Below are 121,896 nucleotides of genomic sequence, written 5' to 3'. Positions count from 1 at the left end.
AGGAGCGAGAGAGATTCTCTTCCGGTACGGTCCCACCAGCACCTAGCTCATTTCCAATCCAACCGTCTTTCCTCCTGCACTTGCCGTCGGGTCCGGCCTCCTCCTCGCAAAGCCAAAGCTTGATGTGTTGTGTTCAACTTCAATTCAGTGCATGCCGGCCGCTGCATGCGGGCGTGCCCCATGCCCATAGTTCTGCTGCAGCCTGCAGCAGATGCCCATCTTCATTCTTCAGTGCTAGCTTTCCCCTGCAGGCTGTTGATGGTTTCTCAACTTCAAATTCACACGTGTATATGCTCCAAATTAAATTGAACTCCCAATAATCTTACGCGACTTTCAATCAATTATGAACTAGTAGATATGTAATGTCCACGGCAGAATGCTGATAATAAGGATGGTGTTCATTACAAGTAATCTCACGGAAAAAGGTTGCAAAATGAGTAATATAAAGCTATCTCAATCCTCGATCTTATGATTTTCACATCTACCATATGCATACACGTATAAAGCCCCTGTTTGTATCGGCTAAAATTGAGTGCTAAACTTTAGCACATATTAGCACTTATATCCTTGGTCTTATCTAATAATAAAGTTTAGCCTACCCTATTAGGACTCCTGTTTGGATGGACAGGTGCTAAAGTTTGGCATTTTTATTTAGACATTAGCACTTGGATTGAAACACCCGCTAGGTATACACATAGATCAATCTGCTAAGGCCCAATGCATCTTGCCAAGCTGATGTGCCCTATATCACCCTCATCAAACCCTATATTGTTATCTGCCTCTTTTTACAGTCTTGTCTCTTCATGCATGGTGGTGTTTTATAGCATTATCACCCGCACACAACAACCTGGCATGATTGCAGCACGTCGCAGTAAACATGCATAACCCCTTGTTTGCTTGAATGGCACGTATGAGCTAGTGCGTGACAAGACAGTGCAACGCAAGGCCGCCCTTTACTTCCATCGTCGCGTCGTGCCCTGGTGCAAGCATCGATTCTCTGAATGATAGCCGTTGAGCTTTACTAGACTTTAAGCAGGAACAAGCCTGTTTCCCCCATGCACGCAGAGATTGTTCGAGCTAGGCAAAAGTGCAGATCTTTTTTTTTCCCCTCTCTATACATGCATTCTCCTGTATTCTTGTGTGCAAGAACCCATAACATGCTGCATACAGATCCAGGTAAACTATGATGAGTATTTCCATACCATGGAGTTGATGAAAGGCTGCACAGTACTCTTTGCTAATTCTGGACGGAGCGAGCGAATAAATTGCTTGTTGCTGTCGTGACGCGACGAACACCCCTCTCCTCTCCTGCACCGGACAGTACCAGTGGAGGTGGTGGTGGACATGATGGCCATGGTTTTCTGGGTCCTCGGCGGTGAGAGCCATGACATCAGCCATCATCATCTGCTCCTCGAGATCCGAGCCGCATCAACGGCGGCCGCAGGCAATTGATGCTTCTTTGCACGTTGCTGCCACGATGTTGGGAAGGCAGTCGTCTCACTTCTCATCCATCCCTGCACTACCCAGGATCGATTATCCACACAGATTTACTACATGTTTTTTCGATCACATACATCTTTTGAAGGAAGAACTGGAGCTCTCATTTCTTTTCTATGAACACTAGCTAGGTCTTAACATGAACAAAATTAGCTGCCATGTATATGCACAGACACAATTGCATTGCATTGCATTGTTTGTTGCGTGCTGCAAAAAAGAGCAGCATGCCGTCTAGTCATGGATGATTCATGAGGCACTGTTGCAGCGGCCGATCCAATGATTAGCCGGGCCGGGACGCAAACACAATCACCCCAGGGATGCATGCAGAATCCGATCGTCGTCGAGTGGGAGAAATCCGGCCGGGATCATGAATGAATCTTGACGACCATTGCATTCTTTGCTTGTACATGTTGGGCGGGCCCACGCAAAAATCCGGCCAGCTCCTCCTCTTCTAGTCTTCTTCACCAACAAGGCATGAATGCGCCAGCGAGGGCCGGCTCCCACGTCGTGTCCTCTCATGCATAGCCTATGCGCTTTTCCACCAATCACCTCAACGCCCAAAGGGCGCGATGGCACAGCCATTTTGCTCCATGCTCATGGAGATTCTTTTATTCCCGGACCTCAATTGTTACATTCACCCGGCACATGGACACACACAACACACACACACACATGCTATCTCCTACTGTACGTACATGGACGTGCCCCGCAGAAACAAAAAGTTTATACTACGTGGCCAGCACATTTGTTTACAGATCATGCATGGACTGGTAATTCGATGGTTAACAGTTTCCTACATCTTGATAGATTCAGCTTAGGTTTGGTGAAATTTACAGTTGTTTCAGACCCACAATGCCGCACAAAAGAAGGTGAAAGATGGCTGTCAAGGTCATTTCCTCCCAACTCGCTCTCCTTTTGAGGCGCTTTCAGGGTTAGCTTGGTTTATCGTCTGTTAAGGGCTGGGCTAAACACACCAATCAAGAATAACTGTATTGTAAAAAGCGATCAGGTTCTTCGGCAGGAAATGAGGTTAAAGCAGACTAGAACTCTGCATCTTCCCTGTCGAAACATTGGGGTCACAACGCCGTGATCTGTTAGTTACTAGTTGTCAACCATCCCACTTTTTCAGTGGACAAAGATTTGCTTCAGGAGAGCCATATCTGTTAATATAAAATGATTGCATCTTCAGTAACTCAACAGCTACAACAGTGCCTGAAACCTTAGTTCCTCTGCAGTTCAACAGTTGGTGCCAAAGACTGAATCACCCTACATGCGAGGCCCAATGGGAACGGTCTGCACCACTGATGCATGTTCAGGCTGCACTGAATCTGACCACCATGCAATGGACACCAACTAGTAGACAAATCATTCCACGCTAGACCTCATCACGGCGTGCTCTTGCACTTGCAAAGTTGCAGCACAAACGGAAAAGAATATCACAGGTGTCTCTGCAGGTTCCAGCAGCATTTTTTTTACCCACAGCCCCTGCCAGGAAAGGAACAGTGAAAAGAGGGGGTAGAACACATTTTCCTGCAGGGCGACGGCTGGTGAAAATGTGACAGGTAGCCTTTTTGTCAGCTCAACTGATCCAGACGATGCTCATAAAACAAAAAAACATGGAAATGATGGCCTACACACCCTTTTTCCATCCATGGAAATGATCATACGAGCAATGCAGGCGTTCATGGGCCTTTTTTACAGCTTTAATACAACCACAGAGAAGTAAACTATGCAAAGGACTGCTTGTCGTTATTATCTGAAAATGTTGCCCTACAATGTACAGGTAAAAATATATATTCTGGTGCACGCTTGCCGTTGGTGTCAGTAGTATCTTTGCTGTGACCAAAGTCTTCTGAGCTTATGATTGAATATCGTACTGTCTGCCCCAAAAACGAACTGTTTTGCTGTAAGTCAGGGAACCACGCCCCTTGCTGCAGTATGTAACTTTGCTCAGAGTTCAGAACATGGCCTCACCTGCAAAAGAGAGGAAATAGGGTTGAGTGACTCGTCAGACCTCTCATGCACCATAGATGTAGCCCTGCTAACACGATACTGGTCATACTCGTACCTTGTCCCATTTACTTAAATCTTGCATACCATCCCAGCACTTCTGAAGTTGTCCAATGCGCAGATATGCAATGTTACTAAATTTAGTCAGTTCTTAAGTGCTTAGTGAATCAGCTGTATCGACAATGATATCGAATGGAGCTTACCAACTATCAGACGCTGAAGCTTAGGTCCATCAATGTTTGCATCGTCATCAATAATACAACCTGACATTGGAAATTATCAGTGCATTTTTTTTATGAAATTATCAGTGCATTAATTCAATATACAAATTTCAAATAAGAACCAAAGTCGCTCTCCAAGACCTACCATTTCATCACTACTTATAGGATTCAACATTCAAAGGATGCTGAAGACTGAAATCCTTGAACTCTTTCAGTAGAAGTTTAGGTCAGTGTATCCATACGGGTTGATGTCAGTGTATCCATAGGAGTACGGCAGCAGTTCTTCGATGTCCAGTTGAGAACTTGAGCAACTCATCTTTTGGATCCGGCTATGATTGATTGATTCCACTTCTGCACTGAAGACGCTATAGACTGGCCTATGGTCCGAAAAGCGAGATTCACCTCGTACGTATGACAGTTGACCAAGGCCTCTTCCATACCATAAAATACGATCACACCTGCATGACAAGATTACTGAATTTACTTGACTGTACAAAATCTGACAAAAAATGGCACTAAATTCTGCAGCTAAAATACCATGCAGGAGTTCTCCTCTTTTCCTTCTGATTCATGTCATCTCCAGCATACTTGTCAGAATTGTTTGAGTACTTGTATGTTGGGGGGAAATATATATTCCCCTCATTCCACCCAACAAATACTCGTCCACATCTTTGCTCCATCCTTAGCTGAAAGTGTCAAGTTTTCATGACTTTGAGACCACAGATTATTTCAAAATCATTTTTATAATGAAAACAATAGCTCTTTTGCTTTTGCCAAGCTACCAGAAATCTCGTAACATGATAAAGTAAAAGAAGGACAAGACTAAAGGTACTGAGTTGCCTGTGGGCTTTGGCACAAGAATTTTACTGCTTTATAGAGCTTCAACGCTACACACACGCACACATTGTGCTCAAGAAGGGTAACCAAGCGCTCACCTGATCTTTCTCCAGCAAAGCTTTCCAATTGCGCATCTCCACGAGGGCCTTCACTGACCGATAGGAAAGCGCGATTCGGTAGTTTAGGTCCCCGAGCCAGATGATTCGACTGCAACGTAAGGCAAAGCAAGGGACCCAAAGTCAGAACAAATGCATTTGGAGTTTCATGAGTCCACTGTAAGGTTCTTTGCTTACTCATGCTCTAAGATTGTTTCTGGTGTTCGTTCATACTGCCCATAGACCATTGGAAACCTGGTCTTTCTGATGATTTCCAGTACATCGGAGTTCCTCCGCAGCTCATCACCTTCCTTCTGTCCTGAAGTCAGGTGGCTGCAGACGAAGCAGAAGCTTGTTTGGTGCAGTGACATGCTAATCGAAATTGAACCCTGGAAAACAATTTTTTTGCCATTGAATATTTAAACTAGCAAGATTTCTTGTTTGTGATCAAGTCATATAGGGTAGAGTGGAAAAGCGATAAAATTAACGTGATTAGGTAGCATTGGAACACTATGACTAACCTTATTCCCGAGGTAGCCCATCAGTCCTCTCCCAACACAAGAAACCTTCAGATTTCTTATGTCATCCCTTATGTCTTTCCGAGCCCAGATCATCAAAAATAATCCCACCATTTGTTTGCTTGCCACCAGACAGTATCTGAACATCCAGACACCACAAAAATAATTAACTAAATACCATAAATATAGGAGTGACTAAGCTTCAGGAATGAAAACTTCGAACTTAAACTTACCTCGTATGACCAGCTCGTCTCTGACTATCTTCCAGAGATGATGCATTACCATATCCATATGACATTGGTGAATACACTGTACTCGGTGACTCTCCAGTATTATTCTCATCATCTGATGATCCACCCCACCTGCAGGTGTTCTCATAGTCACTAGGCCTACGGCCATAGATTGCTCGGTCACAGACACTATACCGGCGTTCCAGCCTTGGCTGGGGAGCAAGAATGTCACCCTCCATCCTCAAACTCCGGCTAAGCCCGGCCTGGAAAGACCGACGATGAAAGAATGGCGCATTGTTCTGCCTCGATGACAAACCCTCAAAGTCATCATCTATCTCCACCACAGGGTTAGGTGCCGGAGATGGTGTCCGGAAGCTCCCATTGCCACTAGTGCCTGGCAAATTATTCAGTGTCCTCCTGACCAGAGACACCCATCTCCTTGCTGGGCCATTGTCCTCTGTCCCAAGAACATTCCCAGCATTCAGCGGGACGATTTCTTGAAACCTAAACACAACAGCATTGACAAATCCAGTATTATCTTGTAATCACTATCACAAGAATTCAGATACTAACACAGAGGTGTATCAAGTACCCGAGGACGTAGATGTCAGCAGGAGGTGCAGCATGGAGCCAATCCTCAAGACTCATGTTATTTGGTGGGGAACGGCCACCAACATTCCATGTAGCAACAAATATCCTACTTCAAGAACAAGAAGAGTTATTTACGGTCCAAATATGCGATTGGGTATGAGCACTAACATTGCAATGCAGAAGTGTACCTATAGTCCAATCTAACTGTAGCTTCAGCGGCGTCAAGGTCAATTTTTCCTCTCCTCGAGTGCCCATTGCTCCTCCTTGAGGACCTCTCTGAATCAACATGCCACGGCAAAGGGAATTATTCAGAAATGCGTCTGTCGAGATAACAATGATGAAGCCTTTGCTAGTTCCTCACCTGTCTTGCTCTTCTTGACTGTACTGGGCTCCCTCCTGGTGAAGCTGCTGCCCCTCCACTCATCATCAGCCCCTCCTGCAATCGAAGCAGTAAACCATCGGTCAGGGCAAATAACTAGTAACAAGAGATTGGGAAAACTGGAAGGTTGGGAGCTTTCTGCGAGTGGCAAGAAAAGAGAAACAAGACAAGGACGGAGGAGAAGCTTTAGAAACAACAAAACTGATCTTCAGGAGACAGAGAAAGACATGGCAAGCTCACTGTTGGAGCAATGGGGAGCAATCAGGCCCACTGATAGAAACACACACAGCGAACTCACAGAAATACGCACCTGTCCTCCCAACCGCAGCTACATCGTCGGCATGGAAGTCACGGGCCTTGCTCTTGATGTTGAACCACTTCCTCACCAAGCTCTTGGACCACGAGAGCTGCAAGTCACAGCAACACATCAAGGAACGCCACGACATTGAAACACGGAGAAACAAAACAAAACAATTAATTTCAGAATGCAGAGCTCAGTGAAGGTCCAGGAATGGAAGATACCTTGCTCTTCTTGGTGGTGTTGCTGCCATCTCTCATTGTTGCTCCGGGGAACACTCATGCAGCCGAAGAGACTGTTGCTTGCTGCAAAAATGGACGGCCGATGCAGGTAGAAGAAGCCAAGCAGAGGCAGAGACAACTGTTTGTTTTCTATAAACAAAGCTTGTGATTTGATGGAAAGAGAGAGGGAGGGGGTCAGGGAGAGAGAATTGAGGATGAGAACAAAATCTGGATTCTGTTTGGAGGAAAGAGCCCGGTAACACCAATGTCCTAACTGGCTCCTGAAGCAAAGGAGGAAGAACAAAATGTGATGCTACGCTACCACTAGTCTACAGCCTCATAGGGCTTCTTGTGTGTATGTGTATGTTTGTGTGAGCATGTATGTGTGGAGGGAGAGCTAGAGCAAGGTAAAGTTGGAGGAAGGAAGGAAGGAAGAGAGACTGGACTGGAAGGCTCTGTCTATCTCCTTCAAAAACCTGGGTCTCTGAAGGTAAAATTGTGCGAGTAGCCTAAGTACGTGTGAGGCAGGGAGAGCATAAAGTGTGGAGGAATATTATTATAAGATGGACAGTCTCTGCTTTATGCTGATCTTGCAAAACCAAGAAGGGAAATACGTAGAACTGTAGAATGGCAAACAATGCATACAGGCACAGTAGCCTTCCAGGGAAAAGTACTGCAGAATTTAGCATGTGACGACTCCATGAAGCAAAAAGGACCACTTACTCAACCACCTTGCTATTGTGCTATTGGCATACTGTACTGCACTCATTTAACTCCCAAATTCTACACCAAATAAGTACACTATTTTTTAAAAAAATATCTTCAATGTGTTTTGACACTATTTTATATAAAATATAATAAATTTATTTCTCCCAAAAAGGATATAAGAAATCCTACAGCAATGCATACAAATATGTGGTATCACTTATAGTATTCTGGAGGCTCACCCCTAAAAAGGATATGGTGTGCAGCAGTGTACTAGTACTGCAGTGCTGGCGTGTACCTTTGATCCCTCCCTCCACTGGCCGCTCACTCGTCAGGCACCACAGCAGAGAAAGAAACCAAGAGCAGTTGGGGGGAGCAGAAAAGATAAAGTCGGGAGAGGAGAGGCTGCTCACGCTTCACAGAGACCTTCCCTGCTTTTCTCCCTTCCAAGGCGTTTTTCCCTGTGTTTTTCGGCAGCCGATATGATACGGCCCCTATTTCGTTTGTTTTTCTTTCTTCCTTTCTTTTGATATGCTTTGGTACTTCGGCTCGAGGTGATTGGTCTTTCCCTCTTTGGCCTGCTGGATTTTGTATCCCTCACTCCCTTGTACGGCAAGGAGAGTGTGAGTTGGAATTGGAGATGTTTTCATTCAAAGTTCTGTTTTAAACAACTAACATGGAAACTTTTTGTTAGCTCAGTTCAAATAAATGGGCAGCATTTACCCGGGTCTTCACGGGTACAAGTGTCGTGAGGCTACTTGGAGTGGAGCTACCGGTCACAGCCACAGGGATGTTGGAGGACTCTTGTTCCGCGAGTACCTGGGTCACTGGGTGCGTGCCTTTTGAGTTTTGAGGGCGACTCTGGAATCTGAATGGAGGTGATTGCACATTAGTCCCTACTTCCTAGATTTCACTGGGAATGTTGGGCTTGTCAGCACCTTCAGTCCAAGCGATTCACTCTTCTTTTCATGTGCTCAAGAATCAAGTGCAGATCGTCTTGGTAAAAGAAAACAAAAAAAGCGGAGAGCTTAATTTCTTTTCTGATCCTTCCTTTTCTTTTTCCTAAGAACCTGTGACCAACCAAATCAGATCGAGATCGAAAGAAATGAACTGAATAAGATACACCCCTCTTGACGCAAAATCTCTGCACCTATATGCTACATCTATTTGGTAGTACTACCCTCTTTGTAAAAATGTTAGCACTATAGAGTATAGACTTTTATTTTGTGAGGCTGTAAGTCGTGGTACTTGCAAGGAGATAACACTTGGGACCAACTTTCCACCGGGTAATAAGTCAGCTGCAAGGTACTTACCAAAGGACACCGACCGGGGGCTCTCAGTACGGGCATAGAAATAAGGGAGCTGATCTCTGCAGTAAAACAGCAGAGGTTGATTCTTCTGCACCCAGTTTGACTGACAAGGTTCGGGTGTCACCTTGGACAGAAGTTACTTACCCCATCCACATGTGCTTTCTTCATACACTGCCAAAACAGTCATTATATTGTTTCAGTGTATTAACAATCGCAGTGAGGCTTTCTTGTAGAAAAAAAAACTAAGAGAATTCAGGATCGTGAATGGGCATGAATCATGAATTTTAACAAAGCAGCAATTATTTCACAACTTTGTTCATAAACATGGTACTATCAAATTTAGCACAGTAGTTTCTTGAAAACTGAGCATGAGATCAACCAGTAATTGGATATAACAAAATAAATGACAAGCATTATCTTGAGAAGAGGACAGCAAAACCTTTGTGCCAATCACGTGACATCCATTTTCAATGATCATCTGCTCAGATGGTTGGAGGGTCTTACCAGAAGTGGCCAATCCGTCCGATCTCTGAGCCAGCCAATAATTAACAATTAGCATCATAATCCTGGAACCAAGAGATTACGACCAGGGTTACCTCCGTCAAAAGCTGTGCAAAGCCCCATCCTTTCTGATTAGTTTATCCCAGAATTCCCACGGGTGTATGGCAGCTCGGAGAAAGTAGACCTGGGAGTAGATTTGTTATTTATTTCTCCCTTCCAAGTACATACTGATCATGAGTTAAATAGCATGCTGCCAACAGGATACTTACTGCCCCAATCATGGCAAAGCAAACAGCTTTTTTCTTTAACAACTGTGTACACACTAGATTCATATGTACAATGCAAACCATATATTATGCGGTGTAGTATATACCAATGCTACATCTACATGCCTACAAGCCAGGTATATATGGCACACTGAATGTCTGAATTCATGGTCCCACTGTCATAGAAGATATTGCACGAGTGGGTGGAAAAGATGGTCACTTTTTAAATGGTCACTTAGGACAGCCCTAAGCATGGGTACAATCTGTGATTAGACTAGTGGCTAGGTTGATTAATCAATCAAAAAGTACATTCTTGGCTAGTTGTTGTGCATATTTGCTCCCTTCCCCAAGACAGGGCCAATCTTCTTGAGTTGAGAGCAGACTTGACCAAGAATAAGAACATGGGAACTACTAGCCCTGCAAGCTGTGCAACTGATTGGTAGCCCCACTCAGCAAATTATATTGTTAGAGAACTCCATAGAGCCTTGTGTTCAAACTAGAAACAGCACAAGAGGGCACTTGCACTAACCTATCTAGGAGATTAGGGGCATTAAGCTTGAAATGATTGACTGCATAGAGTACATGTGTCAGGATAATGGCAGGGCAAAGCAGGTTTCAGGGTCTAGATTAGCTATAAAGGCCATCTTGGGTACGCATGTTCTTCCCTAATCTCCAGAAATGGGAATCCCTACATCATCCTTATTCATCGCTGAGGCATTCACATTGGTTAAACTCAGAAAGAATGCAGTAATTCTGACAAGATTTCTGCTCTCATAATATAACTAGGTCATCGAACACAATCCGTACACTCGCTATATTTGTATAAAACAATGAAAATTCCAAACTGAATGCTTAATATGTTAGCAGTACAGATAATGATTTTACATATGATAGCCAATTTTTAAATTCTAGTAAGTTTTTAGGAGTGCTAAACTGTAGTTTATGAGCACGATTCTTGTTAATGGATGGTAGAATTGAATAAAATCTAGAAAACAGGGGTAGCAGAAATAGCACGCTGCAGAACCTGCCTAAACCTCAAAGGAAGTACTCCATACTAATTTAAAGCGCGCTAAATTGCTGAAATAGAAACCAAGAAATGGGAAGGTGTCCCCTGTGAACTGTGGAGTCAGTCAAAACAGGATCCTCGTTCCATGCTTTGGCCAAAGTGCTCTTCTTTGGCTTTTGCTTTTTCAGCTTTGCAGGCCCTCATTTAGCTCTCTCTCTCTCTCTCTCTCTCTCTCTCTCTCTCTCTCTCTCTCTCTCTCTCTCTCTCTCTCTCTCTCTCTCTCTCTCTCTCTCTCTCTCTCTCTCTCTCTCTCTCTCTCTCTCTCTCTCTCTCTCTCTCTCTCTCTCTCTCTCTCTCTCTCTCTCTCCCTCCCTCCCTCCCTCCCTCTCCCTCTCTCTGGCTAACGGTAACAGAGGAAGTCAGTAAGGTAGGAGCAGGAAAAATTGAGCAACATACTTCAAATGATTGACATACTGCTGTATACCTGTTATATTCTTTGCACAAAAGTGTACGCCATTTCTTCCACAGCTAAGCTAGCTAGGTTTAAGTGAAGAACATCTCCCTTTCAATCCCTCCCTAACACATTTCCCTCGTGTCATGGTCTGAAAGCCTCTAGTTGATAGGGATGTACACGGAGGACAACTCCAAAGCCTCTTTGAAGTGAGAATAGTTGCATAGTTGCTATTGTTCATCAATCTACCACATACTCTCTCTCCATTTAAACCCAAGCAAGTCATGCACACTATCCTTTTCCCATGCACACACAGTCGCACACTCTGTCACTCTCTGGTCTCTGCTGCCATTCCACCCTTTTGTCCCAATCCGTACAGCTCCATTTCTCTCTCTACCTCTGCATTACCCTGCATACACCATTTCTTTTTTAAAAAAAAAACTGCATACACCGTTTCTGTTGTTGTAAAAGGATCTCTCTCCAACTGCACCCCCCCCCAGTGGCCCAGTATTGATAAACGCATCAAATGACCATCATTGATAAAACCTTGGAATCTGGCCCACAGTTCATGGCGACATGAGCGTGCCATGAAAGGCCAAAGTGTAGCATGTACTAATGTACTATGCCCTTTACAGCATGTATACTCTCATCACCCCCATTTAATTCTAACAGTAAAAGAACATGATATTTCAATACATAATAACTAGCAGACCTTATAGCAGTCGGTTCCTACAGTTATGATGCTGCATAAACCTACGGGATTTGTAAGCCACAAAAGCTAGAATCGCTTACACAGAAAGAACAAAAAACTGTTATATGAACTCTCTGAGTCTGTCTATGAATATTATTTCAATTTGTAACCGTAACCTATGAGCACACCTGGTAAGGCCCATACCAAATGCACACGGTAGAAATTGTCCTAGCAAAATATCAAGCTGCTGCAATGAGAAGAAAAACCAAAAACTAAAGTTGTCAAATCCGAGTAATGTAGTAAGAGGCCAGGCGACAGTCTTTCCTCACCTAAAGTGCTTCTGCACACGTACAGCCACGCGAGGGCTGGATTCTTGCCATCTCTGAACCTTCCAAAGAAAAACGTCTCGAGTGGTCCATCCAACTTCTGCAGTTGCCATGCTCCTGCTTAAAAGAGAAAACCAAGCCTGCAAGAAGCAATGTACGCAAGGACTAGTTACATATGTCGCGCGTGATCAAGATCCAGGACCACATGAATAGTAGCATTGTAACAAACCTGACCTGTTATAGCATGGACAACTGACCAGAAATCATGTCTCTGAACCGCAGCGATCTTGTGAAAGAGAGTGGAAAGATTTGATTCCCAAATGCACAACAAGGATTTGCCGCCTTTGAAGCTTGAGATAACCTGAGTTCATAAAACGAATTGTTGTCATTCACAATTTTTAACATCACTACAACAGTAGTCAGCACACTAAAAGTAGGTTAAACTTAAAAAACAGACTATCATACATAACATGGGGATCTATGATACTGGGAGAAATTTCATTGTGAATCTGTGCTAATAAGATATGAGCACAATCTTGCCTGAAAAAGATTAGATGCCAATATTCTGTGAGCACAAGGCCAGATGCCACCCTCGCTATCAACCATCAGATCGGCCCTGGAGAGCTGAGATTGGTCCAAGGTAGACGTCGAACCTCCAATTTGTTTTTCCAAACAGAGATAAGCCAAGCAACTGTCCTCACAGAAGGTGCTGAGAGTCCTGTGGATACGGATGATGCTTCTTAAAGAAAAATCCAAGAGATCCATAAGACAAATGACAATTGTTGACCTCTGAAGTTGTACATGAATAATGTACTTTCTAAGCAATAATCTTCTGTTCACAACAATTTGTCATGTATCGCAGCTAATATTCACTGATATATGATGAAGTACAAGATTGTTGACAGTTGGAAGGGAATAGCAAAATATCTTCCCAGAAACACACTTCACTCAGACTGACAAAGTGGTTAGTGAAGAACATAGTTGGATCAAATGCAAATTTATTGAGGAGTATATAATCTTCAAATTTGCGAGGCAGGATTGAGTAGATTCAAGGAAATCATGCATTTGAGAGCTTATTGCACCCTAGCAAGTGTTGTATGAAAAGATCACAAAGCTCCCAGCAACAGTCCTAACTTAATTGTGAGGATAAAACAAAGAACAATAAGAGCCTGTCCAAAAAAATGTAAGCGACTTGGTCAATTTGCTGAGACAAAATTTCTGAGTATACGAGCTTGTCTGCAGGGGACAGAAATAAGGAATCATCGTGTAATCACTTGATTGGTGCTGTCCTTGATACTCAATTAAGCACTGAAAAATAACCATGAATAGGACACCGCTTTACTAACTGTGATCCCTACAGAAGACTAGGCGTAGTTGAATTCTGAGACATCATGGAATACCAAGCTAACTTGCTCTTACAACACGATGAATTTCCTAGTTCCTACATCCAGGGATGAAAAAAAACACTAGGAATTAAGGAAAATATATAAATGCATTTTCCTTCCTGCATGAAAATACCAACCTCTGCAGAGAAAGCAACTAAACTCTAGAAGAAGAGCTATGGAGAATTACCAAGATTTCAGCAGCAGCGGCAATTATCACTCCCCAATTCAGTAGGGAGTGTTAATCAACCTCCTGCGGCAATCACCATTTCGTCGCTACTGACTCAAAGCCTGTTGAATGTCTAACAAATGGATATGGGGGGAGAACCAATCCCACTGTCTATTTCCTCAACGTGACATGTATACCAATCAATGCGAGAAGCATATGGGAGATGAGTAAAACCAGCCGCTGCCATTTACCGTCCAGCAACTACCAGAGTACTTGGAATGCGGGCCGCTACCGATTCTGCAACCAGCGCCTAGGGCGCGAGGGAGGCGACGCGCGTGGCAAGTGATGGCGCCCCCGGTCCCCATTGAGGGGGGTGTGGAGACGCGAGAGGCGTTGCAAGGCCGGGCCACCGACGGCAAACCCTCGTCGCCGGTCGCCGCCGCCGCCGCCCGCCATTGGACCTCTCCAATTTTGGCTCGGCGCTGACTACCGTTTCGGCCGAAGAAACCGATCTGGGCCGTTCAGATCAAATCTGACGGCTCACATGGACCTAGATCGGACGGAGGGCTCTATTGGGCCTCTTTGAAGATCAGGGACGAATTGAACCAGTAGGTGGCGTGGAGGCCCATTGACATGGAGTCCGCGGGAGGTCAGCAGCGTTCAGATTATCAGGTAGCAACCAGGATTTCTATCCATCTTCCGATAGATTTTTGGTTAAGTTTTTTTAGTGTTTGAGATTCGTAGAAATCAATTATAACAGTTGATCCCCACAAACCCTAACCCCCCACCTCCTCCTTCCTTCTCCCTCCTCCCCCCACTGCCCGCCGCCGCCTTCTATCTCCGCCCACCGCCACCTGCCGCCGGTGGCCGCGCCGCCGCCCTGCAGCCCCGACGGCTGTGCGCCAGAGCCCCGTGGCCCCAATGGCCTTTTGCTGCCGCGTCCGCAGCCCTGACGGCCGCCGCATTCTTCTCCCTCCTCTCTCCCACTGCCCGGCGCCCCTATCCTTGCCCGCCACCACCTGCCGCCGGTGGCCGCGCCGCCGCCCCGCGGCCCCGACGGCCGCGCGCTGGCGCCCCGTGGGCACTGCGCCGCCGCCCCGCGGCCCCGACGGCCGCGCGCTGGCGCCCCGAGGGCCCTGCGGCGCCGCCCCGACGGCCGCGCGCTGGCTCCTCGAGGGCCCTGCGCCGCCGCGCCCGCGGCCCTGACGGCCGCTGCGCCTGCGGCACCGCCTGGGAAGATGCTCGGCGGAGGAGCGGAGTTCAACATTTTAATTCTACTATTTCAATATTTTGTTATTTTAGTTTCAACATTTTATCTTCACAATTTCAACAATTGAACATCAAATGTTGAACATGCTTAATAGAAATGTTGAATCAGTTCTATCAAATTGTTTAAGCTAATTGGGCCAAAATGGACTTTAAAGATGGATGGCTAATTGGATTTTTTTTTTCAATCTCATCGACAATGCATTCGCATTTGAATTCCACCTGATTTTGCGTTTGAATTCCTCCTGATTTTGAGTTCAAATTCCTCCAGAGACCAGCCAGAGCGTTGCATATTTGCATCTGCGCAGGCCGGATTTGATTGGATTTCTGTGGTTTCCTTGGCAATGCACCAGTGTACAATACTCGAGATATGATGCTGGTGTCCATATTTATATCTCGGCTTTGCTTGTTGACAACTCGATCGTGTCGTCAGACTCACTCAACTAGCTATTACATTTTGCACACACCGTGTCGTCCTCCGTTCAGACCATGCTCTCGTGGGCTGCCGCACTGTCCATGACCACGCCGGGCTTGTGCGAGTGCAGCACGTAGTCGCACGACGACACGGCCTCCCCCACCGTCGGGAAGATCCACTCGTGCCCGATCAGCTCGAGGACCTTGGAGCTGTCCAGCTTCTTCATGATCTCGCTGCCAGGGTTCGCCAGCACGATCTGAAAAGGGGCACGAATCAGCCAAGGTTCATGCCCATGACATTTCAGAACTCTCTTCATCAAGTTCAGAACAAGGTGTGCACTGTGTTATTGCTTTTGCTCTTACCTGCATGCCCCTTCGTTCCAAGGTCTTCTTGAGCTCATCCAGCATGCTTGTCCCGCTAGTGTCGATGCTACCGACGGCTGCAGCAGCAAGAAAGACAGATACGTGTATCATCAGACCATGCTTCATGCCACACATTCACAGAAACATGCATGCAATGTTCAGGTGTTTGTTTCTGATGATGCAGAGTTTCATCAGACGGCAAAAGGCGACAACTCACCACCCATGTCAAGGACAACGTACTGCACGCCCATCTCGCCCTTTCCCTGGGTGCGCTCTTCCTCCTCGTCGATCCACCGCGAGATCCTGACCATCAGAACACGAGTTTAGTAAGGTCACCGGATCGTCCTTGTCCTCCGTTCAGAGCCGCCTTTAATTAATTAATTAATTAATTTCTTCAGTTCCTCAGTTGCTTACCTCTCTCGCAGGTAGCTGGCGTTGGTGAAGTAGATGGGCGCGTCGATGCGCAGCACCAGGACGCCGGGCACCGTCTGCGCCGTGGTGTACTGGTCCATCCTCCGGTAGATCATGGTGTTGGGAACGTTGCCGAGCATCGTCGTCCTCGGGCGCGCGATGAAGAGCATCACCCGGAGGATGGATATGGAGACCGCGACGCCCAGGCCGATCTCGACGCTGCCGAAGACGACGCCGAGGTAGGCGCCCATGCAGACGCAGAAGTCCACCTTGTCGACCTGCCACAGGTGGATGGCGCCCTGGTAGTCGATCAGCCCCAGCATCGCCGAGATGATGATCGCCGACAGCACCACCAGCGGGGTGTAGTGGAACAGCGGGGTCAGGAACAGCAGCGTCAGCATCACCGCCAGCGACATGACCACGTTCGACATGGCCGTCTTGCACCCGGCGTTGTAGTTCACGGCGGACCGCGAGAACGGACCTGCCGCATTCACACCATCATGGAGATGGTTTTATTAGCAACAAGGTTTTCTGAATCCTGTACTTGCTTTGTTTCATACTTTCTGACTGAATCTAGCACCGGAAAATTACCGGTGGTGAGGTAGCAGGATGTGAATGATCCGACGATGTTCATCGTTCCGATGGCGATCATCTCCTTGTTGCCATCAATGTTGTAGTTCTTGAACATGGCGAAGCTCCTCCCTACTGCAATGCCTTCCTGCATTTGACAGTACAAGCAAACCACTGTAAGTACTTGGGCTATCGATGAAACTTTTGCAGACATGTAACTAGCGGTGATACAGGGATAGTAGCCCTACAGCGAGGGCAATGACGCCGGTGATGATGCCGGTCTTCAGCGCGAGCATCATGTAAGGTGGCGAGAACTGCAGGCTTGTCACTGATGGTGGGTTCAGACCCTTCTTCAGGTAACCAATCTATGATGCAGAAAGGGAAAAGGAATCATAGATCAGTAACCATTTCTACTGGATGTTAGGCAACATATCCTATGCAAACTGACCATCTCATGGAAACTATAGAAACTACAATCAGGATCACATGATGCCCATCCCATGGCTAGGAGAAGAGGTGGGTTGTTTTAGCACATAACCCCCACTAATCCCTCCTAATCCCAAAATTATGCAAATCCCCCCGTTGCCCTCCTCCCGAACGGCCGCTGCCCTCCTCCCGATCGGCCGCCGCCCTCCTCTGGGGTTTGAAGCTCGATAGGGCTGCCGCTGGTCGCTGCCAAGGGAGGTCTCCGGGGAGTCGTCTGGCCGGAGGAGCTTCAAAATGAGTTCGGCTCGCCGCCCTCGTCTCACGCCGCCGCATGTGTCTCGCGCCGCCGGCCGCGTCTCGCGGCTCCACGACTCCACGACGGCCCGTGCGCCTCCAAGACGGTGCAGCCGGGCGGGTGGATGGCGCGGCAGAAGCACCTTGAGGTCGCGGAGGCCGCCGCCGCCACCGGGGATCCACCGGAGCACGTCCGCGGCGACACTGGCGGACACCACCACCAGTAATGCCGCCAGCAAGTTCATCACCATGGCCGAGGTGCGCGAGCACGCGTCGCAGGACTCGGCGTGGATCGTCGTCCACGGCGACGTCTACGATTGCAGCGCGTACCTCAAGGACCACCCCGGCGGCGCTGACAGCGTCCTCATCAACGCCGGCGCCGACTGCACCGAGGAATTCGATGTCATCCACTCCGATATGGCCAAGGCGCTCCTCGCCGCCTACCGCATCGGCGAGCTCGTCGGCGCCGGTGATGGCAGCGACAGCCCGGACACCGCCGTGATCTGAAGGTCCCCGCCGCCGGCGCCCGTCGCGCTCTCCAACCCGCGCGAGAAGGTCCCCTGCCGCCTCGTCGGCAGGAAGGAGCTGTCCCGCAACGTCCGCCTGCTCCGCTTCGCGCTGCCGGCGCCGGGCCAGGTGCATCTCCGATGTGGGTCTGAACGAATCGGTGCAGGCTTGTCTTGGGGGTGATTTGCAAAAACTGGGGTTATGGTGGGATGAGTGGGGGTTAAGTGCTAAAATAACCCACCTTTGCCCATATCCTTTAAATGAGGATCATGTGGTCTTGATTGAGGTTTCCAAAATTTGCACAAGAGTGTTGGTTTTCATAGGATATGGTGCCTAGATGTTAATGTATTTTTTTTGTCGACCATGCCATGCTTGTATCGGACAGAATTCAGAATTTGTGCTCACCACTTGGATGCCATGGTTTTCAGCATGAGTGAGGTACACCAGGACACTCCCAAGGATGACCGAAGTCAGTGGCGCCGCCGCGGATATCCAGAATAGTTTGGGCCGCCTCTTGCTCTGTCAAAACAAGATTACATTAAATTTCACTACTGTACACTTGAAAGCAATGTTTTCAAATCGTATTATCGAACCTAGTCGTAAGACCACCGATAAGATGATTAGTCGCGATTAGTCGTCGACCAGCTCGATTAGTCGAGTCTAGTCCTGTATATTCTATGATCTTTACTGTACATATAGGATCTATATTCCATATAGTATGTTATTTAAAGTATATATTAATATAATGTTGATGGTCAGATACTTAGATGGTCACTAACTATGTAATTTATGAGTTTTAATTTGTGAATTAGATCAAAAGAGCACTAAACTAGAGCGAAAACAACAGCAAGATAGAGGAGATACACCGACCGTCAGAAAAAATATTGCTGCAGAATCAAAACTCCAAAGTATCCAAACACAAAAAATCAGGTTGGCAAGTTGTTGCTGCTGAAATAACAAATCACCAGCCCAAAAATTGTCCTGGCAAAAAGTTGCTGTCTACTAAAACTAGTCGTTCACATGCTAATAGGATGACTAATTGTGGTTAGTCGACTATTAGTCAGACGACTAGAGTTCTAGTCGAGGTAATCGAGTCGGTGGCCCTTATCGGTAGCGGCTGACCGATAAGGGTGATTAGTCACGACTAATTGCGGACGACTTAAAAACATTGCTTGAAAGTCCTATTTTTAATTTTGTAAGTAACTTATTAATTACGCCAAAGAAGGAACAAGACGATTGGGAAACTTGGCCGAATCAGCCAATAATACATACTACCTAATTCTAAGAACAACTTCTGATTGCCACAATATAGAGGGGTCCAATTTTCTCCAAGGTGGCTTTTCTCTGACGGTTCTTATATACACTAAAACTTGGCCGAGTCAGCCAATAATACATACTTCCTAATTCTAAGAACAACTTCTGATTGCGACAATATAGAGGGGTCCAATTTTCTCCAAGGTGGTTTTTCTCTGACGGTTCTTATATATATGAAAAAGTTGCTACACTAAAATACAGTTTGGTGGTGGACATTGGCCTTTTGCAATTATTGCTCATTCTTTTTCACAACCCATGAACATGGATCTTCGAAACTGATGCACAAGGAAGTCAAAAGCTCTTTCTAGCAAAAGCTGCTGCGTATGCCATGCAATCATGCAACGGCCTCCCTGTAGCCGCACGGACACGGGTCCTAATTCCTGCTCCCTCCCTTCTTAGGTCGCTTGATTTTTTGACGCTAAATTTGATCATTCGTCTTATTTAAAAAGTTTATATAAATATAGTTAAATTTAAGTTATTTTTGAAAAACTTATATTGATAAAGCAAATCACAACAAAATAAATAATATTTTGTACAAATTTTTAAATAAGATAAGTGGTCAAATTTATAGTAAAAAAGTCAAACGACCTATAATTTGGAACTGAGGGAGTACTAAGTTCTAAGCCTGAGTCAAACTTTGTGCCTCCTCTATCATTAGCATCTTGAACACGACACGGGGTGTTCTTGTTTTTCAGACGCAAAGGCAATCAATTAAAAGAGGTCAAATTGGATTATGCAGGCTAATCTTTTCATTTTGTTGAAAAGGATGTGCAGGATAGGGAGATGTCCGATAGAAGCCAAACTTAGACAGATTATATCGCGTCGCCGGTGCATCTGCAACGCTGCTATCCGAAAGTGCCTGATGGAGTGATGGATCGATTCCATTGTCGCCCGCCCACCAAAATCAGGTCACGAGATGGCGTCCTTATTATGTCAGTCATGTGTGCATGTGGCTCCGAGTCATGACATTTTTTTTTTCGAAAGATAGTCATGACATGACAAACTCCTCTTTGTTGCATTTGTAGCAGGCCTGTGAGAGTGAGACCACGGCTACCTGCAGTAGTAGTCACGGATTCACCAGGCTAGAGTCTCACTTGGACCGATCTTGCTATCTACTCTCTCTGAAACCACACGATTACTTGTTTCTCAATTATTGTTGTGGATGAGATATTTCTTCAAAACATTGCATATATTACCAAGCATTTTGTTTGGCTAGCTACTTTGTCCTAATAAGGTAAACCGAGTTTATAGCATCTCCAGCAAATCCGCCATTCCCCAATGGGGGAGCTTGAAAAAAAAATACACTCCAGCAGATCTCTTTTATCTTTTCTTTTTCTAATATTCTTTTATCTTTTCCCAATAATTATTAGCATAAATCATAAACATGATTATTTTACCTTCTTATTAATATATCTTAGAATTTCTAGAATGACTGGTATGAGGGAGTACTCTTTAACCACATGATTACTTGTTTCTCAATCATTGTTGTAGGCGTGATATTTGTTTCAGAAACGTTGCATAGATTACTAGCTAGCTAGCTGCTTCGTTCTAATAAGGCAAACCGACCTTATAGCATCTCCAGCAGATCCGCATTTCCCAATCCAACTGTCATATTGAGAGGTTTGAACAAAAATAGTGCTCCAACATATCCCTTTTAAACTAATAATCCATCTTAACTCTACCCAAGTACAGTAGAGGTGGAGTTGAATCTCTCCTAGTACGATAGTTGGATTGGGATGATATTATTAAAGAACTATAAAAGCAACTCCCAAATATCATCAAGCCGGCTATCTCTAGTCGCAATCTTAGTACAAAGTGAGGCAGTACGTCATGTTCAATTATGCATATAAAGTAAGAGAAAGAAAAAAAAGATTCTTTTTTTCTTTCTGAAAGACTATTAGAGCCCACTTCAATTATGTTAAAAGATTCTCCCATGAGAGGCCATTTCGAGTTATACGTCATCGCAATTTCCCACTACGATTAGTCGATTCTCTCTTGTGGTCATCATACAATGCTCGTTTCAGTATGATTGGACCAGCAGGCATTTCCCAAAGACTGTCATGCCTAACCTTTCCTACCAAGTAGTTAATGCTAGTATATCCCTCACACTACTTTAGGGGGGGAAACTAGGAGGGACTTGAACTCTTCATCTCGAGCAAGAATGGACCACGCAGTTGGGAAAAAGGTGTGTGAGGTCTGCTCCATAATAGAGAAAAATGGGAGCCATTACTCCAGCACTTACGATGAAGCGGGTGACGAGGAGGAAGAAGAGGAAGCCGCTGCCGAGCAGGACGCTCTCCCACCGCCACTGCAATCGAACAAACCGTCAGGAACACGGAAAAAATTAGTAGGCGAATCAGCATCTCGACAACGACGGGGATCAGATCAATATCGTGTCGCCGGTGACACTGATCGATGAGCTAGCCCTGCCGCAAGCGAGCAAGCGCGGTGACCGGCGGTCAGGAGTGACCCACTGACCGGGGTCATTCGATCATGTCCCTGTCTCCGCCGCAGGCCCTTCTGCAGAGACCTTGCCGGACATGCACGCCACGGCAACGCAATCCTTGCTTGCTGCAGGGCTAGAGCTAGCTCCAGAAGCTCCTGCGCCGCCGCCGTCGCCGGCAACGGCGTGTCGTGCACATAGCCACACACGCGTGGTGCGTGGTCCATCCGTGTACTGTGCGTGCTTAATTGTACAGCTGCTTAATTGTCCGGTAGCTGATTGCTTATTAATAAGCAACTAGGCGATCGATGATCGGCTAGCGGCGTGTAGTGATAAGTACCTGGTGAGTCTGGGAGAAGACGGAGTCCATGACGGAGACGACGTCGGTGGAGGTGGTGAAGTGCTCGAGGCCCAGGATGCCCTTGAGCTGCTGGAGGCACACCACCGTGGCCGCGCCGCCCATGAACCCCACGATCGTCGCGTGCGACAGGAAGTCCACGATGAAGCCCAACCTGGTGTTGTTGCAAGCCCATCACGCGATTAATTAGTCTGCAGTTGTTTGGTTTCACCTAAAAGCCTATTAGCACGCCCTAAATTTCTAGTCTTGCTGAAGAACCTACCATACCATCAGTTAATTAACTATGGGTCTGTTTAATTCATTTTGCAAAAAAAATTTGCCAAGGAATCTTGGTCATTCGAAGTACTAAATGAAGTCTATTTGCAAAACTTTTTGCATAGATGGGTTGTAAATCGCGAGACGAATCTAATGATGCTAATTAATCCATGTTTAATCAATAATTAGCGGATGGTTACTGTAGCATTGCTGTTGCAAATTATGGATTAAGTAGGCTCATTAGATTCGTCTCGCGATTTACAGCCCATCCATGCAAAAAGTTTTGTAAATAGACTTCATTTAGTACTTCAAATTAGCAAGATTCTGTTATAAAATAATGCGTTTACAGCGTTTTTGCGTTTACATGTAAAGAACTAAACATGGCCTATAGTTTACTCAGACAGAGTGATAGTGGTACTAGAATGGTTGGTTACTCTTGAAGCTGTCTCTGAACAAGCTAGCTAGCTACTTCACTTTTAATTTTTTGCCTTTTTTCCATCAATTTTTTTCTCGCCTTTTTTACCAACTGCTCTTTTTTTTTTACCAACTGCTCTTGGAGCTAAGCTTTTACTAATAATAAGCTAAAGGGATCGGAGCTAAATCTTCCTTGAGACTGAGAGGCCCATAGTCCAGTACGCCATGATATATACCTGAGGAGGCCGAGCGAGGCCTGGAAGACGCCGGCGAAGAAGGTGGCAGTCAAGGCGAGGTGCAGGTACAGAGCCGGGTTCTCCGTCGGGGACACCTCGCTGCCGAGCATGGAGCCGATGAGCAGCGACGCCACCGCCACGGTCCCCACGGCCAGGTCCCTGGAGCTCCCCATCAGCGCGTACACCAGCGGCGGCACGAAGCTCGAGTCTGCAACAGCGAAAGCAAGCAGTAGTAGCCGGTCGTCAGCCCAATGCGATGCACGAACACTAATCAAATCTATGAATGGCAGCAGCTGCGGCTTACAAAGGCCGAGGATGGGCGGCAGGTTGGCGAGCTTGGCGTAGCTGATGCCCTGCGGGATGGCGAGGCTGGCGATGGTGATGCCGGCGACGAGGTCGGCCCTGAAGGCGCCCAGCGTGTAGGCCGGCGCCCACTCGAGGAACGGGAAGAAGTAGCGCAGCGCCGCCAGCGTCCGCCGCGCCGCCCCGCGCTCCCGCACCACGGACCGGAACGGGTCGTCTGGGAAGAAGGTCTCCTTGAGGTTCGCCCGGAACGTGTCCAGAAACGGCCGCGCCGGCGGCACCGGCACCGGCACCCGCGCCCCCGCCGCCGACCCTCCGCCGTTCGCCCCCGCGCCGCCGCCGCCCATGGCTCCCGGATTCGAACTCGCGCGTGAGAGGTAGGTAGGTAGGCAGAGCCTTTCGAGCAGAGCGCGGAGCTTTCTCCTTGAGGGGAAGCAGAGCGCCGCGGAGTTCAACTGCTGGCTGTCTGCCCTTTCGGTGGCGGTGTCTCGGCGAGGCGTTCGGGGCGGGCTATATATAGGCGGGCTCAGGATTAGCTCGGGATCCAGGCGCGATGTGGTGGGTGGGCGGTGGGCCCGCCCGGCTGCCGCGTCACCCGATCGCTGGCGTGTTCGGCGATGGTGGCGGGGCCGCGGGGCCCGCTCGTCGGCGACAAGGGGAGGGGCTCTTGTACACGTGGGCGAGGCGCGCACGTGGAGCGCGGCGGAGGTGGGCGGCAGGACCTGCTCGCCGGCCGTGACACGGCGGCGCAGGGGAGCGAATCGTCTCGTCAGGTGCGGGTTGGCGCCGCTGCCCGTCGCCGGGCGGCGTCGGCACGGGGGCGGCGGCGGAGGAGGGTTCGGCTCGTGTCGCCGGCGGAAACAGTGGAGCTGCCAGCAGCTGGCCGGTCGATCGATCGGCCGCCGATTCGGCGACGAGTTCTTGGGTGAGAAACGCGCGTGCGCGAGGCGTTCCTCCGGCCGTGGCATTTCCTGATTTATGAGCAAGTAAACTGTAAAAACCGCCTAATTTAATATTATTTTAAATAAACTGTAGGTCATTATCATTTAGATGAAAGTTAACACGTGCTGGTCGGAGAGCGTGCCACGTGTTATCTTACATCTAGAGACATGAATAACCGACACGTCATCCGTCCAAAATAACATCAAATCCGGTAGTCCCGGTACGTGTTTGTCAACTGCCAGAATTAAGCACACGTACCGTTATACAATCGCATACACAGTGCCGATGAACCACAAGAGCAGTTTTACAATACCAAAATTCAATACAGATTCGATATGGGAGGGTTCAAACTAACTTCCATTACAAGTCTTGGGCTCACGAAAGCCATATTAAACAGAAACTTAAAATTTATTACATTTACATGCTCTCACGGAGCTCGACTACGATAAAGACATACTAAGATAATGATGCATTGCTCATGAACATCATCACAGTCACGACGTCCTACTCCTCCCCCCGCTTTTGGATCAACGGGGTAGAAGTGGCCGAACACCACTTACAGCTAGATTTAGAAAGCAACCTGAGTACAAAGGTACTCACAAGATTTACACAAATAGTTAAATAAGGATCATGCACAGGCTCAACAAATAAGATTTTAAGGTTAAATAATTATTGCATAGGTATAAGCTCTCTAACTTAACACCTAGCAGAATTAATTATTGTTGTCCAACCCCAGATAATTTTAGTTGGTTAAAGGCATAATATGAAATATAAATGATCATAGATGAGACATGAACCAAAGTCAACCATACCGAAACTCTCTACGAGAAATTCGACGAACCAAGAGCTTGCTCAAAACCGAGAGCGCGGCAATTCAAATTGATTAAAATCTTGTAAGGGTGTACTACTTTACCCACACGATGCGAGGACCATGCGGCTCACCCAACTGATCACGTCGGGCAAGGGGTACTCACGTCAACCGTTTCCAACCAGGCTCGACCATTGAACTTCACGCCTAGCTTACGCGGAGAGTTATTTAGATCCACCGGGAACACTCTTAAGCCTTTCTACATAGCCCCTTGGCCACGTATCTAGGACTGCGCATCAAAAGTCAAATCAAGTCAAGAAGGTAATTGGCTCATCCATACCATTATATTGGATATGTGGTAGCACAGAAAGTTGCTCAAAGCCAATGGCATTCACGGACGGTCCTTAAACGATTCAAGCGGACTATGCCCAAGTGACTTCTTCTCTCGGCCCTACCATTCCGCTCGAATCTCGATACTACCACTCCAACATTACCCCAACGAACCAGTGCAAACAAAGATTATCGGTAAGTGCGATACTCCAAGACATTCCTTCCTAGCAAGCGATATAAGTATTCTAAGTAGGGCTAAGCATCTACTCAAGTTAAGTAATTAATTGACTAACAGGTGCCAAGAACAGGGATAATAATTCAAGGAAGGTAATGCAAGAAACTAGGTACAAGAATACAATACATACGTGCTATATAACCCAACATTACCCGGTGAGATAACTAAATAACTCAGATTAAATAGAAGCAAGGAATCATGCTTAGCTGCTTGCATTGGTTAGTTTCGGGCTCGACAACGAATTGGACTCCGGGTTCAGACTCAACGGACTCGGTGGGCTCCACGGGTTCGACTTCGGACGATTCAGTCACTATAATGTATGAATGAGATGCACGAATTAGTATGATGCGGTGACATGAAATGACATGCTATGAATGAAACATGGATGAAGCACTATGTAAAGGCACATGATCGCAACGCACGCGATAGACAACAACACTAATGCATAACAATCCTAAAGTCAAGATAAGAATTAAAAGACATGGCTTACACAGCAAGCATAAATTACAAATTAAATTGGGCATGCAGGGGACATTGCAAGGAACCCAATAAATTTGTTTTCGCAGCAAAAACATTTTTCTATAATTAATCATAAATATATTAAATTTCAGCTATTCTAAACAAGATAAATCAGAAAAGGCATGCAAACTTAACTAAACAAATCCAAAAAAAATTATCATAGATAATATGAATGAATACAAAGCTAAAAAAATTCTATATTAAACCATTTTCAGACAGAGCATAAGAAAACACGCTAAGACCTTAACAAACAGCAGGGAAACATATGAACAAATTGCACCATTAGAAGTTACACTTCACAAGGAGTCTAGCAAAATTTTGTTTGGCATTTTTAGAGTAATATACAAATAACTAAGCATTTTAATCATTTTTGCAAGATAAAACTATAGATAAATCTACAGCAAAAAACATGCAAAACAATATTTTTCTAAATAGATCTAAGCGATACGAACCCAACAAAATAAGTTTCGTATTTTTTCAAGGTCTATACAATTTTCTACGCATTAAGCAAGATTACTACACAATGAAAACTCGACAAAACACTAGATCCACCCAAGGGACAGCGCACCAGCCACTGACTAGTGGGCCCAGGGTGCAGGCGGCTCCCCTGGCCAAGTCAAGGCAGGCCAGGTGGCCTTGACCAGGGGTGCGAGTGCGCCCATGGCACGGTCCGCGCGCGCGGCGCGACGTGCGCGACGCGGCTGCGCCGGCGGACAGTGGCGCGTCGAGGCGAGGCCGGAGCAGGGCGGTAGAGCGCGCGCACCACGCGGTCCCGAAGTCAGCAAGGCTCACCGGTGACAGCGCGGCCGGGGAGCAGCGATGGACGGGCGGCGCGGCGGCGTTGGGCGGCGGCGGGCGGAGTGGTGCGGCGGCAGCCCTGCACGACGAGGGAAGGGCCGGGTGAAGAGGGGAATCGAAGGAGGACGACGAGGGGAAGCTCCCCATGCGAGGAATTGGCGCGGCACTCACCGAAGGAGGCGAATAGACGGCGGCAACGGAGCTCGGGGTGGCGGTGGCAATGGTGGATTGGGGAACAAATGGGGCTAGGGTTTGAGGGGAGCATGGCCGGTCGGCTTCAAGGGCGAGGAGAGGAGTGAGAGGGCGGCACGGCACATGAGGATGGCCGGTGCGTGGCGCGAGGATGGCCGACGGCGGTGGAGACGTGCGGCGCGCCATGATTCGTGCGCGACTCGCCGAGGCAGAGCAGGGAGGAGGAGACGGTGAGGATGACAGGTGGGCCCGGGTGAGGAAAAGAAACGGTTCAAGTTTGATATTCAAAACGAAGATGTTACCAGGCTCAAAAATTCACCAAATTTTTACTAGAGATAGATAAAATCACTAAGAACATAATTCAACAAGAACCACTCAAAAATCTTTTGTAATTTGGTCGCAGAAAAAAGAACAACGAAACTACTTTTGAAATTTCCTAGAATTTTGTAGCTCCGTTCAAAGATTATAAAATCCTGCAAAAATATTTTTGAATCAACATTCGAAATCTAGTATTTAAATAAAATTTTTGGGGGCCAAGTTGCATAACAAAATTTAAACTTTCTTAACAAGCACATAATCATACATACACCAAATTGAATTCAAAACAAAGCACACGTGCACATGATGCTCCTTTATGCCTTAATGATGCTCATGATGATGTTGTTAACATGTTAATCATGTTTAAATTTTTCGAGTCGTGACATAAACCGCAGCTAGCCTAGCTACCAGCTACTTGATCCCGTGTTCTTGGAACCGTGACAGCGTGACATTCACCTAAACAACAGCGAGATCTTTGTGTGCAGCTTGTCGTGACGTCAGGTTTTCCTTCCCCTTTTTTCTTTTGCGGGTGCGTGACGTCAGGTTTTTCGTGGGCGCGAACTACTTGCATGCACGCTTATGTACGTGAGGGTGACAACAGTACATGTGCAACACTGTATTATACATCTATAAGCTAACGGCTAACAGCTGGATGTCTACATCTTCCCCTTTTTCTTATGCATGGTAGACAACAGTACGTATATACGGTATGGATTTGTGTTCGCTTTATTTAGAACTGACGGATTTACGGCACTGAGTGATCAAGCACGTTTATTTACCGGGGAGTTGAAAAGAAGTAAAGCACTAGATTGATACTAGACTATCTCCAAAAACGAGACCCAAACCTAAAAATGGGTGCGGCACAGTGTTTTTGGGTGGCAAAACACCCTCCAACAGGCGACGCAAACAAGTGACCCATTTTGGGTCCGAGCCGATGCGCGACACATGTTAGCGTGCTCCGTCCGTCCTTTTGCGTCTCCACAGAGCCGAGTCGGGCCCACTAGAAGGGGACAGCCGGAGCTGCGCGTGCGCGTTTTGCGTTGCGGCTGTTGGAGACCGGAGATTTTGCGTTGTGTGACCTCTCTTCTGCCCGCGATCCAAACACACGAATGGGTCTCGTATTTGGGTTGATCCAAACACACGAATGGGTCTCGTATTTGGGTTGGCTTGTTGGAGACAGTCTAAGGTGCAAAAATGCGCGTCGACGTCACTCTGACAGCAACCAATTTGCGTGTGGACGAGAGATTTGACCGGCGCATCAACACGTGTTCACCGTTCTGAAACTACAGGCACCCTGACTGAGTGGCTGCTTCCCCAAATTCTACCACCTCGCAGTCGCAGCTCACACGCTCTCGTCCAACGAACGATTCGCAGTAGCTTGCTCGGACTTGCGTGATCTGGCTGATGCTGATGCTGATTTGATCATCGCTAGCAAGCTACTGCTTTTGTGCAGACTGGCTAGTGGCTACAGTGAGCTAGCCGCCGGGCGCACTTGGACTCGCATGCGGATGCGGCCTTGTCTTGACCTCTCACGGATTCATCAGAGACCACGGCCTTGTTTGGCAATGCTAGTTTTCTAGCACACACACTTTCCGAAAAAAGAATCTCGCATGCATGAAACACTAAATGAAGTCAAATTGCAAAATTTTTTTAGGGATGAGTGTAACTTTTCGCGACGAATATAATGACGGTAATTAATCGATGATTTGCTACAGTGATGCTACAGTATCATCCTCTAATCGCGTGGTCAAAAGCCTCATTAGATTCTTCAGGGTCATAGCGCAGGGGTCTGAAGTTGATTTTGTAAACTGACTTTGTTTGACACTATAATTAACAGTCAAAGTTGTTTACTATTCATTGGTGCTAGAAATTTAGCACCAACAAAACAAGGCCCACACGCGCGCAATTCCCCGCGTCCATCCTGATCAGAATCATTGACCACACGCGCGCAGGCATTGCATTCTGTACTATGTGCCCACTGGGCCCAAGCTACTAAATAATTGAGGGTATGCATACACATCCGGACATCCATGTATACTAGTCGTCTATTGGACTGCTATAGCCAATACAACAGATCATGTATATGTAGACGTATATATACATGCATGTACTCCTTCGGCTGTGTAATCTTGTTTTTTTAAAGAGAGAATATACGGATGCGCTCGGGTCGGTGTGAAGCATCTAGCTTACGTATTCTGCAAGCCACATACGATCGCGATATCGATATTGCCATGTTTAGTTCCGATAAAATTTTCTACAGTATCGAACATTAAATGTAGTTAAAAAACAACTAATTCATGAAAATCTTCATTATTACAGCCTGGCAAATCTAGAAATAAAGAAATGGATTCATTTTTGAAAATACCCCGATCAGCTTCAACAGATGGAAGAACAACTTCAAGGATGAATCAAGCTCACAGAATGAAGGAATCCCTCAAAATTCCTTTCCTCTCCTGGGTCAACTTACCTGTATAGCCTTCTTGTACTCATAGCTCCCTTTTGCAATCGCTCCTCTAACTTTGTACAGCCTAACTGGTGTTTGTAAATAGCTTTTGTGTTTCTCGTGGTGACCTTCTCTTTTCTTTAATAATTTTTTTTTCTCACAGTGGGGGTCTCCCTCATTGTGTTTCCGATTAAAAAAATAACTAATTACACAGTATAATTAGTCCATTACTAGGCATTAATTGTCAAATAATAATAAATATGCTACAGTACTAATAATTCAAACTTTTCCGCAAACACAATTTGTGTGAAGGTGAGACGAGATGCCGATCCCATCATGATCGCTCCTCCCGTTACAGATCGAGAGCATATATGCAGCCAGCGCGTACACCACCGAGGAGGTCATTAGACGCGTATCAGCTTATCAGCGGGGCAAGAGATGCACCGAGCCGTTGACCTCTCGAGTAGCTAGTACGAGATGAGTGTGATGCACACGTGCCATGTTCCATGTGAGATGCATGTGTGCCGGGAACACTCACAGCACTAGTCGCTGAAGATAGAGTCTGAATGTCTGATGCATCCACCACCAAGCAGCAGGCAGCAACGTACTGACACGGCAGTATTGATTGAATTGCTACTTAACTTGGTAACTTGAAATTGTTTGACTCCTCGGGAAGCGAGATTTACATTCTTTTTGGGACTGAGGGAGTACAATTATTGTGCGTGCGGGATTCATGTATGAGGGCCAGATCAGAGTGGTGTTTTATTTGACAGAGATGTGTGAGTCTTGAGTCTGACTGGTCTTACAAGACCTGCCCAATGATCTTCCTATCTCTGTACAGATTTGGAAGTTTCCTGCCAACCCTGTCTGGCTCTCACCTTCCATTATACGCTAACTTTCGGGTCGGTACAAATATAAATCTGATAGACGGACGATCATTGTGCAGGGACGAAGATTCTTGAACTGCTCGTACAGCGACCGGAGACACGGCATCGGTTCAAGCTAGGCCGGAGGCTTCCAGAATCCTGATGGATGCTACGACGCTACAAGTGCGTCTGCTTGATCGGACATTCGCATAACAGTGCCAGTGCCGCCACAACGGCAGCCTTGCCAGAAGCAGCGGGGCACTAGTGATCCAGCTTTGCTGGGTGTGGTTAATTAGTTAGGGGTGTACAAGTGCGCGACGGCTTTGCACACGACTACCGATTGACTCCAGCAGGTCGAAACGCCGAGTCCGAATTCTTCTTCAAACCTGCAATCATTCATAGCTGGTAATCGAATTCGGTTCTAATCTCTCCTTCGTCAGAGTTCAAACTGCCGAAACCTGACAAGCCGTGCGAGCTGAACAAGTGTCCACTTTGACTTGGACCATATCAGGGAGTACCAGCTGGACGACCTGCGGTGAGCAAGCACGCCAAAACTGTGTTGTGGAACTGGAATCTGCTGCGTCTCTGACCTCAGAAAATTTAGAGTTTTCCCTGACAAGCCGAAATAGGCCATCTTTTTATGGTCCAATCTCTTCTTCATGCTCCAGATGATGTATAAAACATATTTTCCCCATCATTTTCGACCGATCCTATCTATCCACGTACGAGGCCCACAAGATATTCTCCTCCATACAAATTCGGACAAGTAGCGTTCCGGTAGCTGAGATGGATGCATCTCCTGGACGAACAGAAATGGCGCGAAAAAGTGACACATTTTTCAAGCATATCTGGATCAGAATTCCGCAGCCGTTCTTAAACAAGTGCAGGTTCGCGTCTCCACGGAGGAGTGGGAACGAGCATGTGGTGAAGTTCAGACGAATATACCGAGACAGCGATTTATGCGCAGACACGTTACGGTAGTTGTGTATATGGATATGTGATGCAGCAATCTCCGCGCCTTGGTGTTGTGGCTTTCAGGTTAACTTCAGAAAAAGTTTCGCCGGATGCGGTAGGCACGGTGCGGAGATTGGATTCTTTCAATCCCCGGCCGTGCTCCGGGTAGATGTCAGTTTCCAGGGAGAATGCGAATCGTTTGAGATGTTATCTGAGTGGCAGAAAAAAAAGAAATGCAAAGGGAGGAACAGTTCTGCCTTCCTGAACAAAAGGAAAAAAATGGAACATTTTTCACTTCGGAGATGTACTTTTGCGCGTTCAGTTGGCGTGCCATTCTGAGTTTTTCATGAAAAGTTTGTTGGGTAACTAGCGTCATATTAAAGGTTAATCATTTTCATGGATTACTAGTTGCTAGTTGCTACCACATCTTCAGTTTTATCTCTGAGAAAAATATCAGCTCGAATATGAACAATGCATGCAGTTCTGCATATCCATCTTGACCAGATACAACCTACCTCAGACAGATTGTTATGCAGATAAAATACTTTTAGTAAGGACATGTCATCTCAATATATTATCCTGATCCACAATAAAGTTGGTCCTTACTAAATAACATCCTCTGATCCTCAAGGTGCATCTGTCCCTGCAAACGAAAAGAGCCATCAACGACTAGCCAATGGAGTATTCCTTCACCTACTACAGGCTCAAATTCTACATCGGTTGGCAATGCACGACTCGAGGAGATAAAGGTTATGCCACTGCAAATTTGAGGTTATGTGGACAAAATGTCTCCTCACACGAAACCATCAATTTTACTTGAATGTTCCATAATGGAAAAGTGAAAGATAGACAGGGAAGTGTTGGAGTAGTAACTAATGAGTATAGCCTTCCCCGGATATGCTTGAACGGGCGTGGTTTTCCTTGACAGGTCAAAAATAAAGGAGCGAAAGGAACAAGAGCAGTGACAAAGATACAGGTTACTTGAAAAAGAAAAGCAGTGATATTTCTCTGAATATGATTGTTCAGAAACTCTGGACTTGAAACAATGTCAACGTTGTTATTGGCAACCTACATTGCTTGCCCATATGAAATAAATCAGATAGAGGCTAGCTCTTTTCTCCAGTCTACTTAGCAGCACTCTTCTGATAACTGAAAATATTTCCAAACATTCTTGATGTTTTTCAGCTGGAATATATACGTGCTAATAAGGATTTTAGTTCAGATACGATGTGCAGCATATCATCAGTGAAGCAACACCCACTGTCCCGATATTCAGATACGTCTTAAGGAATAAATCCCTCTTTTGGGTTGCATTATTGCAGTTGGCTGCAGATCGTGCCACTTAAAGTGGTTTCTAGCGCAGAGGACAGATTCAGTGGCCACCAGATTATTCAGAGGTCAGCCCTATAGGAGAAATGGAGAATAGACTATATCATGCAGTTGCGAAACAGGAGCTGGACACTTGACTCCGGACACAAATAAGCATCCCTGGATCGCCTGCAATTGCGTTTGTCGGCTGCATAATTGAGAGAGAAATGATGGATAATCAATTAGTGGCTACTCCTGTAGACCCATGCTTTGCGTCAGCACATTCCCTGCTCATCTGGGCCTGAGCAAGTGAGCAAACTGCAGCCTCTGCCAGAGATTTGCATCTCTTTTCTCCACCAACAGAATCTCGTCACTGTTCATCACGACGGCCATCATTCTACATCCACGTCTCCGTGCTGCGAAATTGGAGCACCTACCATGGACTGAAATTGATACGACGACGTGTGGGCACAGAACAGCTCACAAGTCATTTTCGAGATATAAGCATAAGCATTGCGATGGAACTTGTCCTTCTGAAATCAAAGCATGTTAAAATCGCACTAGCGTCGCAGCTAACATCCATCGATCTTGTTCTTTAGATATGGACTAGCAGGCAAGACTGTCACTGGCCCTATGGAAAGAGGAAACTCATGATCGAGATGTTGTCTGATGATGCAAAACAGTCAAATGCAATGCCTTTTTCTTCAAATTCAGAATGCCTTCCATTTTTGTCAGAACTAGGGAGAAGCGGTGGCAATGGGTTTCTTTCTTTGCATTTCTAGAAGCAGGGACAGATTCTCCTGCATCCACTCCAAGAGCTTGCACTGGAGCTCCTGTCACGAAAAAAAGGCTGGGGCCTCTTCCCCCGCGTCTGGTTCAGGTAGGTCCAAAGCGGTTGCTACTGACATCCACAACTACAATCAAACAGCTCACGCCACACCGTCGCTGCGTCCTCCGCCACAGCAACGCCAGGCCCTGAGCCGCACCGCGAAAACACATGGCAGCTCAGGGCCCCTGGCCACATGGACGACGCGCGGGGCGTTCTTGGCCAGCAGCGCCCCGAGGACGACGACGGCCAGGCGGGGCAAGCACGTACGTGCAGACCTGACGACGCTGGGAAACTAGAGGCGCGGATCAACATCGTACGCCGAGCGCCTCGGTGTAACACCCAGGTGTTAATCCTCTATAACTAAATTAATGACGGCCATTAGATTCAAATCCACACGACAAAATCACTAAACCAAAATTTGTTCTTGTCAGTTTACCAGTCTAACCGGTCAGAACAACCGGTCTGACCGGTCGAACCTACACGACATGTATGACCCACAAATATTATAACCACTCTATTTCTCTCTCCCTCACCAGCTCACCCTCACTCTCTCACGTCACTCTCCCTCTCCCTCCCTCACGAGCTCTCTCTCTCCCTCAAGTGCTCTTCCTCTCTCTAGAGCCCTAAACCCCAAATCTCCACCCCAACTTGAGCTCAAGGCCAAGAAGACTTCAAGATGACAAGGAACACCTTCTTCTCCACATGTTCCTCCGCGAGAAGCCTTGGATTTCAAGTTCTTCGCGCGGAGAAAAGCTCGTTCAAGGTACTTCAACTTGTGCCGGCCCGATCTATCTTTCCAGGAGGTTCTAAGTGATTTCTTTGGGTCAATCATCTCTATACGTATCTCTCAACTAGGATCTAAAAGGGTTTAGATTTTGGTGGGTTAGTTTTTTGCCGAAAAAGATTTTTGTTTTTGGGCGATTTCTGTTTTGGCTGAAAATGTACTTGTCGGAACTTCCTACACTTTTGTCGGAACTTTCTATGAATTAATTTGGGCAAACCGAGCACCCTTTATTGGAACTTACCTAAAACTTCCGGCGGTTGTCGGGACTTCCTTCGACTGGGTCGGAACTTCCTATAAACACTGTGTAGCAGTAATTGCAAAATATGTAGAAAATGACAGAAAATTCAGAAAAATACAAAACCAATTTTCTTAGCTTCGTAATTTCATGCTCTATATGATAGAACCATGAAATGTATTATTTGGCAACTTTTTATATACGATTTTAATTATGCTACATAAATACTTATATAACTTGTTAATTTCATAAATGGAGTTAGGAGTTTGCTAAAAATATAAAACTAGTTTGGTTAACTTGGTTTAGACTCGTGTAGGTTGTAGCTTTTTAATTGTTGAGTTCATCATGTGTAGGCTTAAATAAATAGTCTTAGTAATAAGGACTAGCTTCTTATTTGAAAAGTTAATACTTAAATAGGAATTATTACTAAACTAACATATTTCCCAATCAATTAAGGTTATCCTTTTAAATAATCCCTTAGAGTTGTCTAACTGTTTTAGCTTCCTATGTATCTCTTCTTTGAATTCACCTCGAGGTTGATTATAAGTAAAGAAAGAATTTGATACCTGTAGCTTGCAATGTGTAAACTTAGGTCATGGCTCGGTTAGGACCGGTCTAACCGGTTGAAGGAACCGGTCTGACCTGTAGTGTAGTCAGTATCAATATAGGACCGGTCTGACCGATCAGGGATACCGGTCTGACCGGTAGCATTAGGGCTGACAGGCGTAGTTACTTTGTAGAGCTTGTAAAATTATAATTGCGTTACTTATTTTCGTGTGCATTTAATTGGCATATCATATGCATACATGTAGAGCTCGTAGCGAAAATGACGTCTACGAATGGACCGTGAAGCCCCGGATCGGAGAAGAAGGATTGAGAGGGAATTCGTGAAGACCCGGCCCAATGGTCGGAAGGATCCAAGGCCTTGCTAGAATTAATACTAATTTAGTGTTATCCTCAGGCAAGCCCCGGTGCATGTCCTAGTATTTTAAATTTATTACTCACTATATGTATTTATTAATTGTGCGTTATGTTTCAGGAAATTATTTGGAACCCTAGTTGCATTATCCTTGGGTTATCTCGAGTTTATACTAGTATGCATAGGTCGATAGAAATGCTATGCTTAATAGGCTCCGGTAGAAGTCGGGTGATCTCCGGTCACTCGCGAGAATAGGAAGTATTTATGTTTCAGTACTTGAGTATTAAAATTCAAATTGGAAGGTGTGGGATGGGAGACCGGATGGGGGAATGTGTAGCCCCATCTGTGTTGATTAAGGACCGTTCCGTTGTCGGCTGTGCTGATCGGGGATTGAATTGTACTAACCGCATGCCGGGAGTAGAAGGTAGTCGAAACCGGTAAGCCGAGTACTGCTTTGCTTTGAAAGTACAGGAACCCGCACCCAACTCCTAGGGTAGTCGAGTGGCCGCGGAGAAAGGGATTGCATATGTTTACTTTTAGTAGTCTCACGTAGGACTCGGCTGACTATATGTCGTTGGGCTAGTTCTTGTAGTTCGAGGCGGGGAGGGGAAATGTTAGTGCGTAGGGTTCGACGGGGCTTTTGCGTGCCGTGTTGGTTAGGTCCACCTTGTAAGGTTAAATCGAATCGATTCACCGTGTCCCGCGGTTACGAGAGTCTTGATCTCTTGGTCACATCGTAGAAAGGAAATGGAATAAATTGATATGAGATGCATTGAGGGATGCTGATATTTAATTAATGTTTTGCTTATCTTGATTGTAGTAGATTTGCAAATCATAGATGATTAGTAAATCTATTGGTATACATGGGAGCTAAAATTTGGAAAATAAGGATTCACTTCTAGCGCTTTTTCTGCAAAACCAACCACCAGCCAAAAAACTTGCATGTCGAGATATGTGGGCTAAGTATACCCACTGGCCGGGTAAGTCTTGTTGAGTATTAGTTGCTCAGAGTTTATTGTTTACTCTATTTCAGGTATAGGAGCTAACTGTGTTTCACATCGGTGGGCTCGATGTGGCGCCTTGTCTTCACGTCTCGGTAGTTCTCGACTTATTTAGTTTATTTTGTTTATTCTCTTGTAAAAATGCTCTGTAAGTTAGATTCTCTTCCGCTGCTATCTTCTCTTTTAGAAATTTTAAATTTAAAGTTGTTTTGTAAAAGTCTTAATATTATTTATTAATTTTGTAAGATTTTGTCATGCTGGTACCTTCTGCGCTCGCCTTCGTGCGATATTTCTGGTGTGTTTCGATCAGTCTGTGGATTGGAAACAGCATGTCAAGTTATATTTTATTAAAATAATGCAACTGATGCGATCAAATAATGGCGGTTACATTTAATTAAATATTTTAATTCGGCGGGTCTGTCACACTCGGCACAGACGCACAGTACGTGGCCGGTGCGCGAGTGGGAGTGGGCGCTGGCACCGTGCCACATGGGAACGACGGCAAACGACTCACCTCCTGAAAGATCATGGCAACTGTGGCAAGTTTGTTGACTTAATGATGGCCACAGGGAGGAATCAGAGTCAGAAATGGGCTCTGAGAATCTCTTTCGTCTTTCCAATGGTGGGTCCGGCAGCGACTGATCATTAATCCCACTCGGGCCTGAATTATTGCCCAAAAGGCGTAACGATCCAAGGTCGTCTTCTTCCTCTTTCACCTCCTGTCTGTTTGTTCTCACTGAAACTAAAACATCCAGAGTTTGAGGATGGCGATTGTTGACGCCTTTCAGGATGAACACACGAACGCACTCGAATGTGCAGCGCGAAGAGACAGCTCGCTGCAGCGCCTCATGCGTAGACCGGTCAGACCGGTCCTTTGGAGCGGTCAGACCGGTCGCCGCCGGCAGAACGGTGACGAAACCTACGAACGTTAGTCCGGGAAGACCCGTCGGGGCAGGCACACGTAGGGTTGTTCTAGGGTCGGCAGGCCACCTAGAACGCCCTCAATCGACGTAGAGACGACGGAGGAACAACAAATAGTAGATTGGAAAAGCTAGGGCAAGAGAAAAGTAAAAAGATAAAAGTTATATTGATTTGATCGATTGGATACCCTAATCGGCCGTGACCCTTTATATTTATAGGGTGGGGTGAACTTATCCCGCAAGAAATCCAATTACAGATCTAAATCTACAAAGAGTTCTAATTGTACTCGGATTCCAGGTACCGGTCAGACCGGTCGGTGTTGCCAGACCGGCTATATGGTCCAGACCGGTCTGTTCGACCAGTGCCAATTTTGGTCGTCAACATATGCCCCCCTATTTTTTGGTGATGCTAGCATGCCAAAAAAACAAGTCTCTGGACCAAAATTGTCGAAGGACGATGATAAATATGCATCGGCCATATTTTGTTCTAAGGGCGATAAATTTTATGGGTCATATCTTGCTTCTTTTTCAAGCTGATGATGAAACAACTTGCTTAGGCCTCCATAGCTGCTTCATGGTCGTCGGCCTTGCTGGTACAATATCCGCTTGCTGTTCCATAGACTCCTTCTTGCGCATCCGCTGCAGCCTTCTCTTTTGGGTGTGAGACAAGCCTGAAGGGCACCACCTCGGCTGTAAATACTTATTGTCTTGCTTAATGTCTTTCTCACCCTCTTTGCTGCAATCAGGTTTGCTTTTGACCAGATTATTGCTAGCAACAATCGGTCTTTAAGAGGCACCATAACTTGGATATATAAAAGAATATTGAATAAAATATGGATGCATATACATTCTACTATAATCTATAGGTGTGTAATAGTAAGGATACTATTGGAAATATGCCCTAGATGCAATCATATTTCCTTGTATTCATGGTTAATAAAGTGTACCTTGAATATTCATGAATGACAACTTGTATTGATTAATTCTTATGTGAAGTATTTGTGAAACTCTATACTTGTATGAATATTCTAAAATGTTCCTAGTCGGAGATCATGTGAGGACACACATGAATATTAGACTAGCACATGTATTAGTTGATTGACTACGTTTCACAAGTCATGGACATATGGATGTCAAACTAATAATGTGGGCTCATGTGAGACATGAGATTGAACTGACCCAACATGAGATGATGACTTCTCATTTCACAATATGTACGCTGTGTCCTAAAACCTGAGATCGTCATATGTACTCAAGATGTGAACCGACTTACTTAGGAGCCATCAAACGCTGCACTGTAACTGGGTAGTTATAAAGGTGGTTTTCGGATCTGTCAATAAGCATGCTGTGAGACATAATCGGTCAAGATGGGATTTGCCCATCTCTACAAGAGAGAGATATCTCTCGGCCCCTCGAGTGATTCGGATCAAGAAATGTATGGCCATGCTAGGGTTAAGATTTAACCAAGAATTCTGAATCATAGAATCGAGAAAGAGTGGTCGGCTTCAAGCAAGACCAAATATCGTGAGGCAAAGGGAACAGTATGTATATGATATTATGGCGGCTCGTCTGATATGATCTTTGTGTGCGTATAGGAGTTGACATGTCTTGCTATAGGCCACTGTCTACTATTGGGCCGAGTAAGAGTACTCGGGCCATGTCTACTCGCATGTGAGCCCATAGGGTCACACACTTAAGGGAAAGAAGTCTGATAAGGATGAGATCCGAATTAGACTGGGTTTAGGTGCACTAATGGGCCTTTTAGGCCCAAAAGGGGGCGCCCAAGGTGGGGCCCAAGGTAGCCCACCTAAGGGGCTATATAAACAGAAGGGGCCGTGAATAGTAGCTGCTGTGAATAGTGCCGCCCCTCCTGTGCGCCAAGCGCTAGGTCGCCTTCGCGGATCTAGCAGTCCGGATCGCGACGCTTCTTCCCGTACTTGTGGATACCTTGGAGGTGCCGCATCTGCTGCACAAGGACGAGCCGTTCGAGAGGAGGTTCACGCAACTGCACTGCCGGCTTCCATCTGCACTACACCGACGCGTTACAGAAGTTCCGCAACCGCGTGTCTAGTGGTAATCCCGTGATCTATAACTGCAGTAATCCTGATTTATGTGGTAGAAAATTTTTGTTTCTGCTACCCCATATTCCTACAGCGGTATCAAGAGCCAGTGCTGTCTCGTTATAGATTCGGATATGCGCATATGGAGAGATGCGTAGTTTCAGATCTATCTATGACCTAGTTTCGTAAACTAGCTGCGAAGGTTGTGCAACGACATACTCCTACTGGTCGGTTTTCCGCCATCGGAGTTAAGTGATGCACATAAACCCGGTCGCTGCGGTTGGAGATCAATGTGATTGGTCGAATTGAAACTTAGGGCATAAGCCAGATGCATGAGATGAATAGGGCAGTAGATTGGATCTACTGCGAATTCCGTTTTGTTGCAAAAGCATATTTTACTGTAAAATAGTCATAACTTTTGCATACGGACTCGGATTGAGGCGAATTTTATATCTATTTGTATCTACAAAAAAGTTAGAATTGGTTTAGAACAGAAATGCTATTTTCGCGATATTTAGATTTGCGAAATTCATCCCAGAAGATAGAGTTTTCGGCGATTTAAGTTCGAACGTCGGAATCCCATAACTCTGTTTTGCAGGTTTTGTGATCGGTATGACCTCTATGTGTATATGATGCATGTGTGTAATTATTTCATGACTTACGTGTCGTGATTATGACAATTCGGCCGGAGCCATATGAATTGTTGCATTTGATATAATGGCCTGCGTGCCAATCTGTGATGATACAAGTCGTGAATGTAATTTTATTTACTAGCTATTAGGTGTAATAGCAAGTTCTAGTTCTTGGAGTTTTCATCACATGAAGAATGGTGTTCATGTACATGGAGATGGATATCAACATGATGAACAAGTTTCATGAAGATGGAGATCTACATGGCGAACAAGTTCTATGGAGATGGAGATCACCATGAGAACAAGGACCATACTGATTCAAAATTATGTGCTTGCCGTTCTTGACGTTTTACTACTACGTGCGTCATAGTAGAAGTAGAATGATCCCTCACAAATTTCGAGCTACCATGCCCTACCAACTAAACTGGTTTTCCTTGACTAGACAGGCTGTATCGGATACATGCACGCATAAAGGGTTGGTGAGCTTGACAAGGTCATCTTAACGGTTAAGGGCCTTGGGGCATAAAGGTTGGGAGCGAGACATGGAGATGTCACCCAACAACAAGAGTCATATGAGATATGATTAGCAAGAGTTGCTTACCGATCTAACTCGTCTTCTAGCGGTGATTCAAAAGCTCACTAGTGAACGCGTTAGTTGTGGGTCTTGAATCACTAAGAATCAACAGAGGGATATTGATTTTAGTGGGAGTAAATTCTATTAAATTGTTTAATGTCGTTTACTCCATCATGAATACTTTTGTCTTAGTATTTTGCATTATTATTTTGTTGTAGATCATGGTCCGCAATAACACCCAATCTTTTTCATTGCGTTCGGTCCTTGAGAAGGACAAACTGAATGGGACTAACTATGCGGATTGGATCCGTAATCTGAGAATTGTTCTCAGGGCAGAGAAGAAGGAAAATATTCTAGATACCCCATTACCAAAAGAGCATGCTGATGATGCACCTGCTGAGGAAAAGATGGCTTACAGAAAGACTTGTGACAACAACCTTGAAGTAAGCTGCCTTATGCTCGCTTGCATGGAACCTGACATACAGATGCAGTTCGAGACAAACCATGAGGCACACGATATGATCATGGCGCTTCAGGACATGTTTCAAACTCAGACCAGAAATGAAAGGTTCAATGTGTCTAAGGCGCTGCAGTGGGTCCGCATGTAATCAAGATGGTTAGTTACACACAGAGGCTGGAGAAGCTGGGCTTCCCACTTGGCCAAGAGTTGGCCACTGATTTTATTCTCGTCTCTTCACCGCCAAGCTATGGGAACTTCATCTCGAACTACCACATGCACGAGGCTGAGAAGGGCTTGAATGAGCTGTGCGGCATGCTCAAGACGGCAGAGAGTGACATCAAGAAAAGCACAAGTGGTGGCCATGTGTTGGGTGTCCAGAACAAGTCTGCTTTCAAGAAGAAAGGTTCTTCTTGGAAGAAAAAGGGCAAGGCTAAGGTTGCGAACCCTAAGCCAAATCCTGCACCCAAGGCTAAACCTGGACCAGCCGCAGATAATGAGTGCTTTCATTGTCACCAGCTAGGACACTGGAAGAGGAACTGCGAGCTGTACCTAACCTCGTTGAAGAATCGTTCTTCCACTTCAGGTACGCTTGTTGTTCATATTACAGAAATATTTCTCGCTGACTCTTATGTTAATTCATGGGTATTTGATACCGGATCGGTTGCTCACATATGCAATTCGATGCAGGGACTAAGAGTAGAAGCGTTGAAAGAGGAGAAGTTGACTTTCGCGTCGCCAATAATGCAAGAGTTGCTGCTATGGCCGTCGAGACGATGCAACTTCACCTACCATCAGGATTTGTCTTGGAGCTTAATAATTGTTATTTTGTTTCTAGTTTGAGTCGAAACATTGTGTCTCCTTCATGTTTGATGAAGGGTGGTTATTCTTTTGCGAGTGAAAACAATGGTTGTGTGATCTCTAAGAATAATATGGTTGTGACTTTGGCGTCCATTAAGAATGAGCTATTTATTTTAAATCTTGATGATTCTCATGTCTGTAATATAAGTGCTAAAAGGCCTCGGCTAAATGATTTGAATCTTACCTACATGCCAGAAGAGGATATCAACACTTCATTACTTTTACTGATGACTGAAGTAGATATGGCTATGTCTACTTGATGAGGCATAAGGCTGAAACCTTTGAAAAGTTCAAGAAATTTCAGAACGAAGTTGAAAATCAGTGTGGCAAGAAGATTAAAGCCTAGCGATCTGATCGTGGGGGCGAATATCTGAGTCACAAATTTAGCGATCATTTGAAGAGTTGCGGAATTGTTCCACAACTTACGCCTCCTGGAACGCCACAAAGGAACGGGGTTTCCGAATGACGTAATCGAACTTTGTTGAACATGGTTCGATCAATGATGAGCCAATCAGACTTACCATTGTCATTTTGGGGTTACGCTCTAGAAACAGCAGCTTTCACACTGAACAGGGTGCCGTCAAAATCCGTAGACAAGACACCATATGAGATATGGACTGGCAAGACTCCCAGTTTGTCTTTTCTAAAATTTTGGGGTTGTGAAGCATTTGTCAAACGACTCCAGTCTGACAAGCTTGCAACCAAGTCGGATAAGTGCATATTCGTGGGATACCCAAAGGAGACCTTAGGGTATTACTTCTACAATCGATCTGAGGGCAAAGTGTTTGTCGCTCGGAATAGAGTTTTCCTAGAAAAAGAGTTTCTCAAAGGAGAGAAAAATAGAAGAACGGTGCAACTCGAAGAAGTTCGAGATGAGCCAATAGGACAAGACTCTACAAGTGACGCTAATGTAGCTAAACAAGTTGAGATGCCTATGGCAATAGAAGCACCTCCGCAACCACGAAGGTCAGCAAGGCTCCGCGCAACGCGGGAATTATTATTGTTAGACAATGATGAGCCTGCGACATATGCAGAGGCGATGGCAGACCCTGACTGCGAGAGATGGCAAGATGCCATGAAATCCGAAATAGAATCCATGAAGGAAAATCAAGTTTGGAACTTGATAGACCCGCCTGATGGTGTGAGAACCATAGAGTGCAAATGGATCTATAAGAAGAAGAAAGATATGGATGAAAATATTCACATCTATAAAGCTCGACTTGTCGCAAAAGGTTTTCGACAAGTTCAAGGAGTTGACTACGACGAGACTTTCTCGCTCGTAGCGATGCTTAAATCTGTTCGGATTATTCTAGCTATTGCTGCATATTTCGATTATGAAATATGGCAGATGGATGTCAAAACAGTTTTCCTCAATGGAAATCTGACCGAGGACGTGTATATGATGCAGCCCGAGGGTTTTGTCGATCCGACCAATGCTGGAAAGATATGCAAGCTTCAAAAATCCATTTATGGATTAAAGCAAGCATCTCGGAGTTGGAATATTCGTTTTGATGAAGTAGTCAAAGGGTTTGGCTTCATTAAAAACGAAGAAGAAGCTTGTGTTTACAAGAAGGAAAGTGGGAGCTCTGTTGTATTTCTAATCCTGTATGTAGATGACATACTTCTGATTGGAAATAATATTCCTATGCTTGAGTCTGTAAAGACTTCACCGAAAAATAATTTTTTTGATGAAGCATTTAGAAGAAGCAGCATACATACTGGGCATCAAGATCTATAGAGATAGATCAAAGAGGCTTATAGGATTAAGCCAAGATACTTACATTGACAAAGTGTTTTAGCGGTTCAACATGTAAGATGGAAAGAAAGGGTTCTTGCCTATGTCACATGGCATACATCTTAGCAAGACTCAGTATCCTACGACAACTGGTGAGCGAGAGCGCATGAGCAAAGTTCCATATGCCTCAGCAATTGGATCTATCATGTATGCAATGATAAGTACACGCCCAGATACTTCTTATGCTCTAAATTTTACGAGCAGGTACCAGTCAGATCCAGGTGAGAGTCACTGGACAACTGTGAAAAACATCCTCAAGTACTTGAGAAGAACTAAGGATGTGTTTCTAGTCTATGGAGGTGAGGAGGAGCTCGTTGTAACTGGTTACACTGATGCTAGCTTCCAAACCGACAAAGACGATTCAAAGTTTCAGTCCGGTTTCATGTTCAAAGTAAATGGTGGTGCGGTTAGCTGGAAGTGTTCCAAGTAAGAGACAGTGGCCGATTCTACAACAGAAGCCGAGTACATCGCAGCTTCAGAAGATGTGAAGGAAGGTGTTTGGATAAGGAAGTTCCTTATTGAGCTTGGTGTGTTCCCTAATGCCTCTAGCCCGCTGGATCTCTACTGTGACAACAGTAGAGCTATTGCGCAAGCCAAAGAGCCAAGGAATCACCAGAAGAGCAAACCTGTTATGCGGCGATTTCATCTCATTCGAGATTTCATCGATCGTGGTGAGATCAAGATATGCAAAATACACACGGACCCGAATATTTCAGATCTGTTGACAAAAACTCCTTCCACAGCCCAAACATGAAAGGCACACAAGAGCAGTGGATATTAGATACATTTTAGATTGACTCTAGTGCAAGTGGGAGACTGTTGGAAATATGCCCTAGAGCCAATCATATTTCCTTGTATTCATGGTTAATAAAATGTACCTTGAATATTCATGGATGACAACTTGTATTGATTAATGCTTATGTGAAGTATTTGTGAAGCTCTATACTTGTATGAATATTCTAAAATGTTCCTAGTCGGAGTTCATGTGAGGACACACATGAATATTAGACTAGCACATGTATTAGTTGATTGACTACGTTTCACAAGTCATGGACATGGGGATATCAAACTAATAATGTGGGCTCATGTGAGACATGAGATTGAACTGACCCAATACGAGATGATGACTTCTCATTACACAATATGTACGCTGTGTCCTAAGACCTGAGATCGTCGTATGTACTCAAGATGTGAACCGACTTACTTAGAAACCATCAAACGCTGCACCGTAACTAGATAGTTATAAAGGTGGTTTTCGGGTCTGTCAAGAAGCATGCTGTGAGACATAGTCGGTCAAGATGGGATTTGCCCCTCTCTACAAGAGAGAGATATCTCTGGGCCCCTCGAGTGATTCGGATCAAGAAATACATGGCCATGCTAGGGTTAAGAGTTAACCAAGGATTCTGAATCATAGGATCGAGAAAGAGTGGTCGGCTTCAAGCAAGACCAAATATCGTGAGGCAAAGAGAACAGCATGTATATGATATTGTGGCGGCTCGTCTGATATGATCTTTGTGTGCGTATAGGAGTTGACATGTCTTGCTAGAGGCCACTGTCTACTATTGGGCCGAGTAAGAGTACTCGGGCCATGTCTATTCGCATGTGAGCCCATAGGGTCACACACTTAAGGGAAAGAAGCTTGATAAGGATGAGATCCGAATTAAACTGGGCTTAGGTGCACTAATGGGCCTTTTAGGCCCAAAAGGGGGCGCCAAAGGTGAGGCCCAAGGCAGCCCACCTAAGGGGCTATATAAATAGAAGGGGGGCGCCTAAAAAACCCCAATTGGTGCTACAGTACCCGCGCATGAACAGTACCACACGGGTGAACAGTGCGGCTATAGTAGCCGCCGTGAATAGTGCTGCCCCTCCTGTGCGCCAAGCCCTAGGTCGCCTTCGCGGATCTAGCAGTCCGGATCGCGACGCTTCTTCCCGTACGTGTGGATAACTTGGAGGTGCCGCATCTTCTGCACAAGGACGAGCCGTTAGAGAGGAGGTTCACACAACTGCACTGCCGGCTTCCATCTGCACTACACCGACGCGATACAGAAGTTCCGCAACCGCGCGTCTAGTGGTAATCCCGTGATCTATAACTGCAATAATCCTGGTTTATGTGGTAGAAATTTTTTGTTTCTGCTACCCCATATTCCTACATATATGACCAGAACGATGGAGCAATCGGCCCACCAAATGAATATGGCGCAAAAGCATTATTACCTTGTTGAACATGAGAAGCCGATTGCTCACGATGCTCCGATGATGGATTTGTATCTTTAGCTTAATCTGGTTGCTTCTTCTGTTTCTAAGCAGCTCCTTTCTCCTCATACTTGGCCAAGATTTGCTTGAAACTCGGCCTCTCCTTTTTGTTGTTTCTGGAATTTTTTTTTAGAAATTCCAGATGGACCGGTCGGACCGGTCTCCAGACTGGTCTGAGCAGATCTGGCGTCCTTCTTCTGTTTTTGCCCCCCGAGCGCTGAATTCTTCAATGAGTCTCCAAGGACCTTCTTTGCTGGAGCTTCCTGATGAGATTTCGAAGGCTCAGACCTTTCTTCACCAATAATTATATTTTTTTCTTTTGTTGATTCGGCTTGATTTGGCCGAATTAACACTTTAGAATTACTCAATTCAAGCACATGTGTATGTGCAGGGAAAGAATTCTGATCCACCTTCATTTGTGGAACAATTATTCGGCCTTCGCTAACAGCCGATAGAATTTGCCTTCGAAGCACATTGCAATCATTAGTCGCATGAGAGAAAGTATTATGTAATTTGCAATAAGCTCGCCGCTTTAATTCTTCAAACGGCGGTATGACATGCGACATCTTGATGTACCCATTCTTATATAATTCATCAAATATCCTCTCACATTTGGATACACTAAAAGTAAATCTTTCTTACCGATCTTTATGAATCGGCTTAAGAGAACCGCAAATGCAAGGTTTATCATTAGAGGACCAAACAAATTCAGCGGTGTAAACATCTTTACCTTCATCGTCCGAACAATTGGAATCACACCCGAGCACATAAACAGGACGATTAGGTTTTTCATTGGACTTTTGAGAATCTCTAGCTTCTTTAGCTCGGCTTTCATTACCCAGAGCCTTTTGTAAGATTTGACTAACATCTAGAAATTCTTGTCCCTCTAGCTTTGCTTTATGAAAATCAAGTAAACCAGCAAAAGCTAGATTAGCTAAATCTCTATCAGAAATTGTCAAACTATAACATCGGTTTCTAGTATCTCTAAATCTTCTAATATACTCAGAAACACCTTCATGTATCTTTTGCTTAACCGATGTCAGATGTGACAATTTCAATTCAGTTTCACCACTAAAGAAATAATCATAAAATTTTTGCTCTAAATCAGCAAAAGTTGAAACTAAATTGGGTGTCAATGAAATAAACCATGTAAATGTAGCACCCGATAGAGATAAAGGAAATAACCTCAATTTGTAAATATCATTAGTGCTAGCTTCACAACATTGTATAATAAATTGACCTATATGCTCCAATGTAGTTCTACTATCATCACTAGTGAATTTAACAAATTCAGGAATTTTAAACCCTAGAGGATATGCAACATAATCGTAATTCTCAGAGTATGGCCTTTGATAAGATCGGCATTTGGCTTTAGGCTCTATACCAAAAGTTTGTCGAAATATCTTAATCACCTCCTCTTTGATACTACCTGATCCAACATCATCGGCGTTAAGCCGATTTGTGATCTGTGTACTACTAGGTTGAGCAAAGTTCGGCGGTGTGGAATGTCGCAACGAACTTACTACCCCATATGGCACATTGGCATGAGGTGATGCATTATAATTAATTCGGCTTTGCTGATTAGCCGAATTAGTCACAATAGCATTATTAGTTGGAATTGTCGAACCACGAATTGTCTTATCGGTATTAGATGTAGACGCATTATTACCGACAGACTTCATACCAAGATGTATTTCAATTCGGCTAAAACGGTCATCAAACATATCATGCATATTTTGACCAATAAATTCCAACTTATTATTCACATGAGAAGAAACAACATCATCTATAGCATTAGCTATTTCAGAATTAAGGACAGGCTGCTTGTTCTCATCAAAATTTACCTCAAATTGTGAAACATCGAAGGCGCCATCCGTAGTGACCTTCCCTTGTCGATCGATAGAGAAGTGCGAGATGTACTGGTTCATGGCTTCTTCTTCCAGCTTCTGGATATCCTTCTCCTTCTCTTCTCTGATCTTTTTCTGGATGTCATCAAGAATCTGCTGATGCTCGGCGGAAGTTGTTGAACATTCGGCCTCCGGATATTGGCAGAACCAACTTCACCAGGTTTAGGAATACCGGCCATGGCAACCGATTTATTTTTTTTCCCAGCGGATTCGCCAAAAAGTATGTTGACGCCTTTCAGGATCAACACACGAACGCACACGAACGTGCGGCGTGAAGAGGCAGCTCGCTGCAGCGCCTCCTGCGTAGACCGGTCCCTTGGAGCGGTCAGACCGGTCGCCGCCGGCAGAACGGTGACGAAGCCTACGAATGTTAGCCCGGGAAGACCCGTCGGGGCAGGCGCACGTAGGGTTGTTCTAGGGTCGGCAGGCCACCTAGAACGCCCTCAATCGACGTAGAGACGACGGAGGAACAACAAATAGTAGATTGTAAAAGCTAGGGCAAGAGAAAAGTAAAAAGATAAAAGTTGTATTGATTTGATCGATTGGATACCCTAATCGGCCGTGGCCCTTTATATTTATAGGGTGGGGTGAACTTATCCCGCAAGAAATCTAATTACAGATCTAAATCTACAAAGAGTTCTAGTTGTACTCGGATTCCAAGTAGACCGGTCTAACCGGTCGGTGTTGCCAGACCAGCTACATGGTCCAGACCGGTCAGACCGCTCTCAAGCACCGGTCAGACCAGTCTGTTCGACCAGTGCCAATTTTGATCGTCAACAGCGATGCAGTAGCACTACTGCACTGTGCCGTGGTCTGTGCTGCAGGCTGCAGCAGAATGGAGATAAGGGCACCTAATGCGGTTGACTTGGGAAGAAAAAAGAATGGGTTAGTGATCGAGTGGCTAATGCAGTAATGCCTATGGAAATCGACCTCTTTTCTGTTTCGATGTTTCAACAGAGCAACTTCAAGAGATTAGGTATAATTTCTAGCTAAAAGGCTAGGTAACAGATTAGGTAAACAAATAAAAAACTAGCCAAAGAGTTGAAGAACCAAGAGCCTAGCTATATTCCGTTCTTCATATTCTCTCCATACTTCGCTCCATTCTGTGGAACCTGAATGTCAGTGTCCCAATCCCCAATCATCATGGCCGCGCCTCTCCGTCCGCCGTCCGTGCCGCCGCCTCCGTGGCGGAGGCAGTCCCCGTCCGCGGCAGCAGCCGCGGCGGCCACCTGCTCCACCCGCGCCGGGTTGGAGCTCGCGCCCCTTGACGGTGCGGTGGGAGCCCGCGTCGTCAGCGGAGAGCAGGCTCGAGGTGCAGTGCCGGTGGGAACCGAGCGGGCAGCAGCGGCCGGCCGGAGGCGAGGCAGCGCACGGCGGGACCAGGCCGCACAGTAGGGGCGCAGCGGGAGACGGCGGAGCGAGGCCAGAAGTGGGAGCGCGAGGATCGGGCCGCGCCAGGAGACGCCGCCGCGAGGCCCGGCGACTGGAGGTGGAGACCGGCGGCGGCAAGCAAGGGACTGGTGCCGCGAGGCGCGGCGGCGCAGCAGGCGGGGACCGGCAGCGGCGGCAGGCGGGGCACGGCGGTGGCGGGCATGGCGGGGCCGGTGCGGCGCGGTCGGGACTCAGGAGGAAGGAGAGAGGATGGGGCAGAATAGCAAAGCCAGGTGGGAGGCAAAAATAGCTCACGACGGGTTGGGTATAGCTAACATGATAGCTAGGATGGACAAATGAAGAAGTTGTTGGATCCAATTTTTTCTCTTGTTTGGTCACTTTTAGCTATCCAACTTGTTTTAGAGAAGCTGTTGGAGTTGCTATGAGGAAGGACCATGTAGAGTGTCAAATTTGCATGATAGGGAGGGATCCTTTATAATAGAAAAAAAAATCCTTGCATAATTTGTTTGGTCGTGTACAAATTAAATCTCAACAGTGAATTGCTACTTAGTGGTAGGCGACGTGTCAGTCGGTAGTGAGACGCTACGTGATGATTTCGTCAATCCGGATCGGCCGGCTCAGGTTTTCAAAGGTGCTCGTAGAGATAGTTTGCATGCGTGTATTTATAGAGGTAAAAGTGTACGTGGATGTATGTTTCGAAAAAAATCAAGGATCCAGAATGTACAGAAATACTTGCGGAAAAAATACTTGCGGAAAATAGACAGAAATGAATATGGAGGTTTCTGCAGGCTGCAGCGTCTTGTTGTCTAAACGCGCTTGGAAGCCGGTCCGCTAGGCCCAAGAGTATTTCAGCAGATCATGCTTTCGGCCCAATTATGGCCACCTGGGCTCAGATTGTGCTTTGGGCCGCCCGACGGGATTAGTCTCCCCGTCCAAAGGCCCAGATCGTCGTTCACCTTGGTTAGCAGACTGCTTCCCATCGGCTCAAAAAAAAAAGCAGACGGCTTCCCGCCACCGGTCGAGACCTCCGACGACCTAGGAGATCGGCGTCAGTGTCAGCGAATCTAGCTCCACGCCCTCGGCACCCTTCCCGCCGTCGACCGAGCACCCAAGAACAAGAACGCCCACGACCTCCAGATCGGCCTCGATCGCAATGGGGCGCGGCGGGGCCCGCGCAGAGCCGGGGGACGAGGCTGCGGCGGGGGAGGACCCTGGGGAGGACCCGGAGGGGGACGAATACGGCTTCGCCGGCTTCAACGAGGAGGCGCTGCGGCCGAACCGCATGCTCCAGGGAGGGCGCAGGGTCCCGGCTGCAGAGGCGGTAAGCGATCTGGCTCCTTCTACTTGGGTGATCAAATTAAATGTCACTAGTACAGTAGTATTCTTTGCTTGTATGGAATATTAAATTACTTTTTTTTACTAATTTCTTGTGTTCTAATAACTTTTGGAATGGCCATGTTTGCTATAAACATTGCGAGCGGTAGTGGCAAAATGATATTTGCATCTTCCACAAAAAAGTTTCCTGTGTGCTTTGTTCCATGGAATAAAGCAGGGAAACCTTTCTTCAAAAAAAAAAAAGTTTCCTGTACTAGCTGTTCATCCCAATTCCCTGGAACCGGCCGGGTTGATCAATTCTAAGACTTTTTTTAAGAGTAAAATGCACCAGAGGTCCATCAACTTGTGGGAGGGTGTCACTTAGGTCCATCAACTTCGAATTGCATTTTTTTAGGTCCATAAACTTGTAATTTATATTACTTAGGCCCACAAACTGTGAAAGTCCATTTCTAGACCCATAAACTTAGAATTTGTGTCATCTAGGTCCATACTCCTCCACTTAGCCTTCATGCACTGATATCGCACGGTGCTCACACGTTGCTGGGGCTTTGCAAGAAGGGTGAAATTTGAGCTCCAATTTTGAATCAAGAGCATATGGAGAGGAGATATGATGGATGTGAGATTTATTTTGGAGGTTATTGACATATATTAGGATTTAAAGAGGAGCTTACGGACTGTCATTACTGAGATCGGAAGCTTAGATCTAGATATGACCCTGTAATATGGGTGGAAAGGAGGGGATGATGGCTTGGGAAAGATGGAGAATGTCACATAGAGACTCAACAACATGTGTACCGTGGTAGGGGATATTATGTTCTCCGTGGTGCGGGTAGCCGGATATGGTGGCGCCAGGTGTTGTGGTGAAAAATATTGTGACGACGTTAGAGTTGGGACAATCTAGAGTGGTTCTCGCCTTCTCGGTGAGCGGTTGAAAGATATACATGGACAACAAAACAACCTTTTGTGGGCGTGTCTGGCCACATGACTGGTCATGGATGAAAGTTCTGGATCTAAAAATGCACTTTTGGAGTTTATGGACCTAAGTAGTACAAATTATAAGTTTATGGACCAAAAAATGCACTTTCAAAGTCTATGGACCTATGTTTTCAAAGTTTATGGACCTAAATGACACAAATTATAAGTTGATGGACCTAAAAATGCACTTTTAGAGTTCGTGGACTTAAATAACACACCCTTACAAGTTGGTGGACCTCTGGTGAATTTTATTCTTTTTTTAAAATGGATGCACCCCTAGGAGTGATGACCCTCCTTGTCTGTCCTCGGGGGATCCAAGGATGATCCCTCCAAATATTAATTGAATTGCAATTACCGATCCTCCAATTCAGTCCATTCTTTATTAGTTGCACGCCTTTTAAGACACTTCGCCATGTGTAGGATATTCCTCCCTTTGGCCTAGCCTCAAGTATGTCTCCTACTGGAAAATATTTTGCACGAAGGACTTGAGCACACAAGGTCTCTGGAGACACTATTAACCGCCACGCTTGCCTGGCTAACATGGCCATGTTAAACACATGAATGTCTCCATAGCCCTCAGACCACTATTCCATTTTGGTCTTGTAATTTTCTCCCAACTTACCCAATGAATTTTGTTTACTTTATCTTGTCGGCTCCACCAACACCTTCCAATCATTGACAAAATTTCTTCACATAATCCCTTTGTTAGATCAAAGCATGACATGGTATAGGTCGGAATGGTCTGTGCAACTGCTTTGACCATAATTTCCTTTCCTGCTTTCGAGTGGAGTTTCTCTTGCCGCCCTTAATTCTGGCCCAGATCCTTTGCTTTGCGTATTCAAACATGCGCCTCTTTTGACTTACCAATATATACTGGTGGGCCTAGGTACTTCTCGCTCTTGGTAGTATGCCCAACGCCTAGCACTGCTGCTACTTCATCCCTCACATGTGACACTGTATTTGGACTTAACAAAGTAAAAGTTTTCTCCTTATTTATCATTTGATCGGACACATCCTCATACAGGTTCAAAATTTGCTGCAAGCAATCAGCACTAGATGTTGCTTTGATCAGCATCAGGGTATCATCTGCAAAAAAATAAATGGCTGACACTAGGGGCACCCCTGCATATATGAATTCCATTAATGCTGCCATTTTTTACAGTTTTCCCCGCATTTTTAATTAGAGCAGAGTGACCCTCTGCACATAGGATGAAGAGGTACGGAGATAGAGGGTCTCCCAGCCTAAGCCCGCGTTGTGGCCTAAACGGTTCGGTGTTCTCCCCATTTATTTTCTAAGTTACACGGACACGTCAGTTTGGTGCCGTATCGCGTATCCGATACGTATCGGATACGCCACAGATACGTATCCTGCGAGTATTCGGTTTTTTGTTTTTTGCGAATATTGGATACGTGGGCCGATACGTATCGAGCGAGCGGCGGGGCGGCAAGCCGCGAGGGGAGCAGCGGCGCGGCGTGCGGCGAGCGGGATGGCGGGGAGGCGCTAGCTGCAGCAGCTGGCTTCTTGCTTGGAGGGAGGTGGCCGGACGACGTAGGTGAAAGGAAGGAGAGGACAGCGGTTCAAGAACATGGTGGGTCCCACCAGTCATAGAGATAGAAGGAGAGGGAGCAATGTGTGCTGGGATACGGTGGGGCAAAGGGGTCTTTTCGCGTGCCCCCTCCACTCTGGCCAGCTGATCTGGTGCGCCACGTTGGACAAAATGGCAAAACATTAGCTTCGGGTAGAAGACGGTGGCAAAAAATTAGGTTCGTTTGGAAGAATGGCAAACGAGGAGGTGCCAACCGTAAGAGTGGCAAATAGTTAAATATCCCCCCGACGCCTAAGCCTCCCTCCCGTAGACCCGCACGCCCCGACGCCCAGACTTCCTCGCGCTGCAGGTCCGCCTGGTGACGCTGGCGCACCGCAACCCCGCTCGCCGCCCGCCGGCGACGAGCTTCCGCCTCTGCTCGCCGGCGACGAGCCTCCGTCCCTGCTCGCCGGCCGCCAATGACGGATCCAGGCCCCTACGACGAGGCGAACTCCCGTGAGTTAATCCCCTTCCCCCTTCTCGATCTCCTCTTGTTCTTAAGTTCGCGGCTGCGTCTTGCTTGATTTCTTTGCTCCCCACTTCGTCTTCATGTCTCCATTCTCGATCTATTCTATTTCTTTTCTCCCCACTTTGTGCACTCAAATCTGAGACATCTGTCAAGAAGAACTGATGCATACAAGACAGGAGAGACAAGGATGTGGGATGTAGGAGGGGATTCTTTTGATTCACTTGGTGGTATTGGCGTTCTTGAAGTGGCTGACCTGTCCCTTGATGAACCTGAATTGCAATCTGTGACTTTTGGTTTGGAAGCTGATGCTTCGCAGGTTGATGACAATGAAACAAATGAGGAATAGGAACCTGATGCGATCCTGAATTGCAACTTGCAAGCCTGAATGCCTTATTGCCTTTTGCTTTTATTAATTTCTATATTTGAGACTGTTGTGTTTGAAAATTTGAGGCATGCTGCTATGCTGTAATAGAACTTAAGTAGTTAAGTATTGGCACTTTATTTTTGAGAATTTGAGACCTGCTAGCTGCTGCTATGTTATGGATTTATGGTGAACTCTACTAGTATTTTACTAGTCTGCACTTGTGATTTGCGAATTTGATGTCCTGCACTTGTTTTTGCTGGTAATTGCTATTGCAAGGTAATTTACTACTTTCACAAATTTAATATGTGCCATTATTTATTTATTTAAAAAATAGTGAAATGTATCCGCGTATCGGATTTTTTAGGAAATTGCCGTATCCGCATATCTGTATCCTTCCGATACCGATACGCGTATCCGTATCCGTGCTACATAGTTTATTTTAGTCAAACCTGCTTTGTCGTTTTTACTTGAGTGTGGTTAAGTTTTGCAAGAGTATTTAACTAGCTTCGGATATTGTCCATTTTCTCAAATGTATCTTTGTGCATTGTTTGCATCTATTGTTTGATCTTAATAATTGGTTTAATTCAGCTTGGACATGAAATTAAGTTTTCTTTGTTACAAAACCAAACATCTTAATAAATAGTTGGGACATTTAATGCTTCTTTCATGTCATCATTTGAATATTTTCTTCTTTTAATCAAGGTTAAAATACTTTATTCCTTCATTCATTTCAATTATAATGACCTCATATAGTTTTTTTTTTCTCGAATGCGCAGGAGAGCTGCGCATCAATATATTAAGAAGATAAAAAAGAGGAAAAGAGCCTCCCAAACAAAAAGGTTACAGGGATAGAGGGTCTGTAACACACCCTAAGAAAAACAAAACTATCTCTTACACAAACTGACTCCTACAGGACCGGACCACACACCACCTGCCCAGAGCAACTAGGAGGTAGGAGCTAGGGCAAGGAGGTAGGAAACTCCTCGAGCCCCTGCTACAGACCACTGCTGGACTTCTTCTCTAAAGGTTGTCATGACCCGGGGTAAATTAGGGGTTCCCCCATCAAACACACAATAGTTACAGTGCTTCCACACTAACCAAGATCCTAGGATAATGATGGAATTAACTCCCTTTTGAACCTGACCAGAAAACCTGCTGCTAACTCCGGCCCACCAGTCAATAAAACAGCGATCATCCAACTGTGGCGCAGTAGCTTGCAGCCCAAACTGCTGCAGGATGCAGAACCAAAATTGTCGGGTGAAAACACAAGAGACCAACAAGTGATCAATTGTTTCCCCAACCTGATCACAAAGTGGGCAATTCGGTGGGTGGTTAAGGCCCCTTTTAGCAAGTCTATCTGCTATCCAACACCGATTATGTGCCACAGTCCACATGAAGAACTTGCATTTCCCTGGAGCCCAACTTTTCCAAATTCTTTCCCATGAATCAAACTGAGTGGCTCCAATGAATAGAGCCTCATAGGCTGATTTGGTGGAGTACACCCCAGAAGTTGAGAACCTCCAAATGTGTGTGTCCTCCTCCCCTGGCTGTAGTTCAATATTGGAAAGAAGGTCCCACAGGTGAAGATATTCAATCAGAACCTGCACATTTAAAGCTCCTCTAATATCTGAAATCCATCTTCCATCAGTGATAGCATCATAGACCGTTCTTTTTCTTGCTCTTACTGCTATTGCATTGAATAAATGTGGCAGGGACTGTTTTAAGCTCTGACCAATCAACCATCTATCCGTCCAAAAACGGGTATTTTTTCCATTCCCAGTTATTGTTTCAACAGCCATTGCAAAGAATGACTGGACCTGGGGCTGGGCTTGAATGGGGAAGAAAGCCCATGCCTTTTTAGGCTCTGTTTTCTGCAACCAAAGCCACCTGAGTTTCAGTGCCGACCCTAATTTTTGGAGATCGGAGATGCCAAGGCCCCCCAAACAAATTGGTCTTGTGACCTTTGGCCAAGTAAGCAGACAATGCCCTCCTCTAGCATTTTTTCTGCCTTTCCACAGAAAACCTCTTCTTATCTTGTCAATTGCCTTTAAAACACAAGGTGGTAGCTCGAGTGCCAGGAGAATGTAAATGAGCATTGAGGTGAGCACATACTGTACCAAAATCAATCTACCAGCTTTGGTAAGCAAATCAGCCTTCCATGTTGGGAGTCTGTCTGCTATTTTTTTCAACAATGGGCTGTGCCTGTGCTTTAGTGATTTTGTACGGGGAAAGAGGAACTCCCAGATATTTGCAAGGGAATTCAGAGATTTGACATGGCAGGGATTCTTGCAAGAATGATTTGTCATCTTCCGTACATTGTATGGGAAGAACACTACTTTTCTGGAGATTAGTTGTGAGCCCAAAAGCATTACCAAAGAGCTGCAAAGTAATTTCAATATCACTGGCCGAAGGTCTCAAGAAAAGCACAACATCATCTGCATATAAGGAGATCCTATGTTGTAATGCCCTTCTGGCAAGTGGTTGTAACATCTGCTCATTTGCAGCTTTCTTTATTAAATGACAAAACACATCCATGGCTAGAATGAAAAGCATGGGTGGCAAAGGGTCCCCCTGTCTTAAACCGCGCTGATGATGTATCCTTTCTCCTGGAGATCCATTAAGTAGTACTTGAGTGGAGGATGTTCGAAGCAGCCCACTTATGATATCACAACAAATTGGTCCAAAACCCAACTGTTTCAAAACTTCCAGGAGGAAAGGCCATGAAACTGAGTCAAAAACCTTATTAATATCCAATTTGAGAAGAATACGAGCATGTTTCTGATTGTGTAGGAATTTTGTAGTATGGTGGACCAGCATGAAATTGTCTAGAATGAAGCGACCTTTGATGAAAGCGCTCTGATTAGGAGAGACCAACTGATTTAGAGAACCTGCCAGTCTGTTGGAAAGGATTTTTGTTACAAGTTTGGCAAAAGACTTCACCAAACTAATGGGCCTGAAATCCTTGACGTTAGAGGCATCCTCCTTCTTAGGCAAGAGAGTGATAAAGGCTGAGTTTAGAAGCTCAAAATTAGCAAACTTTCTGCTCCAAACAGCAGAAATTGCAGCCATAATGTCCAGCTTTATAATCTGCCAACAAACTTTATAAAATTTGCCTGTCATACCGTCGGAACCAAGAGCTTTGTCAGAAGGCAATGCTCTAATTGTTTTCCAAACTTCTTCTGAAAAATGTGCTTCAAGATCATGAAGGTGTTTTGTCAGAATGACCTCATATAATTACTAGTTCAACCAGCACAAATTATTGTCAGAATGACCTCATATAGTTACTAGTTCAACCAGCACAAATTATGGGCTTCCAAATTCCTGGACCTCTGGTGTATTGATAAGTTAATATTTTTTGTTATCAAGAATATCTTAATGATGGTGTGATATCTTTTCTATTTCAGAAACATGCTAATAGAAGGCATCGACCTCGTTCAAGGTCCATTTCTGCTATCATGGCATCGAGTAGTGAACAGAACATCAATTCTGGATCATTTTCTGGAACTGATCTATCCAAGAAAAGACTGAAGGAGAGTGTTTCTCAAACACCGGAGCTATCAGAAAGGACCATTAAAATTGTGAGTTTTAAGTTGCTAACACGATCTCTTTAACTCTTTTCAGCCATAGTACTGACTAAGATTAAGTTTTTCTACTATTCCATGATTGCTCCTTACATTTGTAGGTGTATAAAAGGAAAAGGTTGGCTGATAAAAAAGTTGGAGGCAGCAAGCTTGCAGCTACGGATGAAGAATGTATGTTTTGCCTACTAACTTCCCACATTTCCTTGCTGCATGAATCTCTAAAATTAGCTAACTTCAACAATTTCACAGCCACTGAACTGAACAACGACGATGACAAAGGCGATGGTACGGGCAAGGCGGTTCATCAAGAATACACGTGTTTGGCAGAATCATTGGCTATCGAGAATCTTCCATTCATGAAGACCTCCTCGATGTGGGAGTACCTTGAATCAATGGAAGTTTTCCGTAACATACCGCAGCGGCCAAATTTTTCTAAGTTTCAGCAGCATGTTCCAGAGCTTCGTGAAGGCATGGCATTGGGTTTGATGATCTCTTTCACCAGTCTGGCAGACAACATAAAGAGGCTGAGTATTCACGATGATGATGCACTTTTTCAAGAAAAGATGAAGGGACTTTCATCGTTGGAGGCTGATGGTTTCGATGTCAGGCGCCTGCGATCATGAGTGGAAACACTGCTGCACATAAGGAATGGCCATGCCAGATTGCCAGGCGCTGTTAAAGACTTGAAGAAGAAGATTTCTCACAAAGAAACTGTTTATAGGCACCTGGGCGCCCAAATTGTTACTCAAAATATGACTGTCCGTCAGCATGAACTGCAGGCTTATCTCTTCCGCTCCATTATGAAGTCTGCTATTTCAGAGAAGATGAACTATGCTTCAGAGATTTTAGGGTTGAAAACAGAAGCTGACCGGCTTAAGAGGTCATGTCTGTCCATGGAGGAGCACTTCAGTAGTTCTACCGCAGCACCGTGGACCGTGGTAAATCCTCCATGAACTGGGTAGCTGTCAGTTTTCCGAGTGGGCTGTGTGAGGTTTGAGCTAATTCATGCTCTAAGTAGCATTATAGGAGCCCGAATTTAGAACTCTCATGTCAGTTCTAAAGGTATATATATCCATGTGCCTGCCACTCCATTTTTGGCACACAATGATCACTGATCATTGTTTGTCTGTTAAGCCACTTTGACTCAAACTCCAGCTGCCTGCTCCTGTATGTTCTTGCGTTCAGAATATGCATTTTCCAAGCCCACCTTTTCTTGAGTGATGACGTGTTCTTCTTCTTATGCCCCAGCTATTGCATATGATCTAGATATTTAGAGCAGTTATAGGTGATGCTTTTGTATTTGTAAAATCATATTGTTTTTTATGTTTTACTTTTCTGTTCTTTTGTTACATATGCTGCTAAATACTAGATGTTAAATAGAACATATTGTAGCAATGTAGAGCTTGCAATTTAGCCACCTATTGCAGGAAACTAGCCTGCGGAGGACCTGTGCTCCCTTCTGACAATGTTTAAATTCGTTTGTATCGAGTTTGAGTTCGTATCCTTTTATGTAATATCGGACTTGTAAGAACTTGCTTGCTTCTTCTCTCTTAACTGACATAGCGGTGCTCCCGCAATCTTTTCGAAAAAAAAATAGCCACCTATCTCTAGCCAAGTCAATCTGTAGTGCATGTATGAATGCTGTTCAGAGAGTTTCTAGACTCTTTAGGGCAGAAATACCTTCTTTCAGATCTCAATGACAGAGGCATATCAACAAAATCTGAGAGAAAAGGGATTTCCCTCATATTTGGGCGTAAGAAATACATGATTTTTTAAATCTGCTGCTTACAACATTAGAGTACATATATCTCAATTTCATCGGAGTGGTGACATTTGCTACTTGTTAACAGTTTTTGGACAAGTTTGGAGATATCGATTCAATTGATGTGGCCTTCAAACGGCACATTTCTCCCCTCTGTGAGGGGCCATATTTTTCTTTCATTCAAGAATAGAATTCAAGAGTTCGGCACTGCTGATGCAGCCTGCAAGAAGAAAAAAAAAAGATTAGATGTGAAAAGTCGTAGAACAGAGAAATTGACTGATGTGGTTGCATTAATTATTTTCTATTTTTCTTGGGAGTCTACTGTTGAAGAACGGTATTGTTACAAATTGGTTGTCAAAAGAGGCAGTATGTAATAGCAGAGAATTATGTGTTTAGGCCAGTCTCAGTGGGAGTTTTATGAACACAGTTAACTAGACTGAAAACTAGATAATTGATTTCATGGTGATGAAACTCTCTTCACATCCCATAAAATTTCATCATTCTCTCTCCTTACCATGTCAGCAAAATTGATAGTACTTAATGTCACGAAATCCTCCCATTAAAACTGGCCTTAGAGAAAACCGTATGGCCTTGCCTGGGGTCACGCTTTCAGATATCATGGTAATATATAACATAGGTATCGGAATCTTATGTTTGCTTGTTGTAGGACTCCTTATTCTTCCCTCTTATTTGTTTGCAGTTTAACCGAATCAATGAGAGTTTGTATAAAATGAGTGCTTTTCATTGTGGCGCGGTCCTTAGTGGAAACAATGTTGGTAGTGCGGTTGAATTGGCAAGGAATATATGAGTGGCTTAAGGTGAGGGAAATTTACTTGTTGATTCAGTACGAGTGCACAACTGTATAGGACTGATTGTGTCTGTGTTGTGTAGCGACAGAAATAAATTGCTAAGCTTGGTTATCCTTTTTTTACTTTGGTTTCCTTGTTAATTCTCCTCCTTGTCAAGACTGGGCATAGCAGACCTTGCTGAGTGAGGGAGAGCCAAGCAAATGCAGTGAAACCCTTGCCCATCATGTCTGCCATTATGTACTGTGGCTGGCATGTTCACCGCAACACACATCATCTTGTGTTTTCTGGAGTTAACACTAATGAACTCCTGCTTCTTTCACAGCTAAACAATACTGTATATTCCACGAGGTTTGCGATCAAACCTTATTACATTGTGTGCCGTGGTATCCGTTAATACCACCCAGTACCTTGCAAAAAAAAACCTTCACAAAGTGGACCACAAAAATATACATTTTGTAATGCGACTATGTACTGTTCTGAACCAGCCACGGTCCTTTATCTCTCTCTCGGCACATTGACGAGAGTAATTGCAAACCGATCACAAGCGTCTGCTTGGAGCTCCCGAGGAGGAAGCCTGGATCATTGGAAGACCTGAAGCCACCCATCCATGGCAAGGCATGCACCATGGACGACGGCAAGAGCTCAGTACAGGCCACGTCGCACCTGGAGAAGGAACAGAGGGAACAAGCCAGGCTCTGTCAAGATTACATGGCCGACGAGAGTAATCACAATAATGATCTACACGGGCGCTACGAGAATCTTGCGATTCTGTTCTCACCTCGAAGCCGACGAGCGACCGCGTCCGGCAGTACACGGTGGCGGCGGTGAGCACGGAGCTGGTGGACCCGCACTCGCTGTCCTTGAGCGACGCGGTCGACGCGTCCAGCCTCAGGCCCGCCGACCACGGCGACGACTGGCCGCCGCCGCCGGCCACCGACGAGGACCGCTGCATCTTGGCGCCCCTCGGCGGGGTCCCCTTCCTCCGGCTCGGCTGCCGCTCCAGCGCGTCAGTGCGCTGCCGGGGCGCGCTCTGGGACCGCGCCTTGGCGCGGGACGACTCCGTGTTGGCCATGTAGCTCGGGCACGCCTCGGAGGCCGCCGACCCGCGCTGCGGGCTGCTCCGCGCCGTCGCCACCGACAACTCGTCGAAGTGGCCGCTGTACGCCCTCGGGCTCAGCTCCGTCGCCGCCGACGGCGCCGGCGAGCACCGGCCGTGGTGGTGCTCGACGAGGAGATGCCTGTCCTTGGCCGCGTCTCGCCGCGCCGGCTCGCCGATGTCAACCTCCACGATCTTGGCGTTCTCCTCGCAGGACCTGTCCATCTCCTGGGATTCCATGCTCACCGCGATTAGCCATTGCCCGGGACCAGAGTGTCTGAGTGTTGCAGGTGGCTGCTGTGAGGTAGTGTCGGAGAAACCAACTTACGTAGGACCGGCGGTGCCTCGGGTGCTGCGGCGAGTGCCGTGGCCTGGGCGGCGGCGGCGGCTGGTGGTGGCAGTGCTCCTGGAGGACGCGCATGCGCTGCGCCCGCAGCCGCAGGTGGGACTGCGCCGCGAGCAGCGCCTGCATGCACCGGAGCGTGGCGTTCGCCTGCTTCCTCACCAGCTGGCCCCGCACCAGAGCTTGCAGCTTCACGATGCCCCTCAGCGCGCACAGCGCCGTCCTCGCCTGCCACGCAAGATGGTGAGCTGAATCAATCGCTGGTCGAGTTACATACATTATCCAAATCCTGCCCGCGTGCGGTCCTGAGCTGCGGACGCGTACCAGATAGCCTCTGAAGGTGGCCTGGATCCTGACCGCCGCCGTGTCCTCGACGAGGCTCGCCGGCAGGCTCGCCCTGCGAGAGGACAGGCGCGCCACCGCCGCCGCCGCGTGCGCCGCGGCCACCGCGGCGTCGGCGGCCGCCGCGGTCGCCACCGCGACCGCCACAGCGTGCTTCTTCTGCTCGAACTCGATGTCCGTCGCCGACAGACCGAGCCCCTCGTCCGGCCCGCCGCGCCCCGCCGCCGGGGTCGTCGCGGCGGCCTTCCCTTCCTGCCCCGGGCGCCTGAAGCTCCAGCGCTTGTCCTTGGGTGGCCCCGCCACGGCCATCGCCTCGGCGCGCGGCCTGTCCTTCTTCCCGGACAGGAAGCTCTTGAGCCACCTCCCCGCCTTCCCCATCGCTCGCTCGATCCCTGCAAGTGCAGCACCACCACACGCTCGCTCGGCTAGACTGCACGCATCGAATTTCACGGCGTAATCTACGGCAAGTACCAACCGGAGCGGACGCGACGCGAGTGCGGACCACGACGCAGCGGCCGGCCAACCACCCCGCGCGGCGACGACCGGCTCAACGCTCCGGCCAACCGCGGCGAACCGATCCAACGGCCGGCCACGTGAAGCGGGTGGCCGCCGCGGCCACGAACACGGCGCGGATGGATCGTACGAGTAGCTAGCAACAGCGCCGCCGCGCGAGCTTTCGGCTGTCAGAATCTTTTTAATACGGGAGCGCAGGAGCATTATTGCAAACTGTGGGCGGGGTCCGTCCGTGCCAATCATTCGCCGATCGGTTGCCTGACAATGGCGAAACGTGAGCTGTGGGTGCCGCGATCCATGGCCATTCCCTGCCTTGCAGCCCGTCCTTTTTTTGTCCATTGTTCAGGGCTCTCATCTCTGAACATGAACTTGCTGAGACACTGGTGCTTTGCTGCGCCTGCAAGTTTGACATGCCGGAGACTGTCAGAGAGATAATCCGCAAGCTGGGCACAAGGAATGATTCCGGGATGATTGACGCGCCTGGTTTTCAGATTTGGACGCGTCAGATTCGGATTCGATGCGTTACACCCGCTGGCGCCAAGAACTCACATGCTGTGGTCGTCACTCCGGCAGAGACGCTTTGTTTTCCACTGCGCTTGCGACCCCTGTGCTGGGCTTGTGACCTGCGAATCCGCGACGTTGACAGGGCACCTGTGCGAGGTACGGCCGGGGCCGGATCCTCCCTGTTCAATTCTCCAATTCAAGCCCCAAGCCTCCTGCCTGCCTGCTTGCCTGCTGCCCCGTCATCAGTTGCAGTTCATCGATGCCTGCGTGCTTGCCGGCTGCCCCGTCATCAGTTGCAGTTCATCGATGCATCCATCCACCGATCACCTAGCTGTTGGCGCCGGTGACCATGACGTGGACGTACTGTCCCGTACCGGCGTCCCAGCTGGATGGGGAGCTGCATCATGCCGTATGGGTCGCCGGCACGTGGCTGGCCCAGTTGCACTGCTCGCTTTAATAACCGCGCGGGCGTGGAGGCTCCTTGCGCGCGCGCCTGGTCCTCCTGGCGTCGGCCGGTCGGTGCTCGGAATCTGATCCTCTGTTCATCATTTTCAGACTTCAGAGGGTGACCTTGGAGAGAAAAAAATGTTTGGGAGCAATCCCAACATTTTTTTTTGGGTAAAAATTGGGCCAAGTTTTGGGTCTATCAAAGATTCAAAGGCCATGTATGTTGGTTGTTGGGATAAAACGAGTCTGAAGTAATAGTAGTTCATCTTCATCTTCATTGCTTCATCGTAATCCAGTCCCAACCTGGTTCAGGCACACGATTTGTATGATTGTATCAGCAAGGCTGCAACAAAACTCTTGATTCTAATGAAGCCAACGTCGCAGCATTCGCGACGACTGGGTGTCAAGTCGACCACAGGATGGATAGATGAAGTCGCCTGTCCTCACGCTGGATTCATCTCACCGCATTTCTTGATGCAGAACAGCAAGCCGCACACCTCGAAGAAGACCACCTTATTCCTCAAAAAAAGAAGACCACCTCTATCGGTAACAGGATTCCGATGACTGCAAAGCGACGGCGGGCAGCATCGTCATCACTGGAATGGAAAGGGCGGCAAAATCCACCGAGAAAGAGACAGAGAGAGGCAGAGAGCTGACCTAGTCCATCCACCGCGGCGGCGGAGTAAAGAGCGCGACGCGCAGGTTGCCGCCGTAGCCGACCGCTACCACGGCGTGCCCGCGGACTCCGGAGAGCTGGCGCCCAGCGGCGGATCCACGAGGGGGGCTAGGGGCTCCCAAGAGCCTCTAATTACACGTAAAACACTGTAGCAAAAGCATCAAATCACCATTAAATTTTCACACAAATCAACATTTCTATTATTTCAGCCCCCTTGTCTCTCATCGTGCATCCGCCACTGCTGGCGCCCCTGCACCGGCACCAACGCCGGCACCACGAGCGCCGAGTCGTTGATGCACCGGGAGCACTCCGCCGAGTCGACATTTTACAGATACAACTCTATCACAACTAGTAATCGCGATCCAATTTAGAATACGATTCGTATGTAAAATCCTATTTCGAATGGCGACTATTAATCACGATCCAAATTGAAGGTATATAATGTAAAATGTCTCCTAAAAATTTATAAATGAGCCCGTGTTCAGTTTCAAAATTCAAAATTCCAAAAAAAAATTTCGGCACCCGCATGGAGACTTAAATTTAGACGAAATAAAAAACGCATTACGACTGCTGTCTGTAAATGGCGAGACGAATCTAATGAACCTAATTAGGCTGTAATCAGACGCTAAATTGCTACAGTAATGCTACAGTAAACAACATCTAATGACGAATTAATTATGCTCGTTAGATTCGTCTCGCGATTTACAGACGAGTTCTGTAATTATTTTTATGATTAGTCTATGTTTAGTACTTCAAATGTAGAAAGATGCCTTTTTAAAATTTTTACAACGCGCAACCAAACGGGGAGTCCGGCGATCCGCCGGCGCTGGCAGAAATCCGATTCAGAGCGGCAGTCAGCAGCGATTGACCTCTCTGTCTGGGCAGTCGAAAAAGGGTCCGTCCACTCCGGACATGCCTCTTAGAAGAGAATTTTAAAGGGCCCTGTTTGGGCTAGATGATGCCGCAAACCGTGGGCTGTCGTGACAATGCATGCACTATGCTGAGATAGCCAGCCCAAAACGAAACCTCAACAGAAAGCAATGGCAACACGCAAGGCTCAGAATTTTTTTCAGAGGAGAAAAATGTCTCGTGTACAAGCCGCGGAGACATCTGTATCCCCGTTATAGTTTCCCTCAGGGTAAATCCTCATTTTTTTTGGAAGGGGAGGATATATTAAACCAATGAACAGTACAACCTCAGTTTTACAAACAGGATCTTGAAGAAAAGAAAAATTATAAAAGAGTCCAACAAACTCCTGTTCATCAGAGCTCAGTGCCTCAGTCATCCCATTCAATCGCCTAGGCCTCGATCTGCCGGAGGCAAAGCCCAAATCAAACCCAGCACTTCCAAATCCTCCGCCGGCAGCCTCCGCAACATGGAAAAGCCGCAAGATCCACTACCCCAGACCTCCGTTTGAGGTGGATTTGAGACACCGAAAGACCATCGGCGAGCACATCGACGGGGAAAGAGGAAGAACGAATCCGCAACCGGCGACAAAGCCCCCGACCAGGAAAGAGAAACCCACCAGGGAGCATAGAGGATCCATCCCCAATGCGAAGAGGATGACCAAAGCAAACCTCATACCGATGTTCATGGAGCCGACACCGCAAGCAACACCGACGCCAGGAAATCGAAGAGATCTTATTCTCCATAGGCCACCGCCAGCTTCATGTACACCAGCACCAGCACTGGCCCAGAGGAACGAAAGAGACCGCCATGAAGTTACTCGTGTCGCCGTCGCCGCTGTTGCCGACGAGCCGAACCGACCACAGAGCTCTTCACCGACAAATCCTATCCTACTAACAACCTATCTAAACTAGAAGCTACTCTACGCCGGACGCCGATCCATCCGAATCCCTCCTCGCTCCGCCGCCGGGGAGGCAGCCGGAGGAGGGAATCGGCGGGATCGATGCCAGGAACGGCGTCGCCTTTCTTTTTGGCTTGCTTTACTGTAGAAGGGCACAAACTCCACGGTACTTAGGCAGTTACGCGACGCCTGGCATGTTTCCAGGACATACATGCTGTATCGTTTCACAGAGAGAGAGAGACGCACGCACGATAACCAATAAAAAAACCGTGTCCGTGTACAAGCCGTGTGAAAGAGCATGGGGCCATGGAGGCTCCTAGGCTTGCATTATTTGACATTCTTTTTTTTTGTACGAGTCGTCCTTGTCAGAGGGACACAGATTCGAGCGTCTTCTCCTTTTCTGGCAGATTATTTGTCAAGGTCCATTTTCAGGGCGTACAGGTGGCCATGGTTGGATCAGTCGAACACGGCCGCGTTGCTTCCGTGTTTGAAATTATGGTGCTCCCGGGACGCGCTTAGCGTGGAAAGGATAAGCATCGCCGTCGCCTCCCCGCGGATGGATGAACGACGAGCGATCAAATTTGATGTTAAAAAAATCAAACGACCTATAATTTAAAACGGAGGAAGTACTCTTTTGCTTCAGAAATCAACCCATATTTAAAGCTACCCGGCCCAAGGGGAAGTAGTAGTTCACGGGCGCCATTTGGAAATGCGCTTTGACTTCGCACGCATCGCAGGCCGCAGCTGAGCGAGTAGCCCATAAAAGCCCATCGCTGCCTGCCCTGCCGCCACCCAACTGCCTCCCCCACTTAAACGCAACCGCCCACCCACGGAAAAGCGACGACGACGACGAGCGCAACCGCCGCCCCGCCTCGCGTGCGCGGAGATCGAAGTGCCCGGCCATCAGACCAGCCTCGATGGCGCACGCGGCAGGGAGGCGAGGGCTCTCCCCGCGCGGGGCCGCCGCGCTCGTGGCGCTCCTCGCCGCAGCCACCGCGGCCAACGCCGGGGCGTCCGGCGCCGACGACTTCTTCTCCCCTCTCGCGCCGATCCTCGCGCCCGTCATCAGTAAGCCCACCGCTTCCCGAATCCTCTGCCGACGCCTTGGTCTCCCCTGACGACCTTGTCTGATCCCGAGCAGACTCGATCTGCAGCACGGTGGCCTGCGGGAAGGGGAACTGCACGGTGGCGCCGGGCACGCTGGGCTACCGCTGCGAGTGCGACCCGGGCTGGACGCAGCTCCACGTCGGCGACAACCTCAGGTTCCTGCCATGCGTCATCCCCAACTGTAAGTAAAGTCATTCCATCGCTGCTGCTGCTGCTTCAATCAGGATGGCAATTTATTTAAATTCAGATATGACCTCCGCTCTGCCAGTGTTCACTGCCGCGTGTTGCGTTGCGTAGTTCGGCAGGTTCACGGGTCGCGGATACCACCCGCCCGTTGCTTGCCTGTCGCGCCAGATTTGGCGCATAACTGCCTGCCAGCTCCTTTTATCTGGGACACCACTTGATCACCAACTTTACTTTATTAGGATATGTGGAATTCAGTATGGTTGTTAGGATACCATCATTGTGCTCCCTGATGGTCTGGGTGCGTACGAATATCGGAAGTGTGGTAGGCACTGATTCACTGATCAACAGCTCGGCTAAGACCATACTACAGTGTATCAAAAATTTGCTCATAACGGCTTCTGCCAGCTCAAAGGTTCTTCAGAGTGAATATCTGAATTTTAGATAGGAACACTAAATTCCAGGACATAAGACACAGCTTAAAAAAAAACCTGACGTGTGGGACTGTACTAGCACTCTTCATGCATTGTGTGCTTCCAGATATATTGCGTGGAAAGTCAAGATTACTGATGTTCTGCAAGTCTTGTAGTTTAGACAGCTTTTGAAATTGTTTATAGGCAAATATGCAGGAAAAGTCCAAATGCATATAAACTTAACTGGAACGGCTCTATGCTCGTGGCGTTTCAGTTTCATTGTCAGTCTACTATCTCCTCCACTAGAAGAGAAGATGATTTCGTGAATTCAGGGCACGTCTCAATCAGATAGATAAAGATTGTTCTTTACTAGGGATTATATAATTTCTTTAGTGTGTTTGGGTCTAGTATCGTTTTCAGAGTTGCTTTATGCATTTTACGCCATAAGAAACACTGATCAAAATTATATAATGCCTTTATTAGGTTATTCAAATCTGAATAAACTAAAATCAGTTTGTAGCTTCAAGTGGCTTCAGGAGGAATTTTCTGCTGTTACCTCTATCTTCAGTATCCTTCGAGCAACACTTGCGCTGGCAAGAACTTCATTATTATGTGCCCACATCGTATCAAATGACCAATTAAATAATATTTCCTTTCAGGTTCCATTGACAGCTCGTGTTCCAATGGTTCGTCAGCACCAGCACCAACGCCTTTGCCAGCACCTAAAAACTTCTCGCTCGACGGTAGTTGCCGCATCTCATCATTCCTGAAATATATGTGTTTTTGTTGTAAGCATGATACTTTGATGCTATATTTGTTATTCAATTAATTCTGCCTCTACCATTTCGTTCCTTTAGCATGTGAATTAGCATACTGTGGCACCGGAGGAACATGCAGGAATGGCTCTGGTTTCAGCTACCACTGTGAGTGCAAGAAGGGTTACAGCAACCTTCTCAACATGACCACGATGCCTTGCTTTCAGAAGTGTAAGATGGAATGCTCCAAGAAATCTTACTTCCGAACACAGATGCTAGCGTATCAATTCCCATGACGGCTAACTCGTGGCACCCTTGTAGGCTCCATCGGTGCAGATTGCTCAAGAATTGGGATCTCCTTCTCAAACTCTTCCAGCAACTCCCCTGCACCGCCTGGCTCGGAAAGCATTTCTAACAACGGCAATGTAGCAGCTCCTGGTACAAAGCTCTTTTCAGATGTCAATGAGGGTGTGTTTTCATGCAAAGATTCAGATAGTAACTGATCTACTGGCGTTGCCTATAACTATGCAGGATCCATTTCGCAGAGAATTCTACTGCCACTACTGTTGGTGGTCTCACTGGCCGTCGTCAGGAAATAAATATTTGACCGTCGGTGGTCTCACTGTTTTTATCCACGGGATAGGATAGAGTTGATAGCATGTTAGGGATACGCTTTTGGGATCAACTATACTGCTGCATGGTTACATTTGATAGCTTCCATTGTAGGGAATGTTAGAGGCTTCATCAGTTTCTGTCGATATGGAATAAATGTTTCTGTGAATAATGGAGAAAATTGCCTGTTTATGGGATGATTGCGGCCCCGTTCGGCTGAGCTGAAACTCGTTGGCTGGGCTGAGCTGGTGGCTGCGAGTGCGGCGTGAATCGTTGGCTGGGCTCGCTCGGTGCTAGTCAAGTTTGTCACACATGGCACTCCAACCAACTACAGCTCTGCACACAGCTTCCCCTGCCCCATGTGTCATTCTGTAAACAACGGGTGGGCTAGCAGCAGAGCAGGCATGGCGGCACACACAGCCACCTGTCCTGTCTGCCGTCAACTCTCGGCCCAGCGCTAGCCACCGAGCGAGCAAAAGCGGCTACAAAGATCCACGCCGCACGCGTAGCCACCAGCCCAGCCAGCGAGTTTCAGCTCAGCCGAACGGGCTTGCATTACTTCGCCTAGCCTGGTCCTGAACATCTCTGATCAGATACTCTTAAAGTTTTTACAATAAAACCCGAGCATTATAAGCATTTCATTCTCCAGGGACCTAGGGTTTTTTTTCTTAAAAAAAGGATCCTCGCTATGGATACTTGGAACTTCTTTCAAGATTTTTTAATCCTGATGATGTTCCTATAAGCGAATCACCAAACGGGCCATGGAAAGCTCTGTTATGGGCCAAGAAGGACTGGGCCTGCCTCGTTGGGTAAGTTTGTATGTAATCCGTACCTTGGGCCTCTACGATCGTCCGTCGTTGGGCCTCCGTTGGCTAGGAGCGTTCTTTTCAATATGTGAGTATGTGTTGATAAACAGAATTCATGAGAAGAGTTCATGGGAAAATGCTGAGTGACAAGTGGTGACCAAAAGTTAGGCAGCTAAGTTTCGCTGCCTGCAGCAGCTGTTTCATATATTGTGAGGGTGAAAAAAACACTATGAAATGGGTTGCATAAACTAGAAACTGCTAATATTTATGGCCACTCAACAAGCTGAAATCTTAGGCACAGTTCTGAATTATAGGCCGCGTAGTAAAGACTCAATGAATGCAAAAGGAGAATGGAAAATATTCACAACCCTACTGTTTCCTTTCATCCAGTATGAACTATTTTGCACAGTAAGACTGACAATGCTAACACCTGAGTAGTTGTTGTCTATCATGCCATCATTTTTTTTTTTCGAAAGACCACTATCATGCCATCATGGTTCTCCAAACAGCAGGGCATTCCAGTGCACATTGCACTCCAAGACACGCAGATCGCTCCCCTTGTTTCCCAGCTACAGAGGCTCGCCTGTATCACACTCCCCTGTTGACAAAGAAAGATGCTCGATTCTGTGTTACCAGCACTTGGTTTTGTCAGATTGTTACTGCTCCGTGTTCTTGCTCCTTGGTTCTGCGTGGAGGGAATCAGGGAAGTGGTTGGGTGCTCACAGTCACAGGAACAGCGTGAGAGCGTTGCTGTGAGAGCAAGCAACCTCACTCCCAAGAATACTGTTTAGCAAGAGAACAGGTGAAGCTTTGGCAGGTGCGCCGGCGCAAACTGCGAAGGTGCCCACGCCCTTTTTGTTTTGAGAGAAAAAACTGGGCACCGGCTATAGAACTATGATGAAGCGCTTCCAAGAACACCATTTTCAGGGGAGAATCATCTATCTGCTCTCAGCCACATAGATTTTGCTCTCCTACTTCTCAGCGCATAGCATCTTTTATTTACCTTTGTAAAAGAGCAGCAATTTTCAGTGAATTACCAAGCACGACTCTTTCTTCTTGTTATCCAGCAGCTGATGTACCCTTGCTACGAAATGAGAGTGACGCATTAGTACTTGAAGAGAGCTGTAAGCTTTTTGGTGTCGTAAGCTGTAACCCTTTTTAGGACTCTTGTACCATCTCCGGCCAGCTTCACAGTAGGCTTTTAAAAATGCTCAAGGACAAGCCTCAGTGTCAATCACTGACAGGAGTAACCATGCCCAGAAAAATTTTCTTATCCCCTTTCCGGTCGCAACCCCAAGAATTATTTAAGGCATATATTGTAGTTTTTTTTTTTACCAATTTGGCCACTGGCTAGCTCCAAACTTGAAGCATTCGTCCAAGGCGAGAGCAACGAGCAAATGTCCAAAACGAGGAGGAAAGCCACCATTTTCGCATAGCTGCAGCTGCTGGCCTCATGGTGCGTGCCTGAATGACACAAAATGCAGCCAAGCCCTGCGACGGAAGGATTATAATGGAACGATGATTGAACTAGCTTGCCCTATAGGCCTGCAGATAAGCCTAGCTCATGTAAACAAATGCTGTATTGGCATCTAAAGTTTATTTTTTTATCTCGAGCCAAGCCAGGCCTCTCTAGGGAACTTATGCTGATTTGACGTGAGTAAAGCAGCAGCAGCAGTGGCAGTAACATACGTAAATTAGTGCCACTGCCAGAGAGGAGGAAAAGACCAGCGTAGCTCACTGTTCCTTGACATTGTGTATGCACACAGGCTCGCTTCCCTTTATTTCTACTCCCTCCCTCCCTCCGTCCCACAAAAAATGTAAATCTTGCTTCTCGAGAAATTGAATAATTTCAAATTTAATTAAATTTATACAAAATAGTATTATTTTTTGTGTTACAACATAAATATCTTTAAATTAATTATATAATATATTTTTATACTATATCTATTCGGAGACACAAATATTAGTAATTATTTAAATAAATTTGGTCAAAATTAAAATAATTTGACTCCTCCAGAATCGAGATTTATATTCTTTCTTTTTGGGACGTAGAGAGTAGCTTCCTTCTCATCTTTGGGGTTGGGGTTGGTTGGGGGGGGGGGGGCTCGAGCTCCTTTCTGTGGTTTTCTGCGCTGTCATGCATCTGCTCCAAAGTTTGGGTTTTCATTCGATTGGGGAAATTTCCGTGAACAAGTTTGTGTGAGAAATTCATTTTTAAAAAGTTTGTGCGAGAAAAAAAAATGTTATGTATGAGTGCTGCCTGACTGCACGTATGCAGTCAGGAACACTGATAACAGAGGCAAGAACCTGAAGAAGAAGTGGTTTTCAGGCCTCCTCCCCAAAATCCAGAGCAACGAGATGACAGAATTTAGAACAATTTGAGTACAGGATGATCAACGTTATGTCCGGGGGACCAAGGAGTTCACGGTACAGCTGATAATCGCAGGGGAATTACTAATATCCCACGAACCGAAAGGAAGTCGAGAACAAATAAACAGCCGCAGGAAGCAAAAGGCAGGAAAGGAAGAACAAAAATGGTGACATCGGCATCGCTCTCTTTGTACACACAACAGACAACCGGTTACTTACAACGGATTACACTCGTATGCATCCAAGAACTCAGCTCAGCAATGTTGTTTCAATCACTCGCTGATAGAATCGAAGCCTCCATCCACGAGTTTTTTCTCGGGCAAATCTCCTCATCTCGTCTCCTCTTCCAACCAAGTCGCTTCTTCCTTGCTTACCGTGTTCTCTTCCTTGTCTCTGTCTCCTCCACGACCAGTAGTAGTAGTCGTCGTACTGCAACTAGCTCACATGGGCGCGGTGCAGCCACCAGCCATGGCGACGCAGCTGACGCCTTGGCGAGCTAACTAGCTAGCTTCAGTGAGTGAGCGAAGCATCGGCCTCAGCGTCAGCGTCAGCATGAGCCCGCGCGTAGGAAGAGCTTGGGGCGGTGGGTCAGGGCATGAAGAGCTTGTTGCCGCACTTGCAGCGCCAGGCCTCCGGGTAGTACTCGAGCGGGAAGCTCCGGCCGGGCTGGATGGCGACGTGCACCGGCCGGCAGGGGTGGCAGCCCCCGCACCGGCTGCGGCACGTCGGCGGCGACGACCCGGGCCCCACCAGCCCCCGCCGCGCCGCCGCCGTCCCGGGGTCCCAGGAGTACCCTTCCTCCGGCGCCACCCGACCGGCGGCTCTCCCCCTCGCCGACGTGCACGTCCCTGCAGAAGGCGAGAGAAAAGACACGCATGTGAGCTGGTAGTAACAATAATGCAAAGAACGCAGGCGAGCGGCCGTAAGAGTCGGCTGGCATGTGTGTTGTGTGAGAGTGCCGTACCGAGAGCGGAGGAGCTGAGGAGGAGCAGCAGCAGCAGCAGCACGGCGGCAGAGAGGCCCCGTCGCAGGCACCGGCCGCTGCCCGGCCCGCCCATGGACGCCGCCCGAGATAGCTCGACCAGGACCAGATCTCGCGCGCGCCGCCGCGCCGGCCTCGGAGACGGAGCGAGGCACTGTAGCTGACGAGCAAGGCGCCGGGGGAGCTGATGATGGAGAAGAGAGAGCGAGTGGCGTGTGTGCGCGAGTCAATTCGCACGCATGGACCGACCGTGCCGTGCTTGCACGCGCTGAGGGATCCAGAGGGAGAGAGAGCCCGAGGCGGGGCTGCGGTGGGGGTGGTGTCTGGGGGCGCGGCGGGCGGGCGTGATGACTGCGCTTGCTATTTGGAGCACCTAGCGCGAGCTGCTGGGCGGAGGAGCAGGAGCCAGGACGGGGTGGCGGTGGCGGTGGCGGTGGCGGTGGCGGCCTGGCGGCCTGCTGGCTGGGAAGGTCTCCTTTGGTTGTGGTGGCGCTCCGCTCGGGCGTCGCGGCGTGCGGGCAGGGCTCTTGGCGCCCCCTCGTGCGCCTTGGCCTGGGGGGCAGCAGCAATTCGGCTCGCAGACTGATGGGCGGGCGGGTCGGTGGGGTCGCGCGCGGCGCTCGGCCTAGGGATTCGTGAGGGGCCGCCGGGCGGCCCGGGGCCTGGCACGGCGTGCTGGCCGGTGGCGTTGCCGTGCCGTGTGCACCGCCTGATCGGTACGTGCGAGCTCAGACGCCCTGGCATGGCCGGGCCGGCTTTTTTCAGAACTGAAATATGAGGCCCGTCATTCTGTACATGTTGTAAGACACAGTCGGCGGTCGCAGCTAAACTTAGTACGCCGTTAAGCACAGTGATCAATGTTATAGGTCGGCTTATATGATGCCATGCACAATTTTTAACTATATATAAAGAAGAATTTTCGCAAAAAAAAAAGAGAAGGAGAGAGAAGAGAGATGATGGTATAATAAGGTTGTCGTTTTGCATTCTTTAATTTTAGAACTAGTATAGACCACCACTATTATTGACCGAGTAGTTTGTTAACATGCAAATAATAACATCACCTTTTTTCCCCACAAATAAACAGAGTTAATAAACTTGCTACGAAATAGACCTGTGCACTTTAGATCCAACCCGTCGATGGCCCAAAGCTCACCCACGGCGGCGATCGAGCTATTGAATGGGCTTGGGCAAGGCGACCAGGGTGACGAGAACAAACTAGACCTAGCCTGAGCTCGGTTTGAAAAGCATTTTTACATTTTCATCATCGAGTTAAAGTACCAACACCTGGAACTACTACGGAATTGTAGGAGTCATCTGCAGCGCGTTACGCGGATGGAGAGAAGGACATTTATAGGCTTTACCTAGATTCCTCCTAGCTGCGACAGCCATCACATCCTCAACCCTCCATGCATTCATGTCCGGCGATCCATCCCGCGTTGGGCTGTCCCGGTGGCTTTCCCCGCGATTAATAAATTGGGAACCGATTAGAGGACAAAGTACACTCACTTGGTGGCACATGCGCGGCTCTGACACCCTGCGCGCGGCTCTTGTATTCACCCGGCCGGCGGTCAGTCCACAAAGGTTACAACAAGTACTGCTCTTCACTTGTAGCCTTGCGAGTAACTTTATTTGGGGCACACTTCTGGAGGAAAACAAATTAAAGAGACGGTGTTCTTGCCAAAACTTTATTTGCGCCGTGCATGGGACGCGCGCAGAACCAAACACATGACCCATTCGCCGGCAAACCTTTTTTTTTGTGTGAATAAAAGAGGACTGAGGGCCTTGTCATTTCAATTCCCCGGAAAGTGTGCAAGAGAGTATCAGATTGATTAGTACAGTAGACACTAGACAGAGATCATCATGCAGATAATTTCCTGGTCGACAGGAACCAAATGTTGCATTCTTACTCTGCTCCCTGCATCTAGCTAACAGTGTTTTTCTCTCACATCAAATTAGCATCAGCCAGCAGCCAGCAGCTAGCCAGCAATATTTTTTTCTCACAACAAATCAACACCAGCCACAGCACACAGGTTATTTCTTCTTCTTTTTTCCGAGATAATACAGGTTATTTCTTCTCCTCTCCATTTCTGCACGCGAGGCTGCCTGCAGCCAACCTGAATCACAAAACCGAAAGGCTGCGTGCATCGATGGGCGATCTGACCTGATGAACGCAGCTAGCGGCCGGGCGTCGTCGTCCTCTGCTGACTGCCGGGGCACGCCGTCGTACGTACGTCCTCCGAGACGGGAGCCGTCAAATCAGCTGCCGTGACGCGTCCTAATAACAACCACGCCCAGACCGCAACATTTTTTGTGACCCAATCCATGCTGGCGGGCGCGCGCCTTGGAACGGCCAGGCCAGGCCAGCATGCTCGAACACGCGACGAAAGGCCCCGGACGATCACCTGTCCGGCCGGTCGGTTGCTCGTCGATCCGAGCCCGGCAACAAGTAGGCCCTGTTTGGGAGGGCTTCACCAGCGGCTTCACGAGCGGCTTCAGGTGAAACTCTCCCAAACGTTTGTTTCAGGACCGGCTTCACACGTGAAGCCGGTTCTGAAGCCGTTGGTGGCTTACACAGGCAAGGTGAAGCCATGAAATCGTGGCTTCACGCGGCTTACACATCAATCTAACAAGTGAAGCTGTTTTACCAAACATTTTCTAAAACGGCTCCAACTCCACCAGAAAAGCCGCTCCATCTGAAGAGCCAGAGCCAGAGCTATTTTTGGAAGAGCCGAAACCCTGCCAAACGGGGCCTAGCTTCCCTGGCGGCCGCAAAGGGATCGACTTGTAGCTAATCGCAGGTGTGGCGCCGGTCGACCGGCCCCCCCGAGAGCGAAAGGCGTGTAGTGGTGAGACATCACGTCTGCCGCCGCTGCCTAGCTACGAAAAAGCACGGTACAGATTTCTCTCTGGTGCGGACGTATGGTGTGTGATGTAATTCTCGGTTGTTCAAGGTTTTTTTTTTCTGTAAAACTCCAGGGATGTACTGTGCGTTACGTTTAATACATTCCTCTCTTTTTCGCAACAAAAAAATGTAAAAGGGAAAAGGCACGGTACAGTTCAGTGAATTCTCCAACCGGCACGAATTCATGCCACTTTGCAAGCTCCCATGAATGCGCATGCGTGACACATATATGACGTGATTCTTTACCAAAAAAAACAACCAAGTAAGAAATGGTATCGCATTCTTAAACTCGTGTCGACTCTTACTAGTCGAGGAAAAACGTTGGAGGAACAAATGCGACCTGGGATTATTAACCCTATCTGTATTCTGTACTACAACAACAACCTGCGAGTTTAACGGGTCCCGGCCCGGCCGGCAGTCGGTTCCCATCCGGCGGGGGCAACCGGCCGGTCGCATCGGAACAATCAAGGGCAACCATGCGTGCGTTACGAAACAGCTGCACATGCATGGATCGGTCGCCCTAGCCCTTAGCCAGGGCCGGCTCAGGCACCATGCGGCGGAGGCGACCGCCGGGGGCCCAGCACGGAAGGGGGCCCAATGTCTGAGAATCCCCAGGTAGCCAAATGTGTGCTAATTGCTGATCAGCGGATAGCGATACGTCGATACGTCGCGATGCTCCGAGCCTCTAATTGGCGATTGAGCATACGAGCGACGAGGAGGAGGAGTAAGCTCTCGCCGTCGCCAACAAGCCCTGGTCTCTACATGCCTGTCGCTCCGGCTGCCGTAGGGCAGACACTGTCCGTCTCCATCACGACTTCACAAGCTAAGCAAACTCTGCAGTCTGCACCCTTGCAGGAATCAGGATTCGATGGGCTTGGCAAGCCTGTCCGCGTGCTAGCTGTTGCAGCTGCTGCACTTTTTATTTTGTACTAGGCAATTATGCTTGTGCGTTGCTACGGACAAAATTAGTATAAATATCGGATACGTGTTGGTGCCCGTGTGTTAATTTGTAGGGATCTATATAATCGAGTCGTGGATAGAGAGAATTTGTTCGACTCACATACGGGATGGACTAAGACCAACATACCAAATTAAAATTTTAGGTGAAAATCTTACTCACTTTAGTAATAGATATAGAGTAGATTATATACATTATTTTTTAAGAATTATATATATGTCAATATTTAGCCTAAAAGCCCATAAAGTCTGGTTCGCTCGGGGGCACTCAAAATCATAGAGCCGGCGCTGCCCTTAGCCCTCGCCCGGCGCCCGTGCACGTACGAGACCCGGCCGGGACGGACGTGCACCGGAGGGCCCGGTGCCCATGCATGATGCGAGCAGTGGAGCTAGGGCTCTAGCTTAGTACAGCGGAGCAGCTAGCTAGGCTTGTGATTAGAAATAGTGACCCCTACTTGGACGTGGGAGTGGGACTAGACTGCCCCCGGGCCCCGCGCGCCTGCATGCTTGCACACGCACGCACCCACGTACTGGTGCGTGGGCCCCGCCGTGCATTGCATGGATCGAGTGGCCAGCTGGGCATCGGACGGCGCTGTTGGCGCATCGCTCGCTCGCTCTTGGTGTGGTGGACGACGGGACTCGGTGTACGTGCGGCAAGTGTGAAGTGTCCGATCCCGCCCACTCTGCCCGTCTGATCCTATCTGCATCGACCGGATCACTCCTCCGATGCATCCACCTTCCGCTGCGGCTTTCCCATGCACCCAGCCGAAACGAGACAGAGACGTCCGGTACTGCCATATGGCAGTAGCAGTAGAAGTGCGTGCGCTTGGTTAATTTTCTTGTTAGCTGTTTTGCTATCCTGTTATTGCAAGTCGAGTGCAGCCAGTGGTGGAACTAGGATTGAGTTAAACCCCGGGCCGAGTTTTAAATATAGTTGTGACAAAAACCAGACATCGACAAACTCATAGTTCAAAAGATACACGAGAACATAATGGAAGTTCAAAAGATACACGAGAACATAATGGAAAGATAGAAAACATACAACAAGTGTCATCGCGAAGTAGTATATTTATTCTTCTTCAGTAATTTTTTGGACTTCTTCAGCAATTTTTTAGGCCGAACCCCGGGCAATGCACGGGTGGCCCGGGGTGTACATCCGCCACTGGGTGCAGCTACGTGAACCCGACTTTAGTTGCTATCTGTAAAAGCTGGTTATCTTTGTCCAAAAAAAAGTGTGCGCGCTTGGTTGATGATTCTTCAAGTCAAGTCAAGCGCGGGTGACTTTTCCAAGATAATACTCATTCCGTTTCAAACTATAAGTCATTCAAAGAATCACGAAGAGTCAAATTTTTTCAAGTTTGACTATATTTATATGATAAGATAATAACATTTATGATACCAATTAAACATCATTAGATTCTTAGTACACCTATTTGATATCATAAATCTTTTTATATATTTCTCTTTATAATTTTGGTCAAATTTTGAGATGGTTTAACCCTCCAAGATTCTTGGAATGACTTGTAATTTTGAACGGAGGGAGTATCTTAATTCGGCTGGTCTGATTTCGGTTAGTTCAATACTAGGTTGCCTTCATCTGCTCGTCTTCAGTTCATCCTACTTCGACATTGTCGGTGTGTGTCTAGGTTGCCTTCCCTTTCATAAATCTTAAAGTGTGTTTGCTCCTCCATCTGGAGCATCACTTGAAGGCTGAAGCCGTCGGATTGGATCGGAGGACCTGAAGTGCTTCGTCTCCAGGAGGACCGGGCCCCGCAGCCACTCCCTCCAAAGCCAAATGCATGGATTGCGCCGTGGATCCAGGCCCGGTCGGTCCTGCGCGGCGCGTAGCGTAGCACTACTAGTATACTGCAGCAGAGGAGAGGACGGCAGCAGGACAGTGCAGTGGTGCCGCCAAAAGGAGCGATGGATATCCGTGCGGCGGGAGAGAAAACTGAAAAGGGCAAAGCCGCTGCGCGCCTGCGCCCTGCCTTCTCGTGAAAAAAAAGGGGGACCCCGCGCGCGGGGCCTCGCTGCCACACGTGCAAACCCACACGGGAGCTCTGTAAGATGTCTGACACGTGCGGGACCAGCCAACCCACGCACGCTTTGGACTTTAGCTCCATCCAGCTGCTACTGTACCAGCCAACCCACACAAAGTCATGGGATTTATTTCGACCCTTTAATTTCTTGGCCTCAGCGTTTAGCCGAACTGATACAGGCTAACTCGGTGTGCTCGAAGAGAAGATGACAGTGATGATGAGCTTGTCCAATGTTTTACTAGCTCAGTTGGCAATGTGCTGTTAATTCGTCGGTCCAGTTCGCTCGACGTCCTACACGCGCCCAGATAGATTAAATGGCCAGCACAACTGCCCGTACCTAGCAAAGTACAGTACAGTGGTACCCTAGCTAGCAACATTACGTTGGGCATGTTTGGATCGAAGGGCTAGAGTTATTTTCAGCCAAAAATAGCCTAAACTAGTCTAAAATCTCTAAACATGAGGACTAGAGTTGGCTATTTGGAAATAACTCACCTCAAAAAACTAGCCCACCCAAGAGGTGATTATTTGAGCTATTTGATGTGGGTCCCACTAGAAAATCTTTTTTTCTCCTCCCCTGTGGCCGCATCGGGCCGTATCTCCCTCCGTCGCCTCCCGCCGCCGCCTCCCTGCGTTGCCTCCCGATCCGCCGGCCTCCCGATCAGCCGGCGGTGACCCGCCCCCTCCCCTGCGTCATGTCCGCCGCCGCCCTCCCGATCCACCACCGCCGGCCGTGACTCGCCTCGTTGCCTCCCCCACGAGTGCCGCCCCCTCCCCCACGCGCCGCCGTGTCCCTCTACCGCGCTATCCCCAAGCCGGCGCCACCCTCCCGGCCCGTTGCTCCGCCGCGGAGGCCTTGACCGCGGCGCCACTCCCCCTCAACGCATCGCCGTCGTCGGCCCCTCATCCCCGACCGGATCTCCATGGACGGCTTCAACTTCTTCCCTGCGAACACGCTCCTGCTCCTCGTGCCGGCCTGGACTCGTTCGACCTCAACTCACAGGTGCCGCCGGCCGAGAATTTCCCCCATCTGCATGTGTACGGCGCATTCCTCCAGGGCCACGGGGAGGAAGGAGCTGGGCTCGACCATGGCTCCGGTTACCCTCCCCCTTGCGCACCGCGCACCTTGGGAGTGCCTCACCTCACTCCTGGGCTTGGCCGTGGCTGGGTGGCTCCGCCTGCACCGCGTGCTCGCCAACTTCAATTCGGCGCATCGTCATCGGCGGGAGGCGGTAGCGGTGGAGGCGGCGACGGCATGCCGCCATGGCCTGACCACGGTGGAGGCTCGTCGTCCGGTGCAGGCGGCCGCGGACGGGGGCGCGCGAAGGTCTCTTCGGCTGGTCGTCATCGTACGCGCTCGTCCTCGTCGAACCGTGGCCGCGCGAGCTCGCATGGTGGCGGGGGTGGCCGTGCAGCAAGGGGTGCCGGCCATCCTCAAGCTCCCAGTGGCAACTACATCAACGTCGATGAAGAAGAAGGATACGAAGAGGAGGTCGAGGACTTAGGCAGCTCCGGCGGCCCTCCGGTGAGCTATGACACTCGAGTGAATTGGAATGATCTGAATAATGGTTATTTGTTGCAATTGTGCTTAGAGCAAGTGCAAGCGGGCCATTACAATGGAAACCAAATGAATGGTGATGGGTACAAGGCTATATCCTATGGTTTTTATGCCAAAACTGGAAAGAAGCATGGCCGTGGGCAGCTAAAGAATCAAATTGGCATACTTAAGAGCACTTACTCTTTTTGGTGCTACTTACAAGCACACACTGGTTTAGGGAGGAAGCCAGATAGAACCATTGATGCTGATTCAGATTTCTGGCGTACACACACAGAGGTATATTCCATTCTTGCCCTAACTTGCCCTTCTGATCTCTTGTGCAAATTAATAATCAATGCGATATACATAGATTACTGGTGAAAATTAATAATTTGCGCTAACTGGTAGACTATGTATCTACCTGCCATGTTGTCTTTTTCAAATGAGGAAAATATACCTGGCATCTCTTGTCAAGCAGTATATGACTTTCTGATCTCTTGTTAAGTACTCCAATCAGGTGATTAAATAAATCATAGTATTAGTTCATCAGGAAGGAACAACTAGCTAGCTACTAGGTCCCTGGTCTTTAATTCTGCATTAATAACCCGGCCTTTAATTCTGCCATGTTTGATTGTTTGTATGCCTAGTACTGCTTTGATGTAACATGTTTTTCCTAAAAAGATGCACAACTCTCTGAGGTCTGAATTTCAGCTTTGATTTCACCTGTTTTAATAACACGTGCTTTGATTTCAGCTTTAATAACACGTGCCTAGTACTGCATTAATATTAGTTCATCAGGAGGGCTTATTCCAGCTTTGATTTCACCTGTTTTGACTACCTATCATCTGGGTTATATTCGGTCTAGATATACCAGCCTTTTCTCACCCAGAAAATAATGAAATAACTAGCTAGGGGAGCAACTAAGTGACAACAGGACTAGAAATCACTCATAAACTCATTTGCTGTGTGTCATGATACTTTAGGAATAATTTTGTTTCAGCATTCATGTGTATAGAAATACTTTTCAGCATTCATGCAGTCTACTTTTTTTCTAATGACTTCTTTGTTTGTTTGCCATCAGTATCTTGATGCTTCAGTTCTGTGTACACCAATTGAATCAAACTAACTTATCTGCCTATCATTTGTACAGAACAAACCTTGGCTGAAGAAGTTGAGATGGGGTCCTCCAGGAAACTTGGACTTGCTAGAACAAATGTTCAGTTCTAGTATCATTGATGGAGGTGGTGCCTTTGTGCCTGGAGATGATTATGGTGCTGCCCAAGAAGGTGCTGAGGATGCATGGCCCAAAGAAGCAGAAGAAGAGGACTTTCAGGAAACACCAAGAAGCACTAGTAGTAGCCAAAAGAGCAGTGGCAAGAGGTCTATTGAGAGTACTACCAGCACTTGTGAAAGTCCAGTCAAGAAGAGCAAAAGCCCAATGGTTCGTTATGTGAGGGACTTGTCCATTACCTTCAAGCAGGCCGTGCAAATCAACAGTCGGGAAATGAAGAAACGAGCTAGTGACAAGAAGGCTTTTTCAGTGAGGAGGTGTCAGCAATTGGCTTTTGAGTGTGGTGTTGAACAAACAAGTGAGGCTGTCTTTGCAATGGCCAAGATGTTCCAAGACCTCTTCCAAAAGGAGTTCTTTTGTGGCAACTTGACACCTGAGCTTAGGCTTAGTTACTTCAAGAAATGGTGCAGAGAACAGGGTTTGGAGTAGTTAGAATGGTACAATGAACCTATTATGCGTGTCATGTGTTGGACAACTATATATTTGTGCTGTCTGTGATGTGTTGGACCTTTTATTTGTGTTCATGTGCTGAATCTTCTAATATTATGCTAGCTATCTTACTGTTCTGATAATTCATATGACTCTGTGCGATGTTAATATTATTCTCATCTTGTATGTATGTATTTCTCCATTGGTACAAGTTCTGACTGTTTCCTATTTGTGTTTAATCAGGATGAGTCCAATGAACAAATGCATGTCGAAGAAGCTGACGGAGGAAGCACATCATCAAGCGATGATGAGGTTATCTCCTTGTGCCGCAAGAATTTTGTTGTGCAACTGGTCCCTATCTTGGGTATGTACTCGGATAACCACTTTGTCAAACTGCCACCTAGATCACTATTTGCCCCAGAAAGTGGTTTGCAATGGGTTCAGAGGACTTTAACCCGAGATAGTTCTTGCTACAAGATGTTTAGAGTTGAGAGACCATTATTTAATAGGCTGCATAATACTTCTTGGAGCACCACAGTCAGTTAGACAAGCAGAGGACCGTCTTATTAGATCTTTGGAGACAATAAGTCGGACATTTGATATAGTTCTGGCTTGTGTCCTTAGATTAGCACCTGACATAATTAAACCAAAGGATCCGAAAATTTCTGTGGTGCACCCTAACCTAGAAAATCCAGATTTTTTGCCACATTTCAACAACTGCATAGGAGCAATAGATGGGACTCATGTCAAGGTTGTGGTGCCAAAGAGCAAGAGGATTCAATACTTGAACAGGCACAATGAAACCTCACAGAATGTGCTTGCAGTTTGTGATTTCGACATGAGATTTACCTTTGTGCTGTCGGGATGGCCTGGTTCAGCACATGACATGAGAGTGTTCAAAGATGCAATGACAACACATGTTCACAAATTTCCACATCCACCACCAGGTAAACAAATGCAAATGTCTTACAACTCTTTCTGTCATTTTCATAATTGAACTATATGTCTCATTGTGTACCTGAATATCTAGGAAAGTATTATGTGGTTGATGCGGGGTACCCAAACCGCAAGGGCTACCTTTCACCATACAGATGTACGAGGTACCATGTGGAGCAATGGCAAAACGGTCCTCCGCCTCAAGGTATGAAAGAAACCTTTAATCATGCTCATTCAAGAGTTAGGAATGTCATAGAGAGGTCTTTTGGAGTATTGAAGATGAAATAGAGGATTTTATTGAAGATGGCAAAATTTCCAGAAAAAAAAGCAAACTAGAATAATTGTTGCTTGCATGACTCTTCAAAATTTCATTCGGGAGAGCAGAATTGCGGATAGGGAGTTTGCTAAATGTGATGCTGACGCAAATTACAACCCAATGCCAACACAACACGAATCGGAATGGCCGGAAGATGAACCTCTTGTTGAAGATAGTAACATGAATGATTTCTGTGATGAGTTGGCATATAATTTGTTTCATGGTTTGTAATATTATTTACATTCGGTTCATGAAGGACTTGTATGTTTGTGGGAGAAGATCACTTGTATGTTCCGCGTGAGACATGTTGATGGACAAATTTAATTTTCGTGTTTAAATAATATGTACACATGCTCGATAAATATATTTATGTGTGAATCGGATTTCATTTTTGTCATTCGTGCGTTTCACTTGATAATGGGTCTGGAATGATACATCCTGCAAAACAACACATGCTGAATGTTCACATTACGGAGACATCACTCACTTTACGTGCAGGACACACGCACAGCAGCATAGCACAGGAGAGCTGGGCAGAGCACAGAAGCAACACGGAAGGCCACAGCGTATTAAAGCAGAGTAGGATCCGGTGGAAATAGGGATTAGTTGGATCCAAATGATTGGAAAGGTACAAATAACTCAAAATAGCCCTTGGATCCAAACATATCAAGAGCTATTTCATTAGAGGGCTATTTGCTTGAACTAAATAGCTCTAGCCCAAATAGCTCTAACTCTCGAATCCAAACACGGCCATTGTTCCTATGTATCGATCAACCGCCGAACGAACTCGAAAGTGAAAATGCTCTGCTTTATTCACCACGTGCAGATGCCGAACGCATCATTCCCTGGCGAAACGCTACAGTAGCTGCGTGGCTTCTCAGCCCCGACTCCCATGGTCACGTGAGGCGAGCATGGTGTCTGTGGAAGCACCAGCCACCAGGCGCGCGCGAACCCATACCTGCCCGCCTCCTTCACTTTTGCAGCGTGTGATTTCGTCCGGGGCGCGGTGAGCTCGGTAGATCGATGGCGCATGCCATTGCCCCAAGGCCCCGTGGTCGGAGTTAGGGGTATGCCCTGTATTCCTTGACATACCCAAGATTTAAAAGAAAATACTAGTAAAAATATATAGATGCATCTCCAAGAGTTTTTCTAAAACACACTATCTTAATTATCATTTGAAGAGCCTTCTACATCAAAGTGGTTTTCTATATGTTTTCACTCTCCAACAGCTTTTATATATCTTGTGTACGCTCTAGAAAGCCATTTTCGTTATCTATCTTTAGTTAGCAAGAAATACAGAACAGGGGATGACTACATTTGGATAACCACTTAGAGAAACTGTTGTAGGGTATTTTTCCATCAAAATCTCTATTCCTAGCAATGAGAGGAAAGATATAGAGAGTCTTTTGGAGTTGCTCTTATACTGTCAAATATGGTTCATTGGCTCAATACACCAAAGCTCACAAACCAAGCCTAGAAATGCAGAAACTTACGTCCCTCATGTGATCTCAACGCTGTGGAGTACCGCTCGTGTCCTGCTATGCGAGTCGCGTCCAGTCGGTGCTCGGTGCTCGACGGGACGGTGGCTCTCCGTTCGGATGCTCCCCCACTCTGGTGATCGGCAAACGGAGACCTGACGGCCTCGCGACCTCATGTCCTCGCCCACATGGGCCATGGCTTGCGCCCTCTCCTGCTAGCGCGAGTTGCGAAGAATAGACGGTGCCTACCACCAGCCCACCTGGCACCGACGGCCAAGACAACGACGTCCAAGGCCCTCCTCTGACTGGTGGCCCTCTCGGACCACTGTTCTGTAATATTATTTAATTATTCTTGTTTAGAACTTAAATTTTGGTTACTATTATAGATTTGTTATGATCATTATAACTTATCATCCATTATATTGTGTATTTGCTTTGAAACATGGCATACCCAGCCGCAAATTCCTGGCTCCGCCACTGCAAGGCCCCCAACGCGGCAGCTTATCTGGGGAGAACGGAGGGAAAGGAGTGCACCGTGCCACCGGCACGGTCATGCGTTGGACCGGTCAACCGTGAACGGTGGTGTGGGACCGACGCCTCCGCCAATCAGACTTTCTCACGGGGCCCACCGGCCACCGGAGAGCCGCACTCCCAAATCCCGCGACTGGCAGCTGGCCACCTCCCATGCAGCCATGCTGACCGACCGTTGACAACAGCATCCAAAACCATTCGAGGCGGTAGGGCTTCGTGGACCGGGTCTATGGATATGCCTCAGGTACGGCTAGGCCCCGGCCGGTTCGGGGGCCCAGGAGCGGTCTTGACCGGGCCGAGCGTGCGGTCGCAGGGGGTCCACCACCAGCCAGGCCTGCCCCCGGGGACCTCCCACCCCAGCTGCACCCCGCGCAAGCGAGAATCGTCCCCGACACGTGGGCCCGCCATGTGCCTGGCCGGGTCGTTTCCGTCCCCTCGGCATGGGCCGCACGACTGCACGAGGGGGGCGCCGGGCGCGGCCTCCAGCTGCACCCCTGCCGCGGCGTGGGCCCACCGCTCAGCGCTCGCCAATCAGCGGACTCGGTAGACCTCTCTCCTTCCCGTGCCCCGCCCACGGGTCCCCTGTGGGGCCCACCCGTCAGAGCGCGCACGTACGCTTCCTCGCGTGCCAATCAACGTGGGCGGTCGTCGGGCCACCGGTCGGGCGCGTCGTCGGGTGGGTTCGAGTTGGAGTTGGAGTTGGAGTAGAGCCATGCGCGTCTTTCGCGGGACGTGACAAGTTCATGGCCCGATTTGGCCGGCTGGAGCTTGTGTGTCCCCTTTGCGTGTCTCGATCCATGTCTCCCCATGCATCAACTGCATCCGTACCTCTCTTAGAAAATGTGGGCCCTCTTTTGTTATCTCCGTCCGCACCGCATGCGAGAAACGGAACGGAGCCGTTCGTCTAGTTCGTCTCCCCAAATAATCATGTGGCCCCACATTAATTTCCCGCCAGTTGAATGAAATGGAGGCGGCAAAAGGCATTAGACACAGGAAAATGGCGCCAATTTCGATAGGTGGTTCCATCAGATTAGCATCTAATACGGAAGGGTAACTAGATTAGTATTATTCTCGTTTCTCTCAATCTACAAAACAATTGCATCTCAGCCAATTGTATCTCAATCTACACAACAATTACATCTCAGCCAATTCTCTCCATGCCTGACGAGATCAGTGCCGACGAGGCCAGCTGCATGGGGGCATCTCAGGCGATCCCCCCAATGGCTGACGAGCCTAACTACATGGAGTCCGATTCTCCACAGGTACCCAAATCTTGATACGACCTCTTGGTGCAGTCACATCCTCAGAAAACTTCTCTAGATAAACATTCCCTCATCTAGCACAATAAGAACAAAGTTAGAAACTGCAAGTCATAATGGATTACCATTCATAAGAACAAAGTTAGAAATGCCTATGCTCCAGACCGAACCTACTCAGGTAGAAAATTCTACGGAAGACAGGATACCTAAGGTTGGTATGAAATTCTGCACTGAAGAAGAGGCATACCAATTTTACAATGCCTATGCTCGAGACAAGGGTTTTAGTATTCGAAGGAGCAGTTCACATAATGTGAAAAACAGCACCACCATAAAGAATAGAACTTTCTGTTGTTCTCGTGAAGGTATTAAATCACTTTTTTTATTGTGCCCTTTCTTCATCATTAGGGATATAACATCAATTTGATCAATTATTTATTTATTTATCAATAGGTGTTCGGCATCCTGATAAAAGAGAAGAATCTTCCAGCTATAGTAGACCAGAGACACGATGTATGTGTCAAGCTCGCATGAAGATAAGTCTCACAGATGGATTGTACTGCATCTATGAGTTTGAGCCTGAACATAATCATATTCTTGCTACTAGCAGTCAAGTTCATCATTTAAGATCTCAAAGAAAAATAACAGAAGCACAACTCGCGAGTGTAGAAAATGCTAAAGCAGTTGGCATTTCAAATAAAGCTACCTTTGATCGCATGGCAAAAGAAGCAGGTGGAGTTGAGAATCTTGGATTTACTCGTGAAGATATGAAGAATAAATTGTATTCAAAGAGGTCACTACAGACAAACTACGGGAACACAGGAGGAGTATTGGAATATCTAGAGAAAAAAACATCAGAGGATGGAAAGTTTTTCTATTCCATTCAGGTTGATGAGGATGACTTGATAACAAATATTTTTTGGACAGATTCTAAAATGGTTGCAGACTATGAACTTTTTGGTGATGTTGTTTGCTTTGACACAACATACAGAAAATTAAATGATGGACGTCCATTTGGTTTGCTAGTTGGAGTGAATAATCACAAGAAAACAACAATTTTTGGTGTTGCACTTTTGTATGATGAAACTGCAGAGAGTTTTGTTTGGCTTTTCAACACATTTTTAACTGCTATGTCAGGGAAAAAGCCAAAAACCATATTAACCGATGAAGACGCAGCCATGGCAAAAGCAATCAAGATAGTACTACTAGAGACTCATCACAGAATTTGTGTTTGGCATATGAACCAGAATGCTTGCAAGCACCTTGCTGGAGTTGTGGAGGACTATAAGAAGTTCAATAAAGATTTTCAAAACTGTATTTATGATCAAGAGGAGGAGGATGAATTTATAAATACATGGAACAATTTGCTAGACAAGTATAAGCTACAAAACAATGAATGGCTGCAAAGATTATTTGATAAAAGGGAGAAATGGGCCTTAGCGTATGGAAGAAATACCTTTTCTGCTGATATTGTTAGCACTCAAAGAAGTGAAAGCCTGAACATTGAGTTGACGGGGTACATTAGTGTCAAATATGACATACTTACCTTTTTCGAGCACTTTGAAAGGTTGGTGGCAGATAAAAGAAATGAGGAGGTAAAATGTGATTTCAAGGCAACACAAAGTACACCTAAGTTGAAATCTGAGTTGAGAATACTAAGGCATGCAGCAAGAATTTATACTCCAGCCATATTTAAGGTATTCCAAGAGCAAGTGATGCAAACACTGAATTGTGATCTGTTCTATTGTGGTGAAAGTAATGCTGAAAAGGAGTACAAAATAAAGGTTTATGGTAGGAGGAATGAACATGTCGTGAAGTTTTCTGCATTGGAAGTTGAAGTAAAGTGTAGCTGCAAAAAGTATGAATTTGTTGGAATCTTATGCTGTCATGCGTTGAAGATACTTGATATCAACAATATCAAAAAAAAATCCTGAACATTACATACTAAATAGATGGACAGTTGATGCAAAAGTAGTTCATATAAAGAGCAATTCTGAGACACATGAAGATCCCAAAACAAAGTTATCAAAACGCAGACAGGAGTTATGCAGAATGTACATTCATTTAGCTAATCGAGCTGCAGAATCTGATGAAACATACTTAATGGCTGTGAATAATGCACAAAAATTAGCAGAAGATGAGGAGAAAAGCCTAAAAATAAGACCTGATTCAGATGTTGGTACCTCATCTCATCCCGAAGGTTCGCACCCCAGTATAGCCTGAGTAATAATTGTGTGAACACCATACATATGACACCAAACTAATTATTATATATTTTGTAGGTACAGAAGAAGAAGAACAAACTGTAAAACCAAAAGGGAGGTTAAGGAGAAGGAAATTCATGGATCTGCGAGACCTATTGGTGGTTTTGAGAAGGCAACACGGCAGAAAAAGAAGACCAAAAAAGACCCAATGGTTTCTGGTTCTGCAAAAGAGGCAAACACACAACGGAAAAAGAAAGGCAAGAATGACACAAAGGATTGTGGTCCTATAGTGGAAGTAGATAATGTAACATATGGGCAGCCACGCTACACTGACCTGGTACGAGATTTCAGTTATATTTAATTTAATACTATCAAGACTAGTCATATTTTCATTACTGATATTCGTGTTCCTTTTTCTTTGGTACAGGGGCATTGAGGGACTAGCACGTACCAAAATCAAATTCAGATGGCAGGTTACTATCCGGGCTACTATCCACATGAAAATGCTTTTGTACCTCCGCCTTTCAGTTCATTCTTTGGGACCCCTAACCATGGTCAAGATACGCAAGGAAATGTCACTCGGTCATTCAATCCAAATCCCTATAATGTGTTTGCCAATTCTAAGTGAAGTCCTATCCCATTAGGAGAACCGATGAGTCATGTGCTAAACTCTACTTGTTTTTTTTAGCTAACTGGTATATTTGATTTGATAGCATCAGACTGAATGCGGAAGATTGCATCTTTATTACTGTATCATGAAAAAATAGGGACTAGCACTAGAAAAATAAACTTGCAAAATAATGCTAGAGAGGTCATGAAAGCAACGTCACCTTCATGCTGAACAGCATCTACGAGCTGCTGCCAAATATCTTGAATCCACCATGGTGTGATGTCAGTTCGATGGACCTGAAGACGAAAGATAGAGTAGACATTCTCATAGCACAAATCGAAATCTCCAAAGTCAAATCCAGATCCCCAATCCAAAATCAAAATCGGAGCAATCAAAACCAAAATCGGAGCTTGAATCTAGGTTCCAGTAAATATAATCAACTCACTGCTATGAGCTTGAGGTCGTTCCTGCCCAAATCGAGTTTAACATATGAGATCTGAGAGGAATCGAGTTTAGCATATGAGATTTGAGAGGAGAGCAAACAAGCTTCGAGCTGAGAGGAAGAGGGGAAAGCGGAGAGAGACGGGTGGCTCAAGGCTGTGAGAGGAGAGGGGGAGATTCGAAAACGGAGGGAGACAGACCAGACGGACGGCACTGCACGGCGTGGACGGAGAGAATACGTGAGGGGGCCGGTCTTGGGAGGGGATCCAATACAACTTGGACACGTGTCTGGAGACACCGAAGGGAACACGTGAGGAGACACACAAGCTTCAGCCGATTTGGCCTGCTGGCCGCGCGTGTGTGGAAAACGCCACGCGAGCATGCAGTGACTACTAGTATATGGCTAACGTGCGCCCGCATTTTGCCGAGCGAGCGGCAGTACACGTGTAGCGTACGCGTGTCTCGCGTACTCTCACGCATCAACTCAAAGCACAGTGCATCATCAGGGAGCACAAAGTGGTTGTGGTACAGCGCACTGCTAGGCGCTGGATTTTGTCACGCTCGCGCTGCTCGCACACAGTGGGAAACCTATTTGGAACCATGCACGCCCAAAAGTATCGCTAGCTTGGCTGGTTGCCGGGGAGTTCGTCGGCGGCGTACGCACGTACGGCAAGACGCAGTGCACATCATGAGCTGCTGCCATATACGGAGTATACGACTATACTACGTGCACACACTAACTACAAAGTACAAGTACGTACGTACGTACTGGGAACAAACAGTACAACTGTACGCCAGGCGTACACACATACCGCAACTTTCGAGGTGACGCGACGGAACAAGTTTGGCCGCCGGCCCGGCACTGTGCCACTGCACGTGCGTGCTACGTACTGCTCTCTGCACGCGCCGACCCACTCGCGCAGCAAGCAAGCTACAACTCCAGCTAGCTTGTTCACTCTCACAGCTTGCTTGCTCAATGCTCGCGTGCGTGCTCTGTAGCATAGATCCGATCGGACACGCCACACCGGCGCGGCGCCGTGGTCGGTCAAGTCTCAATTCATCGGCCTGCATCGATCGATCGATCGACGACGGGTCGATCCCTGACGACCACTGTTGGAGCATTCGGCCGGTGGCGTCGTCGTCGGCTCGACACGCAGGTACTTGAATTGCCTGCTGTGCCGCCACGACTTGTGGCACCGGCGCTACTCCGATCCATGCATCTTGATGCCGCTTGCTTCAGCCAATGAGTGTGCGTGCGTGCGTGCCTCCGACGCAGCAAGCGGCGGCTATACAATTACTGACCTGCAACCACCGCGCCAGCTGCCGCCACGGCCGGTCGTGCGCCCCCTTAATTTCATCCTCCTTTGCCTGATGATGCAGGCCCGGGCGCCCAGATGGTCCACACCACCGGCCGGCGCCCGGGAAGAAGACAGGCACGTACACACGGACGCGAGGGGTCGACGCACGGGCGCTGCGTCTGCGTGTGTGCCGGCTGCTGCTGTGCAGGGTCGCCCCAACCGAATTACGAGCTTGTCGTCGATCCAGCAGTCACCGCCGACGCAAGAGCACGAGAGAGTTAAGCAACTTGGTTGCCAGCACGGTGCTGCTGCGTCCAAAGATTTCTACTGCTACGCGAACACATGCATCCATGATCCATCATCGCCAGCATAATGCCCCCGTTCTGTTGGCAGTCGTCGTCGCAGATCAACGCGCGTGGATGGGGCGGGCGTGCCCGTGTTATCCCAAGCATGCAATGTGTCCGGTCCGATCCGTGCGTAGGACAAATGGCCGGGAAAGCGCCCGTTACATCTTCCCTCACCCGTCCATTTATTTACCCTAATTTACTCGCAAGCAGCAACGATCGTGTATTCGCGTCTTGTGCCCATGGCAACGATCCGCTGCGCTGGCCTTCACTACAGGCTGCAGGCCGCGCGCGCGAGATCTTATCGGAGATCACCTTGTCAGACGCAGTGAATCGCCGGCTGTCCTCTGGGAAGCAAACCTGCATGGCGCAGGCACCGGCCGCGTGCAAGGCTCCAACCTCCAGGAGCCCCAGAGACCCGGATCTCTTCGACGACAACGGGGACTGGTCGGGCACGCGCGCCCGTTCCCGAACGGGGCGCTGGCCACTTGAGCGACGCGCGTCCGCGTGGCTTACCGTCCTCGTGCACTACTACAGAATAGGACTTTGTTCCAAATCATTTATCCCGATTACTTTTGGGCCCGGAACAAAAGGTGGCTTTTGTCCCGGGTCCAAAGGCTAGCCGGGCCAGCGGGGGACAGAGGCCTTTTGTCCCGGGTGGAGCCACCAACCCGGACAAAAAGCCCCCCTTTTGTCCCGGTTGGTGGCTCCACCCGGGACAAAAGGTCCAACCCCTTTTATCCCGGTTGGTAACACCAACTCGGACAAAAGGCCCCTCCACGTGATAGTTCAAAAGAGAGTTATTCTTTACTGAGTCACATGTACTACTTAGTTGAGTTGGCAAGGAAGCCATGCGCTAGGCAATAGGTCTTGGGTTCCAATCCCGCAGGGCGCAAATATTTTTTAGCGCGAGGGACATTTTGTCCCGGTTCTACCACCCGGGACAAAAGCCTCCAGCGCTTTTGTCCCGGCGGCCGAATCCCGGTTCCAAAACCGGGACAAATGGCCATATGGAACCGGGACATTTTGTTCCGGTTCTACCACCCGGGACAAAAGCCTCCAGCGCTTTTGTCCCGGCGGCCGAATCCCGGTTCCAAAACCGGGACAAATGGCCATATGGAACCGGGACAAATGGCTGTTTTTTTAGTAGCGGTGCAAGGGCGCGCGGCATGACTGACGGTGCGCTGCAGCCAGGGCCGTGAGGCCGGGTCAGGCGGTCAGCCCGGTCCAGCCTGTGCGGGCGAGAGGGACGCTTCGTTGCCGCCGCATTCAGCGCGCAGCTGCGGTGCCCTCCTTTGCGTTCCATTCACCGATCGGGCACGCACGCGTAGCCGGTTGCCATGGATGCCGAGGAGCCGATTCCGGAAAGAACCAAGGGCGCCTGGATTCTCGCATGCGTGCAGGACTGCAGGTGGCCTGACTTGGCAAGACGGAAAATCTCATGCAGGGTTGTCTGGGAGATTGAATGTTCTCGCCCGCCCTTTTTTTTTTTTTTGGAATGTTCTCTGCGGAAATTCAGTGGCAGCCAAGAAATTGGGGGGGGGGGTTCCTGCGCCAAAAAAGGCAACCATTTGGGGACCTCAACTTTATATGGGCCTTGTAGCATGGTATGGGGGCCTATGACGCAGGCCTCCGGAGAACCTGAAGGAGGCCCCTTTTTAAGAATGGCCCGCTAATAGCCTGCAGCACAGAAATGTTTGGGCTTTTTATCTGGCCCGCTGGACTCAAAATATGCCGCCTCGTCCTCTTTTTTTTTTATGATCAGTCGTCCTCTTTTTTCGCAGCTGTTGCAGGCGTGCAGCACATCTAATCTAATCATCTCAAGACTCAAGTCCCCCTCAAAACAAAAATCTAATCATCTCAAGTTTACTTATAATTTTCAACAGCTCTGGATTAAAAATTTGTAGCTGATGGCAACAACATCTCTTTTTTTTCAAAAAGAAGGAAGATGGCAGCGACCGATTTTGCATTGCGCTCGCGTCGTAAGTGGACGTGTCAAGCGACCTCGTGAATCATGAGTTCATGACCGTCCGCAGAGAGGCGCAACGGACTTCATGCCGCCAGGCAACCTTCACCCGCTTTGTCTTTTCCATGGCCTGGCTGACCGTACCCTATGCAGATCTTTTTGTTCAATGTTTGAAAACTTTTTGTCTTTACGTGTTGAACGCGACAATGTTGCCAGCACATCGGCATGGTATTTTTGTGTCATCATGGTTCATGCTGCTGATTAAAATTAGACACATTTGGACCATACCCCCCCTGATGCAAGCAACAATTGCAATCATACCCTCTCAGAACAATGTGACCGAATTTGCAAACTTCGTCATTTGACATTGCCAAGACGATAGTGGCGTCTCATGCCGTAATTTCAAATCCGCGCGATGGGTAAACAACTAGGAATATTGGCGCGCTAAGGCTGCGCCAGCAAGTGCTGTGCGTATGGGTATGGCCGATCAATTTGGGGAAAGAAAAGAGGTCAATTCATAGAAGTACGATGACAGACTGCATAATGTTTGGCAAGCTCAGACGGCATAATGTTTGGCAAGCTCAGGTAGTACTGATTAATTTACATATAGCAGCTGTTCGGAAGCTATAATATACATGTCTAACACCTGCCTAAATGCATTTCCTAGGAGGGTGCGGCCTCCCTTTCATTGGATGGTCTAGTTGGGCAACGTCAGGGAGGACACTGCTGGGGTTGCTAAGGATTCCATAGTAGTTCTGATTCACTACCTACTATTTAATTTACATACGGTAGAGGTATCTGGGCCATCGCAAATTGGCAGGCACAGTAGCATGTGCTGGCGTAGTTGTGTTAGGTCCATTGTCAAAATAGGATGTCCTTCTCTACACTCTACTGCATGGCTACCCTGCATTGAAACAGTGAGTTCAAATATTGCAATTACATTGTAGGAGTTACATAGATTAATGGATTTATTGGTGTATGCAAATCACCTAGTCTTGTTCATCTGGATTGGTGAGCTCTAACCGTCTCTTGGTCTTTTTAATTTTTTGGCTGCTGTGTGAATATCACTGTAACGAATATATAGGAAGGCAGGGTGTGTTACACATTAACGAACATGAAAATTATTGAAATGTTCATTTGGAATGCACTATTAAGTAGAAATTGTAGTATAGTATATGGCAAACTGATTTAGATTGTAATGTAACATACCTTGGATCATTTTTTCCATGGCTATGAGATGCCTCATCAATCGAACATTTGTTCTTTTTTGTCTTTGGGTCAGCAAGCTGCATGGGGAAAGCCAAGTATAATCTTGTTATATTACATAATCAAAAGGAATTTGATTTTCTATGCAATATAGTAGATATGGTGTTATGAGATATACCTGAGCTTTTTCTAAGTCTTCAACTGAGGCCGGAGTTGACAACAGATTGCTTTCAGATGATTCAGGAGCCTAAAATTATATGGACATAGTCAACACATAAATACAGCAAAGGTATGATCATCAAGGCCACAAATTGTTGGTAGTACGGAATTGTACCTTTTTCCTTGCATGGATCTCAAACTTAGTATTTTCTGTACCTGATATATCTATATGAGGTAATGCCGAGCTGATGTCCTAGCATAATTTAAAAATTATTGATTAATGTCTTGGTCATTGTTTCTAATGAAAGTAGCAGGTCTTTGTATGGTATATGAATACCTTATTGCATTCAGGTGGTGTAGACCCAGAACTATTTGGTGCAGTGATGAGTGTAGATTTATCAGTAGAGTGGAGTTGCTGGCTTTCTGTTGCTGATTGATGAGAAGGTTGTCCTTCAAGTGCTGAGTAAGTGCGATTAGGTAGATAAGGTAAGTAGTAGGTCATGTTAATATACAGAACCAGTTTTATGCAAAAGGTTTAGCTTATGTAACATACCGAGATGCAAGCGGGGTGGTGTAGATGCAGGAATGTTACCCATGCCTATAATAGCATCAACTTGATAGGTGATGTTGATATGCTGTAATGACATTGAGGAAATGCTTACACGGAGCTCATATTGTTTTCCATAGATGGCAGTTATTTTTGTTGGGAGAAAAATTCCCACGCCTTCATTAGCAGCAATGAGAGTACCAACTGGAGTGTCAATTATTTCTTGTGCTATGGATCCAAAGAACACAAGTTGTATAGTTCTTTCATTTTGTTGCTCTCTTGGTGCCACAAGATCGGTGGCAATAATAGGGAGACTGTACCTACATAATGTATGCAGGCATGTTAAGTGTATGAGATTACACCAAAGAGAAACGATAATTTATATAAGGGAATATAAATCTCTGTGATAATAACAGTCGAAGAAGAGGTTGTATAGTAAGGCAACACACATTTTTCAGAATATATGTAAGAACAGTATGGTACCTAGGTCCTCCTGTTGTTCCAGAACATGAAGGTAATGAAAATTCTGAGAGGGGCTACAGTAGTGTGAGTAAATATTTGTGAGGTAAAGAAATAACAACGGAGAAGATAAAAAGAAGGATAAAAGATTAGTCATAAGCATAATTATCCTACCAGGTCAGACAACATATATGGTAAAACAGAAATTAGCAACCCAATGTTTAGTTAAAATGAAAGCGTCTATAGCAGGCAACAGTGAACAGAGGTGCACATATATTTAGGTAAGGTTTTATTAGAACAGGTGGCAGTGCGCCTGAGTGGCTTTTTAGCAACGACAGCACACAAAATGAGTCAAACTGAACCAAGATGATCCTTAAGTAAGCACACACCTGCACTCAAGAATGCAGTTGGCCGGCCTTCAGTAAACCAGCGCGCACATGATGCCTATAATGACCATGACCACTTCGTCGAGCACTACGACATATAGGATGAACAGACAAAGCACAGGATGGCCTGATGTAGAAGACGACCCGGACGCAGTTGGCAGGTCATATTTTGGCCTTCTAGAAGGCATTGAAATAGAATCCAAGACAGGTATGGAACCCACACAGGGAGAAAGATGCACTGAAAGAAAGATGTTATACTGAAGCAATTAAGCAAATCAACATTGTAGCTAAAGTCGACGCCAACAACAATAGTAACGTAAAGGCAGAATAGCATGAATAACAACCCCCCAAAAAGGTAAGTGCACAAAAACAATATTCTAGTACGAAGGGCCTGCAGTAAATTGAATTGTGAAAGCACTAACAGCAAAAACAGAGCACATCCAAATAATTTAGAAAGGACACGGCTATTGCAGGCAAAAAATGGACAGGATAATGATGAAATGGCAAAACAAAGTCTTTACAACCGAGCACATGCAACATAAAAAAACATGAGCACAGACAATGAACAAATCATACTCTAAGACTAAGAGCATAGGCAACAACAGTCACGAAATAAGCACAGGCCAGCTAATGGTACAATATAGATAGGATTGACATGCATACATCACAACTAAAAGAAAACGACAGCATTCGTTCCGTGTTTATAGAGGCTATCCACAGACGGAAGGAGCAGGCATAGTCAGAGAAGGGAAAGAAGAATCATAGCTCATAACAACCATGATAGAATAATATTGGCAGGCAATGAAGAGCCGTAAAATCTTAAATTGATAATCTCGCCTGAATGAACACCAACACGACGACCAGCATAGCAAAGAGCAGGCGAGTGAATCCTGGACACAGTTGAAGCAAAATATGAGACGACCATAGCAATATGATGCGTAGCACAAAGGCACAAAGAAGACAAAATGATCCCTACCAGGAAAGAAGGATTACGATGAAGAAAAAGGGTCCGTCAAAACTACCAACAACACTGAAAATGAAGGCAGAGTAGAAAAAGGGGGAAAAATATAAGAACCACAAAGGGGGGAAATAAACAGAAGGAATGCAACAATCAACATCACGCAGCAGAAGAGAAGCTGAGAGAATGAAGCAGGGCGGACGGGTGGAGGAAGGCCGACAGATCTTAGAACTTACCGAAGAGGAACAGGGAAAGGATAGTAGCAGGAGCTTAGCGAGGAAGGAAGAAGAAGATGGCTGCAGTGGGCGGCGCAGCCGAGGGTAATGGCGTACAGGTGGGAGCTGAGGGCCGTGACAGCATGGATAATGCCGTACAGGTGGCAGCTGAGAGCTGTGACACGGAGCCGCACAACACCGACGTGGTGTAGGAGGCACCCAGTCCCCAAGCAGGCCAAAATAATGGATGGACACGGACGACGCACGAGAAGGCCCACGAAACTCAATGGCCCAAAGGGAAATGGAGCACGCATAGAGCGGCAACGATTGGAGGTCGCACAAGCAGTAAAAAGATGAGGCACGCGTCGCGCACGCAGAAGGTAGAAATTGCGGGGGCTTCTATTCACAGCGCGCGCGAGCCGCTGCTGTGATGTCGCGGAAGGGTCTACTTAGGAGCTCCCCAACACCCCACTGCTGCACAAACCGATCGTAATCCTGATCCATCTAGAACAAATAAAAGTATTCCACTATTGCAAAAACAAATAAAAGTGTTCTACAGGAAGAAAAACAATCAGATCCATTCTATCAAAAAATAGAAAATAGTCCAAGAACAAAACAAAATGTTTCCGAACAAGATAATTTTTATTAAAAAAGAAATTATTCACGAATAAATAAAAATGTTCCATAACAATATAAAACAAATAAAAATGTTCCATAACAATATAAAACAAATAAAAATGTTCCATAAAAGATAGAGAACAAATAAAAATGTCACGTCAAAATAAATTGTTTTAGAACAAATGAAAATGTTTTAAAAATAATATTGTCTAAATATAGTCAAGAGTGGTCTAGTTTTGAAGGTTTCATCGTAAGAAACACAATGGTGCAATCAAAATTGAATTTGAATAATCAGTTTGTGAAATAGAATATTTTTTGTTTGGGTACATACTTTGCACGGTAATCGAGATATGAATGTGAAGGTTGTGAGCTGCGGCAAGGTTTCTGCGATGCGTCCGTGCCAATTCGCGCGCGCGATGAATAGAAATCACCGAAATTGCAGTGCAAGCAGCCAGGGGACACGTGGAGCAACAGAATTGGCAACGACGCTCAGGCCTCCGGAGGCCTCGGTTTGGTCGAGCGATATAGATTTACATACTAGAACTCGTAATTTGCGGTATACGATTTAAGATGACCACGACCCACCATAAGGAAATGTTTTTTTGAAGTGATTATGACAACTGTTGGAAATATCTTTTTTTCTAAAAACGTGCAAGAAATTCAGAAAAATAGATTTACGTTATTGTGATAGACTTCACAGTAAACTCGTCTGCAAGATACAACGTGTAACGAATTCTCATTTTATAAAGATGAAGACAAGACAAGCCAAGCCTAAAAGGGCTATCCATATAAACTGAAGAAATACGGGGGCAATCTACAAAAGTGCCGGTTTGCGTTCAGTCCAAGCTGCTGATAAGAAACGCAGGCCCCTTGTTTCAGATTCCAGGCTTTCAGGAGGATTCGAGAAGGCGAAGGCGAAGGCGAAGGCGAGGAGCAAGCTGTACTGCATACAGACTTCGGATATGGAGGACCAGTTCCAGGTACCGGCAATCCTCTGTTCTCTTCGACTAGTCCCTTTGGTGTTCTTGCTCCTCTCCTGAGATGGTGAGGAATTGGGGCGTCAGGAAAGACCATATCCTGCTCAGCGAATGTTTCGCCTAGGTTGTCGTTGATGTTGATTGCCCCCGGTCCAAGATTTGGGTGGGAATTGCAGAAATACGCCGGTTTTAATCGAATCCCGGATAGATGGGACTTGGAATTACTCCCAAATTATTCGAGATGGCTTCTATATAGTTCAGAACGGAAAGATTATCCGTGTGAAATTTAGATTTTATGTATCCATTTCAATTAACTGCTTCGCCGATTAGGGCTTTGAACTATGCGCCTATGCCAAAGTGGGATCATGGAACAATACTACGGTGTTCTCACCCTGTCAGAGAAACCGTGAAGCAACCCTAAACTTAAATGTATAGAAGGTGCAGTAGTACCTTAGTAAATTAAATTTGGTCGGAGTAATTAAGATTGTGACAAGTTGTAATTTGTTTACCAGACAAAGCTTTGCACTGTCATCATCATACCCACACAAGTCCTATTTCAGGTACTTTGGTAGAGTCGAGAGCCCCCTCCCTAGTTTGTTGCTGGCATACTTGATGTAGTCTTATATAATTAAAAAGTTGTACATAGGTGCTGGTTCTATCTTTTTTTTTCTTTTGGCCATCCAGTTGCTGTGGAACTATGTTTGTTGGGTCCAACTCGCACTGGGCTTGTCAAGATCGTAACCATAAATTATGGACATCAATCCTAAGAGATTAAGGTCCTCTGGCTTCACCTTGGATGAACATATGAATTCTAATCTTGAGTAATGCAAAGATATCAATAAGTTTCACTGGGACCTTTCTTTAGCCTGTGAGAAATGAGAATATAAGATGACCATTTAGGTCTTAGCATACAACGACATCTAAGTTAAACTACTAGAGTTTCGTGCCGCTGTGTGTTGCCACATAAAAGATGATGGTTAGTTTGTGTTGTCAGTTGTCGCTAGGCTGCATATCATATTTTCTTTTATAATTCATCGGTTGCTGCATTTTGAATTATGATGCATACAAAAATCCAAAAAGGTGATCCGGTGATTAAATACTGCTAGATCATAGCTCTCTCTCTCTTTTACAATTGCATAACTTTTTTGTTGGGTCCAATGCAAATTATGTTTGTGCAGATTGTACAAATAAATCACTGAGATCAATCCTAAATGCTTATTAGTGTCCCAGGGACCTACATTGGTCGAACACTGAAAATTTTAGTCTTGAGCACTGCAACAAGCATAGTTTGATATGTTCTTTTTATGTCTTTCTTAAACTTCTGAGAATGTTAGACACTATATGAGTCCTAGCGCGCTGTGTTAGGTGTTTGGTTGATTCACACTTGCACTAAGCTGGACATAGTCTCATTTGCTCATATACACAAGTCATAATTCTGCACTGGCCATGAATTATGATGCATATATTCTACATGGTGATTGGGTAATCTAAGTCATGGTTCATTTCTCTGAACGTGCTTGTGCTTTCAGATTAATGCATCCTAACTAAATGATATCATTTGAATACTAACATAGGATGGCAAGGAGGAGGTCATCCAAGCATGGTACATGGATGACAGCAAAGAGGACCAGAGGCTTCCTCATCATCGCGAGTCCAAAGAGTTCATTCCTCTAGACAAACTCTCAGGTTTGTGCAAGTCCTGCTCTAACCCTGAACTCTTATGACATGCTGATAGACTTACTAATGCTGAAATTTTACCATCTTGGACACCGACACCCAGAACTAGGAATATTAAGCTGGCGCCTAAATGCTGATGACTGGGAGAATGATGAGAACCTCAAGAAAATTCGTCAAGCCAGGGATTACTCTTACATGGTTTGCCCATAAATTTTTCTTTTGCCACTTGTTGTTTTGTTATTCAACCTTGAGTAGCAAGGTCAATACCTATTCAGACAAGTTGATGAACATTTTCCTTGTACAGGACATTTGTGATGTGTGTCCAGAGAAGTTGCCAAACTACGAGGCTAAGATAAAGAATTTCTTTGAAGAACACTTGCATACTGATGAAGAGATACGCTATTGTCTTGAGGGTAGCGGTAGGTGCCTTTATTTTCGTTTAGAGCATTTTTCTAAAACTAGTAACAATCAACAGATTTCCTTTCTATAATTCTATCTGATTTACATGTTCAACTTTTTTTCCTTATGTTCTCAAGGCTACTTCGACGTGAGGGACCAAAATGATCAGTGGATCCGTATAGCAGTGAAGAAAGGGGGCATGATTGTTTTGCCTGCAGGAATGTATCACCGCTTTACATTGGATACAGACAACTACATCAAGGTATCTTTGACTTGTTCCCTGTTCCCACTATGGGTTCTGGTCTTCTTAACTGTATAAATTGATTAGACAATGATGTTTCTTCATGAAACTGTGTACGTTATTCACTCTTGAAGTAGTCAGTTGGGTACAATTATTTTAAGTGGAAGAAAGCGCCTATGTAAGTCCAGAGGGCCAATTTTCTTGTTTATGATATGAATTCTGTGTGTTATGCAATTGCTGCAGAAATTTTTTAAAAGAATTGCTGCAAAATAAATAAATAAAAGAATTGCTGCAAATTTTTGGCATCCAGTCAGTACTCTCATTTTCCTGACCGCATCTTAAATCCTACATGTATAAGCTAGATTAAATAGTGAACATTGGTGATACATTCTCCTATGTAATTTTTCTTATTATGTTTGTGGCTTCTGCAGGCAATGCGTCTCTTTGTGGGAGAGCCTGTCTGGACGCCATACAATCGTCCCCATGACCATCTCCCTGCTAGGTACCGATCTCTGAATTCTGAAGCTTCAAAAGCATTGTTTATGTTCCATGCGCTCTTTCTCGGATTCTCGTCTGCCCTTTCATTGCTCACTTTATTCTCTTGTTCCCATTGAATTAATGGAACTTTCTCATGAATTCAGGAAGGAGTATGTCGAGAGAATCATCAACCGAGGTGGAAACCAAGCTGTTGAAGCTCGTTGAGTGTATACTAGCGTCTCTGCATGTTTGCCTGTTGCGAGGTGGAAACCAAGCTGTCGAAGTTCGTTGAGTGTATACCAGCATCTCTGCATGTTTGCTTCCAGTCTGCCTGTTGCGCTACACCCTAGAAGTACTGCTGAATAAGATCTTCTACCACAATCAGCGCATGCCACCATCATGCTCGTGTGCGAGTCAATAGTTTGCACAAAACCTAGATATTTGTAATGTGAATAATGTGGCCTTTGATGCTTGTGCACAATGATTGGCTTGAGGAGAAGGATGCTTGAATTCCTCATAGCAACTCTCCTCTCGGCCTGGCGTGGTTCAACTGCTGACTAACAGTTTTTGTCTGCACCCGGTCAAGGTCATTCTCAAAGTAGCACGACCAGATCTCCGAAATGATGTAATCACAGTACAGTCCTACTTGATCACCAAAACGTCAGTGCAGATTGATGACACACCTGGAATGATTGCATGCTAGGTCCGTACTAGTAGAAAATGTGTGCCAACAAAGGTGAACACGTTTTATGCCTGCCGTCTGGTCACTTTGCGAGCATTGGTCGGCAGCCGATCACCAGCCAAGAACACTTGTGATGCCGGTGGATTACTTATGTGTGCTACTACAAGGCCACACAAAAACCTTCAGTATTGCTCATGCCTGTCTTCTTTTTCGACAGAAAAACTAGGAGAATCAATCATATGATCAACTGATCATGATTCCTGTTCGCAGGTACGTTCTACCAAACATCTCCAGATGCATTATATTTCGTAGTAGCGACAACGGACATGAGGAGTAGGGTGATGCCGGACACCTTTCGAGAGGCCAAAAAGATCAGATCAGATCAGATCAGATCGAAGAAAAAGGAACGTCCTTTTCGCCGCGAACGCGCGGCGTATCTCGCCGGCGGATCGGCGCGGCAAGTTGCAGCCAATCACGAGCCGGGCAGCACATCCCGGAGCCCACGGGCGATCGGGAAAACCGGCCTCGAGCTGTCGCCGTCGTCGTCCTCCCTGTCGGCGGCGGTCGATTCGGGAGGCGCCTCCCCCCACTTGCGCCGGGCGCGCCAACCGCCACACCCCCGCGGCGTCCTCCAGAACCTTCCGAGCCCCGCGCTCTAGAACGTTCCATTCCCCTCCTGACCAGTCTCGTAGTACAGAGAGGTAAAGCTGCCTGGTATTTAGCGCCGCCGCCCCCCGCGGTTAGCAGGGGCTTCTCTTCCCGCGCGCGCCGCGCCACGCACCCGGCGTCGCTGCGTCACTGTAGCAGCGTCAGCGAGCGGCGACTCTTGTTGGTTCTCGGGATCGCCAGCGCTCTGGATTCGACGATCGCAGCAGCAGCGGAATTCGCCTGGGGATCGTTTGGGTTGGTTGGCGGCGGCCGGTATAGTGGCACGATGGACCCGCTGCTGCCGGGGGTGGTGACCGTGAAGGAGGAGTGGCCGCCGAGCTCGCCGCCGCCGGAGGAGGAGGTGGAGGACGTGGACGCGGCGGGGGCGCCGCGGCCGATGGAGGGGCTGCACGAGGTCGGCCCGCCGCCGTTCCTGACCAAGACGTTCGACCTGGTGGCCGACCCGGCCACCGACCAGGTCGTCTCGTGGGGGCGCACCGGCAACAGCTTCGTCGTGTGGGATCCTCATGTCTTCGCCGCCGTGCTGCTCCCGAGGTTCTTCAAGCACAACAACTTCTCCAGCTTCGTCCGCCAGCTCAACACCTATGTGAGTCTCCTGTCCTGGCTTGCCAAATCCTTGGGTTTATTCGCTTTGTTCTTGAGTGGTACTACATTTGTGTTTGTGAGCAGTGGCGGAGGCTGGAATCACCGGCAGGGGCTGCTTACTCCTCTTATTCCTCCCGCCCCCTCTTTCTTCTTCTTCTTCTCTCCCTTCTTTCCTCTTCTTCTCCCTCCTCCTCTCCTCTAATTTCCATGGAGCTCATGGGGGTAGGGGGGCCTTGAGCCCCCCTTGCCCCCACGCTAAATCCGCCCCTGTTTGTGAGCTGCTGTTTTTGCAATTCGTTTCTTAACTTGCATCGTGGAGTGCAGTAGCATGAGTGATCAATCATCGAGTGGACTGTTAAACCGTGTGATTTGTGTCAATATACAGAGTCTGAATTTCCCGAACAAGATCGCATTTCCTGGAGATGTTAAATTATCTGTTCAATTTGGAATTTAGAATGAGTCGAGCTGATGGAACCGTACTTTTCTAGTGACATTTGTGGCGAATAAAACCGAAAAAATATGCGCAAATGTTTTTGAATACTACTGTAATTCAGAAGCAGGACGATGACGGGAGATGGCTGTTAAACCTGCATCTCCATGACAAGCTTTTAAATTTCTGACACGTTCTCTGTTCAACTTGTTACTGTATAGCTAGATGGATCAAGACACCACAGGGATGAAGCAACAAGAAAGAAACTGGTTGTTTGTCCTAGCTACAAGACCCCACACTCCTCTGATCACCACCAAGCATTATGACCGTAGTACACTTCCACTGCCTGTTCTTTTTTTGTGGACTTGGACTAATCAGATTATTGTCTTGCGATGTGCAGGGTTTCAGAAAGATCGATCCAGACAGATGGGAGTTCGCGAACGAAGGTTTCCTGAGGGGCCAGCGGCAGCTCCTGCGGCTGATCAAGCGGAGGCGGCCGCCGTCCTACCTCCCCGGGCCCCAGCACCAGCAGCAGGCCGCCCTGGGCTCCTGCCTGGAGGTCGGCCAGTTCGGCGGCGGCCTGGGCGAGGAGATGGACCGGCTGAGGCGCGACAAGAGCATCCTGGTGGCGGAGGTGGTGAAGCTGCGGCAGGAGCAGCAGAGCACGCGGGCGGACATGCGGGCCATGGAGGAGCGGCTGCGGCACGCGGAGCAGAAGCAGGTGCAGATGATGGGGTTCCTGGCGCGGGCGCTGCAGAACCCGGACTTCTTCCAGCAGCTGGCCCAGCAGCAGGAGCGGCGGAGGGAGCTGGGGGGCGCCCTGTCGAGGAAGCGGCGGCGGCCCATCGGCGCCGCGCCGGTCGAGGAGGCCCCGCGCCCGCGGCAGGACGACGAGGACGAGCCGCCGCTGCTGTTCCAGGCGGGCGGCGGGTTCGAGGCGGAGCCCGGGGCCTCGGAGCTGGAGAAGCTGGCGCTCAACATCCAGGGCCTCGGGAAGCGGAGGCAGCAGGACGAGAAGCAGGCCCCGGGCGGCGGCGGCGAGACGGCGGAGCTGACGGACGACTTCTGGGAAGAGCTGCTGAGCGAAGGGATGATGGGCGGCGGGGGTGCCGGCGCCGGCGCCGCCTGAGCTGGAGACTAGGAGGCAGCGGCCGGGGCGGTACGTGGACGCGCTGGCGCAGAAGCTGAGCTCCATGAGCAATAGCGCGGCCAAGTAGGCGGCGCATCACGTAAATTCATGGTTAAAGAAAAAAAAGTAGTAACAAAAAGTTGACCATCCGATTCATCCATTTGTTGAGGTAGTGTTACTGTACATTGTGTAACTATAGGTATAGTGCCGCGTCGTAGCGATGATGGCCGGCGCCAGGCGCCAGCCGCCAGCCGCCAGCCGCCAGCGTGTTTCGGAGCCGCTGGACCTTGCTTGTAGATTTGTAGTAGCGTAGCGCGTACATGAGGCACGATTCTTACAGTGATTAATTATTAGTAGCATTCTTTTAGCTCCCGTTGCATGTGTTGGTGATCTCTGGTTTTGGATTTTTGCGTTGGTGTGCTCGTCCCCGTTCTCCGCGATCCGTCCATGTCCGTAGCTGCGAGCCTGGAACTGAAACCCGCAAATCCAATATTACGGTCGCTCGTCAGTTAGCCTTCCAACAATAGATCCCGACATGCACACGCTCCACTCTCTCCCATGTGCAGGGACCCACATCAATCCCTACCCCCTCACGCCCGGTGCTCTCTCTTCCTGTTCCGTTTCCAGTTTATCCTCTTTCTCAAATTAAAGGTGCTGCGCGTATTAGGCCACCCGCAACAGTTGCAGTAAGCAATTCTATAATAGTGGCCTTCTTTGGTTCGCATGTTAGAATCCTAGCACACGATTCTCGAAAAGAGAATCTCTTATACATGGAATAGAACATAGTGAGCTATATAAATTATCTATCCAATAGTATTATTATAACACTGCCTCCGTGGCCGGGCTCCGCCCTGCGCCACTCCTCGCCGCCGCTGCGGCCGGCTGGGCGAGCACGGGTCAAAGCACCGCCGCCGGATCTCGCTTGCGAGGCGCAGCTCCTGCGCACAGCCGCAGCGGCTAGGCTCCGCCCAGCCCTGCTCCCTCACCACCGCCGCGGCAGGCTAGTCGAGCTCGGACCCGCGCCGCTCGCTCGGCCGGTTGAGCTCCGCCCCGTCTAGCTTCTTGCGGCTGCAGACTGGCGGTCGAGCTCGGACCTGCGCCATCCTTCGCGGCGGCGGGCCGGCGGCCGAGCTCCGACCTACACGGCTCGCGAGCTCGACCTGGCACCGGCAGCGCCCCGCCTGACCGCCTCGTCAACGCCGGCCGCCCCTCCCTCGTCTCGCTCTGCCTGTTCGGTGTGGGAACCCATGTGGTGGGACCCGCTCTGCGCGAAACCGCGTGCTAGCGGCTCTCGCTACATGTAGCGACATTCTTTTTCTCTCTCCCACTTTTTCTCTGACGTGGCAGTGTTGTAGAGAGCATTAGCGACCCGTTGCGGGCGCCCTTAGGCGGAGATTGCCCGTGAGCGGAGCTCAGAGGGACAGTTAGCAGCGCCTCCAGGGGACGCGGCGGCTCCAGCGAGGGCTCCCTTTCCCTTTCGCGGCCGGCAGGTGGCTCGCGCTCTGCGCAGGCGGTAGCTCCGAGGATTGCGCGCAGCATGGCCGCACCGGCTGGGTCCCTTCCCTTTCCCCTTCCTCTTGACGCGGGGAGGTGGCTCGGGCTCTGCCCGCCGCTCGTTGCTGCTGCAGAGAAGCAGATCCGGTGTTCTCGCACTCTCCGCGAGTGGGGGAAGCCATCGGAGGGGAGGACGTTGAGGAGGGTGATGGGAATCGCTGGCCGACGAGCTCCCCGCGGTGTATATAAATTTTTACTTTTTTTATTTTCCTTTTTTTCTTTTGCTTTTTTCTGTAGGAAGTTATGCATATAACTTATATGTATAACTTAGTTCTCAAGGAATTTATATACACAAATTGTATGTGATAGATTTTTTCGAAATGATACAACTTTATTGAAAAAATTATACGAGAAATTTATATACACAAATTGTATGTGATAGCTTTTTTTAGAAATGATACAACTTTTTTGAAAAAAAATTAAACATATATGTTAGTTTATACAAATTAATGTATATAAGTTGTAGACACGGTCGAGGATCACAGGATGGAAATGTGTGGGGACGCGTGGAACGGGGCGCTGGGCTGCGGGCACCGACAGCTTGTCGTTTAGCTGTAAGAAATTGGACGTCAGTTTCCCTCCTAACGAGCGCTCGTTAGCAAAACCTGAAAGAATCAATTCCCTGAATGCCATTGAAATTTTCGTCAATCCCTTGAATGCCACTGAATGGCATTGAAGGGATTTTTTTGTGTCTATGACATGTGGGGTCAATGGCATTCAAGGGATTGGCGAAAATTTTAATGGCATAGAGGGAATTGGCTCAACCTGAACCCCCCCCCCCCCGGCGGCGAGCGGCACGGCACAAGAGGAACAAGGGATCGCTGCGTGGAGCGACCAGCGACGCCGCCGGGTGGAGTCGGTGTCGCCCCCACCGGCAAAAGAGCCAGCCATTCGCGGGGTGCCGCGGAAAATCTATTTATCGCATATGCGATTTTCTACCGAAACATCGTAGAAAAGGACGCCGGCGCTACTGTTCATCTTCTCCGTTGAGGTAAGCGGCGGCCAGAGCTTGGGGAGGGGGAGGGGGAGGGGGTGGTCGGGGAAGGGAGGGGTGGTAGGTGGGGGGAGCGGCCGCCGGCGAGGTCGCCGGCGGCCGGGGTGGTGGAGGGCGGCGGCGGAGCTTTAGGGTTCCGGGTTACCTGGGTTACGGGAGCTCCATGGTCGCCGGCGATAGAAGAGAAGGGGGTCGGGGCGGTGGAGGATGGGCGGCGGCGACGGTTCGGCCAGCGGAGGACGAGGCGGCGCAGTAGCGCCAGCGGCCGGGCGGGGTAGGGCCCCCGGTGGGCGGCGGGCGGCGGCGGGGTCGAGAAGAAGCCGGCGGCGCGGTGGCAACGAGCTTGGTTAGGGTTGGCGGCGGTGGAGGGCGGCGGCGGAGGTGCCGAAGCCAGGGGAGGCGTGGGATGGCGGGGGAGCGGCGGCGGAAGTCTTCTGCGATGTGTTTCTCGTCCCTCGCATATGCGGGGAATAGAATCCCTCGGGTGCCGTGCCTGTGCCACCGCGGGGCCGAGCCACCTGCGGAAGCCGCCGCCGCCGACGCCGCAGGAGGAGAGGGCCCGCTGCTGGCCGCGCCGCGCGTGCTCTTTTTTTTCTGAGAAAGGATTGGATTCCATTAACACAGAAACTTTACATCCAGCCCTTTAAACCGGTTACCCCTGAAGAATATAAAAGTATATTAGAAGTACACATAAATCCACTACAGGAGCATCCAGTATCCGTCGCCACTACCGACCATCGTTGCCGCAGAATGACTCTTTTCCATCTCCCGCAATGAAGAAAGAGAAAATTCCCTATACAGCATTTAAAAAATTTGCTCTTCCCTCTATAACACCCAAACTCAAAATCTTCCCTATGAGTGCACCACCAAAATTTTTATTTCCTGTCTAGCACTGCCGTGAGTAAGGACACCTAACGGTGTTAACTGCAAGGGAATAAGACATTTTTGCCCCTGTTTGGGTTCCATCATATCTATTACATAGTTGTTATGTTAAGAGTCATTTTTTGAGATTTGTTTTGTTTGAAACGCAGATTGGTTTGGCGCAAAATTTTTTGGGTATGTGCTTGTATTTTTCTCTCATTTAACGCACTATATTATATTTTCCACAGACTATAAAGCTTCATTTTTTTACTATAAAGCTTTATTTTTTGCACAGCTAACCTAACAACATCTCCGCAACATATCCATGCATACAGGATTGCAACATGCCAGTGAGCCAAATAAATTTTAGAGAAGATCCAAATTCACATTCACACATAACCACAGCCATCTAGGATCTCATTACAGAAAATAGAATTTGCATACAAATTCACATTGCAGCCTGCCCAAGATCCTGCCCGTGCTCCGAAGGTCCTTGCAGCTTGCTTGCCCAGGCCGCATGCGCCAGCGGCCTAGCGCCGGCCAAGGCCTTGCCGCCCGCAGCCGTGGACTGCCTAGGGGGCTCCGCGCTCGCGGCCTCGTGCCGCCCATGGGGCTCAGTGCCGGCTGCCTCGCACTGCCCACGGGCCACCGCGCCCGCGGCCGAGCGGCGCCCAAGGCCCTCTACGCGCGCAGCCTAGCACCACCCAGAGGCCTCTGTGCCTGCGGCCGAGCAGCACCCGTGGGGCTCCGCGCCCGCGGCCGAGCGGCGCCCAGGGCCCTCCGCGCGCGAGGCCTCGCGCCGCCCACGGGGCTCCGCATGAGCGGCCGAGCGCCGCCCAGGGGGGTCCGTGCCCACGCCGAGCCTCCCCCAGGGACCTCACCGGCCTCGCCACCGGTGCCCGAGCAGCCCCCAGAGCTCGCCATTCCCTCGATCTAGGTTTGAGAAATGAGTGAGGGACAGAAGATTCACGGCCACGGGAAATTGCTAGAAGATGTGGAGAGAAGACTCACGGTAAATGAGTGAGGGAGAGAAGACTCACAGTAAATTCACACGGGAGGAGGAGAGGTAAGTGATATTTTGGTCTTTTCATGCTGGATCCACATCCAAACTCACAGTAGAAGCTAACGGAATGGATGGAAGTGCTAGATAGAGAACGAAAATTTCAGTGGTGCACTCATAGGGAAGATTTTGAGTTTGGGTGATATAAAGGAAGAGTAAGTTTTTTCGATGCTATATAGGGAATTTTCTCATGAAGAAAAACACAAAATGAAGCTCATGGCCGGAACCCAAATCGACGAACAAGTCTTCAATGCCCTTTAGTATCACACCAAAAGCATGTTGTTTGTTCGTTGAACACCTCGGGCGGTCCTTGCATTCACCGGGCTCGAACACCGATTGCCTCACTGGCCAATTCCAATCAACAAGCAGCACGCCTGCTAGGGGAACAAAAGAACACCAACCTAGAGCTAGCAGGTGGAGAACTAACCTCCCAAAGTGGCCATCAAAACCACTTTGGAGGGACAAAACAAACCTCTGGTCTCCAACAGTCATATTGTCGTTGGATGCAAGGCCAACGACGAAGTAAAGCTCACAGAGGATCTGAGCACTAACACAAAAGAAATCATCATGTAAGACATCGTCAGTGTCGAACCCCCGCATAAGACTCCCTCAACCATCGCCAAACTTGAATCACCAACAACAATGACACCAAAAGAACCAGCACAATATTCCGACAAAAGACCAAAGCAGGAAAAAATTCAACCCTAGCATCGATAACCTAACGGATGTGGGTAGAAGCAACCCTTTAGGCATCGCTGACGAATCCGAATACACCATCCGACCATCGCCTTCCTCCTCCGCAGCAGCACCATGAGGAGGAACCCTAATCCTCATAAGTCAGAAGGCAAGTACTCACTGTTATGTAGCATCTCACGAGCAGCCGCCGATTGATCAAGCCCTCGCCGCCCCACCCCGCACCTCCGTCACCCTAGCGAGGCCGTCGGAGAGGCGCAGCAGATCGGAGTTTCGCCGTGGAGTCGCCGCAAGTTACTGTGCAATAGGGGAGACTTTTACCTGTATACCCTTATGTTAAGTGCTCTTGACCTCCATATCCCTATTTTTTTCAGTCGCACATGTATGTCCTACCGCCAACTTATCTTTACCCCTGTACCCTTTTGGACGGAATGAGCACTAACGGTGGCTAATAGAGGTGGAAAAAGACGGTTGTACCCTTCTCTCCATGGGTGGGCGATGGCGACAACAGTTGGAGCTAGAGGAGTGGCGAGATGGTCGTGGCGGCGAACTATTCGATGATGGTGGCGTCCCCCGTGAGGAGATTGAGCGGTAGGGTCGCCGCGATGGCCGCGCGGCGACGACAGCGAGGATGAGGAAGGAGGCGCGCTCAAAGAGGAGGAACTAGGTAGACGGCGTACGAAGAGCGATCTGCAGCGCGGTGGCATGGTGGACGGCAAGGAGCTTGACGGCGAGCGTGGAGGGCCCCGAGATGCGGCGATGGTCGAAGCGGAGCTTGGCGCGCTTCTCCTCCCATCTGCTCCGTTGCTTCTTCCACCACCCACGCCGAGGTTCCTCGCCCGTGCACATAACTCTCACTCACTGGCAGAGCTTCATTGTGGCCAAGGAGGGCCATGCCCCCGCCAATGAAATCCGCACTGCATGAACAGTAAAATGGTTACTGTTCATTAATTTTTAGAGTATATTGCCATGGTTAGCCCCCCTGGTTAGCTCCTCAAGCTCCGCCACTGCTCTCACTCACCTCCCCCTGGCCTGATCGCCATGGCTTTGCTCCCGGACCCATCCGCGTTCGCGCTCTCGGTCGTTGTCGGCTGCACCCACGTTCTGGGCTCGGTCCTCGGCTTCCTCGACCGAGCCGCCGCCGCGTGCCGCGCCCCGTCTTGGCCGCCCTGCTCGCGCTCCCCGTCGTTGCGGCCTACCTCGCCGTCGTCATCCTCGCGTTCGCCGTCCGCGTCGCCGCCGGCGTCATGTGTGGAGCCAACGCCGCCGTGGCGCAGCGTGCCGCGGCGGCGGCCCTCGGGTGGCTCGCTGATCTCGCCGTCCCAGCGCTTCTCTTCGGCGCCGCCCTCGCCTTCGCCTGCGCGGCGGCGGCCCAGAGCACGACTGCGACGCGGATGGCGGGGGCGCGCCGCCGGGCCAGATCACGGCAGCGGCGAGGAGGGTAGGGGCGTGCGCGGCCGGCCCGGAGGTCTGTTTTTTTTAACTTGAGAACATGATTAAAGAGGTACCCAGGGGCAATAGAGTCATTTCCATTGTTGAGTCCCACCTGGCAGGGCTTTGTTCCCGTTATCTTCTAACGGCACATGGACGGAAGGGTATAAGGGTAAAAATAAGTTGGCGGTAGGACATACAGGTGCGACTGAAAAAATAGAGATATAAAAGTCAAGAGCACTTTAACCTAAAATAAAAGTATACATGTAAAAGTCTCGCAATACGGAAAGAAGACTCGGGACTCGTGGGGCTCAAAGAGTCACGTACTGCGCGTGCTCTGCTTGGCGCGTCAGCCTCGCACTACTGTCTCGGCCCAGCACGGCGCGGCTCCGGAGCGGAAAACTCCAACGCATGTAAAGGCCCAGTTACACGGCACCGGACAAGGACCGCAAGCTTCTTTCATGGCCCAATCCGTGCGGTTTTTTCTTTTTTATATTTAAAAAAAATTAAAATTTCAAAAATATATGTCGGTTTTGGAAAATTTCAAAAATATACCCCGGTCGCCCTATGGGGGGGCGACAGGGCTCAAATGTAATTTTTTTTTCTTCAAATTTGCAACGAAGTCCCTGGAAAAAAAAAGAGGGGGGCCTGTCGCCCGTTGGGGGGGGCGACAGGCCCCTGTCGCCCACCCCAGGGGGCGACAGGCCCCTGTCGCCCACCCCAGGGGCGACAGGCCCCTGTCGCCCGTTGGGGGGGGGGGGCGACAGGGTCCTGTGTGGCCGACAAAGCCTATTGAATTTCATAAAATTCCTCCAGCATCCGAAGATTTATTGTGATATATTTGCAGAAGGATTTGGAAATCGAGTTCGAATTATCATGAAATTTACGGAAGGTGTCGGATGTCAATTTTGGTGGGCGATGCGGCCTCTAAAGGATGACACTAGAGAAACTACTTTTCATGTGATTTCGAACTATAAACTTTTTTGTCAGCGCGGATGTCTGGTAGATGCAGATTTCACAAACCTATAATGATTAGAAACTAAAAACGAGATCTCGAAGCAATTCGGACGATTTCGATTATCATTTATTTGTACTTATTAGTTACTTCTACCAATAGAGCTTAGAAGTTCGAAGTAATAATTTTTTGGTTGATTTTATCCTTAACCATTTCTTTTTTTTTTGACACGAGGAACTCAACATGAATCCACTAATTGCTGCTGCTTCCGTTATTGCTTAAACCCTGGCCACCATTCGCCGCCATTCCCTTTGTCATTTGAGACTAAAAATTCAGAAAAAAAGAGAGGGGTGACGAGAAGTAATAATGTGAACCACCAAATTTTACATCATAATATAACGATAATGAAACACACATCGGTTGCAAACTACGGTAAACAGATTCCGGACTAACCTAACATGCCTTAGGTAATTTAAAAAAAAAACAGAATAAACACAATGATGCAGCATGTCACTAGCACTAGGGTAGTCCTAGTAGCCGTACCCCCACGTAGCAAACTGTGTTGAGCCTTCTCCGCAGTATCCACCCATTGCAGGTGGTGCAGGCGGTGGTGCCGGAGGCGCATGGCCCTTCTTCTTGTGACAAGGGCAGTTGCAGTAAGGAATAGTGCATGGTTCATCCTGTGAACCGGCTGCATTGCTGGTATCATCAACTTCGTCGTCTTTGTTAGCCTCGCTCACTTCCTCATAATGGTTCACCTTACATTCCAGATCAAAGATCTTTATCTGGAGGTACTCGATGAACTCCTGAACAGAATCAATTGGTGCAGGATCTACCCACCTAGTAAAACCACAGTTTTCTGGAGCATCGGAAGACTGCAAAACAAATTCCAGGTAAGGTGTCTCCTTGAAGATAAAGAAATGAAACAACCAAGTATTACCCATGCGTGTGGACATTTAAAGAAACGCCGACCGCCATCCATCCCGTCGGTGCACATCTGCACTAAGCAGTCCTCACCATGTCTGCATTTTGGCCACGGTTCTCTACGGTTATCGTATTGTCGAAGAGGAGTTTCATTGGTAAATTCACTCTTGTGCTGTGGCGGAAACTCAAACACTGGTTCCGGAAAGGAATCAGGTCCAAGAGGCCCCTCCCATATTATGGGGTCTCCCTTTCTTCCCCCTTTTCCTTTCCCAAAACCATAGTAATTCTTCCCGCTAGACCCACCTCCAGACATTGGGTATACAATAAGCTTTGGTGTTTGAGTGGTGCTGGGAGTTCACAAACTGGTGAGTATTTATAGGCGCACAAAGGTCTGATAACCAGAGTGTGGAGTGTAAATGAACATGAAAAGCCTATAGTATTCGCACGCTCCACAACGCTCACTCGTACCACTTTAAACACGGACACGACCTCTCGTTGCTCTTGATTTGTACCCTCGCACGCTCAACACCGCTCACTCCTCCCACTTTAAACAACGACACGGCGTCTCACTGCTCATGACTTCAGCACTTGCACGCTCTACAGCGCTCACTCGTGATTATTGCACTGCCCCGACATATCCCATCGCCCGGAACACTGCAGGGCACCGGCCTAATCGTCATAATTTCACTACTCGATGCATCTCTGTGCATGCAGACTCACAGCACTGCATTACTGCCGCTCGGTCGATCGCGCCTAGATGCCGCCTTCCCCACTACAAGCTACAGACCTTCGCTGTAGAATGACAGGTCCGTCGTCCTCGCCAGAGAGAATGCTTTGAAGGTGAGCTGGTGTGGTTGCCGTGTTGTCACATCTTTTTGAAATGTTGGAAGAGCACTGCTATTAGGTTGTCGTCTTTTGTCACGTATGTCTAGGCAAACAATGCGACATTTGGGAAACCTGTGATCGCCGTGCTGAGCTTTTTAGCAGCAGACCCTGATGTATTTCTTAGTTCTTAATTCTTATCGTTATATTAATGTGTGTTTTTTAGTATTCTAGTGACATGAAAAGCTCCGAAAATATTAAGGAAAAGTTCAAAGATTTCATAGACTCCCGGCTACAACTGCAAATTAATGGTAAAGGCTACAACACACAGAGTTAAGCTCTTAACTTAAAACATAAACAACTAATTGCAGTGGCATGTGCACGCGACAAGATAATTTCTTGTTGCATCTAAACCTACCATGCCTTATGGAATGTAAAATGCCAGGATTACATGGTACTACTCTACTGAGTGCACCTAGGATATTTGCCCTTCCTAATTGCTTCGGGCCCGGCTTCCTTCCCACGGCGTGCCCTCTCTCGCTTTCTATCCCTGTCAGCTTCACGTTCGGCCGCCGCCTTACGATCCACCTCCTCCATCCTCTTGCGGATCTCTTCTTGCTCTTTGTTGCGCTTCTCCTCTTGCTGCTCCTCGTGCTTCATTCGGCGCCAACGTTCTGCAGCCCATCTTGCTTTTTGTTCCACAATGTCCTTTGCCTGCTGCGACTGCACGGTGTCGAACCACTGCATAAAATCACAAAGAGGCGGAGGAGACTTTGTCCAACACAAGTTAGAATCATAATTCAATGTTAGGTCATATAGAAAAATAGCGTATGTTATCCTGCTACCTTGGTCCGGTCTTTGCCATATCGCTTAGGTGGATCATATTCGTAGTTCTCACACATAAAGAACCTCATGCCGTAGTCATCTCCTAAAACCTCAGATTGCATGAACTTGCATAACGAACCGCAGAAGCACATTGGCACATTAATTCCTTTGGGTACGGTGGCTTTACACTTGCTCCACGAAATGTAGGTTGATCCTGACGAAGACATTGGCGCTATAGTGTGGTGCGCCAAATAACAAACCATAATTTAAGCAATGCACATATCGTATACCAAATCGATGCGTGAAAATATAGGTACTGTTATAATTCTATTGTCTTATACTGCAATATCAATAAGGTACTATCATAATTCTATTCTAATGTATAATTATTTTATTTGAAAAAGTCTGTAATAGTACTCAAATTGTAATACTAAACCAGTGTTCTAAAGCACCAAATCTAATTCAGCTAATCTGCTAATTAAATTAAATTGTTATACAATATCAACGAATTTATACGAAAGTTACCGGTAGATCACAAGTGCGGAATTCGGCAGAGCTTCGCCGCTTCCCTTCTTCTCACCCCTCTCTTTTTTCTGGATTTTTTTGGATTTTTTGAGGTCAAATGAGAGGAGGGAATGAGGGGAGGGAATGAGGGGGCCTTATATGGGAGGCTGACCCGGTCGCCCGTGGGGGGGGGGGGGGGGGGGGCGCAGGCCCCCCTGTCGCCCGCAGGAGGGGCGACCGGCCCCCCTGGCGGGCCCACTGGCCTGTCGCCCCTGGGGTGGGCGACAGGGGCCTGTCGCCCCCCAACGGGCGACAGGCCCCCCTCTTTTTTTTTCTCCAGGGACTTCGTTGCAAATTTGAAGAAAAAAAAAATTACATTTGAGCCCTGTCGCCCCCCCATAGGGCGACCGGGGTATATTTTTGAAATTTTCCAAAACCGACATATATTTTTGAAATTTTAATTTTTTTTAAATATAAAAAAGAAAAAACCGCCCAATCCGTGGTGGACGGACAAGACATGCCACCAGAATGGAACTAGTAGATCGCGTGCGTGATGCTGATATCGACCCAGAATCTTCTGTTTGAGGCACTATCAGAAAGGGCCGAATTCTTATAATCTCATCTCAAAAACAAAAAGGAAAAAAGAAAAAGAAAAAAAAGATAGAGATAGCGCCAGAGTGTCTGCTCGCTAGCTCCTAGATGCATATGGCTAATGACACCCTATCTAGCTCGTGATGTGATCGACAAATGCCATTTTTACCCACCTTGTTGCATAGGTCGGATCTAATTAAGTACAGATGCTTGTGTGGATAGTAAAAGAGCAAATATTATTATCACATCAATAATTGTCGCGTTGGCTTTGCATATATGCATCTCGATCGACGGGTAGGATGCTCGCAGCCGATGGAGAGAGCGACACGTGTACCTCGGGCACACGCGAGTTCCACGCCTAATAAAGAGCTGCGTGCTAAACAGAATCATCTCCAATCCAATCCAGATTTAGGTGTGGAGATGCATGCTTGAAAGGGCCTCCATCGATCCTCAAGTGCAGTGCAGTGCAGGATTCTATTGTCTTTTCGAGAGCCCGGTCCCACCCTAGCTTACTTTGCATTGGTTAATCAAAAGGAACTAACCTTTAATCTGGCATGCCAAATTATACTTTCCTTGCATCTCGGGACTGATAGATAATTATTCATGCTCATGCTTGTCATCATGTTTGAGCAGTAGTGGGAGCTCTTGCTACTGTGCTTTGCCATGCCTGGTCCTTTGACTTGGGTGGCAGATGACTGTAACATATAGTAGTAGCTGCATATTACTATATGGCAGCAGTGACTTGTAATAGTAGATAGCTGTAGCAGTAGGAGGTAGGGGCTACAATGTACTATAGAGTCATGCCTTGTAAATTCTCACCTTGACCAAGAGTGTCTATAAAAAAGGAGAGCAGTTGTAGCTCACAAGATTGAAGCAGCTCCACTTCGTGTGCTCTTCCCGAGTCCTCCTTCCTCTCATCTTCTTCCTCCACATGCAAGTAAGAGGGTGTTGTGTGTGTGAGAGAGTGCCAACAAGTGGTATCAGAGCTTGAGTGTTCGAGCTTGGTGGCCATGGCTTCCCTGGATCGTGAGCATGGGCGCGGGCGTTCTCAGGAGCGTGGCCGTGGGCGCCAGACGACGTACGTCGTGAAGAAGACGGTGCGGGACGTCGGCGGCGCGCAGTACCCCATGCTCACTCGCATGAACTACGCCGAGTGGGTGGTGCTGATGAAGGTGATGCTCAAGGCGAGGCGCCTGTGGCGGCGGTGACCGTGGGCACCGCTGACGAAGAAGATGACTAGTCGGCCATGGAGGTCATTCTCAAGTCGGTGCCGACCGAGTACGTCGTCCCGCTCGGCACCAAGGACTCCGCCAAGGAGGCGTGGGAGAGCCTGGAGACGATGCGGGTCGGCGGCGACCACGTGCGCAGGGCAAAGGTGTAGCAGCTCCGGCGGGAGTACGAGGCTATCGCGTTCCGCGATGGCGAGGCCATCGTGGACTTCGCGTTGTGGCTGACATCTCTGGTGAGCCAGCTAGCGCAGGTCGGCGTCGACATCGGCGAAGAGGAAGCAGTGGCGAAGTATCTTCGTGTCGTGCCGCCGCGATTCGCGCAGATTGCGCTATCGATCGAGACGCTGCTCGACATGAGCACGCTCTCGATCGAGGAAGTCACCGGGCGGCTCAAGGCGGTCGACGACCGCGCGGAGGCCCCCGCCCGCACGACCGCCGGCGGCCAGCTACTGCTCACGGAGGAGCAGTAGGCAGCGCGCCTGCCAGAGAGGAAGCAGGGGGAGGGCTCCTCTGTTTCGCGCAGCGGCGGCGAAGGCAGTGCGCGCGGCAGGCGGCGCGGCAAGCCACGGTGGAAGGCGGAGGGCGCCGGCAAGGACGGCGGAGATCGTGCCACCGACAAGGATCGTTGCCGCAATTGCGGCAAGATCGGGCACTGGGCCCGCGACTGCAAGGAGCCGCGGCGCCAGAAGCGGGCGCACCTCGCCCAGGATGACGAGGAAGAGCCTGCGCTGCTCATGGCGCAGGTCTGCGCCATCAACACCGAGGCAGAGGACCGCGTCGGGCGCGTCGAGCTCGATGAGCTACGCGCGCGGGTCAACCTCGGGCGAGCAGAGGAGGAGGTAGAGGAGCAGTGGTACCTCGACACCAGCGCGAGCAACCACATGACCGGAAACCGCGCGGCCTTCTCCGAGCTCGACACCGGAGTCGTCGGCACCGTGAAGTTCGGGGACATCTCCGGCATCGACATCCAGGGGCGCGGCACGGTCGTGTTCCAGTGCAAGAATGGCGAGCACAAGGCGCTGACGAATGTGTACTACATCCCCAAGCTCCGGAGCAACATCGTCAGCATTGGCTAGCTCGACGAGCGAGGCTGCCAGGTGCTGATCGACGGCGGCGTGCTCCGTATCAGGAACCGCGAGCGGAAGCTGCTCGCCAAGGTTGAGCGCGGCAGGAATCGCCTCTACACCTTGGCGCTGCGCATTGCGCGCCCGGTGTGCTTGGCGGCAAGGTGCGACGATGCGGCGTGGCGCTGGCACGCGCGCTTCGATGCTCTGGCCAGGATGGCGCAGCAAGGCATGGTGCGAGGGCTGCCACTGATCGAGCATGCCGGCGAGCTGTTTGACAGCTACCTTGCCGGGAAGCAGAGGAGGCTGCCGTTCCCCAAGAAGGCGAGCTACCGCGCTGGCGACACCCTCGAGCTCGTCCATGGCAACCTCTGCGGGCCAATCACGCCGGCAACGCACGGCGGGCGGCGCTACTTCCTGCTCCTGGTGGACGATTGCAGCCGCTTCATGTGGCTGCACCTCCTGTCGAGCAAGGATGAGGCGCTGGCGGCGATCAAGGAGTTCCAGGCGCAGGTGGAGACGGAGACGGGGAAGAAGCAACGCGTGCTGCGGACGGATCGCGGCGGCGAGTTCACCTCGATCGAGTTCGGCCTCTACTGCGTGGGACAGGGCGTTGAATGCCACCTCACGGTGCCGTACTCGCCGCAGCAGAACGTCGTCATGGAGAGGAGGAATCAGACAGTGGTAGGCATGGCTAGGAGCATGCTGAAGGCCCAGAAGATGCCGGCGGCGTTCTGGGGCGAGGCGGTGAGAACGGCGGTGTTCATCCTGAACCGCGCGCCCACCAAGAGCCTGAAGGGCACGATGCCATTCGAGGCTTGGCATGGGAGGAAGCCGGACGTGTCCTTTCTCAGGACATTCGGCTGCGTCGGGCACGTGAAGAAGATGATGCCCAACCTCGCCAAGCTGGAAGACAGGAGCACTCCCATGGTGTTCCTAGGGTACGAGCGCGGGAGCAAGGCTTATCGGCTCTACGACCCGGCCAGCAGCAAGGTGGTCGTGTCCCGCGACGTCGTCTTCGACGAGGCGGCGTGCTGGGGCTGGGAGTCTGGCGATGGGGAAGCGACGCCAGGCGGACTGAGCAGCTCTTTCACCATCGAGTACATGGTGTACTCCGGTGCGGGGGAGCTAGCTCACGACGAAGGGAAAGCAACACCCTCGAGCGAGTCGCAGGGGACACCCTCGAGTGCGACACAGGGGCACCCTCGAGCGAGTCGCAGGGGGCACCCTCGAGAGCGGCACAAGTGACACCCTCAAGCGAGGCGGAAGGGACAGCCTCGAGCGAAGCGGAAGGGACACCCTCGAGCAAGGCGCAGGGGGCACCCACTAGCGAGGCACAAGGGGCACCCTCGAGCGAGGCGCAGGGGACACCCTTGATCGCGGGGCAGGGGACTCCGATCTCCGCCGCAACGAGCACCGTTTCGTCGATTCGCTTCGTCACGCCTCTGCCGAGCGGCTCCCTGAACATCGACGCCGATTACTCTGGCAAGCCACTTCGATTCCATCTGGTGGATGACATCGTTGGCATAGGGAGTCCGCCCGGGCAGGCGGCCCATGTGTTGGACGACCTCGAGCTGTATCTGGGCAACGCAGAGGAGCCACCAAACTTCGCCGCAGCAGAACAGGAGGCTCGTTGGCGGGCGGCGATGCTGGAGGAGATGGCGGCGGTAGAGGAGAACCGCACGTGGGAGCTAGTGGATCCGCCGGCCTGTTGCCGGCTCATTGGACTCAAGTGGGTGTTCAAGGTGAAGCGGAACGAGCGCGGCGAGGTGTGCGGAACAAGACGCGGCTCGTCGCCAAGGGATTCATGCAGCGCGAGGGCATCGACTTCGAGGAAGTCTTTGCGCCGGTGGCGCGCATGGAGTCCGCGCGCTTGCTGCTGGCACTGGCGGCGGTGAGGTGCTGGAAGGTCCATCACCTGGACGTGAAATCGGCATTCCTCAATGGAGAGCTCGCCGAGGAGGTGTACGTGCATCAACCGCCGGGATTTGTCATCGCCGGCGAGGAGCACAGGGTGCTCCGCCTGCGCAAGGCCCTGTACGAGCTGCATCAGGCACCGCGCGCGTGGAACATCAAGCTTGACGCCAGCCTCGCGTCGCTCGGCTTCACCAAGTGCGCCACCGAGCACGCCCTCTACACACGGCGGTCGAAGGGAGGCCTGGTGATCGTCGACGTGTACGTTGACGACCTCATCATCACCGGAGCTGAGCAGCGGGATATCGACGCGTTCAAGGAGAAGATGAAGTCAATGTTCCGCATGTTAGACATCGGTCTGCTCACCTACTACCTCGGCATTGAGGTGGAGCAGACCGGGAATGCCATCACACTTCGCCAGAGCGCCTACGCGAGGAAGCTGCTGGTGCGGAGCGGATTGGGCCAGTGCAGGGCGTGCCAGATGCCCATGGAGGAGAAGGTGAAGCTGTCAAAGGACAGCACTGCCCCCTTGATGGACGCCACAAGCTACCGGAGCATCGTCGGCGCACTGCGTTACCTCACGCACACGCGGCCGGACATTGGGTTCGCCGTGGGGTACGTGAGCCGGTTCATGGCGGAGCCGCGGGAGGATCACCTCGCCGCGGTCAAGCATCTGCTCCGC

At 48.1% G+C, this 121,896-nt stretch overlaps 10 protein-coding genes and 2 long non-coding RNA genes across 35 annotated transcripts; 5 read left to right on the top strand and 7 right to left on the bottom strand.

The window, feature by feature from the left end:
• Positions 1-3,105: 3,105 nt before the first annotated feature.
• LOC120647235 (type I inositol polyphosphate 5-phosphatase 4-like) lies at positions 3,106-12,514 on the bottom strand. 20 transcript variants are annotated; one of them, XM_039923935.1, is made up of 21 exons: positions 12,388-12,514; positions 12,157-12,293; positions 12,016-12,074; positions 9,509-9,597; positions 9,352-9,441; positions 9,057-9,083; positions 8,916-8,971; positions 6,901-8,672; positions 6,689-6,785; positions 6,361-6,435; positions 6,188-6,275; positions 6,001-6,108; positions 5,412-5,912; positions 5,182-5,317; positions 4,859-5,049; positions 4,664-4,772; positions 4,266-4,414; positions 3,874-4,186; positions 3,711-3,770; positions 3,566-3,607; positions 3,106-3,471 (listed from the first exon to the last, which is right to left on the bottom strand). In XM_039923935.1, exons 8-18 carry the CDS (start codon positions 6,934-6,936, stop codon positions 3,940-3,942), a joined length of 1,737 nt encoding a protein of 578 aa, XP_039779869.1. In that variant the 5' UTR covers positions 6,937-8,672; positions 8,916-8,971; positions 9,057-9,083; positions 9,352-9,441; positions 9,509-9,597; positions 12,016-12,074; positions 12,157-12,293; positions 12,388-12,514; the 3' UTR covers positions 3,106-3,471; positions 3,566-3,607; positions 3,711-3,770; positions 3,874-3,939. The 20 variants fall into 20 exon arrangements, with proteins under 20 accessions (XP_039779869.1, XP_039779874.1, XP_039779876.1 ...); XM_039923940.1 differs by having other exon boundaries at positions 6,901-7,680; XM_039923942.1 differs by having other exon boundaries at positions 6,901-6,981.
• Positions 12,515-15,216: 2,702 nt separating this feature from the next.
• Positions 15,217-23,758, bottom strand: LOC120647234 (sulfate transporter 3.1-like). 2 transcript variants are annotated; one of them, XM_039923925.1, is made up of 11 exons: positions 23,280-23,758; positions 22,976-23,183; positions 22,053-22,224; positions 21,512-21,577; positions 18,361-18,474; positions 16,977-17,093; positions 16,750-16,876; positions 16,162-16,639; positions 15,965-16,050; positions 15,748-15,824; positions 15,217-15,641 (listed from the first exon to the last, which is right to left on the bottom strand). In XM_039923925.1, exons 1-11 carry the CDS (start codon positions 23,623-23,625, stop codon positions 15,453-15,455), a joined length of 1,980 nt encoding a protein of 659 aa, XP_039779859.1. In that variant the 5' UTR covers positions 23,626-23,758; the 3' UTR covers positions 15,217-15,452. The 2 variants fall into 2 exon arrangements, with proteins under 2 accessions (XP_039779859.1, XP_039779860.1); XM_039923926.1 differs by having other exon boundaries at positions 15,748-15,814.
• Positions 23,759-50,611: 26,853 nt separating this feature from the next.
• On the top strand, positions 50,612-59,396 carry LOC120647233 (DUF724 domain-containing protein 8-like). The gene is made up of 4 exons (XM_039923924.1): positions 50,612-50,931; positions 57,744-57,917; positions 58,022-58,091; positions 58,170-59,396. Exons 1-4 carry the CDS (start codon positions 50,764-50,766, stop codon positions 58,541-58,543), a joined length of 786 nt encoding a protein of 261 aa, XP_039779858.1. The 5' UTR covers positions 50,612-50,763; the 3' UTR covers positions 58,544-59,396.
• A 1,385-nt stretch (positions 59,397-60,781) lies between these two features.
• Positions 60,782-63,142, bottom strand: LOC120647232. Of its 2 annotated transcripts, XM_039923923.1 has the most exons (5): positions 62,748-63,137; positions 62,255-62,664; positions 61,916-62,158; positions 61,270-61,815; positions 60,782-61,154 (listed from the first exon to the last, which is right to left on the bottom strand). In XM_039923923.1, exons 2-5 carry the CDS (start codon positions 62,648-62,650, stop codon positions 61,134-61,136), a joined length of 1,206 nt encoding a protein of 401 aa, XP_039779857.1. In that variant the 5' UTR covers positions 62,651-62,664; positions 62,748-63,137; the 3' UTR covers positions 60,782-61,133. The 2 variants fall into 2 exon arrangements, with proteins under 2 accessions (XP_039779857.1, XP_039779856.1); XM_039923922.1 differs by having other exon boundaries at positions 62,255-63,142.
• A 3,760-nt stretch (positions 63,143-66,902) lies between these two features.
• On the top strand, positions 66,903-69,481 carry LOC120647231 (neurogenic locus notch homolog protein 1-like). The gene is made up of 6 exons (XM_039923921.1): positions 66,903-67,287; positions 67,361-67,507; positions 68,582-68,665; positions 68,780-68,908; positions 68,999-69,115; positions 69,209-69,481. Exons 1-6 carry the CDS (start codon positions 67,137-67,139, stop codon positions 69,274-69,276), a joined length of 696 nt encoding a protein of 231 aa, XP_039779855.1. The 5' UTR covers positions 66,903-67,136; the 3' UTR covers positions 69,277-69,481.
• A 2,997-nt stretch (positions 69,482-72,478) lies between these two features.
• LOC120647230 (EPIDERMAL PATTERNING FACTOR-like protein 4) lies at positions 72,479-73,989 on the bottom strand. The gene is made up of 2 exons (XM_039923920.1): positions 73,430-73,989; positions 72,479-73,313 (listed from the first exon to the last, which is right to left on the bottom strand). Exons 1-2 carry the CDS (start codon positions 73,521-73,523, stop codon positions 73,054-73,056), a joined length of 354 nt encoding a protein of 117 aa, XP_039779854.1. The 5' UTR covers positions 73,524-73,989; the 3' UTR covers positions 72,479-73,053.
• A 12,854-nt stretch (positions 73,990-86,843) lies between these two features.
• On the bottom strand, positions 86,844-90,591 carry LOC120647229. Of its 2 annotated transcripts, XR_005664713.1 has the most exons (4): positions 90,376-90,591; positions 90,151-90,226; positions 89,281-89,335; positions 86,844-87,196 (listed from the first exon to the last, which is right to left on the bottom strand). It is a non-coding gene; the product is annotated as an uncharacterized LOC120647229 (long non-coding RNA). The 2 variants fall into 2 exon arrangements; XR_005664712.1 differs by having other exon boundaries at positions 90,151-90,591.
• Positions 87,195-89,156, top strand: LOC120647228 (protein FAR1-RELATED SEQUENCE 5-like). The gene has a single exon (XM_039923919.1). The coding sequence runs from the start codon at positions 87,632-87,634 to the stop codon at positions 89,048-89,050; it is 1,419 nt and encodes a 472-aa protein (XP_039779853.1). The 5' UTR covers positions 87,195-87,631; the 3' UTR covers positions 89,051-89,156.
• Positions 90,592-94,470: 3,879 nt separating the features above from the next.
• On the bottom strand, positions 94,471-96,416 carry LOC120647226. Its single transcript, XM_039923918.1, has 8 exons — positions 96,375-96,416; positions 95,898-96,211; positions 95,682-95,803; positions 95,520-95,597; positions 95,364-95,432; positions 95,189-95,265; positions 94,969-95,046; positions 94,471-94,883 (listed from the first exon to the last, which is right to left on the bottom strand). Exons 2-7 carry the CDS (start codon positions 95,989-95,991, stop codon positions 94,998-95,000), a joined length of 489 nt encoding a protein of 162 aa, XP_039779852.1. The 5' UTR covers positions 95,992-96,211; positions 96,375-96,416; the 3' UTR covers positions 94,471-94,883; positions 94,969-94,997.
• A 13-nt stretch (positions 96,417-96,429) lies between these two features.
• LOC120647227 lies at positions 96,430-98,104 on the bottom strand. The gene is made up of 3 exons (XR_005664710.1): positions 97,931-98,104; positions 97,713-97,766; positions 96,430-97,626 (listed from the first exon to the last, which is right to left on the bottom strand). It is a non-coding gene; the product is annotated as an uncharacterized LOC120647227 (long non-coding RNA).
• A 1,245-nt stretch (positions 98,105-99,349) lies between these two features.
• On the top strand, positions 99,350-102,978 carry LOC120647225 (1,2-dihydroxy-3-keto-5-methylthiopentene dioxygenase homolog 2). The gene is made up of 7 exons (XM_039923917.1): positions 99,350-99,507; positions 101,079-101,190; positions 101,285-101,379; positions 101,486-101,600; positions 101,718-101,842; positions 102,253-102,323; positions 102,463-102,978. The coding sequence occupies exons 1-7, from the start codon at positions 99,490-99,492 to the stop codon at positions 102,521-102,523; spliced, it is 597 nt and encodes a 198-aa protein (XP_039779851.1). The 5' UTR covers positions 99,350-99,489; the 3' UTR covers positions 102,524-102,978.
• A 565-nt stretch (positions 102,979-103,543) lies between these two features.
• On the top strand, positions 103,544-106,165 carry LOC120647224 (heat stress transcription factor A-2d-like). 2 transcript variants are annotated; one of them, XM_039923915.1, is made up of 3 exons: positions 103,544-104,235; positions 104,886-104,933; positions 105,065-106,165. In XM_039923915.1, exons 1-3 carry the CDS (start codon positions 103,915-103,917, stop codon positions 105,791-105,793), a joined length of 1,098 nt encoding a protein of 365 aa, XP_039779849.1. In that variant the 5' UTR covers positions 103,544-103,914; the 3' UTR covers positions 105,794-106,165. The 2 variants fall into 2 exon arrangements, with proteins under 2 accessions (XP_039779849.1, XP_039779850.1); XM_039923916.1 differs by lacking the exon at positions 104,886-104,933 and having other exon boundaries at positions 103,557-104,235.
• Positions 106,166-121,896: the final 15,731 nt, after the last annotated feature.

Source organism: Panicum virgatum, chromosome 9K, assembly GCF_016808335.1.
Source record: "Panicum virgatum strain AP13 chromosome 9K, P.virgatum_v5, whole genome shotgun sequence".
Classification (NCBI taxonomy): domain Eukaryota; kingdom Viridiplantae; phylum Streptophyta; class Magnoliopsida; order Poales; family Poaceae; genus Panicum; species Panicum virgatum.
The sequence above is the reverse complement of the archived record's forward strand: the minus strand, read 5'-3'. Positions and strand labels throughout refer to the sequence as shown.

Coding starts and splice junctions, on each gene's coding strand:
- LOC120647235 (XM_039923934.1), bottom strand. CDS start 6,936: ATGAGAGATGGCAGCAACACCACCAAGAAGAGCAAG. Junction 5,318..5,411: donor AGACGAGCTGGTCATACGAG/GTAAGTTTAAGT, acceptor CTGGATGTTCAG/ATACTGTCTGGTGGCAAGCA. Junction 4,773..4,858: donor GAAACAATCTTAGAGCATGA/GTAAGCAAAGAA, acceptor CTTACGTTGCAG/TCGAATCATCTGGCTCGGGG.
- LOC120647234 (XM_039923925.1), bottom strand. CDS start 23,625: ATGGGCGGCGGCGGCGCGGGGGCGAACGGCGGAGGGTCGGCGGCGGGG. Junction 18,475..21,511: donor TCCTCGTCACCCGCTTCATC/GTAAGTGCTGGA, acceptor TTGTTTTGACAG/AGCAAGAGGCGGCCCAAACT. Junction 17,094..18,360: donor AAAACCATGGCATCCAAGTG/GTGAGCACAAAT, acceptor TCTGCATCATAG/ATTGGTTACCTGAAGAAGGG.
- LOC120647233 (XM_039923924.1), top strand. CDS start 50,764: ATGGGGCGCGGCGGGGCCCGCGCAGAGCCGGGGGACGAGGCTGCGGCG. Junction 50,932..57,743: donor GGGTCCCGGCTGCAGAGGCG/GTAAGCGATCTG, acceptor TTTCTATTTCAG/AAACATGCTAATAGAAGGCA. Junction 57,918..58,021: donor CAGAAAGGACCATTAAAATT/GTGAGTTTTAAG, acceptor TTACATTTGTAG/GTGTATAAAAGGAAAAGGTT.
- LOC120647232 (XM_039923922.1), bottom strand. CDS start 63,124: ATGGACAAAAAAAGGACGGGCTGCAAGGCAGGGAATGGCCATGGATCG. Junction 62,159..62,254: donor CCACCTTCAGAGGCTATCTG/GTACGCGTCCGC, acceptor CTTGCGTGGCAG/GCGAGGACGGCGCTGTGCGC. Junction 61,816..61,915: donor CGAGGCACCGCCGGTCCTAC/GTAAGTTGGTTT, acceptor ATGGAATCCCAG/GAGATGGACAGGTCCTGCGA.
- LOC120647231 (XM_039923921.1), top strand. CDS start 67,137: ATGGCGCACGCGGCAGGGAGGCGAGGGCTCTCCCCGCGCGGGGCCGCC. Junction 67,288..67,360: donor GATCCTCGCGCCCGTCATCA/GTAAGCCCACCG, acceptor GATCCCGAGCAG/ACTCGATCTGCAGCACGGTG. Junction 67,508..68,581: donor GCCATGCGTCATCCCCAACT/GTAAGTAAAGTC, acceptor ATTTCCTTTCAG/GTTCCATTGACAGCTCGTGT.
- LOC120647230 (XM_039923920.1), bottom strand. CDS start 73,523: ATGGGCGGGCCGGGCAGCGGCCGGTGCCTGCGACGGGGCCTCTCTGCC. Junction 73,314..73,429: donor CCTCAGCTCCTCCGCTCTCG/GTACGGCACTCT, acceptor CGCCTTCTGCAG/GGACGTGCACGTCGGCGAGG.
- LOC120647228 (XM_039923919.1), top strand. CDS start 87,632: ATGTGTCAAGCTCGCATGAAGATAAGTCTCACAGATGGATTGTACTGC.
- LOC120647226 (XM_039923918.1), bottom strand. CDS start 95,991: ATGTCATTACAGCATATCAACATCACCTATCAAGTTGATGCTATTATA. Junction 95,266..95,363: donor AAGACTTAGAAAAAGCTCAG/GTATATCTCATA, acceptor TTCCCCATGCAG/CTTGCTGACCCAAAGACAAA. Junction 95,047..95,188: donor CATGGAAAAAATGATCCAAG/GTATGTTACATT, acceptor TATTCGTTACAG/TGATATTCACACAGCAGCCA.
- LOC120647225 (XM_039923917.1), top strand. Junction 101,380..101,485: donor CCAGGGATTACTCTTACATG/GTTTGCCCATAA, acceptor TTCCTTGTACAG/GACATTTGTGATGTGTGTCC. Junction 101,843..102,252: donor ATACAGACAACTACATCAAG/GTATCTTTGACT, acceptor TGGCTTCTGCAG/GCAATGCGTCTCTTTGTGGG.
- LOC120647224 (XM_039923915.1), top strand. CDS start 103,915: ATGGACCCGCTGCTGCCGGGGGTGGTGACCGTGAAGGAGGAGTGGCCG. Junction 104,236..104,885: donor TCCGCCAGCTCAACACCTAT/GTGAGTCTCCTG, acceptor GTTACTGTATAG/CTAGATGGATCAAGACACCA. Junction 104,934..105,064: donor AAGCAACAAGAAAGAAACTG/GTTGTTTGTCCT, acceptor TGCGATGTGCAG/GGTTTCAGAAAGATCGATCC.